Source organism: Notamacropus eugenii, chromosome 1 (genome assembly GCF_028372415.1).
Source record: "Notamacropus eugenii isolate mMacEug1 chromosome 1, mMacEug1.pri_v2, whole genome shotgun sequence".
In the NCBI taxonomy this organism is placed as follows: domain Eukaryota; kingdom Metazoa; phylum Chordata; class Mammalia; order Diprotodontia; family Macropodidae; genus Notamacropus; species Notamacropus eugenii.
In genome coordinates, this window is record NC_092872.1 from 534,296,063 (window position 1) to 534,440,241 (window position 144,179).

Consider the following 144,179-nt stretch of genomic DNA (forward strand, 5'->3'; position numbering starts at 1 on the left):
AGTTAAGGCCCTAAAAAGTGACTTCCCCAATGCTGTTAGTAAGCCTCAGAGCTACAATTCAAACTCAGGTCTCCTGATTCCAAAGATAACTGCTCTTCCAATTATACCACACTATCTCCCATTTGGGGGGAGTAATTTAGAAAATGGGGATACCAAGAGTCATGGGAATGTAATAAGAGCACTGAAAGCCAAAACCAAAAAGGATCATAGGATCAGATTAGAGCTCTCCAGCCTGCTCTGCCACCACACCAGTGCCAAGCACCTGAGATGATCCACTTTTCTCCTCCTCTGTCTCTCCTCCCTTCCCCTGCAAGCTTTCCAGTTCCTCTTTAGGGTTTGTCCGCTTCTATTAAAATGCAAGTTCCTTGAGGGTAAGAATTGTCTTAGAGTTTTTTGTTTTGTTTTGTATCCCTAGTGCTTAGCCCACTGGCTTGCACATTATAAGCATTTAATAAATCTCTATCTATCTCTCTATGTCCGTCTGTTTGTTTCTCTCTCTCACTTTCTCTTCCTATTTCTCAATCTTTCTATCTCTCAGTATCTCTGTCTATCTCTCTGCCTATCTCTCTCTTAATCTCTCTGTCTATCTCACTATCTAAGGAACCTCCGTGTCTACTAGTACAATCCTTACATTTTGTAGATAAGGAAACTGAAACCTGTAGATATTAAGAGACTTGTCCAAAGTGGCACAGGGAGTAAGGAATAGAACAAGAATTTAAACCCAGGTTCTTTGACTATAAATCTAGAGTTCTTTCCAGTACACCAAGGAAATCATGCTCATTATTGAGTAGCTTTCTAAGTGACTTTCTGTTTGTAACCAGGCCATGTAAGCCATTTAAAATATAGTTAAAGCCACATGAAATGTACATGCTAATGTAAACCAGCAGCTAGGTGGCACAGTAGATAGAGTACCAGGCCTGCAATAATGAAGATCCAAGTTCAAATCTGTCCTCAGACATTTCCTACCTCCATGACAGTGGGCAAATCATTTAATCTTGTTTGCCTCAATTTCCCCATTTGTAAAATGATCTGGAGAAAGAATGTAAAGCACTCCAGTATTTTTGCAAGAAAACCCCAAATGGTGTCACAAAGAATCAAACATAACTGAACAATACCAACAACACTAATGTAAACCTATCTTCCTACTAGACTTCCTTGCATTGGCACTGTGACATTTGATATTTTTCTCAATGAGTGAGTCATAGAGAGCATGCTTGTCAGACTGGCAAATGATAGAATAGCAAATATATTGGATTACATGTAAAATCCCAAAAGAGCTCTATAGGAAAGAATAAAAGGATAAATCAAACATGAAACAATTAAATAGGGGTAAGCATTAAGTATTACTCTCAGATTCAAAAATCAGCTTCACAAATAAAGAATGGAAAGGCTTAGCTAGACAACAGTTTGCATAAAAACTACACAGGGATTTTAATAGACTTAGTTTAAATTCACATTGTGATATGGCAACCAAAATAAAAGCTAATGCCATCTTAGGTTGCATTAAGAGAAGCAGAATATACAGAATAAAGGGATGTGGTATCACTACCATATTGTGCTCAGATCATATTGGTGTTTAGTACCCTACCTGGCACATAGCAAGCACTTAGTAAATGCTTATTAACTGGCCATTCTTAGAGTATTGGGTTTAGTTCACGGTCACAATGAGGAGGAAAAATGAAGTTGTCTAAAGAGACCACTGTGAATGCTCTAACCACCTTCTACTACCTTAGATTTTTAAGAGATATGCACAAAAGCAAGGGTAATTAACTGAGTAGAAACACAAAAGCAACGCATAGTCCTACAAGAATTATGTCACAAGGAATATGGAGGACTACACAAAGAGATGACTAAATTATTTGAAGGCAAAGGGGAACTGGAGGTGGATTGGATGATGATAATTAATGATGGAGAGAAGGCAGATCTACTCATTTTTTAAGTTGCTTGTTTTCTCTAATAAAGAGAATACTCTTTGGCCTGGAAAGAAAAGAAAAAAATTGGGGAGTAAAAATTCTAAATAGAAAACTAGTAGTAGAATAGCTGGCTGCCCTTGATGAAATCAAGGCACATGGAACAGGAAAAAATATATATATATTCTTGTGAACTAAAACAATTGGCAGATGTGATTACTGAATCACTGACAGCAATTACTGAAAAATAAAGATGCAAAAGGTGTCACTAGACTGAAGATGACAAATATATTGATTTTCAGTTTGCATGTGCAAATGATAGGTCAAAGAGCTTCCTGACAAAAATTCTAGAACAGGGTAGTTAAACATTTAGAGAAGGAAGTAGTGATCACAAAGAGCCTTCTTGTTCAGTTACTAGAGTGGTAGATCAGGAGAATGAATGTTCATAGATTTTTGGTTTGGAAGGAATTTTGAAAGGTCATCTAACCCAACCACTTCATTTTACAGAAGTTGTGAGCATCAAATAAGACGATGTGTTAAGCATCTTGCAAGCTTTAAAGTGATGTAAAATGTGTTGTTATGATTATTACAAATAAGGAAACTGAGGCCCAGAAAGGGTAAGTGTTTGGTCTAAGGCAATGTAGATAGTAAATAGTAGAGCTGGAATTCAAACTCAAGTTCTTTGACTCCAAATCCAATATTTTTTCCATTGTACCATGTCATTTTCTGCCTATTGGAATTCCATACATTTTTCAAGCCCAGTTCAAATTCTGTCTTCTTCCTGACCATTGCATCCAGAAGTCTCTCCCTTGTGAATTTTCCATAGAACTTTGTACTTTTCATATTCATTTATCATATTCCATTTTTTATTGTGGTTATTTAAGCATAGGTCTTATCATCCTCCACTAATAATCAACTTTTTAAGAGGAAGGACCCTATCTTATCCGTTTTTATACCTCTTTGTACTATATTTAAGGGCATCTAGGTGGTATAGTAGATAGAGTGCCAGGTTTGAGGCCAAGAAGACTAATCTCACTAGCTGTATGACCCTGGGCAAGTTACTGAACGCTGTTTGCCTTACTTTCCTCATCTGTAAAATGAGCTGGAGAAGAAAATAACAACTCCAGTATCTTCTCCAAGAAAACCCCAAACTGGAGTCAACCATGACTGAAATGATTGAACAACAACCATGTTTAAAGGCATAGAGATATTCTATTTAATATGGGTTAAGTGATCAACAAGCCCTGTGAGCCCTCTTTCAGAGACTATAAGTTTTTGGAGGGCAAAGACTTTATATTCTTTTTCATCTTTTAATCTCCAATGTCTAGCAGTGTCTTATCCACAGTAGACCCTTAAAGAATCTTTGTTGAATTGAATGGCACTGTGTTGAGGTCCAGTAAAAATGTAAAAGTCAGAGGAGGGGATTTAGCCAGCTTGCTGCCACCCTAAAAGGCTGTGGCCTCCCTGGAGGCTCTGCAGGTGATAAATTGCCATTTCCTCATACCCTCTGCAGTTTCCCTCCCTACTGTGACTAGATTGTGCTGACCTTCCTTTGGCTCTGCCTGCAGCTTTGACTTCAGTTTCATTGCCCTGCTTAGCTCTCTGAATTTGTTCGCCCCCAGTGAACTCTAGCATGATTCCAGCTCAGCACTCCATTTACCGTTGGAACACACCCTGTCCCACCCCCATGCTCTCTTCCTCCCTGTTATATGACCCTCTTTACCAGCATGCAGTAGCCCCCCAGGAGACGTTGTATAAATACTGACAATTAGTTCTTAAATTATCAGTCCTTTTTCCCCACCCATATTAAGGTAACCTTACCAATATTCAATGATCCTTGTTGCTGGAGAACCATTTCCTGGAGAACAATTGCCCCATCCTATCTGGATTTTATTACTTAATTAGGAACAAATTTCGTTTTCAATGGGTTGAATTGATGTTGATTGTTTAATAGCTTAATTTCAACAGATTAAAAGATCTTTCTTACATTGTGCCAAAGGTAATATTAGGTAACATGTTACCATACAGATAATACTGTGTAGTATACCATAGAGGGAGTGGGAATTTAGAATGCCTGCATTGGTTTTATTTGCAGTGCAATTGTCCTAATGTTACTAGGATCATGAGTTCATGGTAATTCCACCTAAGTTATTCTTTACACAATTACCCACTTGCTATTTCTTGTACAAGACAGCTCATTCCTTACCTCCTTGCCTTTTCATAGCCTTGCTTTCCTACCTGGAATGTTCTCCCCCATCACCTTCATCTCTTGGAACTGCTGACTTTCTTCAAGGTACAGAGTAAGGACCATTTCTTCTGGAGGCCTTTCCTGATTCCCTACCACCACCACCATCACTATTATCACTTATTTGTGTTTGGATGTAAGAAATCGCTGGTCCAGTCCTTATCTACGTAGTGTGCATGTATATGTATAGATGTGCATATATATATATATATATATATATATATATATATGTATATATATATATATATATATATATACACATATGTGTGTATATGTATATAGAAATAGAAAATCCATTTATATCTCCTTAAATATTTATATATAATTAATACAATTTCATATATTTCTATATAATTTTTTTAATTGATATAATTATATACAAAATATAGACATATTTATGTGATATTTTTATACTTATATATTTTATATATTTATGCAAAAATCTATATTTAAATATACGTATATAAATAATATGGTGAACTGAGCCAGCGACTCTTTATTATAGGTAACTCCCAATGAGAAAATCCTTCTACCATTTCAGCTAGGTACCTGTTCTGCAACTTACAGTTCAGTCCATGATTGAAGCAAATTCCTTGAGAGAAGATCTTGCTTCTTTCCCTGTATTTGTAGCCTGAGCAACTTACACAGTAACCAGAGCACAGTAGGTGATTAATAAATGTTTGTTGATTGACTGCTTGGTGGAGCCTGCAGCACTAAAAGGTGAAGTGTCTTGTCAAGGTTCTAGAGCTAATGTGTCAGAGGCAGAACTTGAACCCAGGGCTTTTTGACTCAGAGACTAGCTATATAGCCTATATTACTCTTGGAGCATGTCATCTTCCCTAGTAGGTTTAAGTTCCTTGAAGGCAGGGCTTACCTCACTTCTGTATTTCTGTCACTGGCACCTAACACAATGGCTGATACATAGCAAGTGTCAATAAATGGTGATGAAGGGCTTCGTTCATTTTAGGGCTGTTTTGGGGAGAGTCAGAATAGAGTAGGTGAAAGAACCCTGTCCTGGAGGTCAAGAAAGAGATCTTGATTCTTCTTCTGGCCCTGCTTCAAACTTGCCAATTCAAACTGACCATCAAGTCCAACATATACCTGTAAAAGTGTGTGTGTGTGTGTGTGTGTGTGTGTGTGTGTGTGTGTGTGTGTGTGTGTGTGTGTACGCTCTACAATGCAATCCAACATCCAGAATCAATTTATAGACCTCCACTGAAAGGGAACCCAATACCTCCCAATTCCCCTGTGGGAAAGTTCTAAATGTTAGCAAGTTTTTTCTGACCTGAAACCTATATTTGCCTCCCTGAAACTTCTACTCATTGCATCTAATTCTGCTGTCTGAGATTAAACAGCATTTGACAGTAGAAAGAATATTCATTTAGAGGTAAAGGACAAAGATTCAATTGCCAGCTCTCCCACTTACTACCAATATGATCTTGGGCAAGTCATTAAACCATTTAGGCCTCAGTTCTTTCCTCTCCCAAATGAGGACATTGGACCAGAGGGTCTCTAAATTATCTTCCATATCTAAATCTATGATCCTAATCCCTCCTCCAGGTGACATACATTCAAATGCTTGAACATAAACTCTCATATCCCTCCAAGTTTTCTCTTCTCTGTGCTAAAAAGCCAACATTCCTTCAACCGTTTCCCTATATCACATCTCCTGAATGCTTTCACCATCCTGTATATTCTCCTTCAGAGACTCTCCCTCTTAATTTATGCCCTTCCTAAAATGTAGTGACCAAAACTGAACACAGTATTCCTTTGTGGTTTGACTAAGCAGGAGTATGAAGAATGTGTTGCTGTTGCTATGGTACAAACCATGCCTCTGCTAATGAATGTTAAGGTAATATTAGCTTTTATGGCTACCATATCAAACTGCTGACTTATATTGAAGTTTTTGTCACTTACTGAAGCCCAGCCATGTATCACCCATCTTGTACTTGAAAAGCTGATTTTTTTTTAACCTGGGCATAAGACTTTTCCATGCGATACTTTCTGAGGGTCTGAATCTATGAATTTATTGAGAGGAGAATTCTCATTGTGGAAACTCCCCCCACCAAAACAGATTGACAACTCATCTGTAACTTAAAAGTTTTGGGAAGTTGCCTGGGGCATTGAGAGTTTAAGTGACTTGTCCAGAAGTAGGACTTGATTCCAGGTCTTCCTGATTCTAAAACCAATTCTCTCTCTATTACATCACACTACCATTTTTTATTTGCATCTTTATTAAGTCTAATCATATTTAATTCAACCCTTGCGCTGTCAAGATTGCTTTGGAATATGATTTTGTCATTCCAATGTGCACCATCTCTTTCCCACCTTCCATCATAGGCTTCATTCCCTAGTTGCAATGCATATCAAATTTGTAAGAAGAAGGGTGTTAATTGCCTTTACCTGGGAAAGAGGGCTAACATATTGAATGACAGAGGCAGGATTCTAAAAGTCTTTCAGGAAAAAAAAAATACTGAGTTAAATCTAATAAGATAGAATATAATAATGATAAATGTAACATACTTGGGTTGAAAAAATCAACCCAGAGGTTCAAAATGATAGGCATGTGCCTGGAGAGCAACTTGTATTTTAAAAGATCTGTTTTTAATGGCCTTCAAGTACTTTATCATTCAACAGTGTGATATGGTGGCTACTTAGACAAAATTTTTAAAAACACATAGTATTCAGGACTAGGAAAGTAACTATATTCTGCTCTGGTTCGGCTGACCACATCTTATGTATTATTTTCCATTTTGGTGCCTCATTTTAGAAAAGATATTGATAAGCTAGATGAACAAAGGTAACCAGGTTGGTGTGGGAACTCTCAATGCTGCCATTTGAGAAGTGATTAGAAGAACTGGAGAGGTTTAGCCTGGAGAAGAGATTCTTAGAAGAGACATAATAGTTATCTACCAATATTTAATGGATTGTCCCAGGTAAAAGGGATTAGACTTCTGTATTAACCCCCAAAGGGAAGAGCTAAGACCAATGGTTAGAAGTTGTAGAGAAACAAATATTAGCTCAAGATAGAAAAAAATTCTTAATAATTAATGATATCCAAAAATGGGATGAGCTGCCACAGGAAGCAGTGGGTTTTCCCTCATTAGTCTTAAAGGCTGATTGAAAACTATCAAGGCAGATTTATTTTTTGAGGAATAGGTTTAATTTGAAGACTTGTTAGGTCCCATCAAATTCTGAGATTCTGTTGTATTATTATAGATGTTGGTGGTGGCGATGGTGTTTTTCATTCTTTATCACGTCCAACTCTTTGTGACCCCATGGACCATAGACCAAACTCTTTTATCCTCCATTATCTCCCAAAGTCTCCAAATTCAGATGCATTGCTTCCATGACACTATCTGTCTGTCTCATCTTTTGTCATGCCTTTCTTCTTTTGCCCTCACTCTTTCCCAACATGAGGCTCTTTCCCAATGAATGCTATTTTCTCATTATATGGCCAAATTATTTAAGCTTCACCTGGTGAACATTAACCCTGATTTTGTGCCCTGCTGAAGAATCACAAGACTCAATGACCTTAATGACTTGGAAACTGTTCACACAAGACCCAAGATTATGTCTCTGTTGTGGTCCAGCAAAGGTGTACTTTGCTTGCAAGCTCTTTCCTTAACTTTGAAATTAAACTTCTGTTTGATTCCTGACTCTTCTGTCTCTAACCTGCTCTATTCAGCTCCAGCCATTCACAGGTTAGAAGGTGGTTTGGTCCAGTTGACATTCAAATTACCAGTACAGAGGCCACTGTTGAGTTTTCCAAATTTGCTGGCATATAGAGGGCAGTACTTTAATAGCATTATCATTTAGGGGTTTTAACAGCTCAAATGGAATTCCATCACCTGCACAAGCCTTACTGTTAGCAATGCTTCCTAAGACCTACTTGACTTCATTCTCAAGGTTGTCTGGCTCTAGATCAGTAACCACATGTAAAAGCAAGCACCCCAACATATACAGATCAACAGACATGCAATTGTCTGACCACACATACATAGTTACCAGAGAGAGAAGCACCAACATCTGGGTTTTCAAAGCTGAGGGGGCTCCTTAAAGGCTGCCCAGAGTCTCTTCTGGCCAAACAAATATTTCCAATGAGTAAGCCCCAGTTACTTCAGAGTATTTATATCCTTTTCAGAGCCAGCCAGAGGGCATCACAACCCTTGAGAATCAGCGCCTCATTGACAAAAGGTATGGGCCTTCCTACAAATCTTCCCAGGTCCATTAATGGGTGGGGAAGATCTTCTTTAATCACATTATTCAATCAGAGGCACTTGATTATACTAAAACAAAAACTGCAAAAGATCTTACTTTGCTTAACATTACACCGCACCCTCATGCTTATCAGTAATGGTAAGATCTTTCTAGTATAGTTTTCCTGCATATTCTTGTCACCTCTTCTTGATTTCTTCTACTTCTGTTAAGTCACTATCATTTTTCCTTTTATCATGCCCCTTTTTACATGAAATATCCCCTTGATATCTCTTCACCTTTGAGTGCAAAACATATAATCAATCTGATTTTGATATTGACCACCTGGTCACCTTTTGGGCTGTTGAAAAACAATGTTTGCTATGACTAGGAAATTATCTTAACAAAATTTTATTAATCCTTGCCCTGTTTAATTTTGTTCTCCAAAGCAAAAGTTGCCTATTATTCCAATTATCTTCTGATTTCCTACTTTAGCATTTCAATTCCCAAAAATGTATGTGACATCTTTTTGTGTTATTTCTAAAAGATGTTGTAACTCTTCATAGAACTGATCAACTTTGTCCTCGTCAGCTTCAATGATTGGAGCAAAGATTTGGATTACTGTGATATTGAATGTTTTGTCTTGGGTTTGAAGGGATATCATTCTGTCATTTTTGAGCTTATACCCCAGTACAGCTTTTCTCACACTTTCTATTTCTCATGTAGACTGTGAGGACTACTCCATTCCTTCTAAAGGATTCTTGCCCACAGTAGCATATGCAGTGATCACCTGAATTAAATTCACCCATTCCCATTCATTTAATTTCATTGGCACCCAAGATGTCAATGTTTAATCTTTATTTCTCATGTTTGACCACATCCAGCTTACCTTGGTTCATAGATCTTACATTCCAGGTTCTGTGCAGTACCAGACACATACACAGCAGAGCTTCTTTTTGGCTTTGGCCCAGCCATTTCATTAGTACTGGAGCTATTTGTAGGTGTCGTCCACTCTTCTTCAATATGTTAAAGACCTTCCAACCTGAAGGGCTCATCTTCTGGTGCCATATATTTTATCATTTTAATACTGGGGCTGGTAGGTGGCACAGTGAGGAGCACCGACCCTGGAGTTAGGAGGACCTGAGTTCAAATCCAGTCTCAGACGCTTGAAACTTACTATGTGACCTTTGGCAAGTCACCTTATCCTAATTGCCTTGCCTTCCCCTTCAAAAAATAAATACTGTTCATGGATTTTCTTGGCTAAGATTTTAGAGTAGTTTGCCATTTCCTTCTCCCATGAATCATCTTTTGTCAGAACTCTCTACTATGACTTGTCTGTCTTAAGTAGCCTTTTAGCTCATAGTTTCATTGAGCAACACAAGCCCCTCCACCACGACAAGGCAGTGATCCAGGAGGGGAGCTCTTGGTAACACAGTTTAAATATAGGGATAACATGTAGTCTGTTCAAAGACCATGCCATGTCAGAGGGATAAGACTTAACCTGCTTGACTCCAGAGAGTAGCACAAAGAGCAATGAGTAGAAACTGAAAAGAGATACATGTTTTAAGTGTTTACGCTGAGTAGAAAGTAGAATAGTTCAGAACACCAAACAATTTATTTCCCAAGTCCAACTGATCTAAATAATATATATAATAAGAAAAAATTAATAAACAAGCAACAGAGAAAAAAGGTGCCAACATTTTAAATTGAAGTGCACACACATCTGATATTACCCATTTTATTACCCATTTTACAAAGTATGTAAGTTTCTCTGTTGAAACTGGAGAGCAGCTTGGTCATCGACTGACTAAAGACTGGCCATATGCATGGTGGCCTTTAAACAATAATTACAGTAAGAATAAGCTTTTTTTTATAGTGCCTACTATGTGCCAAAAACTGTGCAAGCACTTTACAAATATTATCTCATTCAGTTCTCACAACAGCCATGTGATATAGACGCTGTCATTTCTTCCAACAATTACTTAATAACACCAACAGTAACAGCGGAAGCAGGAATGCATCTGACAGCACATGCTGGTTTTCTGATTAAATACGTTTAAAAATTGAATAGGCTGCCTTGAGATTTAATTGACTGTCCCACGTTAGAGGTTTTTGTTGTTTTTCTTTGTCCTTCATTCTCAAAAAGAGGATCATGACTTCAGGGAGGTGATGCCATGACATGCAAGTGGATTGGATTTAAGAGATGGAGGGCTATACAAGGTTACCAGCTTCATTCTCTCCCTCCTGAGACATCTGGGTCCAATGACAAGTAGATCAGGAGGACAGGAGATGCAGAGGGAGACCAAGACCTTAGCTTTTTCAAGCTAAGGTCTTTCCCAGGTCTCAGGTTGTCTGAGGTCATGCCATTTCAGTGATTAAGGTAGGTAAGGAATGAGGCAGAGAATGGCCTCTTTAACCTAATTTTTAAAAAATCAATCTGGGAGGGGAACACCCTTAGGGTTTCTGGCCAAAACAGAAACAATTTCTATTTACTCAGAGCCAATCAATCAGAAGCTAGTTGACCATATATTAGGAAAGGAGAATTGAGCTCAGATAAGTGTTGGACAAGATTCTAACTCAGATTCTGTAATTCCTTTCCAACTCTGAGATTCTGTGAATGACAAGGCAACAGGTCATTTAGAGAACAAAAATAAGTGAAATCAATTATTGGCTACTGTGCAAACAAAAAAACAATTTTTTTCACTTTTTCAAAAATAAACTTGTTTTTAGCATCACACAAACACCACCTGAAAGACTTTGTGCATATTTATTTGTATGAATTAATTGTATTGTATGTTCGTCCATTGCTGAAGAAGACCATGCCATCAGAGAAATAATGACATGACTTGCACTTGACTTTGTTTTTTGAGTGAAGGAGGGCTGTGCAGATCACCTGCCTCATTTCTCCTCCAGAGCCATCTGAATCCAGTGACCAGATATTCATCAGGCTGACTGGAGATGACCCAGGATGAGGCAATTGGGGTTAAGTGACTTGCCCAAAGTCACACAGCTAATGAGTGTTGTGTCTGAGGTGAGAATTGAACTCAGGTCCTCCTGTCTCCTGCACTGGTGCTCTATCCACTGCACCACCTAGCTGCCCATTATGAATTAATTAAGCTAAAATTAGTTATCCATATTTTAATCAGTATTTTATGTCCAGCATCAGAAAAGAGAATTGTATGAAATATAATGAGAAAACAATAATGTTCAGAACTACAGCTTTTCCAATAAATACATTTCTAGTTTCAAATGAGCATTAACAAGCTCCTTAGAATGCATTTAAATACCTGCTAAACATGGGTCTCTAATGAAGTCCCCCACAGACCTAACGTGGTTCAGACTTGTTTTAACATTTTCTCAATGAGGTGAATGAAGGCACAGCATGGGTGTTAAATATAATATAATATATAGTATAATGTAAAACAAGGAGGGACATACAAAATGTCTCTAGTATTCAGTCTTGATAAACAAGAACAATGAGCTAAATTTAATAAGATGGATTTGGGGAGAGACAATTGAAAAGTTCTACACTACAAATACAGATTGAGGGTGGCTTACATAGATTTAAAGTTTAGGTGTAAAAATTTGGGGAGCTTTGAATGAAAGTCAGTACAAGGCAAAAGTGGGAAATAGGTTCAAAATCTAATAGGCAGTTAGGTTGCACAGTGGTTCGAGCATCAGGCCTGGTATCAGGAAGACTTGAGTTCAAAATCAGCCTCAGAGGTTTACTAGCTTTATGACCCTGGGCAAGTCATGTGAACTCAGTCTCCCCATCGATAAAATGGTGATAATAATAGCACCCACTTCCCATAGTTGTGAGGATCAAGTGAGATATTTGTAAAGTGTTTTGCAAACCTGGAAGTGTTACTCAAATGCTAGGTACAATTATTAATGCAATTATGGTCTCTACTAAGACAAGCAAAGGGTCCAGAACAAGGGCTGGATAACTTCTGCTGTACTCAGCCTTCATCAGACCACAGCTGGAATATTATGTTCAGTTTTAAGCTCCATATTTTAATAAGAACATTAACAAGCTGAATTATTTCCAAAGAAGGATGACTCAGATGTCGAAGAGACAAAGCCGTACAAGGATCAGGTGAAAGAACTGTTTGCTTGGAGAAAAATCAGATTTGGGGAGGATAAGAGAGTTGACTTCAAACATTGGAAGGGCTGACGTGTAGATGAGGGAACACGCTCATTCTTCTTGGCCCCAGATTACAGAACAAGGAGCGATGGACTGAAGTGGCAAAGAGGCAGATTTGGCCTCAATATGAAGAAATCTCACTAACGATGAAGTCGATCCAAGAAAAGAATGAGCTTCTTCAGGAGAGAGGGACTTCCCCATTCCTGGGGAATGCTTCTTTTTCATTCTATCTTACACAAAGATGAAGTTTGAAAGGCAGCTTAGTGTAACGGACAGATCAGGAATGAGCTGGGAAAACCTGGCATAACAATATAATAAAATGATAACTAACATTTAGATAGCACTTGGAGATTTACAAAGTTCTTTATATATATTATCTTATTTGGAAGGAAGAAAGGAAGGAAGGAGGGAAGGGGAGCCGGAGGAAGAGAAGGAAGGAATGAAGGAACGAAGCAATAAAGGAAGGATTCAAAACTCCTGAAAAAAAACCGCTGATTCATTCTAATCCATGCTGGAACAAGAATGCCCTACAACATTCTCAACAAGTGGTCCCGGGTTGAGAAACTGGCTCTGTCTGGAGGCAGTTTATTCCATCTTTGGACAGCTTTAATTGTTAAGAAGTTGTTGTTTCTACTACTTTTCTTTTGCAAAAAAACCTTCTACAAGCAAACTCCAGTCTGATTGGGTGATTCACTGGAAAGCTGAGAGCTAGATCAAGAATGAAACCCTCTAGCCTCAAATTTCATTCGTACTATTTCCCATTTTGACCTTGGACAACTCTCTTAACCTCTCTAGGTCTCAGTTTCTGTGCTTGTAAAATTTGGGGGTTGACTTAGATTAAGTGTTCATTTTCATGTCACAGACCCCTGTGGCAGCCTGGTGAAGCCTATAATCCTTCCTCCTGATAATGTTTTAAATGCATATTATAAAATACATAGGATTACAATGCAAACTATTTGCAATGAAACACAGCTATCAAAATATTTTTAAAACAAATTCATGGATTCCAGGTGAAGAACCTTTGACTGCGTAATCTTTAGGTTTCCTTCCAGCTCTAAATTCTATATCCCAAAATAATCTTGGGCTCTAGTTGCCGCTTTAACACTTGCTAGTTCTATGACCTTAGAAATCTTGATAAAGGAGAAAGAGGCCTGAATTGGAGGGGCAGCATAGTGTAGTGTATGGAACACTGGGCATGGACCGTGGAAAACCTGAGTTGAATCCTCCTTCAGACACTTTCCTCAGGTGAAAATAGGGATAATAATAGCACCTTCCTCACAAAGTTGTTATGAGTATCAGATTAAATGCTATGTAGAAAACACCTTGTAAACCTTAAAGCATTAGCTCTTATTATTATTTGGAGGTAGAGGGCTTGGGTTCAAATCCCAGCTCTGCTTTTTATACCTATGTAGCCTTTCTGTAAGTCACTTGACCAATCCGGTCTTCACTTTTTCATCTGTAAAATGAGAGGGTTGGACTAGATGACCTCTAAGGTTCCTTTCAGTTCTCAAAACTATGATACCAAGTCACATAATCTGAGTTTGTTTTCTCTCATGTAAAATTAGTATAACAACAAATGGCTTAACATAAAACTTTTGTAATTGTCATTATCTGTGTAAATATGAGTTATTAGCATTAGTAGCTGAGCAGTATTGCTCCATGCTCCTTGTTATTCTTATATTCTCTACTTGTACTATTTTCATTTCCATTCATTTTATATTCTCATTTTTTAAAATCTTAATAATGTTTTTTGTCCTTGGCTCCCTACCTGCAGTCTTATTTCCAGAAACCCATACCTTCTTTTTATTTGGATCTCCCCATGGTCATCAGAATACAAGTCAGGAATAGGATGGGACAGATGAGATGATACCCCAAGTATAAACATCCTCAAAAGTTAATTTCCTTTTCTATTCTAGTAACAGAGTACCTCCTATTAAAATGGCTGTTTCTTTACCTTCCCCACCCAAGACTCCTTCCCCAGAGTCTGTGTCTGCTTCACTTCTTTCCCAAATACCACCTACTCAGTAGAACTCTTTGCTTGACATATCACTTGATTTGGGGATCAATAGCCTGAATATTTGGCATCAGCATAGAGCTAATTAGGAAAGCAGTGGATACTGGTAGCTGCCACTTCTTTCATTCCTCCCTAGAAAACTCAGTCGTAGTCCTGTCCCTATTCTCTTTTACCCGCCTTTTCTTCTCTCCATTAATATCTCTGTTCCCTTTGAACACTCCACCTCACCACCAACCCCTCCCATACATACACACAGACACACACACAGACACACACACACACACACACACACACACACTCACACTCACACACACACTTGCCTCAGGACCCAGAATTTGTAGTTATGGCTACCTAATTATAGTTCCCTTTTTCTGTCTCTTCTGTTCTGACTCCTTTCCAGGCATCCCTTTCCATGCTCTTCTCTCACCTTTTATCCTGACTACCTAATCTTCATTTAGATAACATGAATTCATTTCAATTCAATTTATTAATTCAATGAATTAAGTGCCTTCTAAAGACAAAACAAGTTACTCTTTTTTTCCTAATGGAGATTGTAGTCTCCTGAGGAAAACATATTCATGGATGAAAAATGCAAAATATGTACAATATAAAAATCAAATAATTTCAGGGGAAGCACTAAGAATTAGGGGATAAAGACTGATAGGGAAGAAGCTCTTGAGTGATTCTAAGGGATTCTTGGGGGATTCTAAGAGGCAGAGATGAGGAGGGAGAGAATTCCAGGAACTCAGAATAGTGTTATGAAATATGTTACTTTGCCCATACATTGTGACTTGTTATTTATTATCCCATAATTAGGCAACACCTTACCTTCTGGTTACTTGTTATATTTCCACTTTCTTGGTTCTATATTTGCTTACTCCTTTTTTAAAAAATCTCACAAGGCTATCCTACTCTTCCTTCCTCTTTCTCATCACTCCTACCCCTCTCACTGCCTTGCAGGGAGGCTCAGGCTAAAAATGTTTGTATTTCATTACACACTGTAACCACACTTGAAGGCAGGAGACCAGTCTGGTACTTGGCCATGGAGCCAGGGATAGAAAAGGGAGCAAAAGTTCTGAAGCTCCTCCTTGTGGGCATAACACAGCACAATTACTATTGATCTTATTAGAGGCTTATGTCTTTGTGGTAGGATTCTAGTCCCCACTAACTTTTTAGTGAATCTCTGATCTTACTGGTATAGGTATTCCCTCTAACTATGTAGATTGCCACCCACACATCATGAGTAACTGTCTTCCATTTCCTCTGGCCACCAGTATCCAGTCAATCAGCAATGGTCATTTTGTTTTTTTCCTAAATAAGGCCTCTTCCTGTACTAGTCCATACATCTCCTCTTTTCCCTTAATCACTATGCCATACATCCCAAATACATGCCAGCTCATGGACTCTCTGCACTTGCGGACCTGGGTGCATACCCCGTTTCTGACGCTTACTGATGATGTGACCTTGGTCAAGATACTATCTCCTTCAGTTTCCTCAACTGTAAAATGAGGATGATAATAATAGCACCTACCTCCCAGGGTTATTGCAAGGATTAAATGAGATAGTATTCATAAAGTGCCTGACACATAGTAGATGCTTAATAATAACGTCTCAGTATCTACATCTGTAAAATGAAGGTGGGGGGGGCATTCATCAATTGGGGAGTGGTTGAACGTATTAAAGTAAATAAATATAATGGAATAATTGAACCATCAGAAAAGACAAAAGGGACATTTTAAGTGAAACCTGGAAAGATTTGTATGAACTAAAATAAAATGAGCATAAATATATACATATATACACACATATATTAACAACATTATAAAAATGAAAAACACTTTGAAAACCTTAAGAACTCTAATCAACACAATGTCTAATCATGATTTCATATGATCTGTGATAAAACATGCTACTCACCTGACAGAGAGGTGATGGATGCAGGGTACAAAACAAGATCTCTTTTGGACATGGTCAATGCAGGAATTTGTTTTGTTTTACTCCATGTATTATATTTATTACAAAGGTTTTGATTTTTTTTCTTTCTTCAGTAGAGGGAGGAAATAGGAGAGAGAGACTAATTTTCATTCAATTAAAAAAAATTATTTAAGAAGGAAACAATGAAAATGGAGAAGGAGATTGGACTAAGTAATCTCTGAGGTCCTTTCCAGTATGGTGTATATGGTTTTTTTAGTTGTAACTGTTGTTATTGTTCAGTTATTTCAGTCATATCTGACTCTTTGTGATTCCATTTGGAGTTTTCTTAGCACAGATACTAGAGTAGTTGGCCATTTCCTTCTCCAGATCATTTTATAAATGAGGAAACTGAGGCAAACACAGTTAAGTGACTTGCCCAGGGTCACACAGCTAGTAAGTGTCTGAGGCCAAATTTGAATTCAGTCTTCCTGACTCCAAGTCCAACACTCTATCTATCCACTGTGCCACCTAGTGGCCAACTGACGCTATAACAAGAGAGAGTAAGAGGACCTGGCCATAGGATTGTCCCCACCATGAGGAAAACTCATATAACCTTGCAGTTGGTCTTTGAAGCTGCCTGCAGTTTGTGGGCAAGATTTATATAAAAAGAGAAAAGGAGAGGCACTAGTTTACTTCCATGTTGAAAAGGGAAACATTAGTTCAATTGTGAAAGTCATTGGAAATGTTTCTTTATTTTCATTCACTATCTCTTGTGGCTCATATTTTTCTTATAATTCTTACTAACTTAAAACTTGTTTCAACCTTTCTTTTTAACCCCAGCACTGAGCACAGTGCCTAACACATAGAAAGTGCTTAATAAATGCTTGTTTACTTGGTGAACATTTATTAAGTCCCTAAGGTTAAGTGGTTTTCCAAAAGCCAAAAACATAGTATCAAAGGTTGGATCTGAACCCAGATGGTGGACTATGGTTAGATAAAGAATGTCACATGCACTGTCAAATGCATTCACTGTTTCAGCTGTTTCTGTTGGTATTATTAAGTAGTAATAGCAGGCATATATGGAGAAACTAGCAAAGAGCACTAGTAAAACATTTTTAAAAATAATAAATCTGGAGGGATAGTATAGAACAAGACACATTAGCCCATGAGAACATTTAAAGTTATGGACGTCTCTGGGTCTGGTAAAACTGGGAAGTTAGCTAAGATAATTTTCGCTGGGGCAGCTAGAAGGCACTGCGGATAGAGTATCAGCCCTGGAGTTCAAAAAGACCTTAGACATTTAATAGCTGTTTGACTCTGGGCAAGTCATTCAACCCACTTTGCCTCAGTTTCCTTATCTGTAAAATGAGCTGGAGAAAGAAATGGCACACTACTCCAGTATTTTTGCCAAAAACAAACAAACAAATGAGAAAACAAATGGGGTCACAGAGAGTCAGACATGGGCACAACAACCAAATTTTCACTGACCTTCCACAATCTGACTCTAGCTTACCTTTTTAACTTTTTCTTATATTAATTCTCTCCACACACTCAACAGTCCAGCCAAAGTGGACCACCACAGAAACAGCTAGGCAACATACAGATCAGAGTGCAGGTCTTAGAATAAAGAAAATTTGCATTTGAATCTTGCCTTAGACACTTACTAGTTGTGCGACTCTGAGCAAGTCACTTAATCTCTGTCAGACTCAGTTTCCTCATTTGCAAAATTAGGATAATAATAACTCCTACCTCAAAGAGGCATTGTGAAGATCAAATTAAATAATTTGCACATAAAGTGCACATAATATGCACATAAAGTCCCGTACAATCTTTAAAACATGATCTCAATTAATTAGCTATTATGTTCCTTTAATATTACCTGCTTTGACCTCAGCTATTTCATCTTTCAATGGGGATAATAATACCTGTCCTACCTATTTCACAGGATTGTTATGAACTATGGGATAATACATATGAAACTTCTTTGATAATGGCCAAGTGTTATGCATATATGTAAACATTTCTTATTTAATAAAAATAAGAAAATCAATTTCTATAGGTTTTCTTTTTCCAAAACCTGGAGGTGATCCAGAGTAAGTCCAATATTTCACTGGGTGGGGGGGAGTGAGGGGGAAGAAGGAGGCGGGAATAGGGAAGCTAATAATAATAATAGCACATTTCTGTAGCCTTTTAAATTTTATGAAGCAATTGACAAATGAGATACATCATCTCATTTCAGTCTGACAAATCTTGCGAAATAGGGGCTATTATTATCTTCAATATGCAGAAGAGGAAGAGAAGTTAAGTGACTTTCTCAGGGTCATATGCCTTGTAAATACCTAGACAGATCTGAACCTATCTTCTTGACTCTGAGTCTAGCATTCTATGTATTAGAGAAGTAAAACTGCTATTAAAAATTCAGGCTTCTTTTTTAGAAATATATAACTCAGATCATCTGTGGCACAAATAAAAGCTGGGAATAATTCAGAAAGTTGTGTAATGTGGTGTCCTGCAAAGAGAACTGGGTGTGAAGTCAAAAGATCTGAATGTGAATTACAATTCTCATGCTTATGGGGAAAGTCAAGTAACTTCTCTGAGTGTCAGTTTCTCTCTTTTTTTTTAATGTTTATTTATTTTGTTTTCGACATTCATTTCCACAAAATTTTGAGTTTCAAATTTTCTCCCCATCTCTCCCCTCCCCCACCCCATAATGTTTTGCATTCTGATTATCCCTTCCCTCAATATGTCCTCCCTTCTATCACATCTCTCCCTTCCCTTCTTCCCATCTTCTCTCTTTTCTGGTAGGGCAAGATAGATTTCTATACCTCATTACCTGTATTTCTTATTTTCCAGTTGTATGCAAAAACAATTCTCAACATTCATTCCTAAAACTTTGAGTTCCAACTTCTCTCCCTTCTTCCCTCCCCACCCATCCCCACTATGAAGGCAAGCAATTCAGTATAAGCTATACATATGTGTAGTTTTGCAAAAGACTTCCATAATACTCATGTTGTATAAGACTAACTTCCCTTCATTCTATCCTGCTCCCCATTTATTCTATTCTCTCTTTTGACCTTGTCCCACCCCATAAGTATTTACTTCTAATTACTCCCTCCTTCCATTTGCCCTCCCTTCTGTCAACCCCCCACTCCACTTGTCCCCCTCTCCCCTACTTTCCTGTATTGTAAGATAGATTTTCATACCAAATTGAGTATGTTATTCCCTCCTTAAGCCAAATGTGAAGAGAGTAAGCTTCACTTTTCCCCTCTCATCTCCTCCCTTTTCTACTCCATTGAAAAAGCTTTCTCTTGCCTCTTTTATGAGAGATAATTTGCCCTATTCCATTTCTCCCTTTCTCCTCACATTATATTCTTCTCTCACCCCTTAATTTTATTTTTTTAGATATCATCCCTTCTTATTCAACTCACCCTGTACTCTCTATATGTGTGTGTGTGTTTGTGTGTGTGTGCATGTGTGTGTGTGTAATTCCTCCAACTATCCAAATATTAAGAAAAGTCTCAAGAGTTACAAATATTATCTTTCCATGTAGGAATGTAAACAGTTCACCTTTAGAAAGTCCCTCATGATTTCTCTTTCCTGTTAACCTTTTCATGCTTCTCTTGATTCCTGTATTTGAAAGTCAAATTTTTTCTTCAGTTCTGGTCTTTTCATGAAGAATGCTTGAAAATCCTCTATTTCATTGAATGACCATTTTTTCCCCTGAAGTATTATACTCAGTTTTACTGGGTAGGTGATTCTTGGTTTTAATCCTAGTTCCTTTGACTTCTGGAATATCATATTGCAAGCCCTTCAGTTCCTTAATGTAGAAGCTGCTAGATCTTGTGTTATCCTGATTGTATTTCCACAATACTTGAATTGTTTCTTTCTAGATGCTTGCAATATTTTCTCCTTAACCTGGTAATTCTGGAATTTAGCTACAATATTCCTAGAAATTTTTCTTGTTGGAGCTTTTTCAGTAGGTGATCAGTGCGTTCTTTCAATATTTATTTTGCCCTATCGTTCAATAATACCAGGGCAGTTTTCCTTGATAATTTCATGAAAGATCATGTCTAGGCTTTTTTTTTTTTATCATGGCTTTCAAGTAGTCCCATAATTTTTGAATTGTCTCTCTTGGATCTATTTTCCAGGTCAGCTGTTTTTCCAATGAGATACTTCACATTATCTTCTATTTTTTCATTCTTTTGGTTTTGTTTTGTAATTTTTGGTTTCTCATAAAGTCATTAGCTTCCATCTGCTCCATTCTAATTTTTAAAGAATTATTTTCTTCAGTGAGCTTTTGAACCTTCTTTTCCATTTGTCTAATTCTTCTTTTTAATCATTTTTCTCCTCATTGGCTTTTTGAACCTCTTTTGCCAATTGAGTTAGCCTGTTTTTAACGGTGTTATTTTCTTCAGCATTTTTTTGGGTCTCCTTTAGCAAGTTGTTGACTCACTTTTCATGATTTTCTTGCATCACTCTCATTTCTCTTCCCAATTTTTCCTCCATCTCTGTTACTTGATTTTCAAAATCCTTTTTGAGCTCTTCCATAGCCTGAGACCATTGGATATTTATTTTGGAGGTCTTGGATGCAGAAGCCTTGACTTCCTCTGATTTTACACTTTGTTCTTCCTCATCCAAAATGATGGAAGAGAATACCTCTTCACCAACAAAATAACCTTCTATAGCCTTATTTTTTCCCCTTTTGGGAGCATTTTCCCAGCCAGTTACCTGACTTTTATGTCCTTTGTCAAGAGAAGAGTATACTCTAGGGACTTGTAAGTTCTCAGTTCCTCCAAGGTGACGCAATCAAGGGAGATGAGCTACTCCTCTCCTGGCCTGTACACTGGTCTGGGAGCAATCAAAAACTTTACTGCCAAGAATATGCGAGTAGAGTTCCCTCTCCACAACTGTCTCCAACTCCATGGCCAGCACTCCTCCTAACCCCAGGGCCCAGCCCAGGGCTGATAGTCAGATCAGCTGCTCAATTCCCCAGGGGCTTTAAGCCAAGGGCTCCAAAAATGGATGCTACAGCTGTAGTGGTTGCTGCTGGTGGGGCCAGAACACATTCCCTTCTCACCCAGATGAAAAGGCTTTCTCACTGACCTTTGAAGCTGTCTTTGGCATTTGTGGGTTGAGCAATGTGGGAACTGCTGCTGCTGGTGGCTCCCTGAAGCCTGTTCTGGGTCCTCCCCTGCCACACCGCACGGCGCATGCTGGGCTGTGCTCTGCTCAGCACCTGGTGCGATATACCTTTCCTGTCTGCCTTGCAGGTTGTCTTGGGCTGGAAATCTCTTTCGTTCTGTCATTTTGTGGCTTCTGCTGCTCTAGAATTTGTTTAGAGTCATTTTTTACAGGTATTTTATGGGCTATGTGGGGAGCTTCTACAGGTCCTTTCTACTCCACCATCTTGGCTCCACCTCATTTTCTCTATTTTCAAAATAAATGGATTGTATAAAATGATAAATGAATGAACAAGGACTTATTAAGTACCTACTATATGTCAAGGACTGTGCTAGAAGCTAGGGGCATAAATAAAAAAAGTGTGGCAGTCCCTGTCTTCAACAAGTTTAAAATTATAATAGGGCAAGGTAATATATGTAGGGATACTTGGGCCAGAGAAGGGAATTTGGGTCTGGAGAGTAAAGAATTGTGAGCAGAGTCAGGCTTATACAGCTGGTAAATGCCTAGACAGGAGTTGAACCCAAGTCTTCCTATCTTTGAGTCTAGCACTCTATCTACTAGAGTAGTACAACACCTTCTAAGAATTCCTCTTCCCCTCTCCACCCTTTGTTCCCCTCCCTCTTTCATTGGTTGTCACACCCTTTCCAGTAGCAATGGTAACTTTGATCTGATTTGATTACTCTTTACAGAGTGAAAACCAGAGGTGGAAAGTAAGAAGAGGTGGAACATTGCTGAAGTCAAGGTACCCAAGCTTGGTAGGTTTTGGTGTGACTGGATGGAATGTGGAACATGGTGGTTATCACGGGTTAGGTGAATTTGAATACACTCACTCCCTAGTGATCTCTAAGGTCCCTTCCTGCTCTGCATTCTATTACCCTACTAGCTGTATGACCTTGTTCTGGTTGTTGTTATTAAGTCATTTTTCAGTCTTGTCTGACTCTGTGTGACCCCTTTGGCCTTTGGGGGTCTTCTTCACAAAGATACTGGAATGTTTTGCCAAAAGGGATTGCCATTTCCTTCTCTACTTTATTTATAGGAAATGGAGACAAACAAGGTTGAGTGACTTGGCCAGGATCACACAGATAGTAAGTATCCAAAGCCAGATTTGAACTCAGAAAGATGAGTCTTCCTGACTCCATCCACTCTACCTCTAAGGTGCCATCTAGCTGCCCTGATGAATTCAAGGAGCTACTTAACCTCTCCTAGCTTCAGTTTCTTCATCTGTAAAATAAGGCTAATAATATGTGCCCTGCTTACTTCATACTTTTTTGAGGATCAAATGATATCATTTGTTTTTTGCAAATGTTAAGTTCTGATCATTATTACTATGCCACCCACAGGGCTCAGAATCAGACTTTATTCTTGATAACCAGCCCATCCTTTGTGCTACCAATCTTAAGCCATTCTACTTTCACTATTGTTCTTTTGAATCCATTTTCTCCACTGGCTAATATATTTCTATGAGAATGACAAAGAGGAGGTTTGCTACCTTCAAGTATTTGAAAGGTTGTCAGATACAAAAAATATTCATGTTGTTCTTCTTAGCCATGGAGAATTTAACTAGGATCAACGGCTAAAAGTTGCAGAGAGAAAGATTCAGGTTTGATATAATGATAACTAACATTTATATAATGTTTTACAATATTATCTTATTAGAGCCTCACTACAACCTTGATAGGTAGGTGCTGTTATTGTTTCCATTTCCTAGATGAGGAAACTAAGGCAGAGAGAGGTTGTAGGACTTGCCCAGAGTCTCATAAATAATAAATGTGTGAGGACAGACTTGAACTCAGGTTTTCCCGACTCCAGGCCACTAGTAGCTACTACCTTCAACATAAGGAAAATCTTCCTACTAATTAGAAATATCAAAAAGTGAAATGAGCTGCCTCAGTAGGCAATGGACACACCACCACCACCACACTGCCACCAGAGGTTAAGTACAATGAAAAGAAGGCTGGATTTGGTATCACAGGACCTACCTACTCTTTCAAGTAGTACCTACGTGACCTTGAGCAAGTCATTTTTACCTCTCTAAACCTGATTTTCCTCATCTGAAAAATAAAAGGATTGGGCTGGATGATCTCCTAGGTCTTTCTTAGCTCTAAATCTTCAATAAAAAACTAGATGACCACTTGTCCGGCACATTGAGGTAATGATTCCAGGTAGAACTTAGACTCAAAGGGACTTAGAAAGTCTATGATTTTATGTCTATTAGATTCAAGTAAATAAAATTCAACTAATGTTTATTAAGCATGGGTACCCTGGGAGTACAAAAGTTAAAAAGAGGTGATTGCCTTAATTAGGGGATTGCTACATGTACCCACATAAAAATAATCCAAAATAGAGTGCCTAAAATAATGGGTTTGGTGTTTTCAATGACAAACAAATTCTCTGTTTGGTATTTGAAGGCCTTCACCACTAACTCCAGCCTGCACCAAGTTCATTGCACATTAGTCCCTTTCATACAATCTATGTTCAAGTCAATCTGGTCCTTTTGCTCTTCCTTGAACATGGTACTTCATCTCTCTCCTATCTCATCCCTATCTCCTCCCTACCTCTCAGAATCCCTAATTTCCTTGAGAGTTTGTCTCCTGGTTCTTCTTCTACCTTTATGATCACTCTTCAGTCTCCTTTGCTAATTGAAGCTATATCCTATACTACATGTGGGTATACCTTGAACTTTGTCTCAGTCCTCCTTTCTCCATGAAAATTAAGAGATCTGATCATGTCACTCCCCTATGCAAGTTCTATTGGTTCCATATGCAACCAGATAATCAACAAGCATTTATTAAGTGCCTATTACATGCCAGGCAGGAAGCTAGATGGTGCAGTAGATAGAATGCCAAGTCTGGAGTCAGGAAGACTCTTCTTTCTGAGTTTAAATCTGGCCTCAGACACTTAATAGCTATGTGATCCTGGGCAAGTCACTTAACCCCATTTGCCTCAGTTCCCTCATTTGCAAAATGAACTGGAGCAGGAAATGGCAAACCACCTTACCACAGATCATGTTGGCATCTGTGTGAAGGATAAGAGAGAGGGGAGAAATTTGAGAGAGGGAGACCAATTAGAAGTTCATTGCAATAGTGGAGGCTAGAAGCAATGAAGGTCTTTACTAAGATGGTGGCTGTGTGAGTAGAGAAAGGTATCAGATACAAGAGATAATATAGAGACAGGAAGGGAAAGATTTGGCAACTAATTAGAGATATAGGATGAGGGAGAGGGAGGAGTCAAGAAAAGTATCAAGACTGCCAACCTGGGAAACTGGAGGAGTGGCAATACCCTTGACAGAAATAGAAAAATCCAGAAGAGGGATGGGTTTGGGGAGAAAGACAAAGTGTTCTGTTGAATATGTTGAATTTGAGATGTCCCTGAGACAACTACTTTGAAATATCCCATAATAAATAGGGAATGTGGAACTGGAGCTTGAGAGAGATTAAAAGATAGACATAGATTTGGGAGTCAAGTGACAAGCAGTGTGCCAAGCAGTGACAAATCTATGCTTCTAGGAACAGAAACAAATCCTCTTCTTGGCATAACTCCAGTCTGCACCTTTTCAAGTTCATTACATGTTAGTCCCCTTCATACAATCTTTGTTCCAGTCACGCTGGTCTATTTGTTCTTCCTTGAACATGGTACTTCATCTCACTCCTATATCATCCCTTATCTCTCCACTATCTCTCAGAATCCCTGATTTCCTTCAGAGTTTGTCGCAATCACTAGCCAGAGGTCAGGTGTCACAGTTTAGCTATGCCCGAAGTCAGGAACACCTGAGGTCAGACCCAGCCTCTGACATTTTACTGGCTTTGTGATCCTAGGTAAGTCATTTAACCTCTGTTTGCCTCAGTGTCCTCAACTACAAAATGGACATAACAGCACCTGCCTCACAGGGTTTTTGTAAGGATGAAATGAGATATTTGTAAAGCATTTAGCTCAGTGCCTGCACACAGTAGAAGCCATATACATGCTTATTCCCCCTCCTTGCTCCAGCCTCTCTATCCTGAATACAGTGTATCTCAAGCACTCAGCATAGTAGCAAAATAGATACTTTAAAAATTTTTATTGAATTGGTGAGCTCACTGGTACTATGGATTCAATTATCATCTCTATGCAGATGATTCCAGAATCTATGTATTCAGCCCTCCTCTGTCCTCCCATTTCCAACGTAGGATCATCAGCACTTAATTCATCTCCCAGCGTATGCCTTTGGGCAGGTTGTCATTCTACACTGAGAGGGGCAGCTAGATGGTGAAGTGGATAGAGCACCAGTGCAGGAGACAGGAGGATCTGAGTTCAAATCTCACCTCAGACACTTGACACTCACTAGCTGTGTGACCTTGGGCAAGTCTCTTAACCCCAATTGCCTCATCCTGGGTCATCTCCAGTCATCCTGAGGAGTATCTGGATTCAGATGGTTCTGGAGGAGAAGTGAGAATGGTGACCAGCACAGCCCTCCTTCACTCAAAACAAAGTCAAGTACAAGTCATATCATTATTTCTCTGATGGCATGGTCTTCTTGGGCAACAAAGGACGAACACACACACACACACACACACACACACACACACACACATTCTACACTGGGATGCTCTCTCCTCCTCTTGGAGGAGGAGTTCTTTTTAGAGCTTAACTCAAGGGCCATTCCCTACACCAGACTTTTCCTGATACTCCCAGTAATCAGTCTTCTCCTCACCCCCGGGTCACCCCTAAATTACTTTGTATTTACTTGATGTATATTTTTAACTTACTTATCTGTGTATCTACTGTTTTTTCCAGTGTATTGCATGCCACTTTTGAGGGTAGAGACTTATTTTGCTCTTATCTTTGGATACCCAGCACTTAGCACGTAGTAGGCATCTAATAACAATCCGATACCCCAAAACAGCCCTTTACAATTTTCAGTTACCTCCTCTTTAAATATCTCAGTTCTGGCAGAATCCCTGTGACACAATTACTAACCACAGTAGTTCACACTTTCTAACCAAATGGTTTTAATTCATAAGATCATTTAGAGCTGGAAGGGACATCAGAGATCACCTAGTCCAACCCTCTCATTTTATAGGTATGATGTGGAGGCTCAGAGAGTAGAGGTGTCTTGCCTAAGATCACACACAACAAGATTCCAACCTAGTTCTGACTCCCAACATTGTTCTTCCCTTGGTTCCCTCCTCTATCTCTTTAAAAAAAACATATCTCTCAAAAAAGGAATACTAGTGAGGAAATCAGTCAATTAATAAACATTTATAAAGGGCTTACTTTGTGCAAGGGGCAGCTAAGTTATTCGAGTGAGGAAGATCTGAGTTCAAATCTGACCTCAGATACTAGCTATGAGACTGTAGGCAAGTCACCTAACCCTGTTGGCCTCAGTTTTCTCTTCTGTAAAATGACCTGGAGAAGGAAGTGGCAAATCATTCCAATACCTTTGCCAAGAAAATTCCAAATGGGTTGGCAAAGGGTTAAACACAACTGAAACAATGACAACAATAAAAACGTGCCAGGCACTGTTCTAAGCACGAAGGATACAGAAAGAGGCAAAAAACAAAAACAAAAAAACAACATTTCTGCCCTCCAGAAGCTCACAGTCTAAAGGGAAAGATAGCATGCAAACAAATCTATATGAAGCAGGCTATATATGGGATAAATAGGACATAATTAACAGAGGGAAGGCATTGGAATTAAGAGGAGTTAGGGAAGACTTCCTATAGAAGGTGAGATTTTAGTCGAGATGTAAAGGAAGCCAGGGAGGTCAACAGGGGAGCAGAGAAATGGGCTTTGTGGAAGTGGGTTTCTCAGCGGCACCTCTGGTAAGCATCCATTCTTTAAAATGAAGGGTGTCATTGCTATAAAGAAGAGACCATGACAAGGCAAGGCATACTGGGCAGTGACAAGGACCCTTGTTTATTCAGCTGCTTTCCTGTGTCTTCCATTTTACCTTGGATTCAACTCTCCAATTTTCAGAGTCCATTACACAATTCCATCTTGGCTCCAGCTGTTGGTTTGCGATATGGCTTAAAACCATCTTTATGAGGTGAGCAGACAGAAAGGCAATTAAATTATTTATCACAGAGCACTGCCATGTGGCTTATGTTTAAAGCTGGGGCTCCCCCAAGCCTCTTCATTGTTTCTGGTCCCATGAAACAGGGGCTTGGAAGAGGTCTGATTCTATCTCCCAGCAGGCAGGGAACAGAGAAAAACTGATTTTCTATAGTCATAGGGCAAGAGTTGTAGGCCTCTGGAATTAATTTCCCCAGAGTCCTTTCTTTGATACTAAGATCTGATATTTACACACATAGAATTTCATGTTTATAAATTCCTTTCATATACATTGATAGATCCATGAGCATGACCATGGCTAAATTCTCTCATTTAGTGCTATAGGTAAAGAGAGGGGATCTGAGCTTTATCCCAGCAGGTCAAGTCTAGCCAACATATTAAGGGTGCTTTGCACACTTTCCTGGAAGTCCTATCACAGTTATGCCTCTCTTCCCTCACCACCACTATCCCCCAGCACTAACTACCCCAGCCTTCCTACCTCCCAAACCCTTCTCCCATGAATCATCTATTATGGTCAAAGAAGCTCAGGCAGAATTCTAGGGGAGACAATCTCCTAGCCTATCCCCACTTCCTAATATAACTGCACTTAACCAGGCCAGATGGTAGCAGTCTCTGCTCTCATTTGGACCTCTCATTAGCCCTGTGAGTTAGGTAGGACATTACTATTTCCATTTTAGAGATGAGTAAATAAAAGCAACTGGGCCACCATCACAAAGTGCATAAAGATGAGATTCTGTTTCGAGTCCTCTGCCTCCTAGTTCAACCCTGCTTCCATCTCACACACACACACACACACACACACACACACACACACACACACACACACACACACCTTCCTCTCCAGCCTATGCCTCTACTTACCTTTCTCCCATTCTAACCTCTTGGACAACTGTGCTACAGAGAAGATGACAGAGCAGAAGTAACTTTTAGCTGGGATTCCACTGAGCAAAAGTATTTAAAACAGGCAAAGAACAAGAACTTGAGGCAATCAAAGGAGTGGGGGGTATACATTTAATCAGTCCCCACTAATCATTTCACTATCAAATATCCCCCAGCAGAAACAGTGGGAGGGGATGAGACACACACATACACACAAATGTTGAACGTCCTAAGATTGTAAGTCAATGGACTTATAGAGGAAATGACTATATAGGCTTATTTAGAAATTGTCTGCTCTATGAACTCATAAATGGCTAGTGTGCGCACGTACACACACACACACACACACACACACACACACACACACACACGCACAAACACCACAACCATTTGGCCAAAAGTTCTCTTTCTCTTTTTATAGGCTAATGTAAAAGTCCTAAAACAATGACAACCTCCTCCAGAAGACTTTGTTATATATTTTAAATTATCCTTTTTATTTCCCCTCAGGGACTCTAGCCCATAATCTATTTGAGTGATGAGAATGGCCAAACTGGAAAGGAAAAGATGTATTCATGAATGTTTTTGTCTCCCTTTGGAGGAGGCCAAGCTGCTTTTTTCATTCCTTCCTGTTAAAAGTGCAGTCAGGTGACTGCAAAGATTCAGAGAAGCTTTTGGGGGGTAGATTGGAAGTTTCTAAAATGGAAAGGACCTTTGAGATCATTTCAGCCAACTCTTTTTTTTTAACAGCTAAGGAAACAGAGGCTTAGGGAGTGGAAATGACTTTTCCATGGACACAAAAGTGGGGAGTGGCAGAACCAGAATTCCCACACAGATCATAGTCAAAAGACTTGAGTTTGAGTCCCAGCTCTGACCCTTAAATAGCTATGTAACCTAGTCACTTCAACTCTCTGGGTCTCAGTTTCCTCATGTGTAAAATGAGATGGTTTAAACTACATGACCTCTGATGTCCTTTCTAGCTATAACCTTCTGGTTTGGTGTCAAACCAAAGCTCTGCTACTTACTACATGTATGACCTTGAGCAAGTGACATTACTTCTCTCAATTAATGAATCAAGAAACATTTATTAAACACTATTATATGCTGGCATTATGCTAGGTAATGGGGATACAAATGCAAAAATTAAAACTATTCCTGCCCTCAAGGAGCTTATATTCTAAAAGGAAAACAACATATGCATCTATAGAGTATTTGCAAAATCAATACAAGGTTATTTCAGAGGAAGAACACTAGCAGTTGACAGTCACAGGAAAGTCTGTAGCACTTGAGCTGTTCTTTGAAGGAAACTAGGGGGACTAAGGGATGAAAGAGAGCAAAGAGGATATTTCAAGAATGAGGAACAGCCCATTCAAAGACACAGAGATGGGGGATGCAATGCAGATAGCAAGAGATCATTTTTAATACAAGAAGGTGAGTAATATGTAATCAGCTGGAAAACTTGGAGCCATGTTGTGAAGGTTTTAAATTATAAATAGAGGTATTTGAATTTGATTTGACCTCGATGACTCTGGAGGAGAAAGTGAGGTTGGTGACCTTGCCCAGCCCTCTCTCACTCAAATCAAAGTCAACTACAAGTCTTGTCATCACTTCCCTGATGTCATGGTCCTCTTCAAAAAAAAAAAACAAAAAAAAAAGTTGTTGTTGTGCTTGCCCTTCATTCTGGAAGAGGACCATGACATCAAGATGGTGACGTGACTTGCAGTTGACTTTGACATGAGTGAAGGAAGGCTGTGCAAGGTCACCAACCTCACTTTCTTCTCCTGAGCCATCTGGATTCAGTGGCCTGATATTCATCAGGATAGCTGAAGATGGCCCAGGATGCAATGGGAGACCCTGGCCCTTTCAGGCTAAGATCTTATAGCATTCTCACTTTGAGTAAGATACACCCATTCAATGAATAGATTTCTTTAAGTAGTTACTCAAGGAATAGCCCCTTTAATAAAAGAAAAAATCAAACTGGGAGGGGAAGACCCTTAAGGTTCCTGGGTAAAAGAGAAACAATTACTATTTAGTAGTTGTATGTGTGCTGAATATAGTAAGTTCTTGACAGTCCCTGTTGGGAGGTAGAGAGTATAGAGAGTATAAAGATAATTTTTTTAGGACTCCTAGGGGATATAGGGGCCCACTGCATCCAGCCTCAGCCCTCAGACTCAGATGCCCAGATACCAGCCTAAGAGCTATTTCCCCCCACTCTGTAATGCTATGCCTCCCAGATCCCTCATTGGAAAAAATGAAGGACAAACAATGGTAATAAGTAGTCAATGGAGGTTATTGACTAGAAGAGTGACATATCAAACCTATGCTTTACAATATCATTTTGACATTTAGGTGGAGAAAGGATTGGAAAGGGGAGAGACTTGAGAACCAGTTAGGAGACTATGACAATAATCCAGGCAAAGGCGATGATGGTGGGAGCTAGGGCAGTAGATATGTAGCAGCAGGTGCAGTGGCAGTAGTCATAACTAACATTTATATATCTCTTTAAAGTTTGCAAAGCACTTTTTATTTATTATTTCCTTTTGTTCCTCACAACAACCAGTAGGGTAGTTTCTAAAATAATCCCCATTTTATACATGAGATAGCTGCAGTTGGGAGTTAAATGATTTACCCATAGTCACACAAACAATAAGTGTCTGTGGTAGGGCAGGTAATGGTACCATGGATAGAGGCACAGGCCTGGAGTCAGGTGAGTCTTGATGAGTTCAACTCTGACCTTAGGCACTTACTACCTGGGTGACCAGGGGCAGGTCACTTAATCCTGTTTGCCTCATCTGTAAAATGAGCTGGGGAAGGAAATGGCAAACCACTCCAGTGTCTTTGCCAAGAAAACCCTAAAAGGGGTAAAAAGAGTCAGACACAACTGAAAAACAAGTTTGGATTTGAATTCAGCTTCTCCTAATTCCATGTGCACTGTTCTATCCATTGTATCATCCAACTGTCTAGGGGAGCTGAAATTTGAGAAATATCATAAAGATAGAATCCAAAAGACTTGGAAATTGTTGGCTATGAGGAGTAAAGAGAGTTAAAAATTTTAAATAACTCCAAGGTTGTGAACCTGGTTGACTACACAATAAAGGATGATAGTGTTCTCAACAGAAATAGGCAAGTGTGTTTGAGGGGTGGATTTGGGGAGAAAGATAATGAATTTTTGGATATGCTAAGCTGGAAGTACCTATGGATCATCCAACAATGTTGAACAAAATAATGTCTAATATCCCTCTCTGCTTTAAGTTTCTGATCCTAAACTGAAATCTAGGGTTTACTCAATGCAAAGCAAAATGTCATGATATGCCCTGCTATGAGAAGACACCTAGCCCACTCTCTTATATCTCTAGGATCTAGATCTAATTAGAGCAAGAGTAAAAGTCTTAGTTAACTTGAATTGAGGTTCGGAATAATAGCCTCAGACACTGCAAATTCTTCACAGATCAAAAAATGATTAAAGATCGAATAAGGCTCATTATGCTGTACTTGTCTAAAAAGAACATGAGGTTTGGGTTTTGTTCCTCCAAGTAGTTCAATTTAGAAATAGATCTTCATCCTCTTAAATTTCACAGAGATGAATAGAGGTAGAATACAATAATTGTCTGATCATTGTCTTAAGAAAATCATAGGATTTGGAGCTATCAGAGAGCAGAGTAACTTTCTGGACCAGGGGTTCTGAAAATGTTTGTGTCATGGTCCTCTTTGACAGTCTGGAGATTGGTAAAACTCCTTCTAAGAATATTTTTAAATGCACAAAATAAAATACATAGAATTTCAAAGGAAATTATATTGAAATACAGTAATCAGAATATTTAAAAATAAGTTCCTATATATCAAATTGCTTGCTGTCATAGGAAGGATGGAAGGGAGGGAGGGAACTTGGGACACAAAATTTTAAAGAACAAATGTTAAAAATTGTTTTTACATGTAATTGGGAAAAAATAAAATGTTATAAATAATAAAAAACAGAAATAAGTTCCTGAATTCCAACTTAAGAACTCCTGATCAAGACTAACCCCCTCATTTTATAGATGCCAAGGAAACTGAGGCACAGAAATATAAAGTTTTGACTTTTGGGCCAGAATTCTGAACAGAAATTCAAAGAGATGAACATTTCCAGCCCTGGTAATAATCTTATAAACCAGAAAGGTCCAGAGTTCTGAGGGTGTCAACTAGCAATGAAGATGATTCCTACAACTGTACTCCAAATGTTTTCTCCAAGGAGCAAACAAAATGTTGCTGCCAGGAGACCAGTACCTTGTGAATTACTTGGGTAGTACAAATCTGAAGTAAATGGGCTGATTCAGTTTCCTGGAATGGTGTTGGTAGAACTGTCCATGTTTCACATGCATACAACAATGAGGTCAGCATAACGGCTCTGTAGACCTTCAGTTTGGTGGTCAATCTGATGCCTCTTCTCTCCCAAACTTTTCTTCAGAGCATCCCAAACACTAAGCTAGCTCTGGCGATGTGTGCATCAACCTCATTGTCAATGTGTACATCCCTGGAGAGTACACTACCAAGGTAAGTGAACTTATCCACAGCATTCAAAACTTCTCTATCTGTTGTAACCAATGGTTCCATGTATGAATGGTGTGGTGGTAGTTGATGGAGCACCTGTGTTTTCTTGGTGTTAATTGTTAGGACAAAATGAGACCAAGCAGCAGAGAATGATCCATACCTTGTGGCATCTCAGCTTCAGAGGCTGCATTGAATGCACAATCATCTGCAAACAGAAAATCATGCATCAATACTCCCTCCACTTTTGTCTTGGCTTGTAGGCTTTGAATTTGAATTGTATTAGGAAGATTCTGAAGATCATCTGACAGGATAAGGTACCAGACACTGAGGTCCTTCCTGGAACTAAACTGCCAAGTTATCAAACAATGCTTCAGAGAATGTAGCTCCAATGGGCTGGGCATGTTGTTCAAATACAAAATGTAAGCTTGTCAAAAAGACGATTTTTTGGAGAACTCATATGGGGCAGGTGATCACATGGTGGTCAGACAAAGTGATACAAGGACATTCTCAGGGTCTCTCTCAAGAACTTTGGAATTGATTGTGTGACATGGGAGACACTGGCACAGGAGAGTTCAGCATGGCATGCCCACATCAGAGAAGGTGCTATGCTCTATGAGCAAAGCAGAATTGAAATAGCTCAAAGGAAATGCCCAATGCACAAACTTGGAGTATCCACCTCAGATGTTCACATGGACTATTTGTGTCCAACCTGTGGTAGAGCATTCTGAGCTTGTATTGGTCTGATTAGCCATAATCAGACACATTGAAACTTGACTCTAGAATAGTGAAGTCATTTTAGTCCTCTTCAAGAACAAAGGACAACAACCAAATGGGCTGAATATCTGTTTATCAGTCTTATTAAATGTTTCATGTTTAAAATACATGTTAACAAATCCTTACGAATTTTTTGTTTCAAGAATTTTTTTTTGTGGTTGAGGAAATAAGTAACTGTTCTGATATCTGAATATCTGATATTGAATAAGTTTTCTAATTAGGACCCTGTTAATAATTTCTTTGGGGAGACCCTAGACATGATCCATACCTAAATTTCATTTAAAACATTATTTTCTATAAGACCTTGGAGTTGGAGCATACTGGACCAGAAAATCTGAGAAAAGATCTGAATCCTTTCTCTTTAGGTCAGGCTCCCCCAGAAATGAATCTGAATCCCTTTAAACCCAAAGTCCCATTTTGAGAAATATCCTTCCCTACCCCTCCATAGGCCGTGGATAACATATGGACAAGAATGTCAGAGGATGAAGAGACTTACATGGTTAAGATTTGCATCCATCAAAGAAGTACCCATATCAGGGTCCTTTTAGGAGGGCCATTTTAAAAGTTGTTTAATGGAGAGTGTTTTGTTTTCTGGTTACCAAAATACACTGTAGATATATTTGCGACAGCAAAAACTGAAACAAAAAACAGAGTCTCAGGATCATTTGGAAGTAGAAGGGATAGTAGAAGTTCTACACTCTAATTTGTTCATGAGATAATTGACTTACTTTGCTTTTCCTTTGGTGTCTGAGCTACACTCAGATTAGCTCCAAAGTATTTACACATTATTTCCAGAAGACTTCAAAAAGGGAAGTCAGATGGTAAGGAAAAGGAAGCCACACCAAAATAATCCAAAGTTTGTATTTGTTCTGGTGAGTTGGGGAGGCAGGGAAGAAAAAAGAATCTTAACTCAACAACCTTGAAATTTTCTCCAGAGAACTGTGCAGTTTTTTATTTATGCCAAACAAAATCACAAAACAGCAATATCTTTGAGACATTTATTATACAACAGAGCCCTTGTTTGCATGAACATTCCCCAACAAACAACAGTTTTTCCAGGTCCACCTAATCCTCTATGTTGGTGGACTTAGTTAGATTCACATTCATTTCTCAAGAGATCTATAAGGATGCCAGTCATTTGCTGAAATTCTAATTTCCCTGCAAGTTGCTGATGGGCACTTAATGCCTTCTGCAAAAGTCAATTCTCCCCAATTTCAAGAATTTTCTAGAGGCCCTTCTCCAAAAATGTGCCCTAAATTAGGGGTTCTTAACATGAGTTTCATGAACTTTTAGCAAATATTTTGATTAGCTGTATTTCAATAAAGTTGTTTTCTTTGTATTTCTATGGGTTTTATTTTATGCATTTAGAAACACCCTTCTGAGGAGTCCATAGGCTTCAGCCAAGGGGGTTCATGACATAAAAAGGTAAAGAACTCCTACTCTAAAGGAAGGTAAGGGTGCATGATCCTCTAAGGACCTTCCCAATTCTGAGATTCTATGATTCTAAATTAACATTTTGAAGAGTTTTGTAATTTGTAAAGTCCACCCCCAACCCCCGTTTGAGGAGGTGCTGCTGGTTATCTGGGGCAAGCAAAGTTCATAAGGGTATCTCTGTTCAATGCTTTGTATTAGTTTTATTTTTATCATCCACCTACTTGACCCATAATAAGTTGTGTGGTTCACAATGCACAGACATATAATATATATTAGTTGATTTGATCCTTACAACTCTGTAAGACAGGCAGGGCAGGTAAGCCATGTCATACATGTTAGCTCCCCTATGGAATATAAGTTTCTTTAGGGTAGGATGTCTTTGTATTCCCAAGGCCTAGCACCTGGGAAGAGGGACTGGACTTGTGATTTCATTGATTCAGGGAACTCTCCACAAGGAAATGCTCTGTACCAATTCAGGTCAGCATATCCTCTGCAATTTACAGTCTTAGAAAGTTGCCCTGGGGCAGCGAGGTGGCACAGTGAATAGAGCACCAGCCCTAGAATCAGGAGGACCTGAGTTCAAATCCAGCCTCAGATACTTGGCACTTACTAACTGTGTGATCTTGGGCAAGTTATTTAACCTTGATTGTCTTGATTCCATCTCCAAAAAAGAAAAAAAAGTTTGACCTCAGTCAAGAAGAGGTTTAGTGCTTTGTCCTAGTCACACAGCTAGTATATATGTTAGACACAGGACTTGAACCCAGGTCTTTCTGTCTCCAAATCTATTCATACTGCCACACTGTTGCTCATGGTTGTGGTTTAATAAGTGTTTGTTAGTTGATTGACTCTTCTCTCCATTTCTCCATATCCATTCTCCATCTCCATCTCTTCTTTCCTCCATGAGAAAGCTAAAACTTCAAAGACTTGTCCAAGGCCTTATAACTAACAAAGGGCTGGAGTCAGAACTAGCAGACTAGTCATAACTGGGACTTCCAAGCCTTGAGCCAACACTCTTATCTACTACTACTTCCCACACAAAAGTAAAGTAGGTAGTATTTCATTTGAATGACTCTTTTTCTCCAAAGTACTTTCCTCCTATTTACAGTACCCCAACAGTGCTTGCTAAAATGGGAAAGAGGATGTGTACTAGATAAGACAACTGGCATTTCTGTACTTGCCAGTCAGCCACTGAGGGTCATTTCTGGGGATTATCAACATCTGAGCTACAGATCATGACAATGTTGTGCATGTGTGTGAATGTGTATGCTTATGCATTCTGTGTGTGTTTAGAGGAGTGAGAAGTGTGTGTGTGTGTGTGTGTGAGTGTGTGTGTGTGTGTGTGTATGTATGTGTTTGTCCTTCGTTGCCGAAGAAGACCATGCCATCAGAGAAATAATGACATGACTTGCACTTGACTTTGTTTTGAGTAAGGGAGGGCTGTGCAGGTCACCAGCCTCACTTCTCCTCCAGAGCCATCTGTCCAGTGACCAGATAGTCATCAGGATGACTGGAGATGACCCAGGATGAGGCAATTGGGGTTAAGTGACTTGCCGAAGGTCACATAGTTAGTGAGTATCAAGTGTCTGAGGTGAGATTTGAACTCAGGTCCTCCTGACTCCTGCACTAGTGCTCTATCCACTGCACCACCTAACTGCCCCTAAAGGAGTAAGAAATGGAAAGAGAGATGATATCTCCAATTGGAATTGTGAAGATTCATATAGATTCCCAGGTCATGGAAGGAACTCTGATTTGGCATGAAATTGGATAAATGCCTCACATTCATGAATGAGTACAAGTTTCTCTCTGCTAAAAAATATCTAATTTATAGTTAACAAGAGTCCTCCTACCCTTCTTTGCAGAGGTGGGAGACAATGGGTGTAGAATACTGCATATACTATTAATCATTGTTGCACTGGTTAGTTTTTCCTAACTACTTTTTTATTATTTTATTTCTCATTACAAGGCATGGATTATAGTTAGATAGGAATGGTAGGGATATTTAGAAATGAAGGTAATAATAAAAATATTAAATTAAACATTTATTCATGTAAAGTAAAGTGGAGTAGTATTCACTATTATCTTCAAACAGATCAATGACAATCATCGATGGAGATATCCACCAATACCTTCTTGCATCATATCACCGTCCTACTTCACATCCTCCTGTAAAATTATGGCAAAGGATACTGCTAAGATGCCTAGATCCTTTCTATAGCTCTCTTGACATAGCATGGATGTCACTCACCTTGGGTTATCCCTACAATACCCACTGCCTCCTTTTATAGTTATAGATATCTTTCTGATGGAAGTGATTGAGGAAAGGGATATGGCAGACCTATATTTTATCCTATAAGCCTCATTTCCAATGAAATAACCCACCCATAGTTTACTTTAAAAGTTTCCTTTGGGAAAAAGTATGTTTTCACAGGAAGATTGGAGAAGGAACAGACTTGAAGACTATCCATATCTTGACATTAATATTTCTTCATTCTTCACTTCTGCCACTGTTCTTATTCTGCAGTTGCCTAGGACCAGTGTCATGTCTATTCTCCAAGCAATAGTCTATGAGTATATGTTAATTCAGAGAGTTTCAGCATCAGAGAGCTGGCCACAGGAAGACAACTGCTTTCATAGAACAGAAAAGGACCATAGAGAGCACCTAGTCTAATCTCCTCATTTTACAGATGAGGAAATTGAGGTACAGAGGTGAAGTGACTGACCCACAGTCACATAGCTAGCAAATAACAGAGGCAGGAGTCAAACTCAGATCTACTTGATCAACACTTGCTTCACTATGCCACACGGCCCCTCTAAAAGGAACCCATGAAGATTAGCTACTAAGTCATGAAGGGGCATTGATCTCCATTGGAGGAAGGCATACTCATGTCAATGAAATCATAGATCTTTGAAGTGTTAATGCAGTAATGAATGTGAGGTAGTGATCTCTCCACCCTCTACACACACACACGCACACACACACATACACACACTTTTGAGGGCACTGGGATCCCAAATGTTTTTAACTCTGTCAATTTCGCTTTTTAATTTCATGAGGAGAGCTGTTTGAGGTTGATTTAGACAATAAGTCTTTGCAGCTGGGCCATCAAGAGGATATATACATATATATACATATATGTGTGTGTATATATATGTTTACATATATATATATACACACACATATATGTATACACACACAGAACTTTATGCTTCAGAAGAGACTATCAAGAGTTTCCATTTGGGAAGAAATATCAATCAGACTTTGAGAGAAGACAGTGCCATCAACTTTGTCAGCTATTACAGAGTGGCTAGAAAGCTAGATATGGAGTTAGGAAGATTTAAGTTGTAAACCCTTAAAACACTAACAAATTTTACTGAACGTCTCTCAGACTCAGTTAACTCATCTGCAAAATAGTAATAGTAGTAGCATCTACCTTACAAGGTTGTTTTGAAGATCAAATGAGATAATACTTGTACAGCACTTTGCAAACTTAAAAGCCCTATAGAAAGGCTAACTAGTATTAGTAGTAGTATTTAAAGTATAACTCAGTTGTCAAGTTCAGCAGCTTGAAAGTGTTCTATTCTTTTCTATCATCTGTGGTTTTAAAATATGAAAGGAATCAGGGCTTTCCGAGACTTAGGGTAGTCTTGAAACTTCTTCAGATAGAACCTAGATGAAAAGAAGGAACATAATTAGTACTTTGGGTAAGTGATGGACAAGAGATGAATGAAGCATGCTGATATCCTGCTCCCTCATGCAAAAGGAGGGTGAATGACAGAATTAATGCACTCTAGCCTACCTTCTTTTATTCAAGACCCATTCCACAAATAACTGCCACAAATAAATAAATGCGATTTGGGATGTTATTTTGTGGAAGAAACACTGGATTTGAATTCAGAAGACCCAGATTTGAATCTAGGCGCTACCATTTCCACTGACTATATGACTCTGGACAAATCTAGATAAATCACTAAATTTCAGTCTTCTCATCTATAAAAAGAGGAAGTTGTATTAGACTAGCTCTAAAATTCTCCTATCTCCTAGGATTATTTAGGCCCTTCTCTTCTGCTTCGTTGATCTACACTTTGACTCTTGGCCATTTGGCTTCTTATAAACCAAGCCAAAGTAAGGAGAAGGAGAAGATAAGGAGAAGAGTTGATAAAATTCTCAGCTTGATCTAGATCAGGCAGGCAATAGAGCTCCAGATAATCATAGTACAGGATGAGCATAGATGCTATTGTAAAGTACATGAAAATTAAACTTGGACACCCTCTGCCTCCTCATTCTGCCATTGTCTTCCCTCCCTCTTTCTCTCAGGCATCAATGCCTTTATGTTTTCTCCTTTCCACAACACTTAAAGCCAACAAAAAGGAATGCATTTGAAACTTTTTTACACTATAACCAAATAACCTATAACAATTTAAAGTGCAAACTCTCTGGAAATCTGAATCTGAACAGGGGGTGCGAGTATTGAACAACAGTGAGATTTTGGTCAGTATCAGGAGGTAGGGACATTGTTGGGGAACTGGCAGTGAAAAGCTGTGTAGGAATCCTGAAATCACAATATGTGGTTGGCTATGTACTTAACTTACACCTAAGGCCAACCCTTATTTTACCCAGGACTTCCCCTGCTGAAATCCCAGTTCATCTCTGATAATATTTCATTTCTAAGTCAAGAAATCCTTCTAATATTGATCATAGCACTGTGATTCACTGACTTGAAGACAAGCTAAATCCTTAAAACCTGGGCTTAGGAATGCATTGCCCACCAGGGGCAATTCAAAAATCCTGGAAATGCCCAGACCTAAACCATCTCCTTTTCAGGCAAGTTTTCTTGCTACACTGAGCTGGTCAAAGAAGAAGGAATGAGTTATTTCTAGTTATTTGTATGAATAATCCAAAAAAAGGTCTAATTGATGAGTCATAAGGACTTACAAGTTCTACATGTGCTTTCCTATTTGTATGATAAGGAAAAAATAAGAAGCTGAAGGTACTCTGAATGGAGAGTACATAAACGAGGACAAGATAAAGCTGACTGGTAGGAGAGTTAGGTGGATTGCCATCAGCTAAAACAACTGAGTCACAGGAAATTGATTAGCAAATCAAGATCAGTTTAGAGGGAGCTAAGTCTTATCTTTGACCCTCTTCTATTCAACATTTTTATGAGAAACTTAATGAAGGCATAGAAGGCACACTTATCAGTTTTATTGATGGCTTAAAGCCAGTAAGTAGAGCTAATACACTATATGACAGAATCAAGATCCCCAAAGATCTCAACTGGCTAAAACCAATAGAAAGATGAACTTTAATAGTGATAAATATTAAGTCCTATACATAAGTTTTAAAAAATCAATTGCATGAGTGTATGATGGAGAGTACTGATTAGTCAATAGGTCATGAGAAATAAACTTATTACTTTTAGCTGACTGCAAACTCAATCAAAGTCAATAGTGTAACATGAATACCAATAAACTAGGGTTATCTTAAGATATATTAAAAGAAATGCATCCAACTTTTCATGATCCCATTCAGGGTTTTCCTTGGTGAAGGTACTGAAGTGGTTGCAATTTCCTTCTGCAGCTCATTTTACAGATGAGGAAACTGAGGCAAACAGGGTTAAGTGATTTGCCCAGTCTCACATAGCTGGTAAGTGCCTGAGGCAGGATATGAACTCAGGTCTTCCTGGCTCCAGGCCTAGCACTCTGTCTGCAGTGCCACCTAGCTATCCATGTGGGTAATGTGCCCATGTGCCTCAAAAAGATAAAGCTTTGTCATGCTTATTTTAATTTTTGTTATCTATATATTCAGAGAAATAAAAAACAGAGAAAGCCAAAATTTCCTCTCCCTGTCCTAAATCAAACCAAATATTCAACTTTGCTACTAAATAAGTGCATTTACAGGAAATAAATTGTATAAAAGAGAACATTTGCTCTTAGGGCTCACCTGTGATGTTGATAAGCTCGTTTTCCCAGAAAACATAAAGAGAAAAAGGCAAAGGCCAAGCCTGGGGGTGACCAGGTTGCCGTGGCATAGCCAATCCATTCCACAATTTCACCAAAATAATTGGCTCCAGATATGTAAGTGAACAATCCTCCTACATTCAGAAAATTCAAACATTCAGTCAGCATAATGAGTTAACACAAGAATTAGCACCCTCCCTCCATTTCAAATAGGCATAGAGGTTTTTGTGGTTGGTAGGTTGGTACACGAACTTGGTGATATAGCAGAGAAATACCCAAGAAGTGGCATTGAGGGCCCGAGGTCAGGTGTGATCGAGTGAATGTTCATTAGTAAGAGCTCAGGGTCACAGGGGAAAACCTTCAGTTCTGGGTGGAGGTAGAGAGTAGGGAACAATCAGTATGGCATGGAGATGGCTGGAAGTGTGAAAGAAGATCTTAGATTTCTAGTCAAACTATTCATTAGTGCCTAGTGACAAGAATAGGTACATTTAATTGACCAGAGTCATCGCCTCAGAGTGTGTGTCTGTGTGTGTGTGTGTGTGTGTGTGTGTGTGTGTGTGTGTGTGTGTGTGTGTGTGTGTGTGTGTGTGCCTTATGGCTAATGAAACTCATCTTAATCCTATAGATTAATATAATATTAAAGCTGGAAGGGACCTTAGATTTTTGGCATAAACTGTTTATTTTTTAGATAAGAAAACTGCAACTCTGAAGGGCTAAGTCCAGATCTCTCCACAGATCTCTGATCGCTAAAATACACTTTTTAACCTGAAATCTATCAGAGACCAGGCTGATTTTACCACCAGAGATCATGTTCTCTCATGGAATAGAAATCCTGCCTTTAATTGTTCCACAGGCTAGCTCTGATTGAAGTGAAGGCATCTACTTCAAACCATCAATCACCTCCCAAAAGGAAGGCAATAAACATTTAGATAGTACCTACTAGTGTCAGATGCTTTACTAATGTCTCATTTGATCCTCATAACAACCCTGAAAGGTAGGTTCCATTATTATCCCCATTTTACATTTGAAAAAACAGGCAAATAGAGGTAAAGGGACTTGCCCACCCTCACACTATTAAGTGTCTGGGATCAGATTTGAATGTAGGTTATTCTGACTCAGGGCCCAGTATTCTATCCAACAAACCACCAATCTACCTGTGTCTCAGTCTGCCTAAAGACAGAACAAGAGTCATACTTGTTTACTCTTATTTGCCAAAACTTTTATTATTTCTCTCCTTTTTCTCTCTGAGAAAGAGGCAGTATTCCACAGCAGATGCTGAACCTGGAGTCAGTTACACCTGTGCTGAAATCTTGCCTCTAACACTTACTACCTTGATGAAGATGGACTACTCAATTAATCTCACTAAGCATAGGGTCTAACAAACCTATAAAATCACAGAGCCTTGACCTATTGATGTTTCTGTTTCTGCCCTTTACTCCCTCTACCAAAATAAGTTTTATTATTTTTGTTAATAATTAATAAAACATGCATGCTCCCTTGCACAGATTAGAGTCCATGGAAGTTGATCTGGACTTCATTCAAAATCATCCTATTCCAGAGGATAACTGAATATTTTCCTAGGGAAGCACACACACACACACACACACACACACACACACACACACACACACACGAGTATTAGAAGAAAGGATCCATATAATCAAAAATACTCAAAACTTTTTGCAGGAATAAAAAAAAAAGTGGGTGGTCATCAATTGAGTAATAACTGGACAAATTGTGGTAAATGAATTTATTTGAATATAAATACACCATAAGAAATAACAAATATGAAGCATTCATTATCTTAATTAAGATAATTTATATAAAGTGTTTTGCAAACCTTAAAGAGCCATATAAATGCTAGCTACTTGTTGGGGGACAGCTCTGGACCGGGGTCCCCCGTGAGGACCGTGAGAAGCCTGAGGGTCCGAACCTGCCCCCTTGTGGGGTACTGGGATGGCCCTGGTAACAGGCTGGCTCCACCCACGGGGAGGCACTTGGGAGGAGCTCGCCCGCCCATGGGAGGTACGGGGGAGGAGACAGGGGATAATAAAAGGGGATGACCACGAGAGCTGGGGAAGAGGAAACACAATAAAGCTTGCTGACTGCAACTCCTTTCGGGTGCTCTGCCTGTTTATTGCCCTCCCCCAACCGGGAGAGGGACCGGAGACGTCCGAAGACCGGGGATAGGTAAGTAGAAGGCGAAGGCCCGGGAGTCGCCCCGGGCATCTGGCGCCCTGAACAGGGACTGCCGTAGGGAGAGGAGAATCCGCCTTGCCCCGCAGTAGTAGCCTTGCTCCGCTACTGCGGGAAGATTCAGGCAGCCTCAGTATTGAGAAGTGGCCTTGCCTCACTACTGCGGGAAGATTCAGGCAGTCTTAATATTGGGAAGTGGCCAGGATGGGTCAGGGAAATAGTTTTCCCAGTTTAAAGCCCGAAGATAAAGGAGTACTTGCTTGTCAGCTGTATAAGCTTTGTAAGATCTATGGGCTTAAGCCCCACATTCGGGACTGTAGAGCATTTGTGGAAAAGATCTGGGATGTCTCCCCTTGGCTAGAGCATTGTGGGTTACGCCCAGCTAAATGGGACATAGTGGGACAACAGATGGTTGCCTATGAGAGGGTGAACCCGGGTGTATTAACAGAGGAGGACTTTACGTTCTTTCAAGTGGTCACCGCACTTTTGTCCTCGGATCCCCGTCCCCCCTGGCGATCAAACGGCGAGACCCAGACAGGGCAGTCCCTTCAAGGGACGACAGAAGAAGAAGAGGAATCCGATGAGGATGATCCCAACCCCAAGCCTTTATATCCATGGGGTATGTTAAGAGAATGTGCAGGCAGGGACCAGGACCGTGGCCTTCAAGGTGGCGCATGGCTGAGCAAGGGGCGAGACTCTAGAGCCCCGAGGGGAAGAACAAAGGGAAAGTTTGATGAGGAGGGAACGCCCAAGAGGGAGTGGAAGGTCCCCTGGAAAGCCCCCAAGACAAAGGGAAAGTCTGATGAGGAGGGAACGCCCAAGAGGGAGTGGAAAGTTCCCAAGACAAAGGGAAAGTCCGATGAGGGAGGAACACTCAAGAAGGAATGGGAAGTCCCTGAAACAGCAAGAGAGGGCTGGGGAACTCGCAGGAAGAAGTTTCAACGGAATTTGGGAACTCCCAGTCCTCCCGAGGTCGGGCTGAATGCCCTCTCCTTCTCCCCAGCCGCCACGCCCTTGTCACAATCATCACAAGGAGCGCGGTCATTTACCTACGGGCGGACTGGGCCCTCGGAGCCTCACTCAGAGCCTATCCGCAGCTTTGGCGGAGGGACAGGAGATAGATTTAGAGGAGTGGGAGGGGGCCGGCGCTTACCCTGTCATTGTGGAGCGGGATCCGATGGGAAACGAGAACCGTTTCCATCGACCGGTGCCCTTCAAATTATTGAAAGAACTGAAGGAGGCCGTCTCCAAATACGGCCCTTTGTCACCTTATGTGAAACGTCTCCTTGCGAATACCACAGCCACTTGGCCGTGGGCCCCAGCTGATTGGAAGGAAGTGTCGCGGGCTATTCTTACACCAGGGCAGGTAGTGGCTTATGGCGCCACCGTTAGACAAGAGGTGCTCAGATATGTCAAGGAACACAATATTGCAGAGACAGAGGACGCTGTGAATATGATAACAGGGGCAGGGCCATACTCGCAGCTTGCTGACCAGCTCCAATTCGACCCCCAGGTGATGGCTGCAGTTCAGTATTGTCATATTAGGGGTTTTGCCAAGATTGACGCCCCGGGGACTATGAGGGACAAGTTGGTAGGGCTAAAGCAGAGGGCTAGCGAGTCCCCCACTGATTTTGTGAGTCGGGTCCAGCTTGCGGTCCGGCGGTCTCTTGGCTCGGGACCAGGAACAGATTCCCTGATAGCTCAGCTGGTCCGAGATGGCTTGCGTCCTGAATGCTCCCAAGCCCTAGTGGGCTTAGGACCTCTCGCCTCCCTCGAAGAGATAGTAGAGAGGCTGTTAGACATTCCACCTAAAGACACCCACCAAGCCATGGTGACGGCGGTGGCCCAAGGGGTGACTCAGGCCCTTCAAGGTACCAAGGCCCAGAAACAATGTTATCGCCGTGGCCAAATGGGGCACTTTAAGAGCCAGTGCCCTGTCGCTAAAATGGGAGCATTGCCCACTTGTTTTCGCTGTGGGAAACCAGGTCATATTGCCAGATATTGCCGCCCTAAGCCGCAGCCTCAACCATCTCGGTCAGGAAACGGGAAAGGGGGCCTCCCTCGGGGGGGCCCCCGAACCCAGAAACATGTCTTCCCAGTGGAGGCTGTAGGCCCTGCCCCTGCCCCCCAGCCCGGGAATTCTGCACCCCTGTCGTATCCGCAGCAGTACCAACAAGCCCTCCAAAAATTGCAACCCTAATATGCACGTCTACCACGGATTCCCCCGATGCCGATTTAGTTATAAGACCTTGGCATACTGAAGGGATCGACGTGCCCCCCACTCCTTTCCCCTGTCTGGTGGTGGGACCCTCTGGCTATGTGCCATTTATAGTCCATACTCAATTGTTGGCTAGCAGATCCTCTACCATTTATTTGAACAATCCTCATTGTTATCCCATAAACATTGCCCCAGGAACTCCCGTTGGGAGGGGTATCTCTCTGCCTTGGGTTGAAGAGTCCGGGCAGGAAACCCATCAAATTAATTGGTGCTCTCCCATTGTAGGCGATCGCCCCATGATACAGATTCTGGTTGAAGGGCGTCCAATCATGGGTCTGCTCGATACTGGAGCAGATGTGTCAGTTATTAATGCATCCCAATGGGACCCCAGTTGGGCAGTGAACGATGGTGCTGCTCAGGTTGCTGGAGTAGGGGGTGCCAGTTTGGCACTACGGGCTGCTAAACATTTGAATTGGACCTTTGAGAATCATCAGGGGTATTTTAGGCCTTTGAAATTGACCGGCCTTGCCTATGCCCTTTGGGAGCGCGACCTTCTTCAGCAACTTGGGTTACACCTCACCACTCCAGAACACCTTCAGTTAAACATGCTGGGGCCACTGTGATGGTGAGCAGCCCACCTATAACATGGAAAACCAAGACCCCTGTGTGGGTTGAGCAGTGGCCCCTAACCCCTCAAAAGCTCACCGCCTTACGCTTTATAGTTGCTTCCCTTTTGGAGCTGGGCCGCATTGAGCCCACTACAAGCCCTTACAATTCTCCTGTTTTTGTTATAAAAAAGAAAAATGGATCTTGGCGCATGCTCATAGACCTTAGAGAGATTAATAAATGCATGCTGCCTATGGGGGCGCTACAACCTGGTCTCCCTAGCCCTGCTGCGATCCCCTGAGATTTTAGTATGACAATTATTGACATCAAAGATTGTTTCTATAGCATTCCCTTACATCCACAAGATAGAGTCAAATTTGCCTTTTCCATTCCCTCGGAAAATTGCCAGCAGCCATATGAAAGGTATCATTTTACCATGCTCCCTCAAGGGATGGCAAACAGTCCTACTATGTGCCAAATGTATGTCCACGCCATCCTCTCCCCACTCAGACAGTGCTTCCCCAAGGCCATTATCATCCATTATATGGATGACATTCTTATTGCCACACCTAGTCAGGATTCCACGATGGCGCTTACTCAACTTATGGTCGATACCTTAGCTGCCCATGGGCTAACTGTGGCTCCAGACAAGGTACAGACTACACCCCCTTTTCAGTATCTTGGCCATGAATTGAAACAAGGACAGATTGCTCGCCGTCCTCCGAGCATTGATCTTTCTCAGCTCACCACTCTCAACGATTTTCAAAAGCTGATTGGCGCTATACAGTGGATGCGGGCAGTTACCCCTATCCCTGATGGTGAATTATACCCGTTGTATGATTTGCTGCGAGGGGATCCCGCTCTGCTTTCACCCAGACATTGGACATCCGAGGCCTTAATGGCAGCCAAGAGCATCCTCAACAGATGCTCCACAGTTGTTGTGGGGCAGGAACCCAACCAACCCATTTATGCCACTATATTAAAAGCCAGTACTTTCATTGGGTGCCTCTATCAATCACATGGCATTTTGGAGTGGCTGTACCCCCCTCGCAACAAAAAGGCCCTTCCACATAAATGGCGAATGGTCACCCAATTTTTTCTTTTAGGTGCCGAGCGCTGCCTATTGGCTTTTGGCAGATTTCCCATTTTGAATTTAGAGGCATCAGAGGAAGCCTTAAGGTGCTTCTCCGATGAGATTCCAGAATGGGCCTCTCTTTTATGTATGTGTAATACCATAAAGCTTCCGCTCCCCCCAGCGCTTAGAGGATGGGAAGTCCTTCCTATCCATATGCCTTTTACTATTGTATCTCTACAGCCAGTTACGGGACCCACTGTTTTTACGGATGCTACTAAAAACCATAGGGCTGCGGTTTATATCCCTTCCAGGCAATTCCTTAAGGTGTACACCACCGAGCATTCCTCAGCCCAGAAAAATGAATTGCTGGCAATACAATATGCTCTCTCAATATTACCTAATGAGAGCTTTAATCTTGTTACTGATAGCCTGTATTGTGCAAATGCTATTGCTGCTTTACCTTTTGCCCTCATTAATCCCCGTGCTTCAACTATAGCTCAAATCCTATATGATATTCAAGAGTCCATGTTACAACTCTCTACTCCTCTTTATGTATTGCATATTCGCTCACATATGTCCACCATAGGACCCATTTATCAGGGTAATGATATTGTAGATAAAGCCCTTATATTCCCTCTGCATTTAGAAGCACAGGCAGCCCATGATAAGTATCACCTATCTGCCCGATCTTTGCGACGCCTTTATGGATTGTCCAGAGAAAACGCTCGCCAAATAGTCAAACAGTGTATCAATTGTGCCCCATTTCGCCCTCTTGCCCGAGACACCGCAATTAACCCCCGTGGTGATCTCCCTAACGACCTTTGGCAAATGGATGTAACACATTTTGGCAAAGTTCTTATACATGTTTGTATTGATACAGCCTCCAATTTTATTATGGCCTCTATACAGCCTAAGGAAACAGCCCGTGCAGTGATCGACCATCTCTATGGTTGCTTTGCCATGGTTGGGGTGCCTCGAGCCATAAAGACAGACAATGGGCCAGCTTATATTTCCTCTGCCTTTGCCGCCTTTTGTAGAGAATTTTCTATTATTCATATTACTGGCATCCCATATAATCCCACAGGTCAGGCCATTGTTGAGCGTGCTAACCGCACTATAAAAACTCTTCTTTTAAAACAAAAAGGGGGAGTGAGGGCAGCGGGGCGCCTCTCCCGAGGTGATCTGGCACAAGCCGTCTTCACTCACAATTTTTTGCAAATCCGAGACGATGGCACATGCCCCGCACAAAGATTTTATCTCCACGAGATGGGAGGCAGAAGGGAAAGGCCGTTAAAGGCCCCTACTGCCTGCCTCACCGGAGCTCGAATCCGGTGGAGGGACCAAGAAGGCAAATGGCATGGCCCTGGAGTAGTTATAGCGAGAGGTCAGGGGTATCTTTGTGTCCAACCAGATGGAGCCGACCCAGGGACGGAGATCTGGATCCCCACACGATGGGCAGTTGAGCTGCGAGAAGCCGAAAGCAAGGAGGAGACGAGGGCGGAGAGGAAGGCACCGTCCAAAGCGGGTGTGCAAACAGCGTGAGATAACCATGCTCACACTTCTGATGGCCTTACAACAGTTCCTTCCTGGGTCCGAGGCTGTCCAGTCCAAATGGTACAACGCCACCCCCGCAGAGCAGTGAGCCGCGGATCAAAGGGGCAACACCTACTGGGCATTAGCACAGGGACTCCCCGCCTTATGAAGAGTTTCAGATTCAACAACTAATAGAGGAAGGACAATTATTAGCTTCCACTCTTCAATCTTTCATGAAATCAGAGGTAGCGGCGTGGCACCATCAGGACCACATAGACCATCTCCTCCAAAGCCAAATCACCACCCTGCAAGACACGGTAATTTGGCTAGGAGACCAAATGGCGTTACATCAACGCTATGAGATGTTACAATGCCATTATAAATATCGCCCGCTTTGCGTGCTTAACCTCCCAATTGATTCCTCAACCTTCCCCAATCAATGGCCAGCGGTCCGCAAAGCCCTCCAGGGGGCTATGCTGGCTTACAACGCCACAGATGACATCCATCAGTTGGACTTGCTTATTGATCAGCTGAATAACCTTTCCAGAACGTTTGAGGAAAAGCGTGAACAAGAAGAGCATTCCATCTTCGATTGGTTACAACGAATCCTGGACTTGCATTGGCTGCCAGGGGTGCTCTCTTCCGTTGCAATTCTTGTCCTTATGTGTCTCGTCCTGCCGTGCCTCCTGAAGTGCCTCCTGCAATTATTGACACGGGCACTGGAGAGTCTTAAAGGCGATGTCTTATCTCTGAGACACCGCGAGGGCAGGTCCCCATGGGGGGAATCGCCCAACCTACCCGTGTAAAACAAAAAGGGGGAGATGTTGGGGGACAGCTCTGGACCGGGGTCCCCCGTGAGGACCGTGAGATGCCTGAGGGTCCGAACCTGCCCCCTTGTGGGGTACTGGGATGGCCCTGGTAACAGGCTGGCTCCACCCACGGGGAGGCACTTGGGAGGAGCTCGCCCGCCCATGGGAGGTACGGGGGAGGAGACAGGGGATAATAAAAGGGGATGACCACGAGAGCTGGGGAAGAGGAAACGCAATAAAGCTTGCTGACTGCAACTCCTTTCGGGTGCTCTGCCTGTTTATTGCCCTCCCCCAACCGGGAGAGGGACCGGAGACGTCCGAAGACCGGGGATAGGTAAGTAGAAGGCGAAGGCCCGGAAGTCGCCCCGGGCAGCTACTATTATCGTTATTCAGAGAAAAATGGGAATACTTGTATGAACCAAGAGAACAATTAACACAATGACAACCATAAAATAAAATAAAACAATGAAAAGCAGAACTCTGGTCAGTGGGAAAGTCCATCTTAACTGCAGGTTCTTGATAGTGAAAACATATTTCCCTCCTCTCCTCAGAAGTCAAGGACTGCAGGTATAGAACAAGGCATACACTGTGGGATGTGATCAATGTTTTGGTTTAGTTTGCTTGAACACTTTGCTACATGGAAAGGTTCTAAGGAAATGTGGTTATTATTGGGAAGTGGCAATAGTGTTTTTTAAAGAGCACAAATAAAACGTACACCTATACATATGTTTATCTATATAAATAAAAGTATATATGATATTCAAACATGTATGCATACAAATGTGCATGTGTTTTAATCTGAAAATACAGATGATTCTACATAAAGATCGAGATAGCGATAACTAGGTATAGGTATAGATATAGACTGGAAAAGAAAGAATCAGTGTTAACCTACTACCCTCGGAAATTTTGCATGATGGCCTGGCATTATGAGAACTTGTCTACCTTTTTTGTGGAGTTTATTTCACCCTGTTTTAATTTCCCTCTCTGCCATTAATTTTCTTCAGGATTGTGATGGAGATGTCTCTTTGGGAGTCTGATCTATAAATATACTAATGCTAAGCTGCAGAAGAGTTTGCATAGTATTTCACAGTATATTAAATACTTTCCTCACAATGCAGAGAAGTACAGAAATATAAGCATTATTATTCCCATTTTACAGGAAACTGAGCTTCAGTCTGCTGTGATAACTTGACGAAGGTCATAGAGCTGGTCCAAGCCTGAGGGCTGTCTTGGACCCAAGTTTTCTGAATCTAAGACCATTCTGTGACTGCACCACTGTACGTGAAATTATGTCAGGCCTCCTCTCCCCTACCTACCTCTACCCTGCAGACTCAAAAACTGCAAAGGAGTCCATTACAAATTAGCAACCCAGCTAGTCATATAGTTTTAAAAATACATGACACTCAAGTTATGATAATAAATTTTAACATGAAAAGATAAAACACCATTATGTGCTGTTTTAACATTTACAATACTCTACTGGAAGAAAATTTGATCTATATAAGCTTAATGTGAAAAAGATGAGTTTACCTTCCCTCTACAGGAATTATACTTCTGTTGATTTTGAGTGTTTGGTTTTCTCTTGGAAGAAGACTGACTATCTTCCTGTTATCAGTATATAATGTGGAACCATGCTTGAGTATCAGCTGTGACTAAAAATCAACAAACAATTTAAACTTAATCAAAGTGGCCTACACACAGGTTCTCTGCCAGACCCAAGACTTGGAAAGTTGCACCCCAAACAAGGTCTTTCTTTCTGGAATCATGAGAAAGGACATGTTTGTGTTCAAATGTTCTTCCAACAATAATCACAGTCATTTGGAATCTGGCCGTTTATATATTTTCTGGGGTTTTTTCTTGTTTTTAATTTACTGGGCCAATGTCTAAGAAACATGTTTATCCTTCAGTCATTCAGAAACACAAAGACGGCTGAAGTGGATGTGACTGAAAGACAAAGTTGGAAAAATGCACCTTTTCTCAAATTTCATATCCAACCAGTTACCAGGTTCTATTGATTCCATCTCTGCAATGTTTTACACATTTCTCTCCTCCTGGAGTCAGAGGGCTTGTGTTCAAATTCTACCTTTGATGCTTGTACTGTGTACAGTAATACTATTCAGTCTTGTCTGACTCTTCTGAATCCCATTTGGGGTTTTCTTGGCAAATCTACTGCAGAGGTTTGCCATTTCTTTCTTCAGCTCATTTTACAGATGAGGAAACCAAAGAAAACAGGGTTAAGTGACTTGTGCAGGGTCACACAGCTAGTGCCTGAGGCCAAATTTGGACTCAAGCATATGTGTCTTCTGGATTCCAAGCCCAGTGCTACCTCTCCTATGCTTACTTAACATCTACCATATGCCAAGAACTGTGTTTTGGGTGCTCAGGACCAAATACAATGAATGAAACAACTTGTAAAAGTCTGCTACAAAAAAAAACAAAAAAACAAAGACTGCTACCAGGTGTTCTTGCTTCCCCTCCATTTTGTCTCTAACTCATCTTTCAAATAGTTCTCAGACGAATTGTCTTTACGTAGAGAGATTCCATCATGTCATTCATCTGTTCAGTAAAGTTCCTTTGCCTGACTCATGATCCTACACAATCTGACCCTGACTTACCTGTGTAGACTAATATTCTTGCCAGCATAAGCTCTGTGCTCTAGCCAAATTGGACCTGGATATTGTCCATCAAATATGTACATCTCATATTCTTCTCTATTTTCACTCAGGTTATTCCCTATACATGAAATGTTCTCCTTCCCAGACTCTGATAATGACCTTCCCCTGAAGACATCATAAAATACTTTATTTTGCAACTCTCTGGTGAACTAATAATGCAATGTTATACTGATTCAAAATATCAAAATTCAAAATATTGTAATAGCCATATGAGATGTGATAGAAAGAGAACTGGGCTTGGAATGAGGAAGTCCTAGATTTGAATCCTCTCTGTGAGATATACTGGTGTTCACCCATGGGAAAGGCAAATAACCCTTTAGTTCAGCAAGAAAGCCAGTAAGACTAAGAGTAGCAAATGAGCTGCCAATCTACACTAGACTTCCATACAAAGAATTCCCCAGCTGACAAAAGCATAAGTCAGGACCGATAAACAAATACATACAGACACACACACACACACACACATATACATGTATATGGATATATATAATATATTGTCTATGTATACCTTTGTTCGTATATACACATAAACGTGTGTGTATATCTGTATATGTATATACGCATGTGTTTATCTGTGTGTATGTATGCTTAGCAGTAGGATCTCTGTGTCAAAGGACAAGGATATTTTAGCCACTTTTTTAGCACAATTCCAAATTGCCTTCTAGAATCATTAGACTGATTCCCAATTCCACTAATATTATATTAGTGTGCCTATCTTTCTACAACTCTTCCAATAATTGACTATTCTCATCTTTTGCTACTTTTACCAATGCTCTGGGAGTGAGGTAAAGCCTCAGGGTTGTTCTGGTTTGAATCTATCATGATTAATGATTTGGAACAACCTTTCATACAGTTGTTAGTTGTCTGTCATTTTTATTTTGATGATCATTTGTTTAAATCTTTTGGCCATTTATAAATTAGGGAATGACTCTGGGTCTTGGATGTTTCTGCTTATTCCCTATATATCTTGAATATTAGACCCTTATCACAGATATTTGAAAGTAAAATAGTTTTCCCAGCAAAATTTTGTAGTATTTCGATGGAAAAGGCTATGTCTTCTTTATTTCTAACTGTTCCAACACCAAGCACAATGTTTTGCACATGGTAGAAACTTAATAGATGTTTGTTGAATGATTGGCCAATAAAGAGTTAACTAATTAATATGAGTCTCTCAAAAACCTTAGGAATGAGAACAGGGAATAAATAATCATTTTTTACCTTGTGGAATCTTGTAGGAGATCTCTCCAGGCTTTCTAAGCTGGCGCAATAAATAGTCACTATGAATGTTGATGGCCATTCCCAAGAAAAATAAAAGGATACCTAGAGAAAGAAAACAAATAATAGATAGAAAATTGGAGCTTTTCTGATCTTCAAACTTATGTACAATAGTTAAATATTTGCAGAAAAACATCTAGATCCCACTTAACCTCCATGATCGGAGTCAACCGCACAGCATGGCAAATCAGTGCTATTGTCCCAGGTCCTATATTTTGAGATGTCCTGTATTGCTATAATGGCCAAATAAAACGAGTGATTCAAGAAAGCAACAACTAACTAATCAGTGCCTTTAAAAGCCCTGGGGCTCATTTATGTATGATCATTTATGACCTGCTTTAAAGTTGGTAAAACACCTTCCACACATTATCTCATTTGAGCTTTCTGATCAACCTTTGGAAACAAGTGCTGTATGTATAATTAATTCCAGTCTATAGATGAGGACAGATTGAGACCGTAAGTGACTTGTTCAAGATTACAGAGCAAGTAAAAAGTCTGAGGTTGAATTCAAACCCAGATCTTCCTGAATAAAAGATAGGCACTTCTGTTCTTCAATATTTTACACTTGAAGATATTAATTATGAAAGCTCGTATGTCCAAAGAGACTTATTATGTGTGGCAATTTTTCAGAACAAAAGAGAATTCAGTCTCAATATTTTCTCTGACTCCCCTTTCATCCCTGGGGAATTCAATGTCAAGAAGAAATGTGATATAGTGAGCAGAAAGTCAGCCTTGGAGCCAGGAAGACCTGAATTCAAATACTGCCTCACACCTACTGGTAAGTAGTCCTTACTTAGCAAGTCACTTAACTTTTTAGTGTTTGTTCTATGTGGCTTTCTAAGATTAAAAACTACAAAGAAAATGGTGACTTCTTTTGGTGAAGGAATTTTCTGCATTGCGAGTTCCTTAGCACAATGAAACCATGGCTCTGAATCAAAAAACAAAACAAACCCATATCACAAAATCCCCTAAATGAGCATCAGCTATTTCAAAGAAAGTTAAACATATTTGGGGGGGAAAGTTAGTTTTAGAAATGCCCAAGTAGGATTGAGCCTCCTTAAGTCGACACTGAAAACCACAAACACCTTCAACTTCACTTCTCCCAGTAACCTTTACTCTGCTGACATGAGGAAAAGCTGCATCAGGCTGTAAGAAAAGACATTAAAAAAACCCTAAATATACATACGCCCTCAACACTAGTACTCTGTTGCATGTCAGCAAATAGAAAGATGGGAAGAGATTTGGGAAGGGAAGAAAAATCTGCATTTCTTTGCCACAAGTAACATCAGAAGACCTGGTTCAAATCCTTGTGTGACCTTGGGCAAGTTACTTGGCCACTCTGGGCCTCTATTTCCTCATCTGTAAAATTATGAGGATGAATTAGATGAACTTTAAGGTTCCTTCAATCTCTAAATATATAATTCCCTGATCCTAAGTTATACAGGCCTAGGAATCAGGTCACCATTGTAACCTCAGGCCAGTCATCTATAACTATGAAATGAAGGGCTTGGACAAAATTCTCTCAAAAGTCATTTACAGCCCTAAATTACAATGCTGTTATTCTGGTTCTAAGCCATTTCCTTGCCTTAGGTCAAATCCCTCTCAACCAATGCTTCTATCCAACCTCTACTGTCTATGAGACAGTAACAGCCTGTGCCCTCCCTCAGCACACTCACTCAGCCTGTAAAACTTTGGCAGAAACTAAAGTATGCCATGGGCATGCCTGGTATCATGAACCTGATGCCTACAAATCCTTGGTCCAACAAGTCTGAAATGATGCTTGAGTTTAACCAAACTTTAATACAACTCCCAATATGAGCAGATTTCTTAGAGGTTCATGTGGTGTGCTAGGTCTTACAGGTATGTCTGTAATTATTGTCACATAATTAAATAGACCTGTTATCTCATCAATGTGTGTTCTCCATCCAGTGATACAAATGCCAGCTCATTCATACCTGCCCATCCTGTGTGACAAGTGTCTATGCCCACCTCTAGTTTTGTCATGGGCATAGGGGAGAGTCACTCCTTTCTCACTTTCTCCTGATATCATGAGAATACCAGTGGAGCACATAGCCTATAAGTAGGTTATGTCTCACTTTTGCCTCATGACCAGCCTATCTTCTTTTTTTCTCATCTGAAACCAAGCCAATGAATTATATCACTTATTGCCAACACTGTGATTTGAAAGTCAATGGGCAAACTTATAGAATGCATCCATAAGTATATATATGTGGTATATATGTATTCTCTAGCTTGTATGCATATGTGTATATTGGCAGATGGGTTCTATAAGTTGTCTATTCAACTGCAAATCATAATTCAGGCAATAAGTGTTCCTTATCTACTTAGTTTATGTATATTGTGGATGTGTGGATACATAGAAAGAAAGAGGAAAAAAGGAAGAAAAGAATGGAAAAAAGAAGGAAGGAAAGAAAGAAGAAAGGAAGGAGACAAGGGAGAAAAAAGAAGGGAGAGAGGGAAGAAAAAGAAAGAAGGAGGGAGGGAAGGAGAGAGAGAAAGAGGAAAAGAAGGAAGGAAGAAAAAAGACAGAAAGAAAGAGAGGAAGGAAGAAAGAGAGAGAGAGAACATGGACAATAAGTCCAGTTCTTATGAACATGCAAAGAGTGTACTTGATGTAATTCTCTATGTAGAAGAACCTGGAGCATCTACTTCTGTATACACATGATGACATGTATAGTATATTGGCAAGACTTTGGAATATGTGTAGGTATTTTGTAACTGGTTCCAATCTGCTTACTAAGTGGTGAAGAGAGGTCTTTTTCATTGGCTGCTTAGAGGGAACTAGTGGTTCAAAAGCCACTAGGCAATCATGTCACAGAGAGCAAGGCCAGAGTACTTGTCTTGTATACGTTATATGTATGTATGTATATGTGTATATATACATATACGCACACATATATAATTTGTGTATGTATGTATGCAAAATATATTCACACATATATATACACATTTACCTGTATGCATATATGTATATGCACATATATACATATGTATATTTATTTATATGTGTATATTGCATTGCATAACATGTACAAAGATAATATATTTAGAGCTATATCCTTACATATCTATAGTTTTAAAGCTATATCTATAGAGACGTGATTAGTGAAATGTATAGAGACAGAGATAGTAATATCTCAAGAAATAATAGTATCTTTACAGATACTGATATTTATAATATATAGATTTATAATATGAATGTCTATCTCTAGAGGTATTGATATCTATAACAGATATAGATAACTATCATTGTGCCTATACTATTTCTATATAATAAATCCATAATATAGAGATAGCTATCTATATAATATAAATGTAGATATCTATTATATATATAGGTACCTCCACATCTGAGGCTATTACATATCTAGATAGATATTTTGGACAGACATCACAAATGAGCCATAGCTTGGACCCATAATTGAACAGAAAGAGAAGGAAAGCAGCTAGATTGATTTTGTGAAATGGCAAAATTCTTTTCCCAACCTTCAGTTTCTCCCACAACAAAGGCCCATCTTTTTAACAGCCCAATTCTTCTGGAGTTGTATGACTGCAAGTCATGGATCACTATAGTCTTAGAAGAATTAAAAAGCAGGGGAACCCATAAGACAGTGGATTATTGGTGCATGGTGTCCATGAGCAGAAAGAAACATGTGACAAACAATGAATTACAAAGGGCAACTGGAGTAAAGTTGGTAATTACCTGAAGTAAATCGGACATCAGTGAACCATTCATCAGGGTATTCAGCACAATAAATTAAATAGTATCCTTGAAGGAAGCCATTCAGGGTACAGAAGGTAAGGGCATGAAAAAGTACATTGAGTGGAAAGGGCCTTCCTCTGGTGAGGAGGGCATAAATGAATGTCCTAGGGAAAATTTGAAAAGAAAAGCAAAGACAAGTTGTAAAAACAACACCAAAAAAAAAAAAAGTCAAAGCAATCAGATAAAGTTTCAAATGTCACTTTCTGATGGAACCTTCCCTGATGCAGAAGTAATCTCTCCATCAAACCAGAGAGTAGGTGAGGTTTACTAGCCCTGATTTGTTGTTGTTTTGGTCATTTTGGTCATTTCCAATTCTTCAAGACCCATCTGTGATTTTCTTGGCAAAGATATTGGAGTAGTTTGCCATTCCCTTCTCCAGCTCATATTACAGATGAGGAAACTGAGGCAAACAGAGTTAAGTGATTTGCCTGGGGCCATACAGCTAGTATCTAAGGCTGGATTTGAACTCAGATCTTCCTGACTCGAGGCCAGGCCCTCTATCCACTGCACCACTTAGCTGACCCTTTCAAGACCTAAAGTGCTATACAAATGTTAGCTATCATTATCTGCTCTATATATTACATCATAATTTATAATATAAAGATCTATGTATCTCCTAGATTATAAACTACTTGAGAGAGATACTGTTTTATTTATCTTGGTATCTTCTCTAGAGACTTACACAGTGTATTACACATAATATGTGCTTTTAAATATTTGTAGGATATAACTCAATTATACCACTTTCCCCCTTATAAAGAGTCTTTCCTAGACAGGCACACTAGTACCCTGCAGGTGGAGCTGTAAAATTCCAATCCTCCTAGAAAAAAAAGAAAAATTGTGATTATTCTAAAAAGGTGATTACAACATCCATAACCTTCGATCAAGAGATTCCATGGCGAGGCATAAACACCAAAGAGATCAAAGGTTAAAAGAAAGATCCTTTGCCTACCAAAGTATCTGTAATAGCACTGCTTCTAATAATAAAGAGCTAGAAATAAAACAGGTACCCACTGATTGAGGGAATGGCTAACCAAAGGATAGTATATGAACGTAATAGAATATTATTACTGTACTATAAGAAACAATGAATATAAATGAATATAGAAGTCTGGAAATTCTTGCATGAACCAATACAAAAGGAAGCAAACAGAACCAGAAAAATACTCTACATGGCTACAACAATTCAAATGGAACTAACAAAAATACAAAAGTGAAAACCCAAGCATTATGATGACCAAACTTAGCTGCAGAGAAGAGATATGAGAATATTCCTTCCCTTCTTTGCAAAAAGAGAGACTATGGATGTGGAACTCAGCACAGACTGATTGATGCACTAGTTAGTTTTGGATGTGGAACACAGCACAGACTGATTGATGCAGCGATTAGTTTTGCTAAACATTTTTAATAATCTTTCTTTTTGTTCTTTGTTATAAGAGATGGTTCCTTGGATAGAAAAGGAGAAAAAGAGGGGTATATTCAGAAATGAAAGTAGTGCAAATAAAGATTAAAAAATGATCAAGATAGACAAAAATAACTAACATATCCTACAAAATGTAGAAAATAACAGTAACTCACAAATGTGTGCCTTTTTAGATCTCATGCAATTTCAGATTTTCCTATTTATATGGTGTTCTACAAATCTTACAAAATACTTTCCTGATACAAAATGTATGATGAAAAAATATAATTTTCTGAAATTATTTCAATTGCAAATATAGACTCAGGAATAAGTAGAGAAAGTCTTTGAAGGCCAGTGGATGAAAGCCAGACAGGAAACCTGTTCTAATTGGCTGACAGACTGGCTCACATCCTCTGGGTCCTATATAAAAGAATAAAGTTGGCTGCAATCAGTTGGCTAGCAAGTAGTTCAAAACAAGCAGGAGAATAATGTTTCAGGACACTCCTGAGGATGCCTTGGCGTCCTTGAGAACTGCCTTGGGAAAAAGAAAAGAGGTCTAGGCTCTAGCTTCACCATGGATATCCTCCTACTACCGTGGCTTTGGCCAGAGGAAGACCTTGCAAGCTTGGAAGGGTTTGAAGGGTGTTGAAATTCCCATTTTCTCATAAAAGTTACTTTAAGCTTTTCTGACTAAACTGATAACCCACCAATAATCTTTTGGGGAAGCATACTTGTAGGGGCTGATGGCATTAGAAAGTTTTCTCCAACTTCTCAGGGGTACCCCTAGAATCTTAATGGGGAGAAATTGCCCTACTCTGAGACTACTCTGGAGAATGGAAGATAAGAAACAGATCCTCAGAGCTTCTATGGATTACACCAAGACAAACAAGGGTTTAACCCACACCAATTCTTGTGCCAGGCAATGTCTGATTCTACCCCAACCCTTGCCCAAGGCAATAGAAGTTTTCAGCAATGGAACTTTTTAAGCAAGTGGCTATGGCAGCAGGAGGAAAGAATCGGGGAGAATAGGAACAAGTGAATAGGGAAGTAAAACCATGTGTAAATTTCACCATCATTTCTTTATGATAGAAGTTCAAGGATGACGCCATTGTCATTGTCCATCTCTTTAAAGGTAAAGGAAATAGATTGTCCTCTGACAATCATGGGGGAGGGAAGGGAGGGGATCTCTCTCTTAGTCATTGCTGGAAAGATTCTTGCCAGAGTCCTCCTTAATAGGCAGATCCCTCACCTGGAAGATGGTCAACTGCCTGAGAGCCAGTGTAGTTTCAGAAAGGGTGGAAGAACAGTCGATATGGTTATTGCTACCCAACAACTCCAGGAAAAATGCCGGGAGCACAACAGAGGTATGTACACAACATTTGTAGATCTGACCAAGACCTTTGATACTGTTAGTCATGAGGGTTCATGGAAAATTATGTCAAAATTTGTCCAGAGAAGTTCATCAGCATTGTACATCAATTTCATGATGGCATGCTTGCCTGAGTTCTAGATAATGGACATCTTGAAAGGGCTACAGGCCAACACCAAAGTGGAGGGAGTGTTGGTGCATGATTTTCTCTTTGTAGATGATTGCACACTCAATGCAGCCTTTGAAGCTGAAATGCAACAAAGTGTGGATCAATTCTCTGCTGTATGGGCTAATTTTGGCCTAACAATTAATACCAAAAAAGCACAAGTGCTCCATCAGCCACCACTACACCATCCATACATGGAACCATCAGTTACAGACAATGGAGAAGTTTTGAACGGTATGGATAAGTTCACTTACCTTGGTAGTGTACTCTTCAGGGAAGTACACGTTGACAATGAGGTTGACACATGCATTGCCAGAGCTAGCTTAGTGTTTGGTAGGCTCCAAAGGAAAGTATGGGAGAGAAGAAGTATTAGACTGACTACCAGACTAAATGTTTACAGAGGCTTTGTGCTGACCTCATTGTTGTATGCCTTTGAAACCTGGACAATATACCAGTGCCATGCCAGGAAACTGAATCACTTCCATTTGAATTTTCTTAGGAAGAGTCTGAAAATCACCTGGCAAAAAAAGGTACCAGACACTGAAGTCCTTAGTTGAACTAAATTGCCAAGCATTCAAACTCTGCTTCAGACAGTACAGGGGCCACATTGTTTGAATGCAAAATGTACACTAGAAAAAAAGACTGTTTTATGGAAAACTCACACAAGGCAAGCATCCACATGGTGGTCAGAAGAAATGATACAAGGACACTCTCAAGGTCTCTCTTATGAACTTTGGAATTGTGTAACATGGGAAATACTGGCACAGAACCACTCAGCATGGCGTGCTATAAGGCCAAGCAAAGTATGATTTTTTGCTGTTTTTGTTTTACTAAAAGTGCATCTGAATAATGTGATTAAAAAGGACCTTTTCCACCCATTGTCAGGCTTGAGAAGATTTGTAGGAAGGTCCACACCTTTTGTTAATAAGGCACTGATTCTCCAGGGTAGTGATACCCTCTGGCTCTAAAACGTGTATAAAGACTCTGAGGTATGGTTTTATTCTGGAGTTTACTGATTAGAAGTGTTTGTTTGGCCAGATGAAGACTCTGGGAAGCTGCTAAGGATGTACCCAGCTTTGAAAACCCAGATGTCAGTGCTTCCCTCTCTGATCAAAAAACCTGTGATAGCAGCCTCTGCTGTGTATGTTGGGGTGCTAACTGATACATTATGGTGACAAGGATGGGATCTGCATAAATTAAAAGGACAGCATGAGGACTGGGATAATTGTCTGTTGTTTCCCAGTTGTGGCTATGATTCTGTGGAGCCCCAGGAAGTGAGGAGTGGCCAGAGCCAGGACTCAAGTGGATTAGCTCAGCTCCAGACTGTGCTAGAGGAGTGAAGGCCCTGAAAGTGCCTTGTATTCAGAAATCAAACTAGAGCATGAAAATTTGGAATGGAGTCCTGGAACCCAAGCGGAAAACTGTCTTTGTACTGACCCAGCAGTAGTAGAAAACAGCCTGTGCACTGACCTTGGTGAGATGAAAGGAACAGGAATGGAAAACTACATACTGAACCACCAAGCAAAAGTGGAGAATGGCCTGTGTGCTGACTTTGGTGAGGTGAGAGGAATGGAAGAAGACAGCTGCCAGCACTCAGACCCAGGTGGAAGCTGGGAGTGGCTGACTCCTGCTGGAGAAGGAGGAACCCAGGAGCTCAGAGTTCAGCCTTAGGACAAGATTGGGACTCAGTGCAAGGCACTGAGTGTGTTTTTTGCAGCATTCTCCTGGGACAGGTTGAGACCCAAGGGGTAGAGTTGCCTATGATGAGGGGGAGGGGAACTGCCCTGAACCCCCAAAGAACTCCACCCTGATGACTTTGCTGTCTAGCCACCTCTCAGGACTTGGAAGCAGGGCTCATTAGAGCCTACACCTGAAAGTGCAGGGTGGGGAGGACATGCCTCCAAGAGAATTTTGCTTAGACATTTCAGTTTGGGATTGAGGAAGGAGGAGCCAGCTGTTCTCTCCTCAAAGAATGATGTATGTTATGCATATATCTTTGTGTTTGTTTAAAGTCATTTGGCCACCCTGATAATAAGTTGCTATGTTATGTATTCTGCAAATGGGAATTATGTTGTATTTACTTAAGAAATGTTAATGCCTATTTGTTCCAGGATCCATGACCATTTAGATTGTAAGGCCAAGCATCCCTGGAAGGGTGGAATGTAAGGGTAAGCAAAGTAGGATCTTTGCTGTTTTTGTTTTACTGCAAGTGCCTCTGAATAATGTAATTAAAGAGGATCTTTCCCACCCATTGTCCAACCTGGGAAGATTCATAGGATGATCTACACCTTTTGTTAATGAGGGACTGGTTCTCAAGGATATGATGCCCTCTGGCTCCAAAAAGTATATGAAGACTCTGAGATGTGAGTTTTATTTTGGGGTTTACTGACTAGAAGTGTTTGGCCAGATGAGGACTCTGGGAAGCTGCTAAAGAGCCCCCCCAGCTTGGAAAACTCAGAGGTCGATGCTTTTCTCTCTGGTAACTATGGTCAGATAGTTGGACCTGTCTATTGAATTGTGATGTATGTATTGATTATGGTCAAGCAGAGGAAGCCATGTCTGTTGATCTCTGATTTCTCTGTATTTTCCTTGAAGTTCAGGGTGCTGACTTTTTCCCCTGAGCTAACTGAATGATACCTGTTCTTGATTAAAGTGATTATTAACCCCTCAAAAATTGCCTTTCCTTTTAGAGAAGCAGATCAAAGAACCTGTGGTAGCAAGCTCCCTGTGTATATTGAGGTGTTTACTGTTACACATGTCCATATCAGAGAAGGTGTTGTGCTCTATGAGCAAAGCAGAATTGAAACAGCTCAAAGGAAACACAGGATGCACAAATTTAGAGTATCCACCTCTAATATTCACACAGACTATTTGTGCCCATCCTGTGGTAGAGCATTCCAAGCTCTGATCAGTCACAGTCAGACATACTAAAACTTGATGCTAGCATGGTGACATCATTTTGATCCTCTTCAAGAACAAAGAACAACAACCAATTTTTGATGGAGAAGAAAAAGATTGCTGGATTCTCATTTTGACTCAAGCTAGTTTGAGGACTCATTCAGATTTTAAGTTAAAAAGCTTTGGTTGCCTTGTAGCACATGTAGCCACAGATTTAATTCTAAGGACAAAACGCTTTTTAAATAATGAATTAGGATCAAGATCTGTCATATATATTCAATAATATTTATTATTATATGTACAAAAAGTACTTGTTATGCACAAGGGGTTATACAGATAAAAATAAGATACAGATCCTGCCATCAAGGAGCAATTCTAGTTGCAAATTTGAGGGCCATGAACCACTGATGCTCCAAAGAATATAAAGCATGATAGAGCATATTTGATCCAAAACAAAATTCCCTAGGAAAGGCTGAAGGAGAGAACATTTCAGGTGTTAAACGTGGAAGGTATCTAAGAGTTCACATAGTTCAATTTCTTCATTTCACAGATGAAGACCAAAAAGATAAGGAGTGAATCAGTATGACATAGCAAATAGAGCACTGCACTTAAGAGTCATGAAGTCCTTGGCTTAAGCTCCACATAGACAATCATTAGATATATAACCTTAGGAAAGTCACTTAACTTTTCTGAGTCTCAGTTTCCTTATCAATAAAATGGAGATACAAAAGTATGTTTGCCATGAGGATCAAAAATCATTATCACTCAACAAGCGTTTATTAAACACTATGTACTAGGCATTGGAGACATAAAGATAAAAATGAAATAGTCCCTGCCCTCAGTGAACTTACATTTTACTAGGTTTAGACACAAATAACATACAATAAATATAGTCATTGGGGAAGAGCTAGCAGTTGTGGTTACTTGTCTCACCTGGGTGCATGTTGTCCTCACTCCCACAGCCCTGTGGCCAATTGCTTTGTTTTACCACCTAACTAACCCTGTTCTTTGTTCTTATGCACTTCCCAAAACCATATAAGGCTACTTAGTCCTACCTCAGGGTCTATGGTCATTGAGAGAGGTCATTGACCTAATTTATTTTATTGCTAGCCTAATTAATAAACTGATGATTGTCTTTCAGTTTATTTTAATTTTCAAATGTAGCAGCTCCAACAAGTGATCTATGGGATTCAGTCCAACACTGAATAAAAATGACAGAAATATATGGTGTCCTTCAAGCAAGGGAGTTGTTCATCTTTTGGGCTGCGCCACATTTGGAAATAAATTTGGTGGGGTGAAATTATTATGCCTTAACACTGAGCCCACTCTCCCCATAAGCCAAAGAGGTGTAGGGAAGAGTGTGACCCCAGGTTCAGGGGGATGTGTTTGAACTTGTGTGCTTCTACATCTTCTCAGTAAAAATTCCTTTGTTAAAGGTAATTGATGTTAATTACTTAAATGATACCAGGATACTAATCAGTGGTATCAAAAATAATGAGGATATATTAGCTGATATTGATTTGATATTGAAGAGGAAAATGGCAATGGTTATTGAAAAGAACATACCTGAATGGGAATTCAAGCTAATAACATGAAAAAACACACCCACCCTTCAGGAGGGACCCTGAGACACTGAAGGGGAAATATAAGCAGCTATGCTCTCTGGGGATCCAACTTGACAGACAAATGGAAGTTGGAGTAAGGATTCTAGTCTTTATAAAGATTATAGGAGTGCTCATATTGATAAAAAAAAAATTATGGATCTTTTGAAGTACAAAAGTATCCATATGACTAAGGAAAGGTTGACTAAATTCAGTAAACTTTGACTTGTTGTGGGATGGTTATACCTCAAAAATAAACCTAAGTTTCTGAGAAAAAAAGTGGACTGAGTTGTTCCAACACAACCAGCCTCAACATGAACATTCCCATGAACATCCCCAACAGGAACAGTAGCTAACTCAGCCAAGTACCACATGATAATGCTTAAGGCCTAATGAGTCTGAAGAAATCATTTTCATGCCATTACTAATTTGATCAACTATCCATCTACAGATGAAAAGATTCTATCTGGTATAATGTTAAAGGAATTTGAAGATCTTCCCTGCCCATTAATAGGCCCACGTGCCTAGCTGTGATACATTCTGAATTACACAGAATCCACTGGGAAAGAAGTTGCTTAAAGAGAAGCTTGCTTAAGGGAGGTTTGCTTGTAGATAAGTTTTCACACCTATTGGTACTAAGGTAATTAGGCACTGAGTCACAAGGGTTGTGATGCCTTCTGGCTCTGAGAAGCGTATTGAGTGTATTACTCTGAGTTGGTGTTTTGTGTTGGGGATTTTGCTTATGAGAAGGACCTTTGGATTCCCTGGATGGGACTCTGAGTAGCTGTTTGTTAAGAGCCCCTCAACTCATATATTGTTGGTGCTCAACCATCTGGTGATGTATATAAGTGGCTGCCTAACTTTGGTCAGACAGATGGAGCCCCTGTCTGTTGATCTTTATGCTAATTTCTCTGCTTGGATTTTCTCCAAGTTCAGAGTGCAGACCTTTACCCAGAAGTTGTGAATGTAATTAAAAGTAGGATTGTTAACCCCTTTTTGAGCAGTCTTTCCTTTAAAAGCAGATCAAAGAACCTGTGCTAGCAAGCCATCCTGGGTGTGCTAGGATACTCACTGTTACATCTAGTGACTGGGCATCATGGTAATTTGTCAAGCCAGTTGATAAAGGTTATCTAACCCTATGGATTTGGATGGTTGATTGGATCAATCAGGAAGTAATCTCTCCTAATTTGTAAGAAAACTAAAATGCCAAATCTCCTAAGCTGTGCTAATTTTGGGTTGTTGAGTCTTCTCAATACAGACCTAGAGAAAAAGAAAGGTTATTTGAATTAACCAACAAGTCCTAATCATATAATTTGTGTGTATTATCAAAAACAGAACATAGCAACTCAGGCTACGTAGAAGAGACACAAGGCCATTTCCAGAATGGGAAACTTCAGGACTCACACTTGCACAGAGCCATATTATACATACTTAAGTGGCTGAAGTAGATTCAAGAAATCTAGAAAATTAAATACTGAAGACAGTACCTATAATTAGTGACTCCCAACAAACATCATAGGATTGGATCTGCTATTTTTCAGAATATAGGATGTGGGAATGCTGATACAATGGGGATCCATCTTTCTAAGGATATTCAGTTGCTTCTGGGAATATTGTGAATCTTGATTCAGATAACACAGAACCCTGAAGTATCATTTCCCACTGGTTTCTCATAACATAGGGAGAGAGGCAGGACTGACACAGAGCAGCCTCACACAGTATTCCCAAGACCCAAAGCCAAGAAGGCCCCTTCACATCTTATGCAATTTCAAAACTGCCTGTAATAAACTCCTTATAAAGGAAAACACTGACAGACCTTGGCTCCTACGCTATGTGTATTCATACAAAGTCAAGAGAAGAGTTTAGGCATTTATTTCTATGAAAGAAATCCAAGGGATGAGTAGAGATATGTTTACATTATATGGCCATTTCAAGGAGGGGGGGGGAATTGGGAAGGAAAACTGAATTATTCAGACATCTGCTTCAATTGATCATTTTTGTTTCTGCATACAGAAACAGCATGTTTTAACTCTGAAAAGTGGTCCCATATAGCAAACTCAGGGTGCATCAATCAGCAAGCATGTATTAAGTGTCAGCTATGTGTCAGGTGATGAGGATATGAAGACAAAATTGAATAATCTTTCTCAAGGATGCCATCAGAACAGGAAAAAGAAGGCTGAATTTGGAGCTAGATAAGCGAGGACCTAAATACTGCCTATAGGCCTTGGGGCAAATCATTTAAATTTTCCAGGCCTCAGATTTCTCATCTTTAAAATGAGTAGACCAGATCAAATTCCTCTTAATCTGCAATTCTCTATCATAGACACTATAAGAAAAGATATGGGTATGTTTTCTCGTTCATTTTGGAAGAAACAAAATAATAATCAATAAGAATCCATTATTTGAAGAGCAAAACTCCACTCTTAAGAGAGTAAATGAAAAAAAGAAGAATGAGAGTAATATCTCTTTCCATATTTGCATATGGCCTTTCAGTAAGGCACTCCAAAGGCATACCAAGATGAATGAGAAGTATCTCTATGGATTCTAGACATCTCTTGAGCACCAAAAATGAATGCCATGCTGGGCAAAATACAGAGGGCAGCTCTAACCCATGGGCTGGGAAAAAACTAAGGCAAAGAGACTGTAGGGATAATGTAAGAGTTACATGATTTACTGCCCTTGGCCTCTGGACAGCTGAAGTGTCCTGGAGAGATGTGGCTCTCCATCCACAGAAGGACACACAAAAGGGTAGAACTTTCTGCCTCTAAGATTTCACTCCTAGGTCCCGGTATCTCCCACTTCCTCTTCTCCTCCAGCAGTATCCTTTTTCCCACCCCTGTGCACACAGAAAGCAGGCCAGGAGAGGGGGAAGTTAGATGCACATGTGCCTTTACTACATGATAAAGAACCATGCCATTCAGGTTGTTTGGATTTGGACACAGCCACTTAACTCTCTTACAGAAAAATTAATGGCTTATGTTTCACAAAGAATTCAACTATTTCATTTACATTCATTCACAGTGTAGTTACTCTCTGCTCCTCCCTGCACAGCTCCCCCAATTCACCAGCTCTAGTTCATAAAATTACAGAAGGGACAGAAATAATGAGATATTAACGTGTGAAATAAAGTGTGAAAACTCATCTATGCCCTGTTATCCCTTTATGAGATGTGAAGCTTTCCTGGGGAATTGGAAGGGTACTTTGCCATTGGTTGGCACAGTATAAGCCATGCCTCTTGGTGGCCTTTAAGTTTTTTTTAAAAGCTAATTTTCCAGCTCTAGAGTAAGAGATAGTAGAATTAACTCTCAGGAGTGTAATCCATGGCATCAGAGAGCCATTTAAAAATGAAAGAGCTCTGGCAATCAGGAGTCAAGCTGCACTGACAAATAAGACTGAGGAGTCCAGATGAGTGACCCCTGTAGCAGATAGCTTACTTTCACAGAGCCAGCATCATCAGATCACCATAAAAAGAGGGCCTTGCAGTACCAGAATTTTCTTGGTCACATATGTTCCCTAATGTATCACCCCAAGTTTTTATATATTTATGAGAGAGTTTGCCCCAGATTTATGGGGAGACTGTTTTGTAGATACTGTTTTTATTATGCCATAATAGTAAATGCCTTTGCTTTGAGTTCATTGTGCCTATTGGCTGACTATTAAAGGTAGGGACTTATAAATCATAATTTAAATTATAATAAATTATAAAGTGTGGTCCCACAGAGTACCTTGAACCTATAAGTAGCTACTTGCAATGGAACCAACCTGCAAACTTATGACTAATTATTTAGGAAGGTAGACCGGAGAGAATGCTACACTAGACTCACTTGTCAGCTACTCCTTCCTTTAACTCTTGTATTTTGCTGTGGCTCATAACAAAGGCTTCTATTCCAGTTTTTCTCCATGATTGAAATGAATGTTCATCTTCTTACCTCCTTACAATCTCTCTAGCTCTTCTTTTGTGCTTTCATTTCATGGGTCATCTCCTTGCGACTATGGCTTGAACCACTCCCACTCTGTCATGACCTAGACCCCTTTGTACATGTGATGGAAAGACATTTCACAATATTTATTCTATTTCTCCACAAGTTTTTGGCCTGGACCTGCAGTTTTAATTTTATGGGGAACTGCAAGTGAGAAAACTCTCTATCAAAGCAGATCAATACCTGTTCTATAACTCAATATCTTCCAGAAGGGTCCTTGGATCATGAGAAATTAAGTGACCGACCCAAGTTCACATAGACAGTATATGTCAGAGGTATGACTTTGATTCAAGGCCAATCATCTATCCACTAAACCACAGTGCCTATTTTCTTCATGAGAATAACTGCATTTTCACACAATTCCTTTGTCTGCTCATTCAACACACATTTATTAAACACCTCTTGAGTTCAACACCTTATGTGAAGCTCTGGAGAAACAAAGACAAGCTACCCCCTAGGCTTTCCTTTCACTTAAAAAAAAATACTGACTACTCAATTATTCTACTTAAATTCAAGATAAATTCAGGTCCATCCCCTTCCACAAAATACAACTGCCCCTTTAATGAATCAGGGGCATTCTTTCCCAAAAACCACCCCTCTAATTTTTAATTCAAGCCACAGCCTAGAATTTGAATGAACTTGCAGAAATATAACTAGGTATTACTGAAATTGAGTTCCATTAGTAGATCCAGGGTATGGAAAGTAACAAAATACTTGTGGGAGGCCACAAGTGAGATAAATAAAGGGCACAAAGGATAACGTTTTTCCCTGTAGATTCACAGTTAGCTCTCAAGTCTTTTACTCTGAGAACCCCTTTATACTCTTTAAAATTACTGAGGACTCCCTAAAGAGCTTTTGCTTATGTTTTTTGTAAATATAAATATTTGCTACATTAGAAATTAAAATGGATAAATTCCTAGATATTTATTGATCATTTAAAATGATAAGCCTATTACACATTAGCATGACTAAGCCATTTTAATGAAAAATGACTATATTCTCAAAAAATAGAAGAGTGGCATTATTTTACATATTTTTTTCATGTGTAGTTTAATAGAAGACAGCTGGATTCTCTTATCTGCTTCTGCATTCAATCTGTTGGGATGTGTTGTTTTGGTCTAACTACATAAAGACAATCTGGCCTCACCCTGATATGTAATTGAATAAGGGAGGAGTATTTTAATAGACAAATAATATCTTAATAACATTATAAAAACAGCTTTGGTTTTGGAGACTCCTTGAAAGGGTCTCAGAAATGTCTAGGGGTTCTGGGACCACCCTTTGAGAACTGTCGCTTTAGATGGATTGTCTTCAGTTCAGGATCAGGCCCTCAGATGGGTGGCCCTCTCAATAGAAGGGGATCCTCCTACGATGAGACCGGAGCAGCTCTGCTTGTTCCAAGAGGGCTGCTCAGGCCTAATGGAGCCTCTGGCACCATGAGGGGCCACCTCTACTGTCCCTGATTATATATATTTACATGCAGTAAAAGTTTGATTGTATCCTTAAACAATGAATGCTTTACTGTGTCAGAACTGAACACAAATTCTAGTCTTGCCCCAAGATGATATTCATTCGTTTGAACAAAATAAACCAAACTAGTATAGATAAGCATAGATATGATAATCAGTTTGTGGACTAAATTTTTCATTTTTTATCATAATTTCTCCAGAATTACCAAAGACTTCTTAATTGACAAATCTGATGGTCTTTCCTTCAATTCTCATCCTTCCCCAACTCCCTATGGTGGTTGACGCTTTGGGTCACTCTTTCTTCTCACTACTCCCTCTCCTCTAGGTTTTTGTGAAGATTCTCCCTTCTGGTTTTCCTTCTGCCTGTCTGATCATGCCCTCTCAGTCTTCTTTGCTGGTTCATCTTCCATATTGTACTACCTGTGAATGTACCTCAACACTCTATCCTGGGGCCTCCTCTCTATATACTCTCTTATTTGGTGACCTTATCAGCTCCCATTAATGTATCTTCTTTCTTCTGATGACTCCCAGATCTATAAATCCAGCTTTTTCCTGAACTCTAATCACACATCATCACCTTCTTGTTGGACATTTTGAACTGGGTGGCCCATAAGTAAAACTCAACATATTCAAATCAAAACTCACCATCTTCCACCCCAAAACCTGTCCTTCCTTTGAACTTCCATATTTCTTTCAAGGGCACACCATTTGTCCAGTCTTCCAGATTCACAACTTTGGCATCATCCTCAATTCCTGGCTCTCTCTCACTGTACATGTCCAGTCAGTTGCCAGATCTCATCATGTCTACCTTTACTATCTCCCATCTGATCCTTTCTCATTTTACACACATGCGTCACCTTCGTTCAGGACCTCATCACCTTTCACCTGTACTACTGCAATAACCTGCTAATTAGTTTCCCTTCCTCCAGTCCCTTCCCACGCTAATACATCTTCTATGCAGCAGTCAAAGTCAGGTTTCCTTATGGGCAAATCTGACCATGTCAAAATGTTCTAATTATTCCCTATTACCACTACAATCAAATATAAAGTCTTCTGTTTGGCATTTAAAGCTCTTCAAAACTTTGCTCACAACCTACTTTTCCAGCCTAACTTTTTTTTTGAACTTCAGTTTCCTCATCTGTAAAACAAGGTCAATAAGTTCAAATTATATAATGGTTGTAAAAGCAAAGCACCAACTAAATTTAGGGAGTTATTACTATTTTATTATTCTTATTATTGGTGTTGCTATATAACATCATGATCATCATCATCATTATTACTCTCTTTCCTGAAGTTGATGGTCTAGTGAAACTGGCTTTCTTACTATTCCTCACACTTGACTCTCCATCTCTCATCTCTGTGCCTCTGGGTTAGCCCATGCTAGAACGTTCTCTCTTCTCATCTCATAGTCTCAAGTTTCCTTCAAGATTCTGTTAAAGCACCACTTTCTGCAGAATGTCCTGATTCCCCCAGCTATTAATGCCTCCCCATACATGACTGCATTGTATCTGCTTTGTGCATACATTATATATACTTCTACATGTACATGTTGCCTCCCCCTTAGACTACAAACTCCTTGAAGGCAGGGACAAATTTATTTTTATCTTGTATCCTGAGAGCTTAGTATAGTGCCAGTTACATAGTTGGTGCTTAGCAAGTGCTTGTTGATTGATTAGAATTCCTTCCTTCCTTCCAGACTCAGCTCAAGCACCATCTTCTAGAGGAAGTCTTACCTCATTCCCTCCTCCAGCAGATAGTGCCTTCTCCCAAAACAATCTTGGTATTTATTTTTACTATATTCTGGGTGCATTTATATACATACATGTTTTCTCCTCTGATACAATACAAGCTCTTTGAGGGCAGGATCCATTACACTTTTGCTTTTATATTTCTAGCACTTAACACACTACCTCAAAAATGGTAGGCACTTAATAAATGCTTGTTGATTGCTTGACTGATAAATATAGCCAGTCTCAAGCAAAGGGTTAGGGAGGAGACAAATCTGTAGAATGGGTTAATAAGAAGTGATTTATGAGGCCATCAAATAAAGAGGGAGAAAAATCACAGGGTTTTTCTGGCTTGAAAAATTAAGATATGACTGTCATTTACTAATTGTATGACTTTGAGCAAGTCACAATTTTGTCCAATCTGTGGTTCCTTTTCTTAAAACACCCTAACCAACTGAGATTTATCTTGAATGAGGCTTGAATTAGATAATTGGTATGAAAGTCAAGTGTCATGTAAATTTAAGAAGCTGCTATTACTAATTTTCCTTATTGTGACAGTTCTAATCACTCTTCTCCATCATAGTCATTGAGAGGTAATGAGCCATAGTGGGTAGAAAGCCAATTTTAGAGTCAGTAAGACCAGGGTTCAAGCTCTGCTCCTGATTTGTGATGATCACATGATGATCAGAGGATCAGAGATTTAGAACTAAAGGTGGACCTGAGGTCATAAAGTACAACCACCTTATTTTATACATGAGGAAACAGAATCTCAGATAGATGACATGATTCACCCAGGCTCTCTTAGCCACATAGCTGGTATTAAATGTCCCTGACAAGATTCAAACCCAGGTCTTTGGGACTCTCCTTCTACTACCACCACCATCATCACCACCACCTTTGCTGTAGCTTCTGCTCACAACTCCTACCCTGAGAAACGATGCTCTTAACAGATATAAACAGCAGGACTATTGTAAGGTTCTGAAGAAAGGATTTTCCCTGGACAAGCATGAAATGCCATCTTTCTTCTTTGAGGATGTGGAATGCCTCATAGGAATGGTAAGGATTTATCCCGAACTTAAACTTTCTCTTTTCCTCCATTCATTCTCCTGGCTAGTCATTGAGTCACAAGGCCTTGTTGCTTCTCTGCAATAAAAAGTTTTACATTTACAGCTTTGGGACAGTGATGTCAGTTTCCTGAGGCCCTTGGGGATGAGAATTTTGATGTCTGTAATTTGTCATGTCTCAAAATGTTCACTTTATTAGCTTTCACTTAGGATCCAAATCACCTCTGTTCACCTCCTCTCTTTGTGTACAGACCCATACACAGGGCTGACTGGCCAAATCATCAATCAATGGTCTCCTTTGGGAGCTGAAGGTCAGAAAAGTTCACTGACTAAAAAGTCTGCCCCTTGCCTAGGCATTAACAGCACCTGAAATTCTACCATTTGAGATTAATATTTTTGGATAAATCATTGCCCTCTCTATCTAGGCTTTATTTAAAATGTAAATACTCCTGAAAAGGATAGTGACAATTGAACCTCTAATACCTTAACTTGAATGAGCTGATCAGATAATAGAAAAGGGCCTCAAATTCCTACCACATAATAGCTAACGTTTTTATAGGACTGCAAGGTTTTCAAAGTGCTTGACATGTGTTAACTCATTTGATCTTCACAATAACCCATAGTAGAGGAAACTGAGGCAAACAGAGGTTAAGTGACTTGCCCAGGGTCATACAACTACTAAGTGTCTGGGGCAGGATTTGAACTTAGGTCTTCCTGACTCTGTGTCCCATGATCTATCCAGAGTGCTACTAAGCTGCCTCTAAACAGACCATATGAGAACTGGTTGGAGAAACTGGGGATCTGGAATCTGAAGAAGATTTCGGTAGGACAGCACAGATAGCTTCACATCTTTGAAGGACTTTTCCTGGGCAAGAAGAATTGTACAGCTTAACCTCAGAGGGAAGAACAAAGATCAATGAGTGGAAGGTGTAAAGTTTGAAGTAGGAGAAAATCCTGCAATCATTAGAGCTCTCCCAAAGTGGAATTATTGAGGTGTAGGGGTGAGGGACCCCAAGACAGCGACAAACCGAGTCCTGCCCAAATGAATTCATCCCAAGCCTTCTTTCAGACAAAGTAAAACAAAGTTTATTAAAGATCCACCATATTGGGTAGATTCTTAAGAAATCTAAGCATTTGTAATGCTAATGTAAGTAGGTTACATGGAATCTGAACACTTTCATGGAAACAAGATGGATCTTACAAACAGAAAGACTGAGGGAGGGATCCAAGGGTGGTCAACTAGTCTGGGTGTCTGGAGGAAGGGTGGGGGGGCAGCCCTAGGAAGGGTCTGGATGAGAGTGGTCAGTAGCCTGGGATGACTAGAGGTTGAATCTAGGGAAGATCTTGATGAGAATGGGGCCAGAAGAGGTACGATTACAGAGGGGCTTCTGGTTCAGGCATAGCTTTGACCAGATCACAAAATCACATCATCTAACAGCTGGAGGAGATCTCCATTGCCGTCTTGTCCAATCTGTAAATGAAAGGAATATATACAAATGAAGTCACCCAGCCTCTGCCTGAAGACCTACAAGGAGAGGAAACCTATACCTTCTTGTGGCAACCCTTTCCACTTCTAGACAGCTCAAAATTCTACGGAAGTTTTTCCTCATATCAAACCCAAATTTGGACTAAAAGCCTGTACCCTCCTGGTTATTCTCCTCCTGATTTTCTCTAAATTATCAAGAAGTTTTTTAAACCATGGAGCCCAGAACTCAGCCCCTAGGATTCTGAGTTTCTAACCAAATATTTCTTTTCTCCTTTCCATGACAGCATTTAGCACCTGGAGTCAGGAGATTACCCTTTTTAAGTCTAGAAAAGAATAGCTGAGAGAAATATGATCCTGAGAAGAAATAAGATGGAAAGATAGAAGAAAGAAAGAGGAAAGGTGGGAGAAGTGCATGAGGATGAATTCACTTGCCTTAAATTTTGGCCTTATCTGTGCTAAGGAAACATCAAACAACCTAAAGGCAAAAGCCCCACCTCACACAGATTGTGGGGTGATGGCTAATTGCCTGATGCAGTGGAAATAGTTATTTCTTGGGGGGGGAGGGCAGCAGGGACTGTGAACCATGAGGAGTGGCAGAACAAATTCTCCTAAATATGGCATGGTATTGTCATATTGGTTGATTGGTAATTGCTCTAAATAAGTGGTTAAATACAGTGAGTAACCAAGGGGTGAAAAGGAAGAAAAGATAAAGAAGTTGGAAAGTCTAACAAAAGATATAACTAAGCATCCCATAAAAAGCTTTTACCCTGTTATCCAGCCCAGGAATTCCTCTACCAGAAGCCTCTGACATATTCTGAGGTTTAAGACCTTCAGGAAGACAGTTCATTTAACAGCATCTCCTACTCCAGATCCAGGACTCCTTTATCTCAAGAACAAGCTACCTTGGAGATCATTAAGTCTCTAAATATACAGTATTATATCAGTGCTAAACAAATATCAATTTGAGCAGTCATATTAGAAGGGATGAATGGAAATTGCCAATCCAAATGAAAATTGAGGGAGAAAACTTCAATCTACAAATTTTATATAGACCAACTGATATTAAACTAACCCTTTGCAAATATAAATGTTGTTGCTAAGTGTCATTAAGCCTGCAAAGTTCAAGCAATATTAATTCTATAATTTCAGTGCCAATCAAAATAAGGGCAAAGTACCTTCCTGAAAAAATCTTCCTCTATGTGTGTGGAAATACATTTGCAGAGATGCGAACTCTCTTCTCTGATTACAACTCCTAGAAATTTATGGTCTTGGAAGAGCTGACTGCAATGCAATGACAAAAAAAAAAGCTGTGACTTTCATGTCATTCATATATGTACAAGACAACAGAAGTCTAGCAATCAGAGGCTAAGGCAGGATTTTCTAGAAGTCACATGGTAATAGCAAACAATTGAGCAATCTGTCTGATGCAAAATAGGGAACTGCTCTGATTCATCCATTGGCTACACCAAATTTGGAAGTGAACTTGAAGTGATTGCTTTACAGAAACTGCTTTAAGTTTGAACCCACTCTCTCCAAGGATCAAGCTCGTATAGGAGAGTATGCCTCCAAGCATTGTGGGATAATGCTTTGTACCTTCTGTTCTTGCCACATCTTTGCATTAAAAAGGCATTTTACTTATTCTACAATCCAATGACACTGGTCTCCCTGCTATCCCTCATATAAAACACTTCATCTACCTACTTTGGGTATTTTTGAGGACTGAACCCCATCCCTAGAATGCTCTTCCTCTATGCCTCCTGGTTTCCTTGACTTCCTTAAAATCTCAGCTAAAATCATACCTACAAGAAACCTTTCCTAATCCCTCTTAACGTTATTACCTTCCCTCTGTTAATTATCTCCAGTTTATCCTGCATACATTTTGTTTCTATGTATTTCTTTTCATGTTATCTTCTCTATTAGATAATGAGCTCCATGAGAGCCAGGACTGAGCTTTGTCTTTCTTTGCATCTGCTGTATCCCCAGAGCTTGGCACGGGGGATGGGCCATAGCAGGCATTTAATTAATACATGTTTGTTGACCAACTGCTGACTGAATTCCACAAACATTTATTGAATTCTTGCTATAAACCAGAAGATATATTAGTCAGTATATATAGAAAACAAAAAAGAAATGACGTAGGGGGGTGGAAATAAAGCTGCTCTCCCCAAGTGTGACTGAAGGAGGGAATAACATGCTCACTAAATTTGATATGAAAATTTATATACAACACAGGAAAGTAGGAGAGGAGGTGGCAAGTGGACCAAGGGGCATGTTAGAAGGGAGGGCAAATGGGAGAAGGGAGTCACTAGAAATAAACACTTTTGAGAAGGGACAAGGTCAATTGTAGGGGGAGGAAATAAGGGGGGATAGGGTAGGTCAGAGGGCAATATAATTAGTATTGCATAACATGATTACTAGGGAAGTCTTTTGCAAAGCAACACATATTTAGTCTGTTTTGAATTGCTTCCCTTCTCAGTGGGGCTGGGGAGGGAAGGGGGGAGGGAGAGAAGTTGGAATTCAAAGTATTAGAAATGAATGTTGAGAATTTTTATTGCATATAATGGGGAAATAAGAACTACAGGGATAAGGGTATGGAAATTCATCTTGCCCTGCAAGAAAAGAGAGAAGATGGGGATAGGAGAGGAGTGGGGTGTGATGGAGGGGAGGGTACATTGAGGGAAGGAGTAATCAGAATGCAAGGTATTAGGAAACTGGGGGGAGGGGAGTGATGGGGAGAAAAATTGGACATGTTACAAAGTGAGGTAAAAGCAATTAGTATTAAAACAATAGACTGAATTAATTACTGAGAATAAATCAATGGCATCTTTAGTTTCTAGAAAAGAATTTCAGTCTAAATTTCCTAGAGGAAGGTAACCTCGGGTAAAATTTGGCACTGATGGAAAAGTCAAGGTTTTAATGGTAAATTAGATTTTATGATTGCCATTTAATCAGGAACTAGAACATGTATAGAAAGACATGCAAGCCACTTAAGACTTGCCTCAAAACACGTTCCTTAGCCAAAGTGAAACTATAATCATATTTGAAACCTGGTTATTGGTTATTGGCTAAAAATAGCCATTTTTAGATGCTATGGGACTATTAAGTGACTGTTCTTCTGAGTCTAACTCCAGGTATGGGTAGCAAGAAAGGCGGTCTGAGCCTCCAATACATGATGCCAGTAAGCTGATGAGATGCTGGTATGAACTGCATAGGTGATCTCAAGGGAAGGGTGGGAGAGCCACTGTTCAGCATGGGCTGAGGTGGGATTCTCCTGACTCAATTTCCCCTCTGACATCCGGTAGACTTTAAGCCTGACTGAATACAAGTGGATAATCTAGTCCTGCCTGGAATTGACATAAAGTTGGGGAGATATTGTATCCCTGCAATGTCCTTACTATGGGTGGCAATTTCCTACAGTCAAAAGGTTTGTAAGCTTAATGCCAGATCTATTCAATTATAGATTATGGATAGGGGAACATCCGAGGTTATCTAAAATTAAGCTATCAGGCATAGGACTTTAGACCAACAACATTAAGTTAGGGTCCTTTAATTCTTAGTAATACTGTGGAGACAATTAGGACAAGAGCTTGTGAAGTTAGCAACATAAGTATTATCTGTGTCTCAGCTGGTTAATGTTTAAAAAAAAAATTCATTTGTGGTCCATATTGTAAATGCTTTAAAAAGATGTATCACCTGACCAAAAGTCTGAATTGCTTGATGTTGGGATTGGAAGTTCAAATCCGTGTGGACGGTCTCAGGCGGGTAAAAGTGGGACTTCTAAATCTTAGAGTCGTACGAGGCCCTCCATGAACAGCGGGGATTCGAGAAGGTCAGACTGAGCTAGCTCGGCTAGCTCGGGTATTTCCACCTCTCCCCGGGAGATACATGATGGGTGGAGTCTCCCTGCCCTCGAGGTCGTCCCGGATCTGGGCACACTATTGTTATCTAACAGCACGGTATTGAGATGCAAACTGTGTGGCTGAAGGTTAAGTAGGATTGAGGAAGCCTGAAAGCTCTCTTAGCACGTAAGGAGCCAAGAGGACAGTAGGCTCCGCTTTTCTTCTTTCCTCTCTCCCCTCCCCCTCTCTCCCCGCTTGTACTTCTACTTCCAATCCCTTAAGATCCTAGCCTCCTTAGGAAATCTCCCCCTCTTCCTCCTAAGGAAGACTCCCCTGCACTTGTAACCTAGACCCTGAAATAAAGCTCAACCCTTGTTCGACTCTGGAATGTCCTTTCTCTCATATGAGCATCCGGTTTTGGCCAACCGAAGACCTCGGAGGTGAGGTAAGAAGACTCGGGTAGCCCACACAGGCCTCTAGGCCTGGCAGTTGGCGCCCCAACAGGGACTGGGAGCGCAGATAATCCTGGGTGCTTTGGGAACACCCGGAAGGGGCTGTGAAAGAAGCGAGTCCCGAATCCTAAATTTGGAAGTAGAGAAAGAGTGAGAGAAGCTTCCCACACCCATGGGAAAAGGGCAGAGATGGGGAATCTATTGCCAGTAATAAAGCCAGAGGAACAGGAGGTCTGGGCTGAGAAACTTCACAGGGAATGCAGGAAGGCGGGGGTCACAATAGAGTTAGATGACCTCCGAGAATTTTGTAAAAGGATTTGGAAAGTTTCTCCTTGGCTCAAGCAGGCAGGAATATCAAGAGAAAAATGGGGAGCGGTCGGAGAGCAAATGACTGCTTATGAGCAACAATACTCTGGGGAGCTGGAGGATTTAGATTTCCTGATATTCGGTGTAATTAAGAGCCTGCTGGAAGGGCTGGAGAGGCCAGGGCGGGATTGGAATGAGAGTGGAAGCGGAGAGAGGGGAGGGGAGAACACGGGAGGGACGGAGAGTCCAGGCAAGCAGAAAGTTAAGCGGAAAGTTAAGGAGCGTAAAGAAAAAATAGACTCGGAGCTCCATCTAGCGGATGGAAAAGGTGAGGCAGGGGAGAATACGCCGTGCCTTCCCTCCGCGCCTCCTTATAACCTGCTCCATTGGTCAGACAGTTCAGGGCCACAGTCCAGTTTGGAAAAAGGAATAAGAAAGGCTATAGAGAATGGAGAAGATGTAGGGACATTTCCTGTGCTAGAAATAGCGGACCCCAGTGTCCCCGGTGGCGTTCGAAGGAGCCACATACCCATAGAGTGGAAGAGAGTGGCGACTCTTAAAGAGGCTTGTACCAAGCATGGCCCTAATTCACCCTTTGTCATAGCCATGCTTGAAACTCTCAGTGGTCAGTTCGTTCTGACTCCTAATGACTGGAAGAGCTTAGCTAGAGCCTGCCTTACCCCTGGGCAGAATGTGATTTGGGTATCAGAATTTTCTCAGAGGGTAAAGAGCACTACCGGTGGGCTAGGGGCTCAGGCCCCCCAGGCTTATCAGCAATTTACAGGAACAGGGCAGTTTGAGGCTACAGGAAATCAATTACAGTACTTGGCCGCCGATTATGTCTTGATTGCCGGAATGGCTATGAGCCACCTCGGGATGAGGTTATCAAATTTTTAGTAAGGGCCATTGCTGTTGCTCTGGAGTCCCCACCCTTGAATTGGAAGTCAGACACCCCGATTTGGGTGGAGCAATGGCCCCTGACTTCAGAAAAACTCCAGGCATTACAAATACTGGTTAAGGAGCAATCAGCACCCTGGAATGCTCCTGTGTTTGTTATAAAGAAAAAATCCGTAAAGTTCAGGTTCCTTACAGATGTTAATCAAGCATTTGTAAGCACCTGGCAGCAGCTATACCAAAATAAACAGCCAGTATGCAGCCTTATCAATTTCACCTTAAGGGCGATCCTCGCTAAACAAAGAAGGGGAAAAGGTCGCCTAATACAATCAGAGCTTGATACAGCTGTCTCAAAAGGCTCACATACTACTCCAGCTATGAGACATTTTAAGATACTAATATGGGGTCCAGGGTATGTTTGTGTCTCCATAGGAAAAGGTCATGCGTGGATTCCCATTAGAAGGATCCGTAGGTGGGAACCAATGTCGGAGACAGCGGAGACGCAGGAGGCGGAGACCCCGGAGAGCCCGGAGACCCCGGAGAAGGATCATACACCACCTGAGCCTGCTGCTGACAGCTTTAACCTTGCTGCCCAGAGAGGAGGCAGCACTCATCGCAACTGACAGCTTCCCATCTAGGCATCTCTTTCCACCGGCTGTAGGAGGACTTTGATATCACAGACTCAGACACTTGGGGGGGGAGGAGGTGACCAATTTTCCACCTGTATAGATCCATTTGCAAGATTAAGGGGGGTGGTGACGTGTAAGGCGCCTACACCAGCTGCTCCTCTTAAAATATGCTTTGGGATTAGTTGATCGCACTTCCCCTGTTGTAACTCAGCCATTTAGTTTCATCTTTGTTTTATTTGATGCCTCCCTTTGTCAGTTGTGCTAGCTGCAGATTTCTGTGTGAATGAAGTCTTGTTGTAGGGTACTCATATGCTAAAGGCCTTCCTAATCCACTCAGCCTCCAGCCACTGTTTGCTCTAGAGCCAGGTGCGCTCCGCGCATAACAAAGAAGGGAAGATGTTGGGATTGGAAGTTCAAATCCATGTGGACGGTCTCAGGCGGGTAAAAGTGGGACTTCTAAATCTTAGAGTCTTACGAGGCCCTCCATGAACAGCGGGGATTCGAGAAGGTCAGACTGAGCTAGCTCGGCTAGCTCGGGTATTTCCGCCTCTCCTCGGGAGATACGTGATGGGTGGAGTCTCCCTGCCCTCGAGGTCGTCCCGGATCTGGGCACACTGTGTGGCTGAAGGTTAAGTAGGATTGAGGAAGCCTGAAAGCTCTCTTAGCACGTAAGGAGCCAAGAGGACAGTAGGCTCCGCTTTTCTTCTTTCCTCTCTCCCCTCCCCCTCTCTCCCCGCTTGTACTTCTACTTCCAATCCCTTAAGATCCTAGCCTCCTTAGGAAATCTCCCCCTCTTCCTCCTAAGGAAGATCCCCCTGCACTTGTAATCTAGACCCTGAAATAAAGCTCAACCCTTGTTCGACTCTGGAACGTCCTTTCTCTCATATGAGCATCCGGTTTTGGCCAACCAAAGACCTCGGAGGTGAGGTAAGAAGACTCGGGTAGCCCACACAGGCCTCTAGGCCTGGCAGCTTTATCTGTTATAGACTGTGTTAAAAATAAAAAAAGAAAATTTAAAAAAGAAATGATGCTTTCCCTTAAGGAGCTTATATTCTACTTAGGTGGCAGTTGGGGATGGACAACATGTACCCAGATAAATAAACTCAAAGAATACACAGCATAAGTGTAAAGTTGCATTGGAGGAAAGGAAAAAGCTTTTATTAAATACCTACTATGTGCAAAATATTGTGCTAAGCACTTGACAAATATCATCTATTTGAACTTCTCAACAACCCTGGGGAAGGGGGAGGTGCTGTTATGATCCCCATTTTACAGCTGAACAAACCTAGGAAGACTGCAGTTAAGTGGCCCACACAGTCACAAAGCTAGTAAGCTTCTGAGGTCATATTTGAACAAGTCTTCCTGACACCAGCCCAGGTCCCCTATTTACTGTTCCACCTTGTATGATTTGGCCCATAAGCATTAAAAGCTGAAGGGAAAAAAAAAGAGAAAGAAATATGACAAATCAAAGTAATACATGTATAGAAAAGAATATGATTTAGCCTATAATATCCCTAAATTCATATGAGATATCTAAATTCATCTATATGTTAAACTGATGTATAACTTTCCTACTAAAGTGATCACTCAGGTTTTTTAACTGCAGCATCAGAGCTCTTTCCCCTGTGCCACACAGCCACCCTTCTGATCCTGCCTCAGGAATGATAGTGGACCTTGACAGGCTCCAAAGTACCTTCCCACACTGAGATTCTAGAATCACATTGCTTCCAGGTGCCCAAACATTTTGTCAAGAGAGACAAATTGTGTTCTATTAGTATGCTGATAAGGGGCTAGAAGAATGAACTGGGGGAAAGTCTTGATCTTTGGCCTGCCAGAATGTGCATTCCCCCAGATGGCAGCTTAAAGGGAGCAGGATCAGCAACATGCATCTTGATTGTGATCAGTGCCAATGGAGAACATAAGGCTTAAAGTCAGTCCAGGGGAGCTGAAAGCCCAGATCAGCCAGGAATAAAAAGGGCAAGCCCCAGGCCATTGTAAATTGGATGTACTTCAGTGGCCTCTGGAACCAGCTCAGAGCAGGCCTTCATCCAGGCACCGTTACAGCCCCACAGCTAAGCTAAAAACCCACGAAAGGTCTATCATGGTATTAGCACTGATGGTTGGGTAACTCAGGGGCTTAAGCAACCAGAACAAGGAGGTCCTTGAATATAAAATAAATCAAGCCCTTAGAAAGCATATAAACCGAAGTCCAATACAAAAGCAGAAATCACTGAGTTGAAGTCACCCATTTTCTCCCCATCACCCCTCCATCCTTATCACCACCCCATTCCCTCATTCCAGGATTTGATGCTCATCTGACCAGTCTGTGTCAACATGTGCCACCTAGTCCCTAGTCATCTTTGGTCTGGAGAACTGAAGGACTCTGAGGGCATGGCTTTGGCGCTGGACCTGACAAAAAGATCAGTCTTGGTAACCAAAACTACCTAAAGGAAACCAAAATCTCAATCCATCAACAAACCACAGTGACAGGTGTTGATAACTACAGAGAGTTTGGAAATTTCTTTTTCTTGTTAGAACTGGTCCAGAATCCTTGGGTTCTCTGAATAGGAAATGGGCCAGGGGCAGGCCTTCTGATACTACTCTACTACCACCCTCCTATTCCCTCATCTCAATCTAAACCTAGTCTTCAAAGCAGGACTTGATATGAGTTTGCAGCTTTGATGAAAGCAGGAGAAAAGTTGAATACTTTTGTTCATTCTGGCAAATGTTTCTTCCTGTCTCTTCACCACTAATATGAGCAAACAGACCTGACCAACCCAACTACCAAGACCTTTAATTAATTCCATTATGCCAACTTCTAGTCTGTGTAGTAGGTGAGTTAGTCAGTTGTGCTGTGCTGGAGCAGCTGTTAATTCCAGGACTTAGAACTCTGGCATAGGAATGATGTACCTCAAGCAGGTTGCCACTCCCATGAAATACAGCAAGCATTCATTAAACATTTACTATGTACCAGACATGGTGCTAAGTGTTGAGGATACAAAGAAAAAAAAACTCTGCCTTGTCCTTCCTCCTAATGACCAGTGTTTGCATTCCTCTCCAACTGAAAACCCTGACCCTGTGTGAACCGTTTATTCTCCAGGGATGCTGACTAGGGTCCTGTTAGGACATTTCCTTTTTTATCAGCAATGATAGACGGAGTTTATTGATTTCTAGAACTGGAGAGGTGGAGTGGGGGAAATGGAGGGCCAGGGAGCTCATGGGATAGCTGTGAGCATAGGTCACCTGTAACAAGGATGACCAGAGAATAAAGTAAATCATGTTTAAGGATGCCTAAATATAGCGGGCTCATGAAATATTAAGCAGTCAAAATAGTGGGAGCCCCATGGCAGGAATTCTGGAACTGAAAGGCTTAGGTCCTCTACAGCTTGGAACGTAAATTCAGAGGGTCAGGGAGATTGATGAGAAGACAATTGTATCATAAGAGCCAAGAGAACACATACTTTTAAGAAGTGAGAGTGATCATCATCAACGTCAAGCTAGGAAGAATTTCAGAGATCAATTAGTCCAACCCCTTTATTTTACAGATGAGGAAACCAAGAACCAAAAAGGTCAGATGACTTGCCTGACACCACATACATAGGTAGCGTCAGAGGCAGGATTTGATTCCATAACCTCTGACTCCAGAAGCAATGATTTTCCTTCTCTACTACAATGTGTTAACCACAGTTAATCTTGTCAAAGACTGCAAAAATGGTAGCATGGAGACTCAGAAAAAGCAGCTGGATTTAGTGATGAGGTGGTCATTGTAGGTCGTCAAAAAAAAAAAAAGTTTCTGCAGAGCTATTGAAGCAGAAACCAAATCCAAGAGGTTGAGGAAAGATTTGATTATAAAGAAGAGGAAATAATGAGTACACACTAATTTTAGTGTTGAGGGCCAGGGTGGAGTGCGGTTGACAAGATCAGGATAGACCTTCCGGGACATTGTTCTTTGAGACTGTGCTCATCATCAACCGGAATGGCTCTCCATGCTCCCCAGATGTTGCTGTCTCGGGGAGACAAACAAGAGAATTACAGAAAACAAGGGATGTAAAATAGATGTCCTCTAGGCTCACAGTCTGATTAAATCAGTCTTATCAGACTGATTTAATCACTAGGGCAGAGACAAGCAGAATGTCACTAGGTTTGCAGTTTCTGTCTATAAACACCCAGACCCTCAGATCAATAAAATGGAGTTGGTCTATCTTCTCACGCCTTCTGTGTCTTCCTTCTTCACCACATCACCGAGCCTTGTAGGGACGCAGGCCGTCCACTACATTTTAGGAGAAATTTGACAGTAAAAAAGAAAGATAGAACTAGAGCTCTGTCCAGCATAAGGAGACAGGCCTTGGGGATTTAAAAAATATGAAAAATATTTGAAATAGCTACTCTGAGGAATGCAATGAGGAATCAACTAGAGAGGAAGAACAGAGAAGCAAAGAAGGTTTAGTTGGTATTAATTTGTATAAGTTTGCAGTGTAGTCATTGAAGACGGTTTTGCTCCTTGATACAACAATGTTTGATATCCTAGGACTGGGTGGAGAAGAAATCATAGAGCATTTACCCAAGGTTGGAAATTCATAAGGAGGTAAGTAGGAGCAAGAGATAGGAGTGGAGAAAGATCAGAAAGATGTGGTCAAGGAATTTAAGATCATGAAAAGCCAACAGCGTTGAGTGATGACAAGATCCTAGGTAGGGTACTGATTGTAGGTGGATAATGGAAAGGTCATTTCAAGCACCACCTCCCAGAGGAAGCATATGTTGAACCTCATTCCAATTGTTAATGGCCCTCAGCCCAGAAATTACTTTCTATATATTCTGTATTTAATTTTCTTTGTGCATATTGCTTTGTTCCAATAAAATATAAGTTCCTTGAGGTAGGGACTTTTTTCATTTTTGCCTTTGTATCCTCAGAACCTAGCATTGTGTCCATAACATACTAGTCACTAAATAAATGCTTGTTTAGTTGAATTAGATTGATGAAAATTAAAAGAGTTTAGAAATTCAAGAAACAATTGAGGACAGGCTCATCCTCATCATCAATGGAAAAATCTCAGAGAATGATGATGGAGAAGTGGGTGGGGAAAGGATTTATTCAGTTGTTGATGTATGTTCGTTCTTTGTTGCCGAAGAAGACCAAATTCAGTTGTTGATATTGCAGAAGGAACTAGAATATGTTAGATAATATTAAAGGAGACAGGATAAAATGTTGTAAGTCAGCCTGTTTTTTTTTAATTTCCAAGAGAATCTTTCCTTTTTCTCCCTTTGAATAGATTAAGAGATATACATATAGACAGAACAAAACAACTTTTCAACTAAGTTAGATAGTATTTTCCTATTGGCCAGTTTACTCATGGGAAAGGAAATAAAGAATGGATAAAAAAATATTGTACCCAAGTATGTGAGAGAAAAGGATGAGTCAGGATAAGGGGGAGAGAAGATTGGGAATGGGAGTAGACATGATACTACATAGGTTAATCAAAGCAGCAGGGAAGGTCAGTGTGAGGGTTGAAGTTGGAAATCTAAGGGGAGCTCTAGAAAATGGTAATCCAGTATTGCTCTGAAAAATGGAGATGAACTAGAACTAGATAAGTGTTGCCTGACTTAGGGCAGGACAGCAGCTTAAGTGTCCTTTTGCAGTCATTGTTGTTCACTGTTAATTATTGTATCTAATCATTCATTCGTAGTTATATAATGTTTTATGCTTTACAAAAAATTTTCCCCTTAACAATCTACTGAAAGGTATATAGTGCAAACCTTAATATTCTCATTTTACAGGGTTATGGGGATTGTGAATTGCCCAGAGTCACACAACTAGTAAGTGTTAGAACAGGTTTCATTACTTCAACTTCAAAATTCTTGTCATTACATCGTGCTGGTTGGGGCCGAGAGGAAGCCACGGAAGCTATCTGGTACTAGCCCTGTGGTGTAATTCACAAATTATTTTCCCCCTTCTGTCCAAGTGGTCTGTACTATATTCTAATGACAGTATCACTTTTGGCTTTGCCTTTGTTCACCCTTACTCAGTTTTTCACACAGGTGTATTTTCTAAATATATAACACTACTCTGGACCACTTTTTATTTACCCTATTTCTTTTTAATGTAGGTCTTGTAAAACTAGAATTCAGATATGACTCCCATCCATCCATATCTCTCTAATACTGTTCAAATAATCAATGGATTTTTAATCTTGCCGATTCAGAAGCTTCCTCCCCTGGTTTGGTTCATTGTCCAGCCATGCCAACCCAACCATCTAACTGTTTCCACCCAGCTATAGGTTCTTGAAGGTTAATCAAGTAATCAATAAACATTTATTAGGCACCTACTAGACACTATGCTAAGCAATGGTTAGACCTGTTGTTGTTCAGTCATTTTCAGTCATGCCCGATTCTTTGTAACCCCATTTGTGGTTTTCTTGGCAAAGATATTAGAGTGGTTTGCCATTTCCTTTTCCATCTCCTTTGCAGATGAAGAAACTGAGGCAGAGTTAAGTGGCTCACCCAGGGCACATAGATAGTAAGTGTCTGAGGCTGGATTTTAACTCAGGAAGAGCAGTCTTTTTGAATTCAGGGCTGGCACTTTATCCACTGTAACACCTAGCAGACTAGAATTCTTCAGATACCACAAAGACAAAACATTCATAGTGCAGTCCTGGTGATGGGCTGTCATCCGAAGGGTAGCCTCCCTAAGTCTACAGAGGCTCACCACCAAAAGGCAGCCCTCAAAGAGAAAAATTCTTTCCAGCTACAGCAATCCATGAATATTATCTGTAGAATCATAGGGATATCATGATCATAGGCCCCTAAAACCACAAATACATAGTTGATCATTAACCAACCACCTTGGCAAAAAAAAAAAAAAAAGTAAAACATCCAAAAATATCTCTTTCTGTCAGTAGGCACCTCCCTTAGCCTTGATCCTTGCCATCACTGTCCTTGTTTATCTATGCTAATTTTGTCCAGAAACCTAGATCAAGTTCTCAAGAAAAATGGAGGCTGCTCCCTAAAAGGGGACGTGTAGAAATAAAATGATATAATGGAAGGAGCACTCACCAGCTCTGGCAGCACAGGAACTGGTTTTAAATTCTGTCTCCAAAGCTTATGACTTGTGTGACCTTGGAGAGGATACTCAGTGCCAGAATCTGGCACTCAGTTATCTCAATTGTAAATTAATGGGGGTAGGACTAGGGGTGGGGAACCTGTAGCCTCAAGGCCATATGTGGCCCTCTAGGTCCTCAAGTGTGGCCCTTTGACTGAATCCAAACTTCAAATAACAAATCCTCTTAATAAAGAGATTTGTTCTGTAAAACTTGGACTCAATAAAAAAACCACACAAGAATCTAGAAGGCCACATGTGCCCTCACAGGCTGCAGGTTCCCCACCTCTGCAGAAGATTTTGCTCATAGGAGTTCTATGACTAGCCTTTTTGGTTTGGGTCTTCAGGTCCTTACTCAATTTCCCAGAGTGGCACTCCTATTTCAATCAGCATCTCCTTAATTCTCTTTCTTTAAACTTCTCTACCAAGCACACTAACATCCTTCTTTCTACCCGTACTCCCAGGAGTCTCCAGCTCAGCTCTGGGACCAGAAGGTCCTCTTCCCCTTGTCTCAGGAAAGACCATACCTCTGGTAGAGAAACAGTTGCCATTTCAAACAACTTTTTTACATTCTCTTCATTTTAACTTTTCAGGATCCAGCTAGGATGACACTAGATTGCAATCTGCTGGCAAGGGAGGAATGGTTTTCTTTTTGTCTTCCCAAGGGCTAGCACAATTCCTGGCACACAGGTACGTGCTTAATAAATGCTTACTAAATTGAATTGAATTCAAACCCACAGTTTGACCTTCTAAGGTGGATTTTTAGGTTTTAGTTTGGTTTTTTTCGAGTATAACTCCAGAATATATAAGAAGGCAGTTAGATGGTACCGTGGATAGAGGGCTGGTCCTAGAGTCAGGAAAATATGAAATCAAATCCAGTCTCAGATATTTGCTACCTATGTAACCTTGGAAGGAAATGTCAAACTACTCCAGTATCTCTGCCAAGAAAACCCCAAAGGAAGTGAAGAAGATTTGGATATGACTGAAAACAACTGAATAACAACAAAATAGGTTTATTTCAATGGTCACTCAAATGGATACTATTTGGTCATGGAACTATCACTATACTATCATAAAATATTTTGATAATGACAATGGAGCATCTAGGTGGCACAGTGGAAAGAGCACCAGGCCTAAATTCAGGAAGACTTAAGTTCAAATCTTGCCTCAGACTATCTGCGTGACACTGGGAAAATCCCATAACTCTGTTTGCCTCAGTTTCCTCATGTGTAAAATGAACAAGAGAAGGAAATGGGGAACTACTCCAGCATCTTTGCCAAGAAAACCCCAAATGGGGTCAAGGAAAGTCTGGCAATACCTTCTTATAGCTGAGCTTTTAAATTACTTAAAGGCAGACAAGACAAAATCTCAGAACAAGTATCCCATCACAAATGCATCTGGAATTGTCTCTGAGTGGCCTTATTGTCACAGATTCAACAGATTCCAAACAGCTAAGTTTGGAATCATATAAATAATGAACCACCTTAAGTGACCTAACGTGCCCCCTAAAGTGGTCATATGTACTTGAGTTCTGTATATGTGGTTCCCAACCTCTCCTGCAAAAAAAAAAAAAAAAAAAAATGCCTATCCTCATTTCTTCCCCTCAGCCAAAACTGATCATGATAATCACAGCCTCAACTTTTTTTAGTGTTCTTTCATTTACATTATTGTAAATAATATGATCATGGATCCAGAGCTAGAACAGAACTTAGAGGTCACTGAGTGTAACTCTACATCTCACAGAGAGGGAACCTGAGGCACACATTAGTTGCCACTTACCTAACCACATAGTAAGTATCTGAGGTAAGACTCAGACTCAGGTTTTCCTGAATGTACATTGTACACATACGATGAATGTACACATACAATGTACATGACTCTTCCCACTGCACTATGCTGCTTAGAGTTATAATATTTCTCTGAGTTCCTCATATTACTCATTTTTTAAAGCCCAAGAATATTGTTCCATTCATATAATGCAATTTGTTCCGTAAAATAAATGGGTTTTCACTTCGTTTTCTTGGAGGTATTCCTCTCTCTTCTTCCTCTTCCTCTAATTCTCATTCTATAAAGAAATGTAACTGAAACGAAAATCCTGTCCAATCTCCTTGTGAAGTGCTACAAGCTCTGTCCTTACTGAGTCTTCCAAGAGTGATGACAAGGTAGCTGTGATCCTCCAGGCCCAAGTGTTAAGGTTGCTATTTGGGCCTCTTTATTTCTCTTTGTTTGTGGAAAAAGAAAGTGAGAAAACCAGAAACATAGTTTACGTGTTCCAGCTGTTGGGCCTCAGACTAGCTTGTGTTCCCTAGGACTCCTGATGTCACTGAGAAATAAATAGTTCAGTATAACTCTGCAGCTGCCCAAGCGAAGGGGGATATAAATGCTTGCATGTGATAGATGTAGTCATAACCCTGTTCACTTTTGATGGGTTGATTTTCTTTTTCTTTTGAGAGGCAAGATCATTGAGATTGATTTTTTCCCCATCCCAAAGCCCACCTTGCTTCCCAAACAAAAAACAGATAGGAAGAAAGACTCATCCCTTATTACTCCACTACTATCGCATAGGAACACGAGGATGCTGGGAAACAATTAACCCTTTAAAAATAACAATATTGCTGATGGCCACCTGCTACCTCCACCAACAGAATCCAAATCCACTATAGCAACCATGATCAAACACCTGCAAAGCAAACCATTTGGGACTCGAGAGACAAAGTGAACTGTTCTCTGACCACAAGAAGCTGACATCAGCAGAGTCAAGCAGCCAAGCCTATGTAGAGACAGAAAACTCACTGATGGAAAGCAGCTGATCCTGAGAATACCCTCAAGATAAATTCTCTGCAAGTTTGGAGCAAGAGAGGGTTAAGCAGGTGGTAGAATGGGAGTAGGGGTGGGCAAGGGAAGCAACGCTGAACTTGGAGTCAGAAAACCTGGAAGTCAGAATTCTGGCTGCACCACTATCTTGTGTGACTTTCAGCAAGTTATTTCCCTCCATCAGTCCTCAGTTTTGTCATTAATCGATCAACACACTTATTAAGAACCTATTTCATCACTATGCTAGGCACCATGGGTAAAGACAAAAATGAAACAATTATGAGCTAACTTTCTATGATAGAAGAAAACACATTCACATATACAATAAATATATAGAGAAATATACATCAAAACTAAATACAAGGTAAAAAAATTGGAAGGAGAGCTACTAGCATCTATAAAATGAGGTTAAGCTAGGTGATTTCTAATTTTCCTGCTAATTGAAAAGCCGATGCTTATTTTTTCCAATATATTCTTATTTATTTCATTAACTGTTTCCTAATTAGTAGGTGGTACAATGGATAGAGTGCTGGGCCTGGAGTCAGGAAGACTTATGTTCCTGACTTCAAATCTGGCCTCAGACACTTACTAGCTGTGTGACCCTGGGCAAGTCACCTCACCCTATTTGCCTTAGTTTCCTCATCTGTAAAGTGAGCTGGAGAAGGAAATGACAAACCTCTCCAGTACTTCAGCCAAGAAAACTCCAAACGGGGTCATGGTTCAAATGAATGAACAACAGCAATTTCCCAGTTGCAAGTTTAAAAAACTTAACATTCATTTTTCCTTAAATTTTCCATTCCAAATTCTCACCCTTCTACCTTCCCCCTGCTGCTTGAGAAGGCAAGCAATTTGATTGTGCATGTAAAGTCATGCAAAAACACTTCCATAATATATCTTTAAAGTATTCTTAATACTTATTCATTCATAATATGTAATAATTCTTTAAAGTATTCTTACACCTATGGAGAAAAGGCAACTTTGCATGGTAGATAGAGGGCCAGCCTTGGAGGTGGAAAGTTCTGTCTCTGACACATATTAGCTCTATGACCCTGGGCAAGTCACTTAAGTTCTTAGTGCCTGAGACAACTTTCTAAATTAGAGATGAGTTGCCAATCTGCATGGTAGAAAGTAACGAAATAACAGGTCTGAACCAATAAGAATAATAAAGTCTTAAAAAACTGAAATGTGTTAACCAATCATAGGAGATTGCTAAATTGCAAATTCTCATGTTACTCATCTTTATAATCCTCAAGTGCTTAGAACAATGTTTTGCACATAGTAGGTGGTCAATAAATATTAGGTCTTCTCACTTAAAATGTAAGAATCGTAGAACTCTAGAGTAAGGAGGGGACCTCAGAGATCACCCTAATGAAAAAAGCAATGGATTTGGAATTTGAATAACTGGGTTTTTTGCTACCTTGTTTCTCTGGTTCTTGATTTCTCATGTAACCCTCTCAGCTCAAAATCTATGATTCTCTGTGAGACATCCATCATGCCCTCCAGCCTCCACTGGAATTATACCTCCAATGACTTGCAGGAGGGGGAGGTAGAAAGGGTAGGATGCTCAGGATTTCCCTAGGACTAGCTAAGCAACCCATTCCGATCATTCTAATCATGAGAAAGGTCTTCATTATATTGACCGGAAATTTGCCCTATTGCTTTTAACTATTTTTCCTAGTTTATCCCAGTGGAGCCAAAGTCTATTTTCTCTTATTCATCTTAACACTCCAGGAAAATAGCTATTATGGCCCCCCTTAAGACTTTGTTTCCCCTCCAGAAAGAAATTCAACAAATAACAAACAGGTCAACAAACATTTATTTAATGCTTATTATTTAATGCCTATTATGTGCCTGGCATTGAGTTAGGATGTGGTGGTAGAAAGATGAAAAATAACACAGTCCCACCCTTAAAAAACTCAAAATCTTTGTGTCTTTGCACTAGCTGTCCCCCGTGTGTACAATTCTTTGCTCCGTCTGCATCTTTGCTTCCCTGGTTTCCCACAAGACTCAGTTCAAGTTCTACCTTCTGCAGGACTTTTCCAGTTCCCACCAGAGCTGCCAATGCCTTTTCATCTCAGATCACTTTCCATCTACTCTGTATATGGCTTGTATATACCTAATCATTTACATTCTATCTCTCCCCCAGCCTCCACTGAAATGTGAACTCCTCCATTCCAAGAACTATCTTTGCCTTTCTTTGTATCCCCAAGTTGAGCACAGTCCCTGGAATATAGTAAATACTTAATAAATGCTTGTTAACTGACTGATTGTCCAAACATAGGAAAAAGGATGGTAAATATAAGTTCATAAATAGACATGACATAAGATAAAATGAGAGAAGAGCAAAGGAGAGCCAAAGTACTCAAGACAACTGGAAGAGAATTAACTTTCATCTGAAATTGTTAGAGAAGGCTTCATGGACGGTCCCATCTGAGCTGAAACATAAGGGAAGAGAAAGATGTCAAAAAAAGTTACTTTTCAAGAGTTTATTTCCACAGCTACAATAATGGAAGCAAGAGAGAAGCAAGGGAGAAGGAAAGGAGTGAGAGAAATAAAGAGTTTAAAAGAAGGGTTCATGACTGCTACCAAAATAACAGTATGGAATTAATTACATGAAAAATGGTTCGTTTCAAGGAAGGATTTTCTTTTCCTCTTCATCATCTCACATAACAATCAGCTGCCAAATTATGATGGTTCTAATTTTTTTTACAACATCTCTTACATCCTAGCCCCTCTCTCCATTCAACACAGCCACCAGCTTAGTTCAGGATCTCATCAGAATCTAGATTATTGCAACAGTCTGCTAATTGACCTCCCTGCATCAAAATTCTCTCAGCTCCAATCCATCCTACACATTGATACCAAAATAATTTTCCTACTCAACCAACTCTAGTTGCTCCCTAGTGCCTCTAGGATAAAATACAAAGTCATCTGTTTAGCTTTAGCCCTTCAAAATCTGGTCACAGCCTATCCTTCCAGCTTATCTGGACATTACTTCCCTTCCTATGCTCTGTGATCCCAAAAAACTGGCCTCTTCTCTTTTTCTCATTCACGTGAAATACAGTACAATCTTTACCCTTGAGGAGTTGACCCTTCCCTTGCCTTTGCATTGTCCATCCACCATGTCTGGACTGTACTCCTTCCTCTCCTCTATCTCATAAAGTCTCTCCTTTAATAAGCAGCTCAATCACTGGCTTTTGCATGAAGCCTTTGCTGTGCCCTCCCTTCCAAACAAATTCGTATTTAAGTACTTCCCATATATATTTGTTTTTATGGTATATATATTTTTCTTTGTTGTCTCCCACATTAGAATGTAAGCTCTTTATTAGTAGAAGCTGTTTCATTGATTGCATTTGAATCAACCCAGCAAAGTGCCTGGCACATACTAGGCATTTAATTAATATTTGCTCATTGACTCATTTTGCACTACCCTTTAATTTGAAAAGAATTTTGCAAGGAATTACTTTTACTATTTTCCCCTTAAGTATTTATTAGGCTATATAAAAAGGAAACAAATATTATTACAAGAATCTCTGATCATCCTAGAAATAATATACCTTGGAGAATCTTATGAAAGAGTTCCATAAAATGGCTAAAAATACATCATAGACTCAACTGGTTTCTACTTTGCTTTCTACAACCACTCTCAAGTCTCTCTAGTCCTAAAAAAAAAACTCACTGGACCCTAACATTTATGCAAAATATCATCCTTTATCTTTCTTCCTTTTCTCAGTCAAACTCCTTGAAAAGGCTTCTATGCTCATTACTTTTACTTTCTCTTTAAAAGATTCTTCAATCTGATTTCTATCATCATAACTCAAATGAAACTGCCCTTCCCAAACTCACCCATGAAGTCTCAATAGCCAAATTTGAAATCTTTTTCCCCCCAGTTCTCCTCCTTCTTGACCTCTCTGCTGTACTTGATACTGCTGACCACCCCCTCCTTCCAGATATGTTTTCTCTCTGGGTTTTTATGACTAATACTAATAATATCTACCATTTCTATAGCCTTATACATAGCATTCATATTATATAGCATTAGATATTATATTACATTACATGTTATATAGTATATGTTATATGTTAATTAGTACAATATATAACGTTTTGCCATAAGGCTTACAAACTGTTACATTCATAACAACCTTGGGAAGTAAGAGCTAAGATTATCCTTATTGTACAGATGAGGAATCTGAGGCAGACAGAGGTGTAATGACTTAAGTCATGCAGCTAGTCAGTGTTTGTGGCCGTATTTGAAAGCAAGCCTTCCCAACTCCAGGCTCAGCACTCAGTTGACTGCACCAACAAGCTGTCTATTTCTCTTTCTTGGTTCTTCTACCTGTCTGACTGATCCTTCTCAATCTCCTTTGTTGGTTAATCATCCATAGCATGCCCCCTAACCATCAGTGTCCCCCAACACTCTGTTTAGGATGGTCTTCTCTTTCTTCTATACATTCTCTCTCTTGGAATAGAGAAAGGCTTCCTATAGAAGGTGAGACTTTCGCTGGGACTTGAGGAAAACCAGGGAAGCGTCAAACTCAGTATGTTCCAAATAGAATTTGTGATCTTTCTCCCAAAATTCATCCCTTTTCTGAACATCTTTATCTCTGTTCAAAGTGCATCTTTCCAGTCACCAGACTTGATTTTTATAAAGCATAAATATGACTGTGTCACTTCTCTCTCTACTCAATAAACTCCATTGACATTATATAGAAGAACAGCAATATTGTTTGAAGAACAACTTTGAGCAAATAAGTCATTTTCATTATTATAAATACCCAAATAAACTACAAAGGATATATAAAGGAAAACACTATCTACATCCAGAGAATGAACTGATATAAAGAAGCATGTATAGAATGATTTTACATATATACGTATTTACATCTAATGACAGCCATCTCTAGCACAGGGTGTGAGGGAAGAGGAAAAGGGGAAAAAAGAAACTTACAAGATGATTTTATCATATATTTAAAAGGAATAGCAAATTGTACATAACAGATTTGCAGTTTCATGGGCAGTCATTTTTTATTATACTGTTATGAAAATGCCTGTTTCATGACATAAATTCAAAATAAAATAAATAAAAATTAAAAAATAAAAGAAACTCCATTGGCTTCCTATTAAAGAGTCACAGACTTAGAGAACTATAAGGAAATTCAGCAACTCTCTACTCCAACCCATGAATGAAAGGAATCCCCACAATTACATGGTCAACAAAAAGTCATTCAAACTCTTCTTAAAGATATTCAAGGAGAGAAAACCCAAAATCTGTCTCAGCAGCACATTCCTCTTACAGTTAGCTGTATTTGGGGAAAATTTTCCTGACCAACCTTAAATTTGTCTCTTTACAATTTCTATAAACTGTTCCCAACAGTTTTGCCCTCTGGACTCAAACAACCCAAGTCTAATTCCTCTAATATACAACAGGCCTTGAAATACTTGAAGGAAATTGTAATGTGCCCCCCTCCACAGCCTTAGCTTTCTCTGTTCTAGGCTAAACATAACTCCTTTCTTCAAGCAATCCTCCTACAGGACTTGGACCCCAAGCCCTCTACCATCCCAAGTGCTCTCTTCTGGACACTCTACAATTTGTCAACTTCCTTCTTAAACCCGGTACTGAATGTAGTGCTCTGAATAAGGTCTAAGGAGAGCAGAGCAGGATGGTATTATCACTTCTCTGTTCATGGAAGACATTTTTTAATGCCCAAGTTCAACACTTTCAGTCATGCCCAGCTCTGGGTGACTCCTTTTGGGTTTTTCTTGGCAAAGACACTGGAGCGGCTTATCACAAAAACAAGGTGACCAACAGTGTCAAAGACTATAGAAAGCAAAGAAGGATGAAGATTATGAAAAGACCATTAGATTTGGTAATTAAGAAGACACTGGTAATTTTGGAAAGAGCAATTTCAGTTGAAAGATGAGGTCAGAGGCCCGACTGCAGAGTTAAAAAGAGAATGTGTTTGTCCTTCATTGCCAAAGAAGACCATACCATCAGAGAAATAATGACATGACTTGCACTTGACTTTGTTTTGAGTGAGGGAGGGCTGTTCAGGTCACCAGCCTCACTTCTCCTCCAGAGCCATCTGAATCCAGAGACCAGATATTCATCGGGGATGACTGGAGATGACCCAGGATGAGGCAATTGGGGTTAAGTGACTTGCCCAAGGTCACACAACTAGTGAGTGTCAAGTGTCTGAAGTAGCATTTGAATTCAGGTCCTCCTGACTTCTTCACTGGTGCTCTATCCATTGCACCACCTAGCTGCCACTAAGAAGAGAATGAAAGGAAAGGAAATGGAGGTATCAATTATAGATGACCTAAAGGATTTTAGAAACAAAAGGTCCCTACAAAGACCACTGCAGATGGTTCAGCAATGATGTCTGTTAGTTTTTCCCAGTGCACTGGGATGGAATTTGCTGAATTTGGCAGCAGGAATGATTCAAAGTCATCTTAGTGCTTTCTTATTTCTTGACTCAAAAGAATTTCAACCCCTTACTAGTCATTTTTGTCTTAGCCTTTCCAGACCAAAGCTTTCTCTGGGGAAGAGAAAGCAAGAAAATTAAGAGTTGAATACTTCTATCATCTCTCCACTAAAGCAATGGGGAGAAGTGTCAAAGAGAACACTTTAAGCTTTGAGTGAGGAAAAACTTATTAAGAATTAGAACTATTGAATAGTAAAGTGGGATCCCTGGTTGAGGATTCCTTCTCCTTGGAGGCCTTCAAGTAAAGATTGAAGGGCACTCATTCACTATGTTTTAATGAAGAGTTTTTGTGTATAGGATTGTACTAACTGGTAGCTGAGGTCCCCTCCAACTCTCAAATTCCATGAAGGTCTAAGGAGATAAAATTCATTATTAACTGGGATGCCAGGAACCTCTGCATAGAGTTGAGATATCAAACACCTGGCTTACAGGCCCAAGTGGCCAGCAGCACTCCTTAGTGACTGAACCAGATTAAAATGTTATTGGGAAATATTTAAAAAAATAAATAAAACTACAATAAAACATAGATAACATTACATTTTATCTGGGTCAATATGCCACCTCTGAATGACTTGTCCAAGGTCACACAGGAGTATGGGCCAGACTTAGCACCATTCTCTTAATGAGTTCTTTCCACTATGAACCTGCCTATCTTGAGCTTTAAGTACCACTTTAAGTATCAGCTCTGCCACTAACTTTATGAACTTAGAATGTCATTTGACATCTTTAATCCTCAATCTCATCACCTATCTAATGGGGAAAGTAATACACATCCTTCATTACCTCAAAGGTAATGACTGTTCCAGGATCACACAGCTAGTATATGTCAGAAGGAAGACTTTAAATTCAGGTGTTTCTGGCTTTGGGGTCAGCTCTCTATTTCAGCACAGTTGCCTCTCAAAGGGTTATTAAAAGGACTGGATAAGATTTTATGTAGATATGTATATGTGTATGTATGTATATATGTATATATGTATACACATATACATATCTACATATGTATATAGTTCTATAGGTGTAGATATAGATCAAAGTGCCAAAGTATAGTGCTAATACTATTCAGTGCTATGGACCATTGTTGTTGTGGTTGATGAGATGAGAGATATCAGGAGAGAGAAAATACTCCCAGCTGGAGGGATCCTGTAAAGTTTCATGGGAGAAGTGGCATTGAGTTGGGCCCTGAAAGAATGTAGAGTTTCTCTCTCTCTTTCCTCTTCCCTCTCAGCACTTATTAAGTGGGAGATATAATGAACGAGGGCTGCTAGGTGGTGCAATGGATAGAGTGATGGGCCTGGATTCAGGAAGATTCATCTTGCTGAATTCAAATCTGGCAAATCAAACATCTACTAGAGGTGTGCCCTGGGGTAAGTCACTTACCCTTGTTTGCTTCAGTTTCCTAATCTGTAAAATGAGCTGGAGAAGGAAATGGCAAACCACTCTAGCATCTTTGCCAAGAAAACATTAAAAGGGGTCAAAGATGCAGCCACAACTTTAAAAACATCTGAACAAATAGCAAATAGAAACCAGGAGCCAGGATAAGCTAAGTTCAAGTTCCGTCTCTGACATGTACTGACTATCTGACCTTAGAAAGATTGATTCATCTCTCCATGCTCTAGATCAGAGGTGTCAAAAGGCTGTAGATGAGCCTTAAAATTCCCAAATGGGCTTGAACCAGATCAAAATGCAATTGTGGGGGAGGGGGGAGGAGTCAATATAGCAAATTTGAGGCAGCCTGCCCACTCCAGCCAAACTTTCTCCTCCCTCCAAACAACTTTAAAATAACCCTTCAAATCAAACTTTGGAGTGGCAAGGCCAACAAAAGGTCAGAATGAGGTGTGTTTCCAGTCTAAGACAACTTAAGAGGTCAGTGTGAAAAGTTTGTAAACCTGGGGTGGAAGAAAACCCAGAGAGCAGCAGCAGCTGTGGCCTTTGAGGGTGGTTGTGACAGACACAAGCAGTCTTGAGAACTCTTAGCCCAGAGATAGTAAGGGGGTTGGACAACCAATCAGAAACAGATTACAGGGCCCCTTTCCTGCACTGGGTGCAGCTGGTTCTGACTGACAACTCTATTGCCCATACGCAGTTCTGGTAGCAGAGATGTTGAAGACTGGTGATATTCTGTGTTGGAATCATCTTAAAGAATTCAGAGTCAGATCACCTCTAATACAAGTACAGGCATTTATTGAGACTGATGACTCTCATGAAGTGGCCTAAGTTCCAAGAGGAACTAGCAACTTCAGAGAAAGCAAAATTGATTTTTATAAGGTAAAGATGCAATTACATAACAGAAATTATGAGTATTGAAAAGGTAGCTAAGGGATTAGGTAATAAGGAGAGGTCCCAGCCACAGTGGAATTGATCATGTGATTACCCAAAATGCATACAGAAAAACCCATTTGGGAGGGGTAGGTATGATAATGATATTATAATAAGCTTCTCTACATCATAAGTTCACTCTAGGCCAGTTCTTTACTATTAGTGTGCAGGTGCCTACTTAGGGAAAGTTCTTTCAATTGTTTTGGGGGTCCACATCCTGCTTGGGCATCCTGGCAGTGCTGCTTTCTGATTGGCTGAGTATTGTGGTCCTGTCTGAGATTAGATGGATGTGATTGTGAATGTGTGAGTGCATGGACACACCTGGTATTTCTGTGGGAAATATGGAAAATAGGTCTGGGAGCAGTAGCTAGCTAGAGATAGTAGCTGGGATCCCATCACATGGATATGTCTGCTATTTCTGGGAGAAATATGAGTTCACAGACACATCTGTTGTTCTAGTGAGCAGTAAGGCATATATGAGGAAGTTAGGATATTATCGGGGGTGAGTGGGGGGTGAGTAGCTAGGTAGAGGCAATGGGCCTACTGTTCAGTGGGACCTATAAGAAAGTTAGACTACTGGGGCTGGGGGGAGCTTTATTAGGATGTCATCAGTTCCAGAGCAGAGGAGAGCACTGGTAGCTAATCACAAGGGAGCAGAGGTCCTGGTCCCAGTTCTAAGGAGGAGAAGTGTACTAGCACATGTACCTGCAAGAGAAGAGGGGGGACCTGGTCTCAGTGACTACACCTCTCTGTGAATCATTACACCTTGGAATCACCAACAACTTGCAGTTCACCAGGACTAGCTCTGAAAACAGCAACACAAAAAAAAAAAGTCTGAAGCTTGAAACAGTCCTACCTCCAAGTAAGCAGATGCCAACTTCAACCTAATGTTCAAAGTGAAAAAATAGGCTGAAAAAGTGAGCAAACAAAAAAAAAAAAAAAAGAATTTGACCATAAAAAGCTACTATGGTGGCAGGAAAGACCAAGACATAAACTCAGAAAAAGATAATATGAAAACAACTGTAAGTAAAATCTCAAAGAAAAATGTTCATTGGACCCAAGGCCAGCAAGAATTCCTGGAGGAGTTGAAGAAAGAGATAAGAGTGGTAGAGAAAACAATGGGAAAAGAGATGAGAGTGAGACAAGAAAATTTTTACAAAGAGAATTAAGAGTTTAGTAAAAGAAGCACAAAAGAAAATACTGAAGAAAATTACACCTTAAAAAACAGAATTGGCCTAATGGTAAATGAGGCATAAAAATTCACTAAAGTAAAGAACTTCTTAAAAAGCGGAATTGACCAAATGGAAAAAGAGATACAAAAGCTCACTGAAGAAAAGAATTTCTTATAAATTAGAACTGGGATAGCAGTCCATTAGGAACTACCTGTTCATTCAGGGGAAATGAGCATAAAAATTAATAAAACTTTCCTTCACTCACTCCTGTGTAAGATTCTGCCTTTGAAATTTTCCAACAATTTGGTTCATGGGCTCGGGAAAATCAAAGACAATACAGGAGCAACATGGGAGAGAACCCAGGGAAGAGCACTCCCGCTACAACTGAACAGTCCCTGTCTCTTCCCCCCACTGTCTCTGAGTCACACAAAGATTCTGGAGCCCTGATTTGCAGAGGGAGTGAGCAAATGATTGTAGGTAAAAGTGACGGCCAGAACTACACAAGTCGATATATTGAGCAAAGTGTGGATACCAAGAAAGTCTGTTTGAGCCACTGATCCATGATGCTAGCAACCCTGTGCAGGAGAATGGACACAGGAAAGAGAATTTCTACAAAAATGTGGCGAGAAGATTCTCTGCTGAATACAACTTGAATGAGAATCCAGACCAGGAAACTGCATCAAATGACATCCCCCCTTCCCACTCCCAGACTTCTGATGAAATGAAACTTCTAAAGGAAAATTCATTGATTTACCTTTTTCTTTTGGGTGTCTGTATCTTTTCTTATAAAGGAAACTGCCCCCTTGTAATTTGTCAATGTGTCGATCAACTTCTCCCCTTCCGTTCCCATATTTACTTAAAACGAAGATAGATGAGGGGAAGAATTCACATGGGAAAGAAAGTAAGGAGTACTGATTAAATTTGGGTGTGGAAACAAAAATTTTGATAAAAAGCAGGAGTGGTTGTGAGAGATGAAATGAATTTATGTTTCCACTGAAAATATGTAATACCAGTGATAATTATTTAATATCATTTTTGAACCCTCAATAAGAGCCAGAGCCTGAACTAATCAACCCAGAAGAAGAGCTTGGACCTAACAGTTTTTTTGTTCTGTAAGTGAACTCAGAAAATCTCTTCCTATGTCAACAAGGCCAGATGGGGCTGATTTAAGAGCATTCTTTCTGTTTATAATCACTAAAGATGAGAACCTTAACCTGAGACACTCTCTTAAATAATGGGACTTTTTCTTAATATTTTATGGATACATACTATATTATGGCATGTTAATGGTAAAGAAAACACAGATATCCTGGGTCATAATTTCAAATGACACTTTGTCATTTGAAAGAAAATTTTTACAAAGAGAATTAAGAGTTTAGTAAAAGAGGCACAAAAGAAAATACTGAAGAAAATTACACCTTATTTTATTGTAGTTACCACCTATTCAATTAAGATATCACTTAGCCTGTTTGCTTCTTTAACCAAACTTTCAGGTCAACACAAGAAGGATAGTACATCAATTAAGGGAATTCCTTTAAAAGAATTTATATCATGTCATTCTATAAGGAAAATGAGGAATGTGGCAATAGTGTAGATCCACATGGGGTGGGGTTTACTGAACCCTGAAATGCTGGCCAGTGGGAAGCAGGTGAGTAATTAGAATTGTAAACAGGACATAAAAAGGCTTGCATTGGTCTAAACAAATACAGCAGTTCATTAGGAACTACCCAGGTGTTCATTCAGAGTGAATGAATGTAAAAATTAATAAAGATTACTTTCACTCAAAAAGAAATTAGAATTGGGCAAGTGAAAGTTAATAACATTATGAGACATTAAGGAACAATTAAAAAAAAGTCAAAAGAATTAAAAAATAGAAGAAAATGTGAAATATCTCATTGGAAAAACAAGTCACCTGGAAAACAATTTGAGGAGAGATATTTAAGAATTATTGGGAAGGATTCTAGGAGGATGGAAGATGTCAGAAAATTCTAAACTCCAGATTTCCCCCAGAAACAAAACAAACTGGTACCTCAGGGTAGATATAGAGCAGCAAAAGTGAACCACAGTTGGGGCAGAACAGTATCCTCCTGAGACAACCAGAGAAGATCCAAAGAAAAATCCCAGGACTGAGGTTTGGTCCCTGTTTACACCTTCAGATTAGTTCTGCTGAAACTATAAGAAGTGAGCCCTGGGGCTAGCTGCCTTGGGAGGTAGCCACAGCCCCAACCACAGGAATTTTCACCTCCTGGACAGTATGGGGAGTCAAGCATGCAAGCAGGAGAAGATTAAGGGAATCTCTGCTGATAAGGGATGTCAGGCCTAGCTGTGTTGCCAAGACATGGCCCTGGGCAAGAAGGAACCAGCACATGCCAGGTAAGTGTAGAAGCAGTGGGTTAGCCATGGTCACTTATAGGTGAGCAAAGTTCTTGGTTTTGATCTAGACTAGAGGGGAAAACTGAAGGAGGATCTGAGGCCAGAGGCACCATCCTTTATGCCCCAAGAGTAGAGGTGATTACAACAATAAGCTGCCACAAATAAACAAACAAATGAATAAACAAATGAATGGATAAATAAATGAATGAATAGATAAATAAATAAAGAGCTAAATAGATAGATGGATATAAATAAATAAATGAACAGGCAAAGGTGTGATACCAATGTGATACCCATAGCAACAGCTATGAATATACATGCATATTTCTGGGAAATATTCGCAAAATGTAATAAACTCTTCCTCAAAGGCAAAACCAAAATATTTATTTGAGACATCATTAGAATACCAGGAAGTAAAATTTAACAGGGTATTTATCACTAATCAGGGAGGGCCTACATCTTAAAACCTTCTTTCTGTAAGGCCTACCCACAAAAATAAGTTCCCCTAGACAAATTCCTCCCTCCAGCCACTCACAGCTTTTCTCTTTCTATTCCTTGGGCCAACTGCTCCCACTCACAGCTTGTATCTCTGTCTCTGTTCTGCCTGCTCTCACTCTCTGTTCTGTGCTCCTCTCTCTCTCTCTCTCTCTCTCTCTCTCTCTCTCTCTCTCTCTCTCTCTCTCTCTCTCTCTCTCTCTCTCCCCCCTCCTTGGGCAAGCTCCTTTCAGTCTGAGCTCCATGTGACCCAGGCTCCATGTTATCACAGGTTCCATGTGTTAGGCCTATTAATGAGTGGGGAAGATCTTCCTATTCTATTAACATTACAAAAGGAGAAAGAATCCAATCATAGAAAATTACTACGGGAATAGAGAAGAACAGGAATGGTCTTCGGAGGAGGATACTGAAGCCTCTCATACACCAAAGAGTAATGTCAAATGATCACCCAAACAGAATTCATAGAAAAACTTTAAAAAGACTTTAAAAATCAAATGAGAGAGATTAAGGGGGAAAAAATTAAAAGAAATAAGAAAAATTCAAGAAAAATAATAAGATTATAAAAAGAAAATTAACAAACTGGAAAAGGAGATCCAGAATCTTAAGGAAGAAAATGACTCCTTCAAAATTAGAATTGAACAAGAGGAAAACAAAGAAGTCATAAGACACCAAGAAATAATAAAACAAAATATAAAGAACAAAAAAATAGAAGAGAAGGTGAAACATCTCACAAGAAAAACAACTGATCTGGAGAACACATCAAGAAGAAAAACATAAGAATAATCAGATTATCTGAAAACTACTATAAAAAAGTATCTTGATACAATAATACAAGAAATAATTAAAGGAAATTGTCCAGAAGCATTAGAACAAGAGGGAAAAGTAGAAATAAAAATAATCCATTAATCACCACCTGAAAGAGATCCTATGAGGAAAACCTACGGGATTATGATAATCACATTCCAAAACCCCCAACTCAAAGAGAAACTGTTACAAGCAACAAGAAAGAAACAATTCAAATATGGTGGTGCCACAATTAGAATTACATAAGACATAGAAGTGGCAAAAGACTGCAGGTCTTGGAACACTAAATATCAAAGAGCAAAAGAACTGAGGTTGCAGCTGAAACTATCATACCCAGTAAAGTTAAACGTAATCCTGAATGAAAAAATGGATATTCAATGAATCGCCAGACTTTCAGCATTGTGTTGGGGGAAAAAAAAGCTAAACAATAGAAAATTTGATACTCAAGATAAGGTATGCATAAAAGAAAAATTACAAGGTACTCAATAAGGGCAGACTGTTTACTTTTATATGAGGAAATGTAAAACATATGTGTAAGATTGTTATTAGTAACTGGGTAGTTCAAAATAAAGATTGGGGCAGACCTGAGTATGATGTGATTCTTAAAAGTAAAACCACTTAGGAAAAGGTAAAAAGAGTAATTATCTTATACAAATGAGATATGAGAGGAAGAACTGACAGAGGAATTAGATGGGAGAGGAGGACAGTAGTTCTGGAACCCTACTTTTATTGGGAATGGGTTAAAGAGGGAACAATACATATATATGTATGTATGTATGTATGTATGTATGTATGTATGTATGTATATGTGCATATGTATTATGTATATTTATATGTGTGTATATATGTGTATTATGTGTATGTGTAGAGACAGAGAGAGGTATAAAAATCTTCTAAATTCAGAAAGAATAAAAGGCAAAGGGGATAGGGAGGGGGAGAGGATAAGAGAGGGATTTTTAGAGAGCACCCTACTCAGATCAGATCTGGGTTGAAAAAAAAAAAATACACATTTAGAAGGGAATAAAAGTCTCCTAAATTTAATAAGGAATAAGAGGGCAAGGGGATAGGATAAGGAGGGAGGGTATAGAATGGTGTCTAGATTAATGGGAATGGGATAAAGAGGGAATAGCATATGTATCTGGAAAGTTATAAAAGTCTTCCAAATTCTAGAAACAATATGGTAATGGGATAGAGTAGGAGGAGGATAAAGGGAGGACCTTTGATGGGAGGAGTTGATTAAGTAATAGGAGGACAAAGTAGTGGGTAGAAGTAAACTAGAAGAGGAAGGAAGGATAGGAATTAAGAGATACACACAAACAAAATAAAGAGCTGGAGTAGAATTTATTAGGGAAAAAAAGCAGGAGTAGTAATGATCTCAGACAAAGTCAAAGCTAAAATAGCTTTAATCAAAAGAGGGAAAATAGGGAAACTACACTATATGCCAGCTTTATTAATCAATAATGTTTTAGACGATTTAAAATAACTAGACTGTATAAGTTGCTGTGGTGTACGTAATGATGAGTTGGTGGACTTAAAAAAATACTTAAAGACTTACACTTATGAAGGAAGATGTTATCCACCTTCAGAGAAACAGTGGACAAACAAGTATAGAACAATATTATATAGATGCATATGAATGCGTATGTCTATATATGAGTATTATTATAGATATCTAAGTATATATGTGTGTGTAAGTGTATGAATGTGTATGTGTTATATACGTGTGTATATGTATACATATGTATGCATGTTTACATGTAGAAATTGACTGATACATTTTTTCTCCCAACTTTCCCCTTTATTATCTGTGTGACTGTTCAAAATCACTTAACCTTTCTAGCTTCTGTTTCTTCATCTGTAAAATGGAAATAATAACATCTGTAGAAACTATCTTACAAGATTGTGGTGAAACTCAAGTGAGTTCGTATATGGTACTCCTCCCAGCATGTAACAGAGTACTGGATTGTTTTGTGAAGGCAAAGTAGATTATCTTTTACCTCAATTCTTACCTAGTCTTTAATTACTGAGTGGGTGTTGCCTCAGACAAACTGAGACCTGGGGAAAACCTTAGCTTAAAAGGGCTAAGGTCTCCCTCTGCATCCTGGACTATTGACAATCATCCTCACCCGTGTCTTGCCACTGGACTCTGATGACTTAAGTTCAATTCACATGCAAGTCAAACCATCACCCTCCTCATGTCATGGGTCCTCTCTGAGAACAACAACACAGTGCTATACATAATAGACACCTAATAAGTATTAATTTGATTAGCTAATTTAATAAACTTTATGGATCATTTTCTTAGGTTTCTGGAAAATTTGACAATATTTCTTTGATCATTTAATTTCCTCTTCCCTAAAAAAGTCAAACCAGTTACCTGGAGTTACACTATTATCAAACGAATTCAACAAGTATATTAAGAACCTGTAAGGCTCTGTGTTGCAAAGATAAAAATTAAAACTGTCCCCCCATATTGATCTTTATTCATTTTAAGAGGAAAGATCTCCTTATAAATCTTTTTGAAATTAACAGACAAGAAAATACATTATCTATCAATACAAAAATATTTCTATCACCATTATTCATAATAGGAAAAAACAAGAAATAAACCAATAATTGGACAAAATTTTGACAAATTGTGACATAGGAACATGATTGAATAATATTATACCATACAAAGTGATTAATATGAAGAAAAATAAAATACGGTAAAACTTACATGAAGTACTATAGAGCTGAAAAAAAGAACTTTTATTAAAAAAAATACATACTACTACTACTACGTAAATAATAGTAGTAATAATAATATTAATCAAATCATATTAAAGCAGACCTTTCACCTTATGAGAACTTTCTCCAGGAATATCAAAATGCCATCTGAACTCGATAAAGGTAAAATCATTCATGTGTGCCAAGGATCTTTGGCTTAAATCCAGGGGTCAAACTGAACTAAAGGACAAAGGCAATACTTAAAAATACATCAGTCTTCTTCAGAAAAGACCAAATGAACATAAGATTGACTATCATCGAGAAAGTTAAGGTTGCATATTTTAAGAGAATAAAAGACATGCTTCTTCTGGGAAGAAGACATTTAGAGTAATTAATACCTATGTAATACTACTCTTGATATAATAATATTTAACAACAGTAACAGCAATGATAACTAGTGCTTATATAGAGCTTTAAGGCTTTCAAAGCACTTTATATGTTACCACTTTTGATCCTTATAACAACTCTGGAAGGTAGGTGCTATTATCAACTCCATTTTACAGATGAGGAAACTAAGGTAGGTTAAATAACTTGGGGGGGAGGGCATGGGAAGGGATCAGAGGGATAATTTGAACTCATCTTCCTGACTCCAAGTCCAGCACTCTGATCACTGTGTCATCTTGCTGCCCAGATATTATACTTTTGGCACAGCTCTAGAAGTTATCTAAATAAAAATCTATAAAGTACTAACAGAGTAAAGAACCCATTGCCCCCAAGGTGGTTTTAGAAACCTGAATGTCCCCTTCCCTTACTTAAGGAGAAAAGTGAAACGATAGATGTTTTCCCAGAACGTGATAAACAGGTTCAAAGTTTATAGAGCTACTTTGGGAACAAACAGATCTCACTCCACAAAGCAAGGGTAAAGCTGGACAACAGTTCTACGCTCCTAGATTTGTTAACTATAACAGAAAGTGGTTTATTTCCAGATGGAGCCTATGAAATGCCGAAGATATGAGTGGAGACAAAAGGCTTTTCCACTCTGACGTTAGCATGAATTCAACCAACAATTTGTTGACTTAGATGAATCAACCTCTGACATAACTCTAGTGGTACTGAGCCAGGATGGTTGTTCTTTGTTGGATGGTAGAAGACCAGGAGGAGAGGAAGGGGTGAGGGTGAGGGGGAAGGCAATAGAAGAGGGCTTATAGTACATCTATTGGAGAGAAAATATCCTTTCCTCTGGGACAGAGCCCCATTTACTTGTTCTAGTTGTGTGTGGACAAGAGTGTGGAGGATTTTAGCTTACCTGCAGACCTGAGGCTGGCTTGTGTGATACCTCGCTATTTCCCACTGATCGGGCCCTAAAAAATAAGTCCAAAGGGACTACAGCCAGCAATTTCTTTCCACCACTGAAACCCTGTCCAGGTCCCTAGACAGCCTTAATCTCTGGTCTGTATGTCTTTTCTCGAGTTATGTCCCATCAATTCAGAGTGCCAGCTCACAATCTCTTAAGCTAGCAGATCCAATATTCTCCCCAAGCTATCTGTAAAAATGCTGGGTGAGGAAGGCTAAGAAGTAGGAAAAATGCCTCCGCTGACTAAGCCATCATCGGGCAGTTTTCATTTCTATTAAAGAGTTAACCAACCACCCCCACCCCCTCTCTCTCTCCTTCCCTCCCTTCCTTTCCCTCTCCCTTCTCCTTCGCCCTCCCCGCTCCCCAATCCTCTAGCCAAGCAGCCTTCCTTCCAGCTTTGCCTCCAGCTGAGTTTCCTAAAGAGGAAAGTCCTAAGAAGAGGACTCCCGGCTCCTGAGCCTATCTCCTTCAGCGAAGCCAGGTGTAGGAGGGCGGGGCCAGATATTTCTGAGCCACTGGACCGCTTCTCCCCTTCTCTGGCCAGCCTGGCCAGGACTACTCCATTCTGTTCTGGGATGCTTCAGCCCACAGACCAACCGATAGCGCGCAAGTTTCCGGGAATAGAAAAGGACCCCGCCTTCGCCTTGAGTTCCTCGGTCCCTCTTTGGCTACTTGACATCAGGAACACTGAGGCTGCTTGCGGGAGGGTGAGGAAAGAGGTGTAAAAGCTAGGGGCGGGCGGCGGGTACCTGTGGAAGTAATGTCCGCAGAAGAGGCCAAGCAGTAAGGTCCCTGGCGGGCCGAAGAGCGGATGCGGCTGCCAGGCAAGCAGCCCGACGGGCACCACGAAAGAGGGGAGCTCCTGGAGGAACCAAGCTACGCGGGCTGGTAACTGGGTGGGCAAGGGCAACTGAAGTTTCGCCTGTTTGCCATAATTGCTAGGGCTGGAGATCAGCAGGTGATGCAGCCCGAAGCCGACCAGCAGCCCGCAGCCCGCCAGCACGGGATTCAGTTGGCACATCTTGGGTATCACGAAGGTGTGCCTCTCACCAGCACTCCGTGTGTAAAGAGCGTAGCCCCCAAAGGTCCCTTTATGGGGACAGAGACACCTCCCTGTGTCCGCCCCTTCTGCCAGGTCCCCCGCCCCTCCATCTTACCCACACACACCCTTTCCCCCCGCACCCCCCTCCCGGCCCCCAGCCAGAGGCGTCCGGGGGGTATGGCAAATAGAGAGGTGGCCTTGGCCAGGACGTCACCCACTCTCCAGGCTGCTGGCTCGGATGAGTCGAAACTGTGGGAGGCAGCCCGAGGCGGGAGAAGAAAGTGGATCCACTCCTGGAGATTGTTTTAAGCCCCGAGGCTCCAGTCCATCAGTTTCAGCCACCGCCACTACAAAGAGAGAAGACGCGTGGGCCCCTCACCCCCTCCTCATTTGCCTTTTAGCGGCTTCTTTTCTCCTTAAAGACTGCTCCTGTTCCTTGTAACCTGACTCCGGCTGGGATGGAAAATTCGTAGGTAGTGATGATGACCGTGAAGTCTGCTTTACCCATCACCAGAACACCCTAAGGACGCTCCTGTCCCCAGTCCTTCTGTCCTACCTTACCACACACCCCCTCCCCTCCTTCTTTCCAAGGTGTCACCAGAAGCGTCGTCGTACACAGGAATGATCATTGGCTTTGGTGTTTGAGGACCTGGGTTCATATCCTGCCTCTGTCCCTTACTACCAGTGTGATTTGAAGCAAGGTACTTAATGTCTCTGGGTCTCAGATTCCTTGTCTATAAAATAAAGGGACTTCGACTTGTCAGATTCTAAGGTTTCTTCCAACTCTTAAACTACAATCATATTATAGCTATTCTGCCCCTCCATCCAGTAGTCTTACCACTGAATTTATCCAGCTTCTATGTGTCTCTTTTCCCTGTTTCCCCCCTTCTCTCCCTACTCATCCTCACTAGTGCCCCAACCTCTGGCATTCATTCCCCCATCTCTGACCTTTCATCTTCATCTCTCTCCTTTCCCCCTCCATTCCTATTTCACTCATATCTGTTAGTCTTTTCATTTCATTTCTTCCATGGCTGCGGATCAGATCATTTCCCACTCTCATCTACTAAACTCCCACTCTACACTTCTGCCCTAAACCTTTTTGTCTTTCCCCTTCTCTATGAAGATGATCTAAGTGGATCCCTTCATGTTATAAATGTGAAAACTGAGGTCAAGAAGTGTTTCCCTTCCAGTCTTAAATATATGATCCTAGTCACCAGTTGTCACACAGCTGGCTAGTGGCAGAGGCAGGATGGAAGTCCATCCCTGCCTGCTTTCTTCCGCTTCACCCCTCAAAGATCCCAGATGGTCACCACATTTTTCCACTGTTTTTGCTTTTAACTCCCTCTTTAAGCCCAACATACCTTATTTCTTTCTTCCCATTTTCCTCAGCCCCTTCTGCTCCCTCTACTTCTGTCCCCAACTTGCAACGTTTCTTCCCCCTCTTATGAGTTATACATCAGAAAATCACTGCCAAACTCTGCCTTAGCCCTCAGAGTACCTGTAGGAGTTGACAGAGTTGAAGGCTTCCCAAGGAAGAAGACACACAGACCACTGACAGTCAGTACAAAGTCAGTTTTATTGCAAACATCCATGAGACATAAGACACTCAGCAGCTCTCTTAGGGGCAGTGGAAGAAGCCCTAGTCAGTAGCACTTAGCATCTTCACTGGCCACTGCTTCTTGCCCTCATGTGTGTGCTAGGCTCTGGCAGTTCACCAAAGGCAGGATATAGTTTTCTCACTGTGTAACTCATCTTTCTCTGGTAGTTAGCACTTATAGAGTACTTTAAGGTTTGCAAAGCACTTGACATACTTCATTTCATTCAGCCCTCACAACAACCCTGGGAGATGGGTATTATTGTTACAGAAATCTACCTGGGGGAAAAAAACCCATAGGATAACTTGGGTATCAAAGTGTTGTTTGACAATAAAATGAAAGTAAGTTGGAATCTTCACATCTTTGCTATAACTCCCTTGGACCATCTCATCTGTTCACCTGTTTCCCATCTCCACCTCTCCTCCAGCTGGCTGTAGCTGGCTGTAGCTTTTAGACCTGCCTACTCTTTAAATGGATCAGAACGAGGCAAACCTGAATGACTATGGCAGGGCAAGAGCTCACTGGGTAGAAGGAACAGAACAACCTGTCCCCAGTATGGGAGACCAACAAGCTCCTGCCCCTCCAGGGTATTAGGTACTTGCTCTGGTTACAGTTTCTGTTCCTACAAGGCTGAAATCTTGTCAACAACAGTGAATAAACTCGGGTCAAAGATCTGATGTCCTCTAATGCCCACTGCAGATTTCCTTTTCATCCCTAAGTTCATTGGGCCTTAGCAATGCATATGCTGTATAGAGGAAGCCTCTAATTGACCCAGTTTTTTTCATTTATTATTATCATCATCACAGTTATCTCATTCTTCTCATCTATGTAATAGGATTCATACAGAAATAGGCTGAAGACAACATTTTATCATCCTTTTATTCTTTCATATCTTCTATGGACTATTGTGCAGGTAGATAAAATGACTACTTTTTATAATTAAATGAGGTTAGGGTATAAGTTTATCTTCTACAGCTTATCTTCATCAAAATCCTCTTTGGGAAACCTCTGGTAGCATACAGGAAAACAAGAATGACTTGTTTCCCAATGTGTAATTTTCATTTATTCTGCTATGATAATAGTAATCATAATCATACAATGTTAACAAAATATAGGGTCCATCACTCTCAGGTAGTTTAAATACCTTTTAAAGGTAGTTTATACTTCCTCACCAAAAAATATGGAAGAGAATTGGTAGACATCTGTAAAGCACATGATAAACCAATCCAAAAATCACATAAGTACATTTGGAACAACCAGGTATCACTTCATCAATCAATAGTCAAGAGTGAAAACAGGTGTGCACTACTGAATTTGTCAAATGTAACTAAAAATGGCTTCCCTTGGGATAGAGTCTATGATGTGGCTAAGATATGAGGTGGAAATCAAAAGGCTCTCCACGGGCAACAGCTGCATGAAACTAGCTAACAAAAGGTCAACAAATAAGCGTTAAGCAAATGAATCAGTATATAGACTTGTTTTAAAAAATAGAATGGTTTATGATGGCAACTCAGCACCAGGCCACTATGTCCAGAAATGACAGGAAGGCTTATATTTAATGAGCCACACTTAATGCTCAGTATAGACAGAGCAAGGAAATTGTGCAACATATGACTGTAGGCTGTAAAAATTTAGCATCTACCAAATATCTAGCAATATATGAGTTACTGGCAAGTTATATACATCAGAAGCTCATAATCTTTCACCATCATCACCATTGTCACCTCATCCTCAATGGTATCTTCTTCATGCAAAGAAGCTCCCAGCTCCTGTACAAGTGGATTTTTGTCATAGATGTCCTGTTTTACCTCTGGATGAAGCCTATGTCACGGCTAAGATCTAAGATGGAATCAAAAGGCAATCAAAAGACAATAAATCCCCATACTGCAAATATGTACCTCAAAATATATGGTGAGTTCAATTAATAAATTCTACTAGAGCCAGAGTATTGTCACAGACCAACATGTTGCCCACAGTCTTTCAGACCTAACCCTGATCTTGAAAAACAAGAATAGAATTTAAAAATCTGCTACCATGACAAATGGGGCATCTTGGTGGTACAGTGTGTATAGTACTGGCCTGGAGTAAGGAAGACTCATCTTCCTAAGTTCAAATCTGGCCTCAGACACTTACTATTTGTGTGACCCTGGGTAAGTCATTTAACTTTGTTTGCCTCAGTCTCCTCATCTGTAAAATGATCTGGAGAAGGAAATGACAAACCACTCCATTATCTTTGCCAAGAAAACTCCAAAGAAGATCAGTCAAAGAGTCAGACCTGACTGAAAAACAACTGAACACAGGTGAGGAAGCTGAAACTCAGAGAAATTAAGTGACATGATTTGAACTCCCATCTCTACTAAGTCAAGTTCCCTTTCACTTCACTTTGGAGTGATAAATCCATATAGTGCAGTTTTCCCCACCTGCTCTGAAACAAAGTTCAAAGCTAGAGGGAGCCTAGCAATCTGAAAGAAGTGTCAAAGACTACAGCCCATGCCTCCTAATCAGATTAAAATGTAACTGGGGGAAAAATTAACAAAATAAATAAAAACACAATAGCATATAGATAGTATTATTGTGTGGTTTTCTAAGTGAATGCGTGCCTGCAAAGGAACCCATCCTTACGTTTAGAGGACCCATTTATATTTAACTTTCCTACCACTGAATCCAGCCTTCTCATTTCACCGTTGATAAAACTAAGGACAAGGAATTTAACTGATGTGCCCAACGTCACACAGTCAGGACTTCTAACATAGGTCCTTTGACTTCAAATCTAAGACTTTCTATATTCTACAATTAAAGACTAGAATTAAAATGTTAAATACCAACAAAGTAATTTAGTGCTAGAGACAGTATTCAAAGCCAGGGCTCTCCTAACTCCAAGTGCAACAATCTTTATTTAAATTATACTATTCCTACCATTATACTCTGTCATTCATGCTGATTTTTTTTCTTTTTCTCCACTTCTTCTTCCTTTACCTTTGCCTATAGCTTAGGACATTTCCCCCAGCTAGTTTAGATATTTGATTCTTCTTAAGCCAACATTTTGGAGAAAAGTTGTACTGGCATTTATGGCATTTAATATAAAAGTCATTTGAAAGTTTGCCATATCATACATAGAGGGATTAGATTTAGTATATGTAGATCCAAAAAAGGCAGAATTAGGACTGATGGTGATGGCGTGGGACTTGTGGTATAGAGGAAGTAGAGGGAAATAGATTTTTAACTCAATATAATGAAGAATCTTCTAGCCAGAAGAGCAATCCAACAAAGAAATAGACTGTCTAGTGAGATGGTGAGCCCCCTATCACTAGTTGGAAGTGATTCAGCAGCAACTGGTTGAGCCTAATTTTATTTTATTAAGTGCCTAACTATGTGCAAATAACTATCCTAGGCACTACTGGTGCCTCAAAGCCCCTGGAGTCATCCTTGACTTTCACTTTCCCTCATCTCCATAGTGTCAGCAGTTCTTGTCTTGACAATGCTGTCTCCACAATATCTTGTGAATTTGTCCCTTTCTTTCCACTCACACAGTCTGCACCCAAATCCATGCTCTCGTCTCCTTTCATCTGGACTATTGCTTAGAGTTTCCTAGTCTCCTACTTAGTCCTACTAGTCTTCTAATTAGTCTTCTCTCCAGATCATCCTTGGCATGGATGCCAAGCTAATATTCCTGAAGTGCAGACCTAACTTTGTCAATACCCTGCTCAGAAATCTTCAGGAATTCTCTGATATACCCAGGACAAAAGACAAACTTCTCATTCTGGCGTTTGAAGCCCTCCACGGTCTGGTTCCTGCCTATCTCTCCAGACTTATTACATATTGCTCTCTTTTACTTGCTTTATGTTCCCCTTTCTGTTCCCTGCACATCAGTGTGTTAGCTGTCTCCAGTACAAGACGACCTACACCTGCCCTAGGGCTCCCTAATGTCTGAAATGTTCTGCTCATCACCCCTCTTTCACAGTACCCCTAGCTTCTTTCAATGCAAAGCTCAGGTACCACCTAGTACATAAGACCTTTTCAAGTGTCCCCAGCTGTTCATGTGCTCTCTCTCTCTCTCCCTCCCTCCATATCTCTCTCTCTCTCTCTCTCTCTCTCTCTCTCTCTCTCTCTCTAAATTATATAACTTTCTACGTGCTTCATTTTTATTCACTATGAGTATATACTGTTTCCTCACAATAAAATGTAAGCTTCACAAAGAAAGTGACTATTCGTGCTTGATTCTATATCCCTTGTGTCTAGCACAGTCCCTTGTGCAGAAGAGATACTTATTTGTGTTTTGAAGCAAATAGCTATTTTAAAAGTTAAATGAAACAGAAATTTATTTACCATCTTCTCCTCTCTTGCATCTCCTATTTCTACATTTCTTCCTCTTTCTCCTTTACCCTTCTTTCCTTATTTTTCTCAAAATTTCTAGATAATATTTGTAAAGTGCTTGGTGCTAATCATTTAACAAATGCCGATGCCCTTCCCTTCCCCTTCTCTTTCTCCAACAATTCATCAAGCACCTAGTAGGTGTCCAGCATGATACTACACACTTGGGAAGCAAAAAAATTTATGCATAAGGAATGGCTATTGCCCTTCTATAAAGAGCTGGATGTCCTTCCAGAAAATCCAAACTAACACACATGAAACAGTTAATAATATAAGACGATAAATAGGTGATTAAAGGCCAGGCAAAATGAATGGTACAGATAGTGGGCAGTATCAGAAGGAACAAGTGCTCAATTAGAATGTGGGAAGACTTTTTTTTTCTTTTGCTAAAGCTCCATGGGAAGACAAGCTGGAGGCATGTGGATATTGAGCGTTTTACAGTCTGGTGTGAGCCAGATTAAAAGGTACCTGTGGGAGTTCAGAGAGAGAGAAAACAATAAGGGCCAGAATTGATGGAATAGGCTTTAAGAGGGAGAGGATGTAGGAGAAGGAAAAAGGAAGACAAGGGCTGAGGAGACTGGAGGCCTGGGCTAATGTTTTTATTTTGGTGTGATTGTATACCCAGAATGTTTAACTTTGTGATTAAGGGTTCAGAGACAAAAATGAAAATAGTATGTCTCTGTACAGAGAAATATCTGGACCTATCCACCACCCCATACTATATCTGTCCTCTGCTCTGGCCATAATGCTAAGCAGAGAGTGGGGGTGGGGCAAGAGAGCAAGGATAGTACCAAAACCCACTGCTAAAGGCTGAGTGTAATGGAGGCTATCCCATTCTTCCTCCTTTCCTCTTCTTTTCTACCCCTTTATTCTCTTGCTCTCTTACATAATTTTCAACATCCCCTTCTCTATTAAAATGCATTTCCCTCTTTCCCTGTCTCTACGGCTGCTCCACCCTAGACTCTTCAGCTACCTAAAACAAGGAAGGTGATATTTCCAGTTTTTATATGGGTGCAAAAAAACCAATTCCTGCCTGGGAGCATGAACTAAGCCTCAAGCATGATGACAGAGAAGCAAGTATCACTAACAAGGCTGTGAAAAGACTAATATTGACCAGTACCTAGTACTGTTCTAATGCACCAGTGAGCTCAAGGATTCTCAGGAAGGGAAACATGTTAGCCACTTATAGTTATCAGTAGCATGGATTTATTACAAGGACATGTACAATGTGTCCTTCAGGGATTTTCTGAAGTAAGAAGACCTAGTCAGCAGCCTTAGAGCAATCACTTTCACTTATGGGGGGAGGGGTACTCTTTCATTGGGGTGAGGGGTAGAGTGATGATACCCTGGGCCATGGAGAGATAGCTGAAGTGGAGTCATCTAGCAGGACCTAACTGTGACCAATCCTTCCCTGGTTCAGAGGGGTTTTATACCCCCCAAGAGATTTGGATGGAAAAGTACTGGCACTGTCTTTCTAAGATGCCCTGAAACTTTATTTACTGCTGTCCTCTCTCCTTGGACAGCCTTACACTGGAGTGGGAGAGGAGGCAGACAGGAGCTAAGAGAGACTTAAGATATGATATATTATCTCTGGGAGGTGATAATCACTGGAGGCCAGGATAAGTGGTACCTATGCCAGGCTGGCATTTATGGCATTTAATATAAGACTGCATTCCTGTCTATAAGTCTTCAGGTTTGGCAGTCAGGCTCTGGGAAGGGAGGAAATGAGGACAGGAGGAAGGGAAGAAGTAAAATAGGAGAGGAAGGAAGGAAAGAAGGAAGAAAGTAAAGAAGGAAGGAAGGAAGGAAGGAAGGAAGGAAGGAAGGAAGGAAGGAAGGAAGGAAGGAAGGGAGGGAGGGAGGGAAGGAGAGAGGGAGGAAGGGAGGAAAGAAAAGGTATTACTCCTCTCTCCCTTCCTCCCTTTCTTTCTTCCTTCCTTCTTTCTTTCCTCCCTTCCCTCCTTCCTTTTTCCTCCCTTCCCCTCTGAGTTGGGGAGGTTAAGTCAACGCAGGAAAGGGAGGGAAGGAGAGAGAAAGCCTTCCTTGATTATCCATTTAAAAGGAAAAGATCTCTCATTTCTCCAACACGTTTATCGGATACTGCCATAAAATAGTTATTTTTATACTTCCTTAATCTCCCATACTAGATTGTAAATTCCTTAAGGGCAGAGACCATGCCTTACTAATCTTTGCATCTCTCAGCCTAGAAGATTGGCTAGTGGACAGTGGGTGTTTGTGAAATAATCATTGGAAGAGGCAAAAAACATTTAATCAAACCCTAGATGAGGTCAGAAGAGTTCTGGGTTCAAATTCTACCTCTGACACTAACTAGTTCTATGGCCACAGGAAAATCATTTAATCTGTCCACATTTCAGTTTGCTCATCTGTAAAACTAAGGGTAATAACACCAAAGTGTCCCCTAAAAGGGTGGTTATGAAAATCCACAACAGGCATGCCCAGGCTTACCTGGAATTCAAGTGTGTGTGAATGCACCTTGCCTTGGGTTCCCTTTATTCTCCTAACTTGGTCTCACTGACTAAATGACCCTATATGGAGATCTGGAGAGATGTCTATGCATCTGCAAAGCCTGGATAGGGAGCCACATGCTTCGAGAAGCTGGTACCAGACTGAGATGCAGGAGATACAAGGTTCATTTGGTGAGAGAAAAGGAATTTAGGGTCTCCATAAGAGAAAGCAAGAGAGGAGATGGAGATGCCCAGCATCACATAGACCCGGAGAGAGGCCTACATTAGCATCATCTTTGGCCACAAAGAGGAAGAAGGATCTGCCCAGCAAGGAACTATGTGCATTGAAGAGCCACCTGGAGAGAACATCATTGGGATTCTGTAGGTCCAAGGGAAGATAAGACCCATAAGAACTGGAATTGCCCTCTGGAAAAGGAAATGGAATTTTCCTAAGTAGTGATGGACTTAGATAAAAAGTTATTCTTGTTTTTGTAGTGTTGTTTAGGTTTTTTATTTTCTAAATTAACTTGAGACTTGAGACCAATGATTTGTTAATCCAAATATGTGCAGAAAACATGTGAGTCAGAAGTTGATGCTTCTAGGGTAAACCCTCTGAAAAAAAAAAAACCCCTATGCTGAATCTGGACAGCTAGGTAGCACAGTGGATAGAGCACTGAACCTGAAGTCAGGAAGCCCCAGGTTCAAATCCAGCCTCAGACACTAGCTGTGTGACCCTGGGCATGTCATTTAATCCTGGCTGCCTCAGTTTCCTCATGAGCTGGAGAAGAAAATGGCAAACTACTCCAGTATCTTTGGCAAGAAAATGCTAAATAGGGTCACAAAGAGTTGGACACTACTTGAAAAACAATGACTTAAAAATTACTGAAGCTAGCCAATCATTTCAGGGATAATGCCCAACTGACATGAGTTATATAAGTAAAACTGCTTTGTAAACCTTCAATGTCAGCTCTTTTTATTAATACCTATCAAACAGTAACAACCTAGTCCTTTGAAAGTGCTACTGAATACTACTAAAGGAAACCATTTAATAGTATTGACTGATCCCACTACAAATTTATGTTATCCAATCACAACAGGGCCCTCTTTGCTTCACTCCAATCTATTTACTCTTTCCCAATTGACTCTCTAGCCTTTCCCAATAGCACTTGACCTCTACCTTCTTTTATTCCCAAAGTTATCATCTGGTATTTTCCCTACTATGAATCTTTAATAGAACTTATAGGTCAGGCACCCCAGATCAGGGACCTATACTTCAAACTGAACTCTCCTTTCCCTCATGTTTGAAGACAACTGAACCACTCCAAGTCTATCTGCCCTTCTGCAGAGTTGGCACCCAGAAGTGAACACAACATTCTTGATGTGTCCTGACAAGGAGAATTTGGGAAATAGCAAGTGTGTTACCCTGGAGGTAGGGAGTTCACTTTCCTCTTCATTTAAAAATCCTATCTCTTCAAGACCAAAGTTCAAAACATCCAAGAAGACTCTCCGAGCCCTCAGAAAATTTCTTTTTCTTTGAATTTCTGTTGCACTTATTATCTAAATCAAGAATTTGGCGCTTATCACATTCTACCTCTATTGTTATTTTTTATAGATATGCTCTATTACCCACCCACCCCCAACTAGATTGAAAGTACCTAGAAATAGGGGGTGTGCCTTACACCTCTCTGTATTCCCAATGAAGAATTTTTCATGTGCTTAATAAATACTTAATGATAATGATGATGCTAAAATTGAAAGGGCACTAAACTAGACCTTGATCTCTAATCCTGTCACTAAGTATTTCAAGACTAGTCATGAGGGGAGGAGCCAAGATGACGGAGTAGAAAGATACACATACGCTAGCTCCGAACCCACAGACCGCAAAATACCTGTAAAGAAGAACTCCCAACAAATTCTGGAGCAGCAGAAGACACAGAACAATGGAGCGGAGGAGATTTCTGTTCCAGAGAGCCCTGAAAACAGACACCAAAGGTCCGTCACACCCCGGACCAGGAGCAGAGCCCAGCCCTGCCTTGGCCACGCAGCACAACGAGGAGCAAATCCAAGCAGGCTTCTGGGACAGAATCTCCAGCAGCCACACAGGTCCCTCCACCCACAGGCACCAAAGGTCAGTGAGAGAGTCTCTTTGGCTGGCCAAGAGGGGAGCAGGGGTCCCCATAACTCAGGCCTCCTCGGGAGGCAGCAGCAGAGGCAGCAGCAGACTAGGGCTCCCAAAGCAGGCAGAAGCTCAGATCCATTGTTGAAGGTCTCCACATAAACCCCCTGAGGGAACTGAGCTCCACGTGGTGGCCTTGCCCCCACCTGAGCACCTGAACTTAATCTCAACTGAATAGCAGCCCCACCCCCACCAAAAGCCCTGAGTCTGGGAAGCAGCATTTCAATCTCAGCCCCCAAGCACTAGCTGGGTGGATCTGGAGGCTTGGTGGGTGTGGAAAGGACACTCAGAAGTCAAATAACTGGCTGAGAAAATGCCCAGAAAAGGGAAAAAAAATAAGACCATAGAAGGTTACTTTCTTGGTGAACAGGTGTCTCCTTCCATCCTTTCTGATGAGGAAGAACAATGCTTACCATCAGGCAAAGACACAGAAATGAAGGCTTCTTTATCCCAAACATCCAAAATAAATATTCAATGGGCTCAGGACATAGAAGAGCTCAAAAAGGATTTTGAAAATCAAGTTAGAGAGGTGGAGGAAAAGCTGGGAAGAGAAATGAGAGAGACACAAGAAAAGCATGAAAAACAGGTCAACACCTTGCTAAAGGAGACCCAAAAAAATTCTGAAGAAAATAACACCTTGAAAAATAGGCTAACTCAATTGGCAAAAGAGGTTCAAGAAGCCAATGAGGAGAAGAATGCTTTCAAAAGCAGAATTAGCCAGATGGAAAAGGAGATTCAAAAGCTCACTGAAGAAAATAGTTCTTTCAAAATTAGAATGGAGCAGATCGACGCTAATGACTTTATGAGAAACCAAGAAATCACAAAATAAAACCAAAAGAATGGAAAAATGGAAGATAATGTGAAATATCTCATTGGAAAAACAACTGACCTGGAAAATAGATCCAGGAGAGACAATTTAAAAATTATGGGACTACCTGAAAGCCAGGATCAAAAAAAGAGCCTAGACATCATCTTTCATGAAATTATCAAGGAAAACTGCCCTGAGATTCTAGAACCAGAGGGCAAAATAAGTATTGAAAGAATCCACCCATCACCTCATGAAAGAGATCCAAAAAGAGAAACTCCTAGGAACATTGTGGCCAAATTTCAGAGTTCCCTGTTCAAAGAGAAAATATTGCAAGAAGCTAGAAAGAAACAATTCAAGTACTGGGGAAATACAATCAGGATAACACCAGATCTAGCAGCTTCTACATTAAGGGATCAAAGGGTGTGGAATAGGATATTCCAGAAGTCAAAGGAACTAGGACTAAAACCAAGAATCATCTACCCAGCAAAACTGAGTATAATACTTCAGAGGAAAAAATGGTCTTTCAATGAAATAGAGGACTTTCAAGCATTCTTGATGAAAAGACCAGAGCTGAAAAGAAAGTTTGACTTTCAAACACAAGAATGAAGAGAAGCATGAAAAGGTAAACAGCAAAGAGAAGTCATAAGGGACTTTACTAAAGTTGAACTGTTTACATTCCTACATGGAAAGACAATATTTGTAACTCTTGAAACTTTTCAGTATCTGGGTAGTTGGTGGGATTATACACACACACACACACACACACACACACACACACACAGAGAGAGAGAGAGAGAGAGAGAGAGAGAGAGAGAGAGAGACAGAGACAGAGAGAGAGACAGAGAGACAGAGAGCACAGAGTGAATGGAATAGGATGGGACCATATCTTTAAAAAATGAAATTAAGGGGTGAAAGAGAAATATATTGGGAGGAGAAAGGGAGAAATGGAATGGGGCAAATTATCTCTCATAAAAGAGACAGGCAAAAGACTTTTTAGTGGAGGGAAAAAGAGGGGAGGTGAGAGGAAAACATGAAGTTTACTCTTATCATATTCCACTAAAGGAAGGAATAAAATGCACACTCATTTTGGTATGAAAACCTATCTTACAATACAGGAAAGTAAGGGAGAAGGGGATAAACAGGGTGGGGGGGATGATGGAAGGGAGGGCAATGGGAGGAGGCAGCAATTTGAAGTCAACACTTTTGGGGAGGGATAGGATCAAAAGAGAATAGAAGTAATGGGGGACAGGATAGGATGGAGGGAAATATAGTTAGTCTTACACAACACAACTGTTATGGAAGTCATTTGCAAAACTACACAGATATGGGCTATATTGAATTGCTTGCCTTCCAAAGGGAAGGGGTGGGGAGGGAGGGGTGAAGGGAAGTTGGAACTCAAAGTTATAGGAACAACTGTCGAGTACTGTTCTTGCTACTAGGAAATAAGAAATACAGGTAAAGGGGTATAGAAAGTTATCTGGCCCTACAGGACAAAAGAGAAGATGGGGACAAGGGAGGGGAGGGATGATAGAAGAGAGGGCAGATTGGTGATAGGGGCAATCAGAATGCTCGGTATTTTGGGGTGGGAGGAGGGGACAAATGGGGAGAAAATTTGGAACCCAAAATTTTGTGAAAATGAATGTTAAAAGTTAAATAAATTAATTTAAAAAAAAAAAGACTAGTCAAGTATCTTTCTTGACCTTGATTCCCTCATCTGTAAAAGAAATTGCTTGTTTTCCAATGCATCTGACCTAGACATAACTGTTTGGGGGTGAGAGTCACTGGGAGAGATGGGAAAAAAAAAATTGAACATGTGTAATGATTATGATCAAGTTTGGAATAGTAGAAGAATGGAAAAAGCACATCTCCTTCCCTTCCTTGCAGAAATGTAAGACAAAAGTTGTAGAATATTGCATGGCAGAACCATTGATGTATCAGCTGATTTTGCTGAACTGCATTTTTTCTCTTTTGTTTTTATTCTTTGTACAAGGGGAATGGTGCACTGGATAGGGCAAGGCAGGGAAATATATTAAAAAATAAAAGTGATGTAAAAACTGAAGATATTAATAAAAAATATTTTAATGAATTGGTTGGATCAGATGATTGCTAAGGTTTTTCTAGATCTCTTAATAGGTCTTCCTTCAAAATGACAATTTGACAAACATGCATCCTTATTAGCCAAAAATCACATGATCTTTATCCAATGGGCAAGATAAAATTGTGTCTCTGGTGCAAATGTTGACTGACTGTCTAATGCGTCTTGAGCCTCAATAAAATAACTCAACATAATAAAAATGACAATACTACCAAAATTATTTTATACCTTTAAGGTTATACCAGTCAATACCAAGAGAATACTTTAGAAAACTTAATAAAATAACAAAATTCACTTAGAAAAGTGAAAGATCTAGAATATCAAAGGAAATGATGAAAAGAAGAAGGAATGAAGGGGAAATAGAATTTCCAAACCTAAAGCTATATTATGAAGCATAAGGCATCAAAGCCATCTAGTATTTGCATTAAAAAACTGAGATAAATCAAGAGAGATTCAGAAACAATAGAACTCAGTAACCCAGTGTTTGATAAAGTAGAAACATAAATTATCTAGGGAAAAATTCCCTATTTGATTTAAAAAAAATAGAATGCTGCGAAAAATAGAAAGCAGTCTGGCAGAGACTGGGCTTAGAACAACACCTTATACTACACTCCACAATATGTGGTAAATGAATATGCGACCTTAATATTAAAGAACATCCTGGGGGCGGAGCCAAGATGGCAGAGTAGAAAGACACAAATACACATAGCTCCGAACCCACAACCCATACAACATCTGTATGAAGTAACTCATGGCAAATTCTGGAGCAGTGAGGCCACAGAACACTGGAACGAAGGAGATTTCTGTTCCAGAGGGACCTGCAAACCTCTCGCAAAAGGTCTGTCGCGCTGCAGACACGGAGCCCAGCCCAGACCTGCCGCAGCCGTGGCACCAAGAGGAACAGATCCAAGCAGGCTTCAGGGATGGGATCTCCAGCGGCCACACAAGTCCCTCCACCCACAGGTGACGGGGGTCAGTGAGAGAGTCTCTTTGGTGGGTCGAGAGGGGAGTGGGGTGCCCCCATAACTCAGGCCCCCTTGGGAGGCAGAAGCTGAGAGGCAGCGGCAGACCAGGGATCCCCAAGCAGGCAGGAGCCTGGATCCATTGTTGAAGATCTGTGCATAAACCCCCTGAGGGAACTGAGCCTGAGAGGTGGCCCTGCCCCAACCTGAGCACCTGAACTTAATCTCACACTGAATAGCAGCCCTGCCCCCTCCAAAAGCCCTGAGGCTGGAAGCAGCATTTGAATCTCAGACCCCAAACCCTGGCTGGGAGAATCAGGAGGCGAGGTGGGTGTGAGGAGAATATTCAGAGGTCATCACTGGCTGGGAAAATGCCCAGAAAAGGAAAAAAAAATAAGACTATAGAAGATTACTTTCTTGGTGAACAGGCATTTCCTCCCTTCCTTTCTGATGAGGAAGAACAATGCTTACCATCAGGCAAAGACACAGAAATGAAGGCTTCTGTGTCCCAGCCCACCCAATGGGCTCAGGCCATGGAAGAGCTCAAAAAGAATTTTGAAAATCAAGTTAGAGAGGTGGAGGAAAAGCTGGGAAGAGAAATGAGAGACATGAAGTCAAAGCATGAACAGGAGGTCAGCACCCTGCTAAAGGAGACCCAAAAAAATGTTGAAGAAAATAACACCTTGAAAACTAGCCTAACTCAATTGGCAAAAGAGGTTCAAGAAGCCAATGAGGAGAAGAATGCTTTCAAAAGCAGAATTAGCCAGATGGAAAAGGAGATTCAAAAGCTCACTGAAGAAAATAGTTCTTTCAAAATTAGAATGGAGCAGATCGATGCTAATGACTTTATGAGAAACCAAGAAATCACAAAATAAAACCAAAAGAATGGAAAAATGGAAGATAATGTGAAATATCTCATTGGAAAAACAACTGACCTGGAAAATAGATCCAGGAGAGACAATTTAAAAATTATGGGACTACCTGAAAGCCAGGATCAAAAAAAGAGCCTAGACATCATCTTTCATGAAATTATCAAGGAAAACTGCCCTGAGATTCTAGAACCAGAGAGCAAAATAAATATTCAAGGAATCCACAGAACACTGCCTGAAAGAGATCCAAAAAGAGAAACTCCTAGGAACATTGTGGCCAAATTCCACAGTTCCCAGGTCAAGGAGAAAATATTGCAAGCAGCTAGAAAGAAACAATTCAAGTATTGTGGAAATACAATCAGGATAACACAAGATCTAGCAGCTTCTACATTAAGGGATCAAAGGGCATGGAATAGGATATTCCAGAAGTCAAAGGAACTAGGACTAAAACCAAGAATCACCTACCCAGCAAAACTGAGTATAATACTTCAGGGGAAAATTTGGTCTTTCAATGAAATAGAGGACTTTCAAGCATTCTTGATGAAAAGACCAGAGCTGAAAAGAAAATTTGACTTTCAAACACAAGAATGAAGAGAACCATGAAAAGGTGAACAGCAAAGAGAAGTCATAAGGGACTTACTAAAGTTGAACTGTTTATATTCCTACATGGAAAGACAATATTTGTAACTCTTGAAACTTTTCAGTATCTGGGTACTGGGTGGGATTACACACACACACATGCACACATGCACACACACATAGAGACAGAGTGCACAGAGTGAATTGAAGAGGACGGGATCATATCTTTAAAAAAATGAAATCAAGCAGTGAGAGAGAAATATTGGGAGGAGAAAGGGAGAAATTGAATGGGGCAAATTATCTCTCATAAAAGAGGCAAGCAAAAGACTCATTAGTGGAGGGATAAAGAGGGGAGGTGAGAGAAAAACATGCAGTCTACTCTCATCACGTTCCACTAAAGGAAAGAATAAAATGCACACTCATTTTGGTATGAAAACCTATCTTACAATACAGGAAAGTGGGGGATAAGGGGATAAGCAGGGTGGGGGGGATGATGGAAGGGAGGGCAATGGGAGGAGGGAGCAATTTGAAGTCAACACTTTTGGGGAGGGATAGGATCAAAAGAGAATAGAAGTAATGGGGGACAGGATAGGATGGAGGGAAATATAGTTAGTCTTATACAACACAACTATTATGGAAGTCATTTGCAAAACTACACAGATTTGGCCTATATTGAATTGCTTGCCTTCCAAAGGGAAGGGGTGGGGAGGGAGGGGTGAAGGGAAGTTGGAACTCAAAGTTTTAGGAACAACTGTCGAGTAATGTTCTTGCCACTAGGAAATAAGAAATACAGGTAAAGGGGTATAGAAAGCTATCTGGCCCTACAGGACAAAAGAGAAGACAGAGACAAGGGCAGAGAGGGATGATAGAAGGGAGAGCAGATTGGTCATAGGGGCAATTAGAATGCTTGGTGTTTGGAGGGGGGAGGGGAGAAAAGGGGAGAAAATTTGTAACCCAAAATTTTGTGAAAATGAATGTTAAAAGTTAAATAAATAAATTTAAAAAAAAAAAGAACATCCTATAAAAAAATTAAAAGAGAAATAGATTATGTATCTCTCATAGCTATGGGTAAGATATGTCTTCTTTTTTGAAAAAATTATTCAAATGCAGTCCTTTTTATTTTGTCTTAAAAGAGTTTGATTCTTATGCTACAGACTTACTTCAAAAAACAGACGATCTTATCTTACACCAAAATATATACATACATACATATATATATATACATATGTGTGTGTGTGTATAAATGGTCCTCTTTGAAAATAAAAGACAAACACAACAACATGTATGAAACACAGTTTTATTATTTTTTTTCTCAAAGACCATTAAATACCAGGTGGAACCAAGAACTAAATAATAAATGTAAAGAAGAAAAATCAAATTTCTTTTAAAACTAGAGCTGCACATTTAAAAACAATAATTTTAAGCAGTCATTTGTCTTCGCTGCATCAAGTTCGAAGTTCAAACTCCAGCAACAATTGATCTGTTAAACCACCAAGTGCATTGGTTCCTAGAGACACAGTGGTTAACATTTCATTTTTCTGGAGAGCGGAGAAAAAAGGATTTTGCTGCCCTTTGCTAGCTTTAAAACATAAAACCAAACCAAACAGAATAACACTTTCTAACTATCCAGTGATTGTAGGCTTTTTTTTTTAAAGATGACTACCCTTTAAAATTTGTTAAAATTTGTTAAATTTGTTAAAGAATAAGAAATACGTAGTGTTTTAAATAAAATGGAAAACAAACTCAACCTCATGAGACTATCTGAACTACAAACAGTGCACAATCTGAGGAAGTTTGGTTAGGGCAAAGAGATGAATTCTTAACCAAACAAGAGCAACGAGAGAACTTTGACCACAAAGATCACAATCCTCAAAAAAAATACAAAGTATTCACAATCTCGTGAAGAAATGTTCCAAATGACTGATCATAAGATATATGTATATCAAGATAACTGAGATTTTATTTTACACTCTGAAAATTGACAAAAATGACCAAAAATGGCAACTGTTGATGCTGGAGGAATTATGTGAAGACAGGCTCACGCAGATTGTCCATATTGTTGGTGGAGATCAGTCAGAACTTCTTCTGAAGTTATAAGCTAATGCAAGTTGCATGATTCATAATTGCTAGGTATGGCAGCAGGTACACTACTAAAATTATCAAGAATTGGATTGATTTTTCAGGAGCACATGTCCTGCCGGGATTGCTAAAGAGAACCATACCTGACTTCAACAGAAATAGCCAAGATAAATGTACAGATATCTGCATATGTTACTGTTAGATCTCTCCTTAAATCTCTGAGCCAAGATAGCCAAGAAGTATTTATTGCCAAACAACCATTTTTAGTGGACTCTATGACCTACAACCAGGATATATCTCAGGGTCATGCTGGGTAATGCAGTGTCTTAATCCCTGCCTCCTGTGGAAATTGGGTTAGTTTTTCCTTAAAATAAATTAAAAGCATCCTTAAGACTTGGCTCAGCATTAAAGGCTCAAGCTGTTAATATCACTTCCTGATTACTGGAAGCTGCCATGAGGAACTCCAAGAGATCTCTGATGTTTAGTTTGTAGACCATAAAAGGCACCTCAGGCTAGAGAAGTTTTCTGCAAATGAATCAACTCAAGGTATCTTCGATGGCGATCTTTGTTGAACAGCCTTCTCCTGCCCATGGCTAACTAAATCTGCTTTTGTGAACTATTAAATGAACCTACAAATGTCGCATTCTGTTACAACACTGAACATAAACTATTATTAGGGACTTGGACTGAGTCTTGCTCAACCCAGAACACTCATTAATCTGAAATCATATAGTAAACATTTGATTTTAATGAAAAAGAAAATTCAGACATCTTTATTGAGTCATCTTATATAAGCTTAGCATGATGCTAGGGGCTATATGAAGTAAAAGATAGTTCCTGCTCTTAAAGTGCTTAAAATTACGTTGAAAAGTCAAATAAAGCAAATGAAACAAAAACCAGCCAAAGACTTTTGGGAAAATCATTTAGTCTCTCTTGTCTGTAAAATGACTGAGACTAGATATCTATCATCCCTTCTAGCTCTAGATCTATGACCTATAATGCCTTATCTCTGAATTCAATACTTTTCCTACCACATCATCTTTCAATTAAATGAAAATTTATTAAAGTCCTACTCTATACTAGATACTGTAATTACAAAGAACTAAACTAAATTGTCTCTATTCTCAAGAAGTAGTAAGTAGAAGTACTCAAAAAGTAGTATGTATGAAATCCACAGTGAGACACATTGAAACTCTACTTTATCATAGTGATGTCATTTTGGTTTTCTTCGAGAACAAAGGACAACTACCAACCAAATATGAAATAAAGGACATCTCAAAAGTTTTCGTGCTTTTAATAACTTTAAAATGGCAATTAGTTGGCACAGTGGATCAAGTGTTGAACCTGGAGTCTAGAGAACCTGAGTTTGAATCTAGCCTCAGATTACTTGTTGTATGACCCTGGTCAAAAGACCTCTATCTTCCTCCTTTTCCTAAACTGTAAAATGGGGCTAATAATGGCACCTTGGCTGTTGTGAAGATTAAATGAGATAAAATCTGTAAGGTATTTAGTACAGTGCCTGGCACATGGCAGGCGCTGAGTGAATGTTTCTTTTCATACTTGATTCCTTCCAACACTCTGTATGTACAAATTAATTATAAATTTCTTTTGAAGATCAGTGAGTTTCAGAAAGCTGTTTGGTCATTTTTCAGTTGTGCCTGACTCTTTGTGACTCCATTTGGGGTTTTCTTGGCAAAGATACTGGAGGAATTATCCATTTGGGGCTTGTCATTTTCTTCTCCAGACCATTTTTACACATGAAGAAACTGAGGCAAAGAAGTTTAAATGACTTGCCCAGGGTCACACAGCTAGCTAGTGTCTGAAGCTGAATTTGAACCCAGGAAGATGAGTTTTCCTGATTCCAGGCCTAGGACTCTACTATCCACTGGATCACTTTGCTGCCTGACTTTCAGAAAACCACCTTATACTAGTGGTTATTAGAGATCACATCAAACATATTCCTAACTATTCAAAATGTAATCAAATATTCCTTGTTTTCTATTATGAGTTACTAAAAATGCAAATCTATGATTCTCACATTAACAAAGCAAAATTCTAGCTTTCCCACATTCATTGTTCAGTAACACACTCCACTATGGAATGGAAGAACTATCAACTAATCCCCAAAGAATCAAAGTTGGATATGTCTCACAGGGCGTTGATCAAGAGGCACCTGGTGGGCATAAACAGGATTTGGCAGATTCTTTTGGTGACCTATGCTCAAGAAACAATATGGTAAGGGATATCATTGAGAAAATATAAGAGAAGAAAAGAGAGTGGGTAGGCATAAACAAGACATCACAGATGGTACCTGTGAATGCTCGGATGGTGCCCAGGAAATGCAAAAATTCATAGAGGAAGGTCTCCAACATGTCAGGTGGACACTTTGTGGACCATATATGGAAGAAGATGGACAAGAGTCACACAAGATGACCGTAGAAGAATTGATGGTTTGCAATCTTTATTGATGGAGAGAGTGTCTCTAGTAATGAAATCTATAGATGCAAGTTAAAGATCTTATAAATGTACGGGACTCGTAAAATCCATTTCCCTTGGTTTGCCAGCCCCTTACAATGAGGAATTGTTTCATTAGTTGAATTTGTATACCCAGAGTCTAGCATAGTGCCTAATGTGCATTAGACTGTTACTTGCTGATGGATTGATTGGGAACCATTTCCATACCTGGGATACTATGAGATAAGTTGAATTGTCTTGTCACAATCATTCATCCAACAGTAGTCATTCATTCATCCAAGAATAATCATTCGTTCAATAAGCATGTATTTGTTATCTACCATGTGCCAGGCTCTATGGTAGACATTAAGGATTTGTTGAGTCGTCTTTCAGGCATATTTGACTCTTATTGACCCCATCTGGAATTTTCTTGGCAAAGATACTGGAGTGGTTTGTCATTTCCTTCTCCAGTTTATTTTACAGATAAGAAAACTGAGACAAACAGAGTTCAGGGACTTGTCCAGGGTAATACAGCTAGTAAGTGTCTGAGGTCAGGTTTTAACCAAAGAAGATGAGTCTTCTTGCACTCTTTCCACCGGTCACCTAGCTGTTCAAGGGGTCAAGGATATAAGGCAACAAATAAATAGTCCCTGCCCCTGGGGAGCTTTACATTCTACTGAAGGGGAACAGTATGTGACCTGGGGCAAGTCACTTAATCACTGAGGTCAGTTCCCTCTTCTGTAAAATGAGAGTAACAACAAGCACCCTAGCATACCCAGGATGACCTGCTAGCACAGGTTCTTAGATCTGCTTTACTAGGAATGATAGCTGTTTAAGGGGTCAACAATCTTTTTTAATTACATTCACTAGTTCAGGGGAAAAGTCAGCACCCAGAACTTCAGAGAGAATACAAACAGAGAATATATAAGCAGAGAAATAAAGACCAACAGACAGGACTCTACTGACTGAATGGAAGCAATAGTGCTATACACTTTACATACAAGCCTGGATAGAGAGAACCTTTATATCTGAGCAGTAGGGGGTGGGAGGTTGGGGGTGGGGGGTTGGAGGTGGGGTGTCTGAACATATGGTTACTCAGAATCTTGACCAGGGAATCACAAGATCCTTCTCAAAATCCCCAAAGCAAAATACCAACTCAGAGTATATATACACTTCTCAGAGCCAGAAGGCATCACATCATGACTAAGTGACTAATTAGAAATTAGCAGAAGATGTGAAAGCCTTCCTACAAGCAAGGCTCCCCAAAGCAAGCTTCCCTGAATGGGCCTATTAATGGGTGGGAAAGATCTTAAATCCCATTAACATTAAAGTGAGGGGATCAGCTTAGATGACCTCTAAAATCCCTTCCAGTTCAGAAACTATGCTCCTATGATCCTAAATAAACACAAAGTAATTAAGGATGGGAGAGGAAACATTAGCAACCTGGGAGACCTGAATAAGCATCATGGAGAAGGTAGCACTTCAGTTGAGCCTTGAAGGAAGCAAAGAATTCTAAGAGGTGGAAAATAAGGAAAGCACTCCAAGCATGAGGGACAGCCTGGGCAAAGACAAGGAGATGAGATACAGATCACCACATATGGGAATTAACAAGTGTGATGACTTAACTAGAACATATTTGAAGGACAGACTTTGGACAATAGCTTTACACAGGCATCTAGGTGGTACAGTGGATATGGTGGGGTTCAGACTCTGGGAGCCTCCTTGAGCTCCCCTTGAATATTCTCACTTAATCTGGCCTTTCTTACTCAAATCTAATCTTCCCATTTGTTCCGGCAGTCTCAGGAAGCCCACGGGCTTTTTATTATCATTCTATTCAGGTCTCCGTTGCACTCCCCCCCACCCTTGATCCCATCAAAACCCCATTTCCCCAGGCTGCCGACCACTCCCTTCAAGATCTGTATCCATCCACATACTGCCCCTATCAAGATCTCTGGATTGCCCCACCTGCTTCCCACCTAGGTGCCCCCTAGTCTGCCCCGTAGTCTGTCTCGTGATAGCCTCCAGCTGTTTCCAGCCTTTGACCCTCCTTGGATTCCCTCCTTGGACTTTTCCTCAAGACCCTTCCTAAATCCCTCCTCCCATCACCCTGGACTACCAGACCACCCCAAGATCCCTCCTATACTCTTTTCTGTATTTAAGTTCCATCTTGCCTCCATGCAGATGCTCAGATTCAATCCAGCTCAGACTCTTTCTAGCTGGGATTCTATCTGGCCCGCTTGTGAATACAAGCATTACAAATACTTAGGTTCCTTAAGAGGCAACCCAAGATGGCGAATCTTTAATAAACTTTGTTTTCTTTGGCTTTAAGAAGGCTTGAGTCGAATTCATTCGAGCACGACCCAGACTGTCAGTATCTTGGGGTCCACCATCACCTCCGAACCTTGTCAGATAGAATGCTGGGTCTGGAGTCAGGAAGACTTGAGTTCAAATCCAGCCTCAGATATTTCCTGGCTATGTGATGTCATTTAATTTCAGTTTGCCTCAGTTTCTTCATCTGTAAAATGGTAACAATAATAAATAGTTGCTACCTCACAGGGTTATCATGAAGATCGAATGAGATAATATTTGTAAAGTATTTAACACAGTGCCTAGAACATAGCAAGTGCTTAAAAAATGTGTTTTCCTTTCCCCCTTCCCTGTCCCATCCCAAGAAGAATCCACATACTATCTTAAATATAACTGGGAGCTTCTAGAGTTTAATGAACATGAGAATGACATGATCAGGCCTGTACTTTATGAATCCCAATTCCAGCTAACCTGGAAGCTGCTTGATGACACAGAAATAATATCCACCAGAACCATATCATATTCATGTTTCAAAATAGTTTTATCTGTTAAGATTTTACAGAATTTTATAGTTAACTTTTAACTCTAACATGAAGGGTTCTTTGGTTATCATGAGTAAAAGATGACCTACTATGGGCTTGTCATTGTCCTGAGGGCTAGGGATGACAAAAAAATCACAAGCACAGCTGTCATTCTAGAGAAGTTTATCATCTAGTTAGGAACATACAATAATATAATGAGGATAGAAAGGTAGAAAAAGATGGCTAGTTTAGGGTAGTCTTCTTGCTGCTGTTCAGTCGTTTATCGGTTGTGTCCACCGGTTGGGTCTTCATGACCCAATTTGGGAGTTTTCAGCAAAGATACCAGAGTGGTTTGCCCTTTCCTTCTTCAGCTCATTTTACAGATAAGGAAACTGAGGCAAGCAAGGTTAAGTGACTCCCTTAGAGCCCCCAAGGTAGTTTAGTGTCTGAAGCCAAATTTGAACTCAGAAAGATGAGTCTTCCTGACTCCAGACCCAGCATTCTATCCACTGGGCCACCCAGAGACTCAATTAGGGAAGTCATGAGATATCAATGAAAGATAGGGAGAGAAAGGGGAAGGAGGAAAGGAACTACTATGTGCCAGGCACTGTGCTAAGTGCTTCACAAATATCTTGTTTGATCCTTAGGTACTGTTTATAGATGAGGAAACTGAGACAGAGAGTGACTTGCCCATGGTCGCACAATTCTTAAATATCTGAGGTTGGATTTGAATTCAGGTCTTCCTGACTCTGGACTCAGCAGTCTATTCTTTGTGCCATGTAACAAAGTCTTGAAGGCTATTCTGAATAATTTAGTTTGGGCGCAACATAACAAGTAATAGAGAACTATTGTCATGATCCAAATAATGAAAATAGGGTTTGGGAAAGATCATTCAAGTATCAGTGTGGGGATGGGCCAAATCAGACTCAAGCTGGAAGTCAAGAAATTGTCTAGCAAGGTGTTGTAATAGTTTGAGGATGAGGTAATGAAGGTTTGAACCAGAACTGTCAGGAAAAGGGAAGTACAGACTAGGACAAGAGAGAGAGCACTGCATCTGGAGGAGAGCAGGTGGGTTCTGTCGCTTGTTCTTGGCAGATTTTGAACACCAGAGACTTCACGAATGATGATACCATTGACAGAAATGGGGAAGTTACAAGGAGGAACAGTTTGGTGTTCAAAAATGCTAAACTCTGTTTGGAAAAGGAAATGTACTAAATGACTCATGAGAAACCTTTCTAACACTAAGACTCAAGAGATCTGATCTAACTGACTGACTTAGCTCTCTGGTTTGATCTAATGCCCTACGAGACCCCAACTTCAGCTCTATCTTCTCAATCCATAGTACCACATTCCTCTTCTTAGCTGAGCACCTCACAATCTCTGGAATGTATGCCATGCTATGCACCATGCCATATCAACCTGGTCCCACTCCTGGTCCTGGCCCTTCCTAGTCTGCTGTATGCCACTGACTTGGTATTGACAATGAGAGAGAGTTAGGAGAACACTTAGTTGAAAGGACTGGTATGGTAGAGAATAGGGTTGGTTTTTTGGTTTGGTTTGGTTTTTTCAAGATAGAAAGGACTTACACCACAATTCCAAAGGACTCATGATGAAAAACACAATCCACCTCCAGATGTAGCATTGATGGACTCAGAATATGGATTGAAGCGCTCTCTCTCTCTCTCTCTCTCTCTCTGGGTTTTTTTCAGAGCATGGCTAATGCAAAAGTTTGTTTTGCATGACAATATTTATAATGGGTTTTGTATTTCTTTCTAAACTGGGGGGAGGGAGACAGGATGATGGGAGGGAGAAAATTTGAAACTGAAAATAAAATTGGAGGGGACTTGTATATAGATAGATAGATAGACAGACAGACAGACAGACAGACAGACAGACAGACAGACAGACGGATAGATAGATAGATAGATAGATAGATAGATAGATAGATAGATAGATAGATAGATAGATAGATAGATAGATACATGGAAGAAAACCAGTCAGCCAATAAAATCAAAGGTTTAATGGAGAAAATGAATTGTAGAAAGGATCTCAGCAGAAGGCTATGAGATTACAGAGTATGTGCATAAGACTCACTTTGGAGAGAAGGGAAAAAAGCTACTTGCTGAGGGAGCAGATATGAAAAGGTAGAAGGAAGTAGCATATAGGGAGCTAAAATGGTGCCATAAGGGGAGTTTCTCCATGCTCCTTCACAAGTGGAAAGACAGAGTGGCAGTGAGATGTTGGTGTGACCTAGGGGTGGACAAGTAATGGAAGGACAGAGGAATAATTGTTAGTCTTATCCTTTCTTCAGCCTGCCTCCCAGGGAGAACAAGATCTCTGCATTCAATCTCTCCCCTCTCCTCTAACTTCCTCATTGTGGCTATGTGGATATTGCCAAAATTCAGGTTTAACCTTGTTTTGTCATTCATCTACTCAAGTAGCATTCTTCTGTAGTTCTTTATTGTCTTTAAAAGGAAGTTCATTTGGCATTTAAAGTCCTTCACAATCTGGCTCTAACCTATCTAAACTGATTACATATTAACCATGTATACAAGAACAAACATACATATATACATGCATACATATGTGATGATTGTACACTCGATATTTTTGATATTATGATGGATCTTTGATGTCACAGTTATTGTTTAATATTATAATGATGGGACTCCAATATGGAGTCACTTAGGCTAAGTAGTCCTAATGCCCATAGAAACACATAGATGAAACAGAAAGTTTTCATTTTTCCACTGTTAAATTTGCAGCTTTTTGATTGAATGAACTCGACTTCCATAGATTAGTTAATATTGCATTCTCCCACTAATTTGTGATTCCAATAAAGAAATTCCCACTGCTCTAACTTCTCTCTAGCCTGATATTGATACGAGACCCCAAAAACTGTTCCATTATAACTGGGCCTGATTAGGAATGCCTCCACCTACATCTGTACCAATGACCTGCTATCAACCAAGACCATTTTAGTGTATATAATCCTGCCCCCTGACCCCCAAGTATGAGCATATTTCTTCTTTGACTCATCTTCTTCCCCCTTGTGTTGGGTAAGTTTCTTTCAACATAGGAATTAATCTGTCTGTCTATATTGTCATAGAGTATACATATATGGTTTGTTTACCTGCTAGTTGCACCACATAAATCTGAGTGATTGCATCATTTGTATGAGTATCAATTTTCTTTAACCCAGGCATTTGCTTAACCTAAACTATGAAGCCAAACATAGGTAGGTAGGTAGGTAGGTGGCTAAGTAGACAGGTAGATAGGTAGGTAGGTAGATATACATACACATATATATGCATGCATGCATACATACATAAATACAATAAATACATGCATACTTACATACATGCATATATGAGGCAACCATTTAGCACAATAAAATGCTTGACCTAGAGTCAGGAAGACATCGACTCAAATTTGACCTCAGACCCTTATGGGCCACCATGGACAACTCACTTAACCTCTGTCTTCCTTACTCTACTTATCCATTAAAAAAATGAGAATAATAAGAGCTCTGACCTCATTGCTGAGAGGACAAAATGAGATAATGAATAAAGTGTTTCACAAAAACTAAAAACATCCTATAAATTCTACTTATTTTTACTATTATTGATAGCTCTTCTACATAAATTACATCTACCAATTTTATTCATTGGTTTGGGGTGCAGTTCATCTGGATCTGGTTACTTGAAGTCAGCTAGGATAGTTGGACACACTCTTTCTATCTGCCTACTTAACTTGGATATCAACTTTCTAACCACTATTTTGTTCTGTACTTTCTAGTACAAAGTTCATTCTCTTTCACAGAAAAAACAAAATAAGGGTTTGAAGAGTTCTGCTTTCCCTCCATTGCCCATTATTACCATTTCATCCATCCTGAATAGTAATCTTATTCTTTTTTATCCCCCCATATATAGCTTTAAAAAGTTTTTATTGTCTTTTGGGGTTGGTTATAATCAGATCAAAAATGTAAGTTATCTTCATTGGTTCTTCCACATTTTTGCCTTTTGAAGCAGGCCAAAAAATTAACTCTTCTTCTTTTAAGAGAGAAAGAGTAAGAGCTCAAGAATATGTTCAGATAACTGAAGGTCCCTCATCACTACAATACCATGCCATCATGGTGGATCTATGATCAATTTCCCAGACATCTATTTTCTGTTCTGCAGAGCTGATTTGTAACATACTCTGATATCTTCTTTGTTTCCCCTTCTGCTGATCTTCACCCAAATGCTCTCTACCATGATTCTATTTCTCCCACTTTTCTCCTTTCCTACAGTTCCTTCTCCTTCCCCCAGGATTTTGCCTATCTTATTTCTTTTGAATAAGGTTCATTTCCAAAGCTATACTCCAGTCATGGGTCCTATCCTGCCAAATCTTAGTGATAGAAATCCAGAAATCCTGGAGTCAGCTTCAACTGGCTTGCAAAAGATAATTAAATTTTCAGGATGAGCATTTACACTTCAGAAATCAGCAAATACTATAAATTAGGGCTTGATTTGTTCTTTTGGTATTCATCAAAATTTACAAAAGGAATGGAGAAAATGTTAATAATTTTTATTAAATTTAAAAGTGTGTCATAAGTCCATTTTTTTGTTTGGAAAAACAGTTGTGAAACAGTAGTATCAGCATACTACTGATAATGCCTAAGTCAAATTTGCATCCTTAGGATAGCTATTGCATCTCACATTACCCATACTTCATACATCTCTCTCTCTCTCTCTCTCTCTCTCTCTCTCTCTCTCTCTCTCTCTCTCTCTCTCTCTCTCTCTCTCTCTCTCTCCATATATATATATATATATAGACAAACCACACCATGTTAACATTGTTTTGTTTTGATTTTTATTGACTTTTGACTGTGAATTAATGAGCATTTCCATTGCTAGTCTTCCTACATTGTGACCCTTCTCTGTGTTATCTAACTTGGTGGATACATGTCTGTGTATATGTATATATAAATGTATATATATGTATGTATATTATATGTATGTATATTTGTGTGTGTGTGTAAATTGCTTTCTCCCTTCCTCCTTTCTTTTCAGCCTAAAGCCCCTTTGATTAGATTTGTAAGACTAGGAAAAAAATTTTTTCCAACTCTTTTAAGTATGATCTATTTCTAACCAGTAGCCTATTATTCTAATATTCTAAACCATGGCCTATAAATCTAAATCCAATTCTCAGATTCCCTTTTTGTACCAAATTGTTCACTTTCCAAAGCTGCCTTTCAGTTCTTAAGCCCTTGCCTCCAATTTGTAGATGTGATGAAAACATTGTCTCCCTAACATCTTGAGTAACTTGTCTCAGATTTCACAGTTCTTAGCAGCTGTTTTTAAGGTCCATTTGACACCCAAATGTAATGGCAAGTAAAAGAGGATCATTTAATGTTTTTGTTTTGGTATTATCAAGAAGTATAATGCCTCTATTTGAATGTGATTCAGGAGGATCTTTCCCACCCATTGTCAGGCCTGGGAAGATTTGTAAGAAGGTCCAGGCCTTTTGTTAATGAGGCACTGTGAGGCCCTCTGGCTCTAAAAAGTGTATAAAGACTATGAGGTGTGATTTTATTTGAGGGCTTACTGACTGGAACTGTTTGTTTGGCCAGATGATGACTGTGGGAAGCCTCTAAGGAGCCCCCTCCCCTTTGAGAACTCAGATGTTGTGCTTCCCTCTCTGGTAACTATGGTTAGGCCGCTGGGATCCAACTGTCTATTGAATTTTCAGGCAGAAGAACTCATGTCTGTTGACTTTTAATTTCTCTGTATTTTTTTTGAAGTTCAGGGTGTTGACTCCCCTGAATTAGGTGAATGATATATGTGCTTGACTAAAAGATTGATACATGTGCTTGGTTAAAGTGATTGTTAACCTCTCAAAAGTTGCTTTTCCTTTTATGAATGCAGATCTAAGAACCTGTGATAGCAGCACCTCCTGTGTATATAGGGGTGCTTACTGATAGTAGTCATCAGGTTTGAAAAGTCTTGGGAAAATCTTTTTAAAATCTTGGATATATGCTCCAGAAAGATTTCTGAGCTCTCTATTGCTATTATTATCAGGGAAGAAGTAATCAGTACCTCACCCATTGAAGTATGCTATTTATCTCTTTTCACCTTTACTGGATCACCTCTGGCTAATTAGCCCCTGGGGATTGACTCATCATTCCCTGGAAGACAAGACTTCTCAGAGGGTTGTTTGCCTTCTTCAAAAAAAAAGTCTTATATTTCTTAACTTCAAGTATTCACTGATCTTTTTCCTTTCTTGTTATTCTTACTCCTTCCAACCTTCTGACACAAGTCCCTTTTGTTCAGCTCTGTCCACCTCCCTGTCTTATGGTTGCTTCACCTCCAAGAAAGGAAAGATATGTAGACAATACAACACAGTTTTCTGCTGACAATTTACGTTGATTCCATCCAGTAGCCTTAGATCTTATGTTAAAGACTCAAGAATCCTACAGTCAAGACTTGGTTCCTCCAACTACTTCTCACCAAAGGTAGATCACCACTTATGGAACAAGGGTAGAGGCAAAGACCAAGCCTACCTAGAAACTCTCTCTCTGTGTCTGTCTTTCTGAGGCAACCTCACTTGCCTCCTCTCCCCTCATCTGCCATCTTACTTCCTCTCCCATATCTTTGTAGTTGAATTTGCCCATTTAAAGTTTCCAACGGCAAAGAGGTATGTCTGTCTCATGCTTTCTTAATGTCTCTTTGACCTTATCTGAGGTAACTCTCTCTTTCTGCCACCTCTTAGCACTCCTGTTTACATACTTTCTCTTTCTCTCCCCACCAGTAGCCAAAGTCCCACTGCTCTGACCAATACGAAGACAGAGTGAGAGGAATGCTCAGCCACTTCCAAGAATGTGTGCCCTCAAATAGCCTTGCCTGGGTTAGGGACTTGAAACTATTGACTTGGCAGACAAAATTTTCTGAGACAGTTAATGACCTACCAGCTTCCTCAATGGGGGTATATATCAGGACCCACAATCAGGCATATCCCTCTTTTAATGCAGTAATCCTGGCATGGCCACATTCTCTGGAATGCAGATAGCTCCTGCTCAAAGAGCCCAATAAACCTCAGTGGTCAGCGAGTTGGAATGACAAAGGAGCTAGTTAAAAGTGTACTGCTTTCTCTTCAACCCATCCATGGGACTGCAGACAGGAGCCCTATTATTGTTCATTCTTCATTTTCAAAGAGGATCAGTGACATCACAGGGTAGTGTCTCGACTCCAGCGTGGATCTGATTTAAGTGAGGCAGATTTGCACAAAGTCCTCAGCCTTCCTCTCTCTTCCAGAGTCATCAAAGTCCAGTAGCAAGACAAAAGTCAGGACTGGCAATGGCCTTGGATGCAGTAGCTGACTTTAGCACCTTCAATGTCTGACCAAGCTCTAATTGCTCCACAGTGCCTACTTCAGTCACCTTCATGGCCATTGGAACAAATTGTTCTCATCCACCCCCTCTGCCAGGGAAAATCTTCATATGCTTGGGGTAGATATACCTCTAACTCACTGATGGGTTTCAGGCCTATTGATTACCCTCAGCCTGGTTAAGCCTGTCTGCCAAGATGGTTTTACCATCATATGGCCACTGCACATGCTACAGCTTCTTGGAGCCATAGGGGAGAGTTTAGTGCCAGGTGCACACCAAAAGTGATCAATAGCCCTGAAAAGAGCTCAGAAGTTCTCACAACAGAGGTGTTAGTCCTCCCTGAACACTAGGATGACATGCTTGTTGGGGCCTTGGTTTCTTTCAAAACTCAAGTGTCACTTTCTATGGGAAATCTTCTTTCCTCTCTCTCCTTCTCTCTCTCCCTCTCTCTGTCTCCTTCTCTCTCTCCCTCTCTCTCTCTCCTTTCTCTGTCTCTCCTTTCTCCCCACATAGCTTCTAGTGCTCTTCTTCCCGTTGAAATCATTCTTTATATAACCTATATAGAGATACATGTTGTATCCCACATTAAATGTAAACTCTTCAAGGTCAAGAATGGTTTCATTTTTGTTCTTTGTATTCCTAGCACTTAGTTACAGCTCTTTCCTCCCAGGATTGTTGTGAGGATCAAATGAAGTCATCTTCGTAAAGCACTTAGCACAGTGTCTGGAACACAGTAGATGCATAATAAATGTTTATTTCCCCCTTCCCAAGTACCCTAGTGCCTGCTACATGATTGGCATTTATAAGTGTTTTTTGTCTGATTGATTAGCACATTAGATGACAGAACCAAAAAGATTTCATTGGGTCAGAATGATGGTCTAAATTTAACAAGAAGAAAACAATAAATATGAGGTTGTAGAGATGTTTATTTTAAAAAAGAGCAAATGCAAATGTACAGGATAGGGAAGGTCTGGCTAGGCAATAAGAGTTTACATGAAAAATCCCTGAATTTGGAATCAGGGGACTCAGTCTTGAATCCAAGTTTCCTTTCTACCAGTGTAAACTTGGGTCAGTCCCGTCACCTCTCTGGGCCTGCATTTGTGCACTAATAAAATAAGGGGTTGGGCTATAAACTCTATTCCCTTCTGGCTCTAAATCCTATGAGCTGGTAGCCTGAAGGATTTAATGGATCAAAAGCAAAATATGAATCAGCAGTGTCAAATGGAGGTAAAAAAAAAATTCAGAAAATCTTAACCTATTAATAGAAGCACATTAGAAAGAAAGAGGTGACTTATCCCTGGCCATATCACAGATGGAGTACTGTGTCAGTTCTGGGCACCACATTTTAGGAAGGAGTGTCTAGCAATAAAAGGTGCTTAATAAGTGTTGGTTGATTGATAGTGTGTTGAGGGGAGAGCAGTCAGAAGGGTGATAGGACTGGATATTGTGCCATATAAAGACTGGCTGAAGGAACTGATGATGATTAACCTATACAAAAGAAGACTTAGGGGGAACACAATAGCTGTTTTGAAGTATTTGAAGGGCTGTCAAGTAGCAAAATGATCAAACTTGTCCTTCTTGGCCCTAAAGGACAGAACTGGAATAACCTGGCAAAAGTTTCCATTGGGCAGATTTCAGTTCACTACAAGGAAAGAATTCCTAAAAACTTGTGCTACCCCAAAGTGAAATGGGCTGCCTTGGAGGTGATGGATTCTCTACAAATAGAGTTTTCTAGCAGATACTGGGTAGCTATTTATTAGAGATATTATACGGACTACTAGTCAGGTAAGAAGAATACTAGAAGTCCTTGGTGATCCCTTCCCAGGGGTGTGGAGTCAGATAAAACTGTTTTGCAAGAGCCAATTGTTAAATTTTCATTGTTACCATTTACACCTCAGAAATAGGCAAGTGCTACAAATCAGGGCTTGATTAATTATTTTGTTGATTATCTAGACTTAAAAACGTAATGAATAAAATGTTAATTGTTCATATTACAATTTAAAAGTGTGTTGTGGGTTCATTTTTTGATAGAGTTGGTTGTAAATCATTTGCCAGCATACTCCTACTTCTAATTCTGTCTATTATTTACGAAAATAGTAATCTCATCCCCCTGATCCAGGCAGAATATAATGGGACTATCATATCACCTCCTTTGGGCTGGATACTATATTTCTAATAACTCAGCCTAAAATGCTATTAGATTCTTGGCTGCCATGTCACAAGGTTTGGTCATATTTCATTCAATGCAACTGACATCTTTTAAACTCCTGATATACGCAAGGCATTGTGATAGATACTGGAGGTATAATGACTAAAACAAGACAGTCCCTGCCTTTGGGGAGCTTACATTCTGCTAGGGGAGGAGCAAGTTAGTCAACTACAAACTACATAATGTTACCAAGCATAGTGGCAAAATCTCTGTTCCTGGGGAGACAGTGGCTGGTAAATCACTAGAGCTCAGAAATTGTGAGCTATAGTGGAGCTAAAGCAGAAGGAGGAAACTCTCTAAGTCCTGCACCAATATGGCAAGCCTCCAGTAGCAGGAGGGACAAAATGGCCCAGGTCAAAAGCAGAGCGGGTAAAAAAATTTGTGCTGATCAGCAATGGGTGGGACCTATGAATACCCACTGAACTTCCATCCAGTCTGAAAAAGAAAGTGATGAGAATTCAGGTGATCAGTTTATTCTGGGGGAGGCATCATGTTCCATGGAGTCAAACCAAGAAGAATTACTGATGAAAAATAGAGAGTACCCAATGGACATATCCCATGCTCTGTCCCCAAATGTCCACTCTCTTGCTCCCATCTATATCAACCCAATCCCCCCACCAGTTCCCCACTTCAGATAAGGCCACCCCTTCCATTGTGCCCTCTTGAAATATTGCTCCATAATTTACAAACTTTCTTTCAGTTTAACACTCTTCATCTCACATGCCTTCCATCTCCAAACACTCATTAATATCTGGCCTCCTTGTGATAACATTGATTCACTACCACACTTTTCTACCAGATACATTACTTGAATTCTACCAGCTACACTCCACCATCATCATGTTTCCACCACTCTGCCCCCCCATCATCAGGAGATTCATTTCATGTAGATTCCCTCAGGTTTGGTACTCACACCTAATCAGTACTCTCAATTGCCTCTGCCCTTCTGATCAGAGGGCTGGAGGATGAAGCAAAAAAGTCTCAATTTAAAGAGGGCTGGGATGCAGCTAAGTGACACAATGAATAGAGTACCAGCCCTGGAGTCAAGAGGACCTGAGTTCAAATCTGACTTGAGATACTTACTAGTTGTGTGACCACGAGAAAGTCACTTAACCCCAATTGTCTCATAAAAAAGGTAGGGGTGGGGGACTCAGAACCTCAGTCAATTTAGTTTCCTACCAGCTGTACTCCTTGGATTCAACTCTACCACAATCATGCCAAGCCATGTACCCTCTGCCCTTATCCCTTTCATCTTCCTTTTTTGTTTTCGTTGGTGTCTTCCTCTGTTAAACTGTAAGCTCCATGAAAGCATGGACTATCTTTCTTTTTCTTATTTGTATCCCTGGTGTTTAACACAGTCCCTGGAAAATAGCAGGAACATAATAAGTATTTATTGTATTGTCTTGTATTTATTGCATTTTCACTAATCTCTCAGTTCTTTGGACAACAAAGAGGCTTGGAATACTCCTTGCTCCCCACTGGCACTTCCAAACTCTCCTTCTACCACCATCACTGAGTATCTGCTTCTCCACTAATAATCATGATTTCCAAATTTATTACCCAGTTCAGATCCTGATGGTCATTATCTATCAACCTTTAAGACATTTGGCTTCCTTCTTCAATGTGTTCAGTACCTAGTTCAAAGTTTCTTTCTCCACCCCAACTCCTGTCTTCAAATTAGGGACTTCAACATATGATCCTCTCTTAAATTCCTTAACTTCCCAATTCTTCAGCATACTCAGTTCCTATGATCTATTTTTCCAATACCTCAGCTATACACAAAGTTGATCATATCCCTGATCTTGCTGTCATAAACAGGTATTCTACTTCCCCATGTGTGAACTCTGAAATTCCTTTATGAGATTATAATCTATTATCATTCCATTTTTCCCTAAGCCTTTCAATCCCTAAACTTACACTTTGTCCTCCCCATGATCTCTACTCCTTCTACCTTTAAGTTCTTTACCATATCATTGCCCCTG

At 40.2% G+C, this 144,179-nt stretch overlaps 1 protein-coding gene across 1 annotated transcript; it reads right to left on the minus strand.

The window, feature by feature from the left end:
* Positions 1 to 34,752: 34,752 nt before the first annotated feature.
* Positions 34,753 to 109,401, minus strand: SRD5A2 (steroid 5 alpha-reductase 2). Its single transcript, XM_072634115.1, has 5 exons — positions 109,046 to 109,401; positions 57,340 to 57,503; positions 53,559 to 53,660; positions 41,209 to 41,359; positions 34,753 to 38,934 (listed from the first exon to the last, which is right to left on the minus strand). Exons 1-5 carry the CDS (start codon positions 109,315 to 109,317, stop codon positions 38,868 to 38,870), a joined length of 756 nt encoding a protein of 251 aa, XP_072490216.1. The 5' UTR covers positions 109,318 to 109,401; the 3' UTR covers positions 34,753 to 38,867.
* Between the last annotated feature and the right edge of the window lie 34,778 nt (positions 109,402 to 144,179).

Excerpts from the sequence above, each read along its gene's own strand:
- SRD5A2 (XM_072634115.1), bottom strand. The coding sequence starts at position 109,317 with ATGTGCCAACTGAATCCCGTGCTGGCGGGCTGCGGGCTGCTGGTCGGC. Across the intron at positions 53,661-57,339 it reads TGATGTCCGATTTACTTCAG|GTATCCTTTTATTTTTCTTG; the intron begins GTAATTACCAAC and ends TTCTTTCTCTAG. Across the intron at positions 38,935-41,208 it reads CGAGCTTATCAACATCACAG|GTTCTATCTGAAGAAGTTTC; the intron begins GTGAGCCCTAAG and ends CTTTTCATCTAG.